This window comes from Oculina patagonica, chromosome 3, assembly GCF_052425735.1.
Source record: "Oculina patagonica isolate OP01 chromosome 3, crgOcupat, whole genome shotgun sequence".
Classification (NCBI taxonomy): Eukaryota; Metazoa; Cnidaria; class Anthozoa; order Scleractinia; family Oculinidae; genus Oculina; species Oculina patagonica.
Window position 1 is genome coordinate 985095 of NC_135760.1, and position 106122 is coordinate 1091216.

Genomic DNA, 106122 nt, shown 5'->3' on the forward strand with positions numbered 1-106122 from the left:
TCTTTGTCCGCGTTGTAGAGATTACTGACGTTTCTAAACTCTTTTCGTGCAAATTATTCCATAGCCTTTCGCGTTGAACACCTCTGTTCGTTTCAACCTGCGACAGATAAGCGTCTCTCGAGTGCGTTAAGAGGCGTGACCGCGATGACTGTATTTGTAGTCTTCCTCCATGTTCATCACGTTGTCATAAGAATTAAGGCGTAGCCCTTTGTGCAGATCTCCAAGATAATAAAACAGTCACTACGTCTTAATATTCGCATCTGATACATTGATGTGGTAACACAGGGTACCGATCACCGTTGGTCGTAGTAGCTGAGGCGCCAGTATGAGACCTTGTCAGATTTACAAATGAGATCATTAAATTGCTTCCAAGCCCAAGCAAGACTAAAGCAGGATTAATTGAGATTCTAAACCACTGTTGTAGGCCGCAAAGTCAAAGCTGCGACACTCTGACGGCAAAACTCCTTTTTTCAGTTCTACCGAAAAAAAATTAGCCCACTGGAATAGTTACCAATATCTTCGCGACACACTAATCGCTTTATATATTAACCCATTTTCCTGTTACAGATCAATCCGCTTACCTTTGTAATAAGCCGAGATATGGAGTTTTACAAGGATGGGCCTTAAAATGTGAATATGCTACCATAAACTATTAAATAAGGTACTCGTAAACGTTATTTGAACTCATTGCCGGCTAGTTAATTAAAACATAAAAGTAGCTCTCCTAGTCCTACTATTTGGGGAAACCTGGTAACAAATGCTCAGTGATCACTGGTTCCCTATCGATCCGTGAGAGAATTCAAAACTGTGGTAACCGATAGTATCTAGTATTTATGTTGATTTATTTCTGACGTTGAAATAAAATCTGCGCCATCGATCTGAGCGCGTTTTAGTGCGAGCAAAGAGCCGGGGCTTTGTGATTACAAGCTATTTAAATTAAGCCCCCTGGCAAACACGCGACTGGACTACTCACTGTTAAAGGCCTGTTCAGACGTACATGCATGCGTCGTCATTTTAATACACAAACTTTTACTCATCCATCGAAAAAAAGGAATAAAACATGTTAGTTCTATTGATTGAGCCTTTGAGTGCAATGATGTGCGCATCATTGACAGGCCGCTGAAAGCCACCTTTTCAGGATTTTTACTATTATCTTAGAGATTGTTTTACACCGAACCTCAGGCAAGTTTCAGGCAAATAAGGAAAACGATAAACAAGCGTGTGACATACATGCACGTAAGAAACGTTTTTTTTTTCCCGTACAATCTTCACTAGGTTGTGTTCATTTTATCAGTAACATAAAAGCTGCGCAGACTGTATGTACACTTCAGTTTGCACTTTTTCCCGCCATTTTGAAAGAGGAGCGCGCGGAAACATATAGTGCGAAATACTGTGTTTGGGAATGGGTGAAATTATCTGATTTTAACAAAATCTGGTTTCTTCAATATTAAAACCTATCGTCACACTGTAAAAGTTAACTTAATATTCACAAAAGAAGATAAATGTGCTGATCGGATTTTAAGGAGCGTGCAGTCGTGTGCTTCTAGTTTTCAATATCCGTGTTCAAAGTCCACGGAAAATTTACGGACACTGAAATCCTACTGCCTACTTGCACTGGAATACAAAGTGAAACAAACAATGTTAAAACAAAAATTTGTCCTCTATAACTATTTAACAATTAGACTACGAGCCTGAGTTTTATATAAGTGAATAGCTAGTCAACAAGGCGCAGTGGATAGAAACCTCGCGCTTGCCGTCTAATTGTGAATCAAACTTGGACAGACTCCTGTGTTTGGAGATTTCCCTGGCAACGAAGGAGAAAAGAGTATTATGAGAAATCTCGCACACTTCTTGAAAGAGGAAATCGAGACAAGATCAAATTTGTCAGCACAGAAGAAAGAGGAAAACTAATATTTGAAAATCACGATCCAGTACTGCTAGCCGAGCTTTCCAGAAATCACAGCTACGATTAGCGAGCTTGAAGAGAAAAGAGCTAAACTCGAGGAGGAGAGAAAATACTTCGAGAAATTACAAAAGGACGTCAAAGGCTTTAGTGGTGTACTGGTGAAAACTATCAATGAATCCGTTGCATTAAACTAAATGTTGCTCTGTGACTTCATGTGTAAAGTATCATGTAGACTGCTTATGTAACTCGACTGGAAAAACTGAAGGAAAGGCAAGAAAAGGAGCGAAAAAGCAATGAGACGGAGCGCTTGCAGTTTGACAAAGAAATGGAGGAGATAGACAAAATTCACATCCACAGTTTGAACGAAAACCTGCGTACGCTGAAAGAAAAGATTGGAAAGGAGACACAAGGTTTTAACGAAGCAAAGAAAGAATTAAAGAACCTTAAAGAACGGAATGATAGTTTAAGAGCACGTATTTGTGAAGTGTTGACGAAAAATGATAATTTGGAAATATTACTTTCAGAACCCTCAGGGAGCAGTCTACATGCGGATACTTTACACATGAAGTCACAGAGCAACATTTAGTTTAAATTCATCCGTTGATAAAAGGAAATGTTGTACTTGTAATGTAAGAACGAATATTGATTAAAAATGTAAAGAAATTTAGACATAATCATTAAAACAGTGTTGCTAGTTTGATTATTGACTCTCAGTTACTGTTCAAGTAATAGCTTCTAAGAGAACACATAAAATAAACTTTATTACACTTTTAACTTACTATCAAAAATGAATGTAAGCTTTAAATGTAACTGCTAGTTTGACAGTAATGCATTCTTTGCAATAAAACAAACATAAAACAAAAAACAAAACTGACTGTGTTTTTTTTTTTTGGAAGGGGGAGGGGGTGGGGGTGAGAGAAAGGGGGATTGAGGTTGCCATCTAGTGCGGACCTATGAAGAATTGCGCGAATCGAACCTCAGTAGGCAATAAAGGGTTTTGGGGTTAAATGAAAGTCCAGGGGATTGGACTTGTAACGCTTGCGATGGACTGCTTCCCATTCACTGATTTGATATTTGGGAGAAGGCTTGATCTCCTGAACCGTATCGTCTCCTCTAGCTCTTTTTGTAAACAACATAGAAACCAGCCGCTTGGTAGACGTGGCTTCCCCGTCTAAATTTAATTTTCTCACTATATTGATTGATTGACTGATTATGCTAGCTCTCTCTTTGTCTTTACCATGATTATGAAGTATTCTTTCGTCTCCGTTTAAATCTGAGGTCATGTTGTAAAAGACACCGTGTTAAAACGAGTTTTATTCTTTCTCTTTTGTGATATTTATTTAATTTTAATTTCACTAGGAAAGTTTTGCATCAGGTCTCAATTGGAAACAGAGGAAACAGGGGCAGTTACACATTTGAAACCCGTCATTACGAGGTTTCTCTTTATGAAAATTTTTTGGCGAGATTAACTCACTTTATTTTGGGTCTAGGTTTTATATTTGGTTTTTTTTTTTTTGATTCTCACTTTATTTTGGGTCTACCATTGAGTTTTCTAATCTGTTTTTGAAAATACAGATTAGGTCGGATATCCGGAAATCATTTGATCTTTTATTAGAACGTGTCTCTTGAACGTGTGTATTAGACTTTCTAAATCAGGCCTAACCAAACAAAGAACGACTTGTTGTAAGTGTACATGTATTTAAGATGTCGGTGTTTAAACTGATGAAAATCCGGATAAAAGAGATAAAACAGATTGATCACTTTAATAATTGGTAAAACTAGAGCGATAAGAAGATTGAACTGATTAGGATTTAGGAAGCAGATTTTATTCCAAGATAATTATAAAGACTCAGTAAATAAATGGTTTTTGTTAGGTCAAAAAATTAAAAGAAAAGTACTGTCTCTTTTCTCAGCGGTTTTATCTCTTCTTAACTGATATAAAGGAGAATTAAAGCTCTAAAGTTAAGCGGTAGAGACATGGATGTTCGACTTCCGTTCGAAGGATTTCTGCAGCGTTGAGAATCACCCTTCGGCGAAATAGTGACGTCAGTCGGTGGTACGCAGTTAGGGCCTCTTTACATGAGAACCGAGATGAGTTTCGTCCAGGGATGAAAAAAATTTCATTTTACATGAGCATGTTCATCCTGGGATAAGTCGTCCCGCCCGAGTCGAATTCATCTCGCCCGTGCTTACATTAACATTACATTTCATCCCGGGAAGGACTGTTTTATACATGGGGTTTTTCGTCACGTTTCATTCCGGGATGACATTTCATCCCGCTGTTTCATCCCGGAATAAAATCGTCCCTGGATGAACTCATCCCGGGACGAAATCATGTATCATCATGTAAACAGCAACAAGAAAATGACCAGACACCGAGATGAATTCATCCCGGGACGAAAGTCATCCCGGGACGAAAACTCTCATGTAAAGAGGCCCTTATACTGACGTCCGTTAGAGTTTAACTCCCGGATGGCAATACAACCTTTGATAAGGAGATATTACAGATTGTTTCCTTTATTACACCGAAGTGTCAGTTTGATTCGTAGAAATTCATAGAAATAATTAGGTTGGGGGATCAACGTGTTGTAGACTGTATTAATGTCTGTTTAACAAGCCTTTTCTATGCGACTATCTTGAAACAGCACAAAGTATTTAACTTTTGTACTCAGGAATCCGTCTGACAGAGGACTATCGAATGTAATGTCTTTGCCAACTGCATTTTTCGTGTTACAAAACCATAAACCGCACAAATGAAGACCAACCTTTCACAACCTATTTAAAGCTAAGGGAAACTATCTTCTGTCAGGAAATCCGCAACTTTCGCGCCTCCGGGTCTACCCTACTCATACGTCGGAATCGAACGCCAAAGGAATCGCTTCAATTTTGATAACTACATCCGATTGAGGAGCAGGTGATGATTAAATAATAAAAAAAAAAGAAAGTTCCGTTCTGAGGGTGTGAAACGGTTCTTTTGGCCGCAATAAAAACCGCGAATTAATATTTTAAGTCGGTTTAAAAAAGGTGAACAGTTCACAGAAAAACGTGAATATTCTTTCAGAACAACCGTCGTAGTCAGTGCGTAAGGATAGAAAATGTCATAATGTATCTAGGCTGATTACGAGGTAACAGCTATGTGAGAATATTCTCAAATGTGCGCACGCAGAGAGCCGAACGATTTAGCTGCATCTATTTTTATTTTCGCGCTTTTTGCGTCAAGAAAACTGACGTGAAACTACGATCATTTCAGACTGATTCGAAATTGAAAAACAAATTGAATTGAGTGCACTGAACATCACCGAATTTGCAACTTGTAGCTTTTATTTCTTTGTTATTGCGTTTCAAACTTTTGTTGTTTTCCTGCGCGGTCGGGTGGGTTTTTTTTTGTTTTTTTTCTGCTTTTTGACCAAATTGCGTTGAACACCTCTGTTGATAATAGCCTTCGAACATACCGAAGGCGCGCGTCTCTCGAGTGTGATATATTGAGGCGTGTTTGCGCATGCGTTGACTGTATTTGCAATCTACATCCATGTTCATCACGTTGTCATAACAATTTAGGCGACTCTTTATCCAGATCTCCAAGATAATAAAACAGCCACTTCGTCTGCTTACTTTTCGCATCTGATACATTGATGTGGCCGGTAACACATAGTACGCTGGGTAGTAGCTGAGGCGCCAGTATGAGACCTTGTAAGATAAACAAATGAGATCATTAAAATATTTGAAAAACCTAGTAAGACTTTTCAGCAGGATTAAAACGAGATTTTCAACCACTGTTTAAGGCCGCACTGTTTAAGTCAAAACAGCGACACTCTGACGGCAAAACTACTTTTTTCAGTTCTACCGGCAAAAAAATAAACCACTGTTGTAGTTACTGGATACCTTCGCGACACACTAATCGCTTTATATTAACCCATTTCCAGGTTATAGATCGATCCGCTTACCTTAATAATTACTTAGCCACAAAAATCCTATTGTTCTCTCTCTGCAATATATCGAATATTGCAGCCATGAACCAAAACATCAGCGTGGAAGCGACTGAAATAGTCCATGTAATGTAGAGAGAGAGAAAAATAGGCTTTTAGGAGGGTCAATTATTAAAATGCTTACAGTTATATTGGGTATATTCAATATACTCAATAAATGCTGTGAGCCTCAGTAATTATCTATTAAGTAATAAGCCGAGATACGCAATTTTACAAGCATAGGCTTAAAATGTAAATATACTAACAAAAACGATTAATATGATACTCGTAAACGTTATCCAAACTCATTGCCGGCTAGTTAAAAGTTCAGTTGAAGTAGTCTTTATTTTAAAATAGCTCTCCTACTATTTGGGGCACGGAAAAGATGGTCAGTTATCACTGATCCCCAAATCGTGAGAGAATTCAACACTGTGTAACCGATAGTGTCTAGTATTAATGCTGATTTATTTCTGACGTTGAAATGAAATCTGCGCCATCGATCTAAACATGTATTAGTGCAAGGAAAGAGCCTCTTTGTGATTACAACCGTAGGCCACCAGGAAAACACGCGAGTGGACTGCCAACTGTCAAAGACTTGTTCAGACGTGCATGTGTCGTCATTTGAATACACAAATTTTTTATTCAAACATCGAAGAAAACAAAACAAAAATAAAACCTGCTACAATCTTGGACAAAACTGTTGAAACACTTAGGAAATTTCCACTAGGGACATAAATGTCATGTCAAAACAACAGTCGTAGACAGTGCGAAAATGTCCCTATATATCTAACGCGATAACGAGGTAACAGCTATGTAAGCCTCAGTAATGGTAATAGTACTATAAATTAGTAACACATTTTTTCTAACGACCCCTTTAAAAATACATACCATGTAGGTAACAGCTATGCAAAATCTATATGTGCGCACGCAGAGGGCCGAACGGTTTAGCCGCAACTATTTTTATTTTCGCACTTTTTGCGTCAAGAATACTGACCTGAAACTTCGATCATTTCAGACCACTTTAAATCGAATTGATCAAGTGTACTGTACATCGCTAAATTTGCAACTAGTAGCTTTTCTTTGTAGAGATTACTGACGTTTCCAAACCTCTTTGTGCAAATTATTCCATAGCCTTTCGCGTTAAACAGATAGGCGTTTCTCGAGTGCGATAAGGGGCGTGTCTGCCCGCCGTTGAAAGCCTCCTTTTTAGGACTTTTAGTATAAATTTTTAGATTTTTAGCCTGCCCTGGAAGATTAGAATTTAAAATAAACATAACACTAACTGTGCATTACTGCCGGGTTCACACCGTTTACCGGCCATTTTGAAGAAAGTACGCGCGCTAACTTGGCGCGAAATACAGTGCTTTGGGAATCCGATGTGAAATGATCTGATTTTCACAAAATCTAGTTTTGACAGAAAAAAATATAAAATATTGACAGTCTGAAAACTTAAGGTACCAGAAAGAAGCTTAATTTACTGATCGGATTAAAGGGAGCGTGTAGTCGTGTGCTAAGTTTACAATATTTGTGTCCAAAGTCCTCGGAAAAATTTACAGACACGGAAATGTATGTAAACTGAATATTCAACTACACAGTTGCTCGGGATACAAAGCTAGTAAAACAAACAATGTTAAAAACAAAAAGTTGTCTTGTACAGCTATCTAACAATTAGACTACGAGCCTGAGTTTTCTAGAAGCGAATGGCCAACGGTGCGCAGTCGATAAAACCCTCAAGCTTGCCATCTAACTGTTAAAAAGAAAAGGGCAGGAGAGCCAATCAGATACGCAGATTTTCAATAGAACATAACTGAGCTAAACCGGGCGTGTCTTACTGCTTTGCGCGAGTTAAATAAGGCAAAGCCATGAATTATATTCGACAATTAAACACTCCAGTTACTTGAGAACACTTGAGAAAAAGCAGAAAACATACTCCTGCAGCTGGTATTTTCTCGCGTGTTTCCAAATTACCGTCGTGCTTTATGACAACACTGATAATACATGGCTAGGCTTCTTTCAGATTTGTTTTTAAGCACCGTTCAAAATGTGTTTCCGTTTTAATCGGTGTGTGTATTGACGGAATATCGCACGATAAAACCCAATATCCTTAACGAGCTTTAATTTCCCTGGAAACTAAAAATATCTTCAAAATACTGTAAAAACAGCATAACAAGTGCCATGTAAAACTAACAAACAAACAAACAAGTTTGTACTCTTATTATCACTCTCTTGGTGGAATCTACAATGTAGACAGGCAGGTCTGTTGTCTTTTTGGAGGCAATTCAAAAAGCATGATACAAGAGTAACGCTTACAAAACCTCTGAGAAAGTAAATTTTCATTTAAGGAAATAAAAGAGGCTCTTATCAGGTGTTTTTAGTTCAGATTGATGGTTAAAGTCAGCAATACTTGCAATACTTTTATATGTTTTTAAAAGATAAGGTACTAAATTGCTCTTCTGAGGCTTTTCTTGCACTGCACTAGTCTGAAACAAGAAACGTTTAATGATACTCCAAGATAAACATCGATCGCGCAGATAAACATCTCATTATAGTAAAAGGCTCTTTTATCGTCTGGTGGGATTTGCCCTCGACCGGCCTCGCAAAGCCTCAGAATTTCCGGAAATACTGCTCAGAAGAGTTTTATTGACGGAGCTTTTAAAGACTTAGTAAACACATGCACGTGTCGTCACTGGAATACACACTCAAAAAACTGTTGCTATTGATGGAGTCTCTCAGTGCAATGCGCATTATTTACAGGCCAAAATCCGCCTCATTAGGCTTCTTAGTATTAAGAATGACTTACTCCAGCCTCAGGCTAGTAATCGCGGTGCCAGCGCGCACTGATAAACTAAAAGCTACGTAGATTATCGTGAGGAAACACGATAAACAAACGAGTGCATGCGTGCACGCTTTACATGTAGTTTACGTATTTTATTTTATCAAAAGAAGCGTTCTTTTATTCCCGTTTGTGTTCATGTAATGTAACATAAGCTGTCCTATACTGACCGATTTCTGACATATCATCATGGTCTAAATACTTAAGTCTAAAGACTGAATTTTGCTAATGGGATTTGAGAGATATTAGAGATGGAAGGAAGCGTGTAGTTGCCTATTTTAGTTCCATATGTCTGTGCCAAAGTCCGCGGGAAAAGTTGCAGACAAATGCATGGATAACTGAAACCTGTACAGCTCATTTCCTACCAGCACACGGTAAAATTAATACGAAATGAGGAGACAATGTTAAAAAGAAAACGATTTAATCATCGAACTCGTGATTTTATGGAAGAAAAGGATCGAAAAGTTATCTGGTATAACTGAGCTATTTTTATACGGAACCAATTTCTAATACTGTTTGGATTCTGCACACGCTCAGATTGGCTTAACAGCTTTCTTTTTTATCAGCGTATAAAATATAGAAGACAATATTGCATTGCGCGAGTTAATCTTTGGCGTAAAACTTGCAATGATTGAAGCTAAAGCCATTTAGTGCATGTTATAAAACACTCCGATTATTTGAGAATATTGAGAAGTGTAGAAAATATTTCCAGTATGCGTCTTGTTTTTCCCTTGTCTCAGATCTCTCTTTGGTTTCTGTATTTGTCTTTGAATAAAGTAGCACCCTAAATGTATGTTTACGTTTTAATCAGTGTGTTTGTATTGATGGATTATCCCATGACAAAACACAATATCCTCAATGGGTTTTACTTTCCATGATAGCTAAAAATGTTTACAAGATTTTGAAATGTCTAAGTTGCACGTGCTAAAGAAGTGCGATCTTAAAATAAAAGTCTTTTCAGTTTTCCTCTGATAAGTAACACGCTCTTGATGGGATTCACATTGTAGACAGGCATCTCTCTTGTCGTCATGGAGGGCGGCATGCAATACTGAAAAACAAACAAAACAAAAACACAAACGAGAGTAACACAATCCGGACTGACAGAATTACGAAAAGAAACATTTATGGCAAAGAAGATAGCAAACGCTCTTATCGGTTTTATTAGTTCAGATTGATGCTTCGAGTCAGTGATACTCGCAATACAAAAGATAAGGCAATGATATGAGCCACTTATTTGTCTGGGGTTAAACTTCATTGCACCAGACTGAAACAAGAAACGTTTAATGATACTCCTGACCAAGATTAACATCGATCGCGCAAATAAAGATCTCATTATAGTAAAGCGTCTGGTGGGATTTGCCCTTACAAAGTCTCAGTATTTCCGGAAATATTACTTAGAAGAGTTTTATTGACGGAGCTAATAAAGATTTAGCAAAAACAACAAGTTCTTTGTACACTTGTTGTTCTGTAATAAAATTTTATTTTAAAGAGAGAATAAGTAGTAAGTGAAATAACCAAAATAATAACCAAACTGATAGCTAAGTGATATTGAGTTTGTTTGCACGTTATGCCTCGCCCGTTTGTTTTCTTATCAAAATATCATGGTCAGTTTTCAGGAGTTTTGGAGTGACCGTGTTGATCCCACGGTTGGCAGTTGACGAGTTGAACTGCCTTAATATTCTGATGGTGAAGAACAACTTTTTTTAATTGGAGAGCCTTTATTCCACTTTTCAACTCTTTTTTTAAAAAAAGATCTTGCAAGACGCGCGCAGACCTAACTGTCAGAATCAAGACACAACTAAAATGCGAGACATTTTCTCCTGGCTATTACACAAAGGGATAGTCATAGCAAGCACTGGTGAACCTTCGATCACTCACTCGACAATCTCCTTTGGAAATAGAGAGGCTGCAAACAGTTTATAATTATCCTTATTAGTGCCGCATTCTTTTACGTGATTTCAATAATTTAAAGTGCTAATTATTTCCGGTTTAAACTTCTAATTATGCACATGGAAGTCACACGATATTACTACTTACCTTTCAACCCGGTTTTCAACTGTAGCTAAAATGCGCTGCAAAATACGACGCTGTTCTGATAAAGTTGTCAGAAATGTTAAAACGACAATTAACATTTGTAATTTTTTTCTCACCCCTGCCCTCCCCATCACTTTTGTCATAACCTTCATAGCAGTTATGCATGGTAATTTTTCTACAAGATGAGTTATGAGATTTTAATAAACACTAGGAAAAAGGCCGTGTTCGTCGTAGAATTAGCTTCTTACACGGAATGACATGCTTCCAGACCCCCATCCCTCTTCCAGCAGTTGTCTTCTTCTATTTTCAAGGTCAATTTCATATTGCTGTTGAATATGGTGTTGGACAAGTAGCAGTAACATATATGTCTTCACGCATTTCAGCTTTTAAAAGGCTGAACAGCAGGTTTCTAAAAGAAAACTTAAAACAGTTTACAGACAACTTTTTATCGGTATTGGTGAAACGTTTTTTTACAATGTACTATCTGTAGCTTTCAACATAAAATAAAGGGTATCTGCGTTCCTGTTGGTAATTAAGACGGAATCCACTAGGAAGTCGAGTAATATTTATTAAAGTTGGACAAAAATCAAGTACCAGAATAATTTAAATCCTATTGCGTTATTTCCTACCCTTAATAAAAGGTAAAGATGTAAGTAATTATCCGTGATAACACCAACAACAATTTCTTATCAGAGTCTGAGAAAATGAATTTCAAAGTTCACAAGGTATAGGCAAAATCTCACGTGTAGCCATTTGGTAAATTCGTCTTACTACGATTCAGTGGAACTTCGAAATTTGCTTTCGATGTTTGGTGTTGTTAGAAAAGATTTCTTTTGCTAAGATATTTGAAGCAGTAACAAAAAAGTTTGCAATAAGGTGGAAATAATTCTGGTACAACAATTTCTTATCATAGTCTGAGAAAATTCAAAGTTCACAAGCTATGGGCAAAAGCTCACATCTTTTAAGCGATTCATGGGAATTCAGTGGAACTTCGAAACTGGTTTTCGATGTTTGGTGTTGTTAGAAAAGATTTCTTTCGATAAGATATTTGAAGCAGTAACACAAAAGCTTGCAATCAGGTGTAAATAGTTTTGGTACATAATTTTGTCCAATAACTACTCGAAGTCCTGCCGGATTTCCTCTTAACACCTCCCAGTCTCAATTTGTGCTGTGAAAAATGTTCCCATTAATTGGAAATGACGTGAGAATGTTCAGATTCCCTTTAGGGACGGACCATTAGAAATAACCGGAGGGGGGGTAAAAAAATTTCGGTGCAGGAATTTTTTTTTGAAGGCCTACTTCGCTGCAGGAATTTTTTTTCTGGGGCACAAGCTTTGCACGAATTTTTTTTCGCCCAAAAATACAGGTCTTTTTTTGTAACGCATCGATTTGCGTAACAATTATCATTATTAATTAGCATTATTGTTTCATTTTTCAGATTCGTTCTCTGAATTTAGCGACATTCAGGGACCGGACCGTTCATTTTTTATGGCGTAGGGGGCTGAAGGGATATGATAGATAGTGCCTGTTAAATATAAGAAAGAAATAGAATTTTTTACCCTGGACCCTCAACAAAAAAGATGAAAAAGGTGACAGCTAAAACTTATCAAGCTAAACTTTAGAACATCAGACAAAATTGCAGTTAAAGTGATAGTAATAATACTAATTGTGCTTTTGATGAACTGTTTACTGATGGGACACGATTGTTAGGGTGGGTGGTCAGGTGTGTTTGCAACCAAATAGTTGATAGGATTGAGCTGATGCTGTTCTTTCGGTACATGACAAATTAGAGGGGTCCGGGGGCATGCTCCCCCGGGAAATTTTTAATTTTCAGAACCTCAGGAAAGCTATTTTAGCCATTCTGATGGACGTTTATAGATGCCATCATACAACACTTAAAAGTTATTTCGTTGCACGAATTTTTTTTCAGGCACAACCGCTTGCAGGAATTTTCTTTTCGACAAGTTTCCCTTGCAGGAATTTTTTTTTGGTAAAAGTCACCCCCCCTCCGGTTATTTCTAATGGTCCGTCCCTTATCATGTCTTCTGTTCAATCCGTTTTACTTCTAAAAAAGATCTTGCACATTGACCGAGGGCACTGAGAGTGTTGTGATCTTGGGTAAGACACTTAACTTTTACAGTGCATCTTTCCACCAAGTACAATCAACTGTAAGGGCAAGCTGACAAATAGCATGCCAGATATATTTCCCTGATTAATCAGAATTAGGCTCATCGTACATATGCTGAGTAAAGTAGGGTTTTGAGCAGTTGCAAGGTGTAAGGAATCTATTAACAAATGCATGTTTGTTTGTTGCGACACATACGCATTATATACCGGTACTGATTTAGTCGAGAATAGGATCGTGTTTTCTTTAGTTATTATTGCCGTAATCAGGTTGCTGCAATTAAGTCATATTTCTGTGATAAGTAAAACTGCTGAAACATTGACTTGCATAAATTCTTATCTTTTACTTCTTGTGAGTGTGTCCATTTCATTTATAGACTAAATGGTAGTAGAATTATTTGCATGTATAACGTTCATCTCCCAGGGAACAGATTTTTTTTTCTTCAAGCCCTATTAAAAGGGGTGGGGGGGGGAGTAAATTATTGAGAGGGAGGGGCTTATTTCAAGCCGTATATCAATTAGGGTTCACATAAAAGAAATACGTTGACCTTTTTAGAAGCAATGAGATGAATGAACAACTTAAAAGCATAAATTCAACTTGTTTTCTTCTTTATAAATTGTCGTGATACACTATCTACGAAAGAGAGGGGCTAAATAGAGAGGGGATTTGATGGGGGGGGGGGGGGTGGAATTTCAAAGGAGGGGCTTTATCGTATCAGAAAGAAGGGGTCTTCTAAATGATAGCCCTAGTTGTTGTTAGTTTTGTAGTTCTTTGTCATAAAAGTATATTTATTGGTTTATAAGGAGATTAATATTACAGTAACATCAAGGAGGTGTTCTCATTATCAACGAAAATAAAATCAAGGTATCTACACGTGATACATCCGGCTTTGTACAGTCGACGTCTTCACCGCTTTCTTGTGCGGAAATTCTTCATTTTAACTGATGTAACTGTAGTTCCATTTTAAGACGAAAATATCCGTTAGGCTTAGTGTATCAGGAAATGTTTCGGTATGTTCTGTAATTTCAAGAAAGATATATCTGTAAATTGAATCGTACGATCTCCTTGACATGGTAAATGCCGCCACTAAATTTATCTCGCTTATTCGACTCCGGAGGTTCTAGCTTTCTTCCCGGCTGGCAATTCGATAAACAAAATATTTCACATGTTAAGAATACATTAGCTACGTGGATCGCAATATCTAGCACCTCCCTAGCTACCTTTTTGTAGGGTGTCTAGAGTTGTTGACCCGGCAGCGATTGCGCGTAGCATAATTATTCCCGGGCATATTATAATATGCAACAGAGGAGGCAATAGAGAATAAACCAGTAATTTCAAATGGACACATCGCATAAAAGTTCACGATTTTCTCATGCTGCAGGCCGTATCAAATATTGCAAATCGTTACTGAACAGTTTTGGATTATATGGCTCAAAGATGACATGATAAAGTTCTATCCTTTACTCTCAGTGGCTTTTCTCTCACTCCCCGCTTCATGTAGTTCTAAGTCATCTATACATAGTAGAAGCGTCTCTCCAAGGTAAAGCTAGATGTCCACAGTCTGTGTCAAAGTACCACAGACAAAGCCCCAGGAGTGATAAATTACTTTTTGTGGATAATCCGTTAGATCACCAGGAGATTTTTTACCCAAATTATCCTTTCGGTTATGCATATATTGAATATTTGACCACTGATGCCCTCTCTTATGTAGGTGTAGAAAGAATGACTATTAATTAAGAGGCGCAGAAAATTCCACTAGCTGGAACAGTCACAGTCTAAGCTTTGCCAGATACTTCAAGGACTATTTTAAAAAGATTCCATGTAGATTGCAGATTGTTGTGGAACAAGAAAAAGTCAAATTTAGCTTAAATTCAAATTTAGTCCAACTGAAACCCGCTGTGATAAAAAAGTAACCACTTAACATAGCGGCCAGAATAATCGCCTTTTCTAAAATGAAGTATATATTGCATTATCTCGAGTTCAGCTCAGCTTTCCATTATCTAAATGCGACTACACTATTTATTTTTGAAAATAAAAAGCACTTAAAGACAAAAAGCTTTATTGGACTAGTGTTATAAGTAAGATTCGGCTTGTGCGGAGATTTGTGCAGTAGCTTTTGTTAATGAAATACATTCCTAGATATAATGCCCCGAGGCTTTTACATATAGGCTTGAAAGCATAACATTAACTTAGACTGGATTATTAAGGTATTTTCGGATTACAATTAATCGTTTTCAAAGAACAGTTAATGCGTTTCAGAGATTATGAATATTTGCAGTTCATGAAATTCATATAATTCCTCACATAAAAATCGTCCACCAGGGGTGCTGATTTGGCTCAATTTTAAAAGCCGGAAAGCCTTTGTACCCCTGAGAATAACGTAAAATAAGTTTTGGAAATAAAACTAAATGTTGAAATAGCTTGATGGAGCCGTCGGCTTAACTTTCGGCTACAATTCCAGAAGGAAATTGGTTTACACAAAATAAGTATATAATTTTAATTCGATGGCCTCTTTACAGAGTCAATAGTAAATATCAAGAGACTAGGATTAGAACAGTCTCGCATCTCTAGGTGCTTCAGACTTTTAATCTTTTATTCACAAAGAAAAACTTGAACAATTTAGTAAATGAAGCATTATTATAATTAAATAACATCTCTGTATAATTTACTTCATCTGGGATCAGTTTAGTCCGCTATCTTTACGACCCTGTGCACCATAAACACTGAATTTGGTATGACACGAACGAGGCAAACTTTCACATATTTCTCTGTCTTTGTAGGGCACCTAATTTTAAATTTGCCGACAAAAAATATAACTTAAGTTGTAAAGGAATTCGGCTTCTTATCGCACCTCTATCAGGGAATATTTAAGCAAACTGTTTCACAATATGTAGCGAGACTAAGTTAAGACTGAACTGACTCGCCCAAGCTGGCGGATTATATGATTTAGGACGGTGTTATCATTAGTTACCCGTTTGGTACACATACATATATCGCCTCATTCAAATAATGTAGCCATTAGAATATGAAATAAAAATGTTGCTTTATCTCGACTTTTTAATCCGTTTCTTAAGTCTTGACGCTAGACTATGAGCATGTATGAGATAGTATTAGCGACGAGTCGATTGCAACCAAACTGAAATTGTCTTATGCCATGGACATTTCTGACGTTCAAAGCTTTTTCACGCAACAAAAAATCAATAAACACAGTGGTGGGGAAAAGGGATGCATGTAATATATTGAAAAGCACCTTGCAAGCACAATTATTCAAGTTTGGCGCTCCGCGTATAATCAATAAATCACGATTGTAACATGCAATATGGCAATAGCTCAGCTTTCGTGTTCAAGTTGTTTTCGTGTTCAGTGCTTGCTTCTGTCGCTCATTCTTAAATACATTCTCGACGCAATACTTACAGTTAATTTCAAAATGACCAATAAACAAAGCTATTCTAGGTATCTTAAAGGTATAGCCATCAGGTATATCGGCAAATTTCCTAAGTGAACCACTCCGGTGAAGACACTTAGAGTAGGTCTATTAAGTTCAAGATGGCGGCCATTCCACCTAAGACCGAACCTGATGACCAACGACGCCACAGCCAACGGAAACGCGGGACAGTAGCAAATAACAAAAGCTGAGCAATGATTAGGTTTTTGTTATTTTCTTGTTATTTCACACCTCCTGACTGATTAACTCTTTCTCTTTGGAGGCACGATGGACACAAGATGTAAATGCCTATATTCCCAGGTCCTACAATTTCATTTATTACGACCGTTTCGTCGAGCCTCGAGATACCACTGGAGGTAAACGTAACGTACCTTAAGTGTTTCTTCCATACTGATGTTATCTCCATGATTTCAAGACAGTTAAAGCTAGAAACATTTGCAACGAACGGCGCCAAAACAATCCGTCCGTACGAGAAATGAAATCATAAGTGCGGTCTGCCGGTTGCGATAAGCTTCCTTACCTTGAAAAGGAAAATATACCTCATATACCGTTATCAACAGCAAGGAAAAACGGACAATACATGCATCGGTATAACGTTCATGTTTACCCGTTTCGATTCTATTCTACTTTATCACGAATCTTAATACTAATATTTACCTACTAGAAGATGGTTTTCCATGTTCTATAAGAAAATAATGCACGCTTGCATGAGGTCTAGAAAAGCTGCTAGTGGATGCCCGAGCCGTTAAGCGAGGGCATTCAGCTGCTTTTCTAGACCTCAAAAGTGATTTATTTTCTTATAGTACATAGGAAAACCATCTTCTAGTGGGTGTAGAATGTAGCATTTAAAAAAGCACAGAACTAACAAGACTCGCGGCCGCTCACGGCATTTACAAACGCACGCAACATCGGTATTAGTGAAACTGTTTAGTTTATTCTTTTCTTTGGCGGCTTCTTTATAAATAAACCAAGATACCATTTCATTCATATTTCCTATTTATTGTCCTTTCTCCGACTACCAAAAGATTCTCACAAAGCCGACAAATCTAGTTGAAATATTTACGCATTTAAGTTTGGTAAAGCCTACTTCAATTTCATTCAAATGAAAAATTTTCATGCGTTCGTTTCGCAGCAAGTTTTTCAAATTCGCCTCTAATTATATTGATTTAAAAAGAACAAAAGTGGAGTGTTCTGTCTTCAAATTGTGGCTAAAAAAAAGGTTTCTTACCTCAAAGCGTTTCTAGAGTCCGGCTTCTTTTGCTAAATAATATCCAACACAATTTCGGGCAGCTCACGGCAAAATAGTGGCGTACACAACTCCAAAGAAAAACAACACTGAGATTTCAACGATTCGTTCTTCATCTGTCGCTTCCTTTGGCACTGTCTTACTTCCCTTTAAGCAAGTAAAACGTTTCTGATAAAAACTTGCTGCTTTAAAGCATCATTTAAACAACAAAACAAGAGAATAGAGGCGAAGGCGACGAAGTCGTACATCGAAATTCGACAAACAATCAGTTCGCACATCCGGGAGCAGGGATGGCGCAGTGGTGAGAGCGCGACTCGCCTCCCACCAATGTGGCCCGGGTTCGATTCCGGCCCGGTGCCATATGTGGGTTGAGTTTGTTGTTGGTTCTCGCCTTGCTCCGAGGGTTTTTCTCCGGGTTCTCCGGTTTTCCTCCCTCCTGAAAAACCAACATTTCCAAATTCCAATTCGACCTGGACAGAGGACCCGCATGAAAACCAGCTAGCGCTGATGTGGCTTCCTCTCTAAATATAGCGATACCGGGCTTCTATAGTTTTCAGCTATGTTGTATATAAAAAATAATGCCCGCTAGAATTCCATCGCGCGCATACAGCGGGGGTATATTCTAAAATACTATGGTCGTCTGTTCCCTTCTACTCGTTCTCGTACTCTAAATGTTAAAAGAGTAATCAGGGTGAACAATGCAACAACTGACTTCTTTTGTCTGAGGTTAGTCAGGTAAGCTTACTTGGCATTTTTTATTTATCCATGTTCATCACAAATTAAATACATGTAGAAACTTAATTACTTCTACTGGGACACTCACTATACCCTCACGACATCCAAACGGCATTTATGGTTGCTTCAGCCTAGCTAGGGCAGCAAATAAACAAACAATCTCTTAAACGCCTTCACCTCTCAAAGCTCTGCATTGTTGTCAAATGCTTGTCACTTGTAAAGGGTTTTTTCCTTGCTATATCTCTGTTGTTTGTTTTAGTTAAAAGAAGCACAGAATGACTACTGTACAAAGAAGTTCTTTCGACGATCGACTCAAATGCAATTATGCAAAGTTGTATTAACCGGCCTCTGTTTAAGTAACCAGGATAATTTTATTTTGAATATAGAAAAGACAAACACAAATAGGTATAGCGCGAGAAGAATCAAGGAGCAATAGAGGTAGGCCACTTTTTGAATTTAAACGCAGTTACACTTCACAGCTCCTATTCTCCAGTAAAAGCACACTTAGTCTTAAGATAACGTTGTGTTGTATATTTATCGGTTAATTTAAGGTATTGGTTTTATATAATTTAGTTAGACTAAAAGGATAGAAAAAAAAAATTCCTTTGAAACCTGAACTCCTTTTGATCACTCCAAACCGGCGGCTTTACCAGTCGGGGTTCTCATCATTCAGGCTATAAATTTTCGAAACCGTTTTCCTAAATCGATGTAAAACATAAATTTTATATTTAAAGCCTGTCACTTAATATTTCTATAAGAGAAATTTTAACATATTTCACAAGATGGTAATTGCTTCAGGCAGTAAAGTTCTTATGCAAGAAAAAGCAACCTTACCTAGATTTCGTTCTCCTTCAGTGAATTGATCTTTTCTCTACGAAGCGATACGTAATAGAGCTTTATTCTTGAAAAATGTAAGCAGCTTTTTCTGCAATGTCTTCATTTACTTGTTTTTGACGTAGTTGTAACTGTCTCGTGTCTTTCCTTCATTTCCTTTCTGCGGAAATTCGTTTTAATTTAATGAGTTTATACGAGGAAGACCCTTGAGCCAGTTACGATTTCAGGAAGTACCTGCCTTGTATTTCGTTTACTGAAATTGTTTTTCACCAATGCAACTTACGATCGTCTTATTAAAGGGTGTGATGATAAGCGTATTTTAAGAAGTGAAACGATTCTTCAGGCTGTATTTCGGTCACATACTACAAATATTGAACAGCAACAATAAACTAATTTAGACGGTTTTCTCACTTATGTTAACTGCTTTTCCCCTCTTCCTGAATTCTATCTATTACGCCTTGTTCGAACGATGTTGTGTTGACGTAGTTCGTCCCTTGTTTACTCCTGTTTATTTTTAGTTCTCAGATAAACATAAAGGCGTGTCCCGTTTTCAAACTGTTAAATGGCTTACCGGAAATCCTTTTTCTTCTATGTCCCGGGAAACATTTATCTTAGCTAGTGCACAAGCCTTCATTTCCTGACTATGTCTCGTGAGTTCGTAGATTGCTAGCACACCGGTGGTCGAGATTCAATTATAGCAAATAACTTTGACATCGCATAAACTCCTTCGCGTGTAGCAATTAAAATGCATTTATTAACATCATTTAAATTCAAAGTGGAATGGACGATTCTAAGATTTTAACTTTTCTGGTCTTACAGAATGATGTGACTCTATACATATGTGAACAGTAAACGAGGTCAATCAGTTATGACCTGGGCTTTACTATATTCAGAGTTCATTTTATTTTGACCCTGTTATTTTCAGAGCTACAACAAATTTTATAAGTTATCTCCGTAGTTTTCTTTTTTATCATTAAAAAATAAAAATGTTAACTACAATGAAATCACGATTTTTCGAGCCCAAGATTTTTCTTTTTTCCTTGTTTGCGTTTCACGCAGTCAAACAATGCAATTTCCCCCCCGATTTCTCGAGTCACTCTTCGTTTCCCTTGAAGGTTCAAGAAATCTGGACTCTACTGTAATTCTTTCATACCGTGCATTTCACGGCCCTGGGTGGTTTCAAAGGTTAAACGTGTCTGTTTGTAACCCTTAGTTTGTGTGTGGCCACTGGCCCAAATTTGCTACATATTGGTACTGTTTATTATGCACAGTTTATGCTAAACAAGGCGATTTGAATTTTAAAATCTGTGCACAGAGATGAATCATTCAAGTGTGTGACCATTTAAATGAAATTTATGGGGATAAAAGAAAGTATTGTTTATCACAAAGCTGCTCAAGGACTTTATTAACTAAAGTCCGAATGGATACCCTGATGGGTTCGAAAGAAAGCCGGCTATTAGGAAGTACCGTCATGTGATACTGCTTGTTTTTCGATTTAATACAAAAAGAAATTTGTGGATTTCAATTTTGAACTGATGAGCTGGGAAAGAGAGGGTTAGACTCTTAATTTACGGTTAATCCAAGTCTAACTGGTTTAGTATTGTCGTGTTTCACAGCCCGTATTTCGTGGTTTATGTTGCTACATGTACAATCATTGACAAAACCTTGGCGCAGTTGCTGTTTTGGCTTACTTGGAACATGAAAAAGTTAAGTAATTTCCCCTCTCCCCCTTTGCAATGTTGCGTAGCATGCAAAAAAAATTATGCTTTCAATTGCTGGTTACTTTTGCTCACAAACTGAAACGCACTGCACGGGGAGTTTAGGCATATTGTACTATCCAACATTGAAACGGGGGGAGGGGGTGGGTGGGCCAACGACTTTTGTCAATGATTGTAGATTGTCAGTTAGATTGTCAGTTTCAAGCGCTTTTATCGACACTAGTGTAAAAGTCTAACGCGTCTGTACCTATAACTGATCCTTTTTGTTCCAGAGCATTACATCATCCCTTTTTTGATTTACATACGGCGTTTTATATATAAATCTCTTGGGGAGAATTTGGTCCTGGTCAAGGCATGCCAGTCCGCTTTCAGTTAACTTACTATTTAGGGCTTCTTTTGATCTGCATCCGGCATGGGAGCCCAAAATGAAACGCACTTGTAATAGTCTCTTGAGGTGTTTATTACCGATACCAAGTGATTCAAATGTTAGGAACCGGCTTGCACCAAAGAAACAGTTATAGGCAATGTCATAATTCCTGATAAAAGCCCGCTGAAAGCACTATTGCAGATGAGGCTATTTTTGCGGCGATACTTTTACAAATATAAAACTGCTACAAATAACGGTTTTAAAACTGAAGGAATCTGGTCATAAATAAAAAATGAACTCCCGGATATAAAGCCGTGGAAGGGGGGGGGGGGGGGGGGACTTAACCAGTAAGATTCAGTTGAAATGTGACAAGGGATTGTCGAGTAAACGATCTAAAATCACGTTTACTCTGTTCACTGGCAATTTGTTGGAAACTGGGTGCTTTTTTATTAGGATATAGATCCAATATAGAGCTAAAATTAATTTTACTCTTATTATAGAATTAGATGTTTCAGGTAAAATTAGTCAAAGCTAGAACATGACTGTATCCTTCAATTAATTCATCACACCAGTAAAGGGCATTTGTCGGAATAGCAGCCACTAACAAAAGTCAGTCAATGTTCTCGAATGCCGCTAAGTGTTTTTCGATTTAAGTGTCTTTCAAAAAGCCGGCACTAAAATGATGTCGATCAATGAAGGTATTAAAAAAAAAAGAAAATCACATGCACCGTTTGTTATTTTAAGGTAAACCCTCTGAACTACTTGAATCCACGAGCAAGAACGCGTGATTTATCGAATGTTTGCCCTAATGACTTCTGGACACAAATGTTCAGCACTGGCAATTATGTTTTCTCTATCTCACTGGACGATCACTCCAGACTGGAGCATCAAAAAAGGCAACCTTCCAATCTTGGACATGTCCCCCTTTATGACACGTGCATGCGATTACACGTGCGATGCAAGATCAGTTTGGAGTTGATCACACTGATTCACGAGTTTCGCTGATCCAAATGGCAGGGGAGCCTAACCAAAAATTAATAAAAAGTATAAGAAACCCTTTCGATAGCTTAAAAAAAGGTCTGAGTAATATAGGGTACAGGTTCCCCGTGTCGTTTCAGGTATTTAAAAAGAATATTTTTTTTCAGCCTAACGTAATGTGAACTGTTCGGTTTCTTAACTGAATACTTATATGCTGCATGACATTTTAGGTCGGCTTGATTTAAGAACTGCTTTTTCTCTACTGAAAACCCTACAGCTGACCTTTCCTCTCATTCATTAAAATAACATTCTTGTTTTTCAGAAAACAAGAGGCATTAATTTTCCCACGGGTTTTGAAAGTTCAAGTTAATAGTCCAGTAGAAAACGTCAGAGTTTCGTCATAATTAAATCCCACTCATACACCATAAGGCCTTCTCAACGGATTTACCAAAACAATCCGTAACGTGCTCTTCAACTGAGGACATCTGGTGTTACAAGCGAGAAAACAACTTGAATGCATCCATCATTTTTCTGCGGTGTCTTTTCCTACACTAGGAAAAAAAGAGCAAGCTTATAATAAAGAGAGCGCATTGCACCTGAGCTAAAGGAGCTACAACTAGGTCAGAAACTGGTGCATCTGAAAAAAAAAAATTCATGTCACATTGAAAGTTTAATACATCACAAAAGTGAACGTAATCATGGCCGGAGCAATCAAACTGAGTCATCGGCTTTGCCGCACCCTAATAACGGCCAGAACCACTTATAAAATAACTGAGATACTACGCGCGCTCTGATTGGTCAGTATGTCAGTATGGACTATGTACCTGTAAACACCCGGTTCCCGATATAACAGGACTGCGAAACGCTTGTAATTTTACTTGCTTAACGGCTCGTGATCTACAAGCTTTTCTTATGTTCTCCCTACATTTCGTGTGGGTTTGTTGCGCCGGTAAACCCGTAGAAAGTGTGAGTCTATTGCTTAAATAAAGTCTCTGGCATGACTAGTAGCTTGTAGAGGAACGCGACACCTGCGCTTTCAGCCTTTCACTCAGTTTACTAAGCTTTAATGAAAGTCCACCTTCTGTGAACATCCGCGCGGGCACCCTTTGTAATTAAAGAAAACAAATTCGGGAGAGCCCCACGAGCGACATTACCTGTCTCATATACGGATACCTAGCTTGGAAGGCGGAAATGAGTTTTTATAGTAAAACTAGACTGTTCGGAAGTTTAAAGGGTGGTGAAGAGAACGAATTCCTAAAGGAAAAATCATTGACCGTTCCGGCCCCAATCCGCGTAGTGCATCCTAATCGGAAAATTGAAGCTCTTGAACAAATTTAGAACCATTCAGGACCATCTTTGTTAATAACTTGATCTTTCATAGAAAGGAAGAGACTTAAAACATACTATTGCAAACTGAAACGTCTACGGCCTTAAAAATCTCTATTCAAAGCTTCAGTGATATTAAAACACACGAATAGGTGTTTTATTTCTTAAGCTACCTTATGCTGCAGAAACTCGATCTAATCTAAGTGAAAGACATGGAGACTGCACTTTGTTTCTTTAATTCAAGTTTAATCTAAACCGACGCAAAGGTTACAAAGCCAGGAAATATCATACGCAAAAACACAAGTTTTAAACTTCTTTAGCTTAACCTACAAATGTCATAAATATGTTGATCTGTGCCATTGCAGAAACGCCTGTTCCGTTCTATGTCAGATAGAAAAGCATATAGCTTTGTACAAGCACGAGGCATAAACAAAACGCCCTTATTTACTCGCTTGAGATTTCAAGGAAGAAAAGCAGAATCAAAACAAAGGCTTAAATCTCATCCAAACGCTAGGCCCGCCCTGCCTGTCATTTTATTTGCCGTTTATTGAGTACTTTTCATGTAACCGGAACTGTCCGATGATCAGCGTAAGGCAATAAGAGTAAATATTAGTCCAAATCTAGGCCATGGATTTGGATGTCAGCTGTTCCTAAGGGCGCCAGCAAGTCTGTTAAGTTTTCACTTCAAAATACTGCTTTGTAAGCGTTCGAGTTTAGTCAGTGAGTTTGTTTTTACAAAAAATCGCCGAAACCGCTAGCCATAACTGCTCTCAGAACGGCGCCATAACAGAAGCTATCGTAATATAACAGACAGAGTTTATTTGGGCGTATTTTTCGCTGTGTCAACACCCCTTCATATAGTTTGTGAAGACGTGTCACGGAATGCATTTAAACGATAAGGAAGGTCGAACTGAAACGGACACGTTTGTCGATTTATTTCCGATCTAAATCCCAAAATTGGTCATACTGGCGACATCGCCGCATAAAGAAAATATCATGCTTAAGAGAAAGAACTTGATGAGGGTATTCCAGTATCTTTGTCGGTTTTACCCGGATTAATATTCTGTCAACAACGGTAGCGAATTCTAGGCTTTCTAGTGAAGTTTGAAACGAGGTCGGATTGACAAAGAATACCGACGACAAAAGCTGCTTGTACTCTATCTGATCGCTTATGGCGGCTGATCTTTTGATATTTAAGCAGCGTAACGGTTTCACATCAGATTAGGCTGTATATCTCATTTCGAGGGCAAAAAATGTAAACATTTTTACATAATGACAAAGACGGTAACAACGCATTTCTCAGTAACATGTTCTAAGTAATACTCGATTTCGCGCGCTATATCCGCTCCGGAGCAGTGCTGGTTTGTGTGGAAAAATAACCTCGGTTAACTTCTATTTCTGTAATGTGCAAAGTCTACGTTTTTCCTGATTAAATTTTGAGACTGTAGATGGGCTCGGAAGCACACGGTCGCGTGTTAGGATGAAAACGGAAAAAAAAAATAAAAAAACATGAATAGCGGAATGCATGATTCCTTGCACATACGGCATGCACCGGTCTCCAAACTTGACCGGTCAAAAAAAAAAAAAAAAAAAAGAAAAGAAAAAATGACATCCTAAGATTACGCAATGATTACAAGTTTTTCAGAAGTCAAGTTTGACAATGCCCTGTTATCATGTTCCCGCATCAATACCAATCTATATTCTCCTGCATGTTTGCAAGTCACTTTTCAAAATGGCGGGTTTACCGTAAATTATTTCACTGCATAAGCTGCGAGCACCTGCTGAGACTGATTCTGTGCGCTCCTCTTGAATCAAAGCTCACTTATGCAAATTTAAACGGCACTTTTCACATAATTTTACTTGTAACTAAATTTGAGCTGTAAAAAGCGAAACAAAACTTAAGGCACTTTTGCTAAACGTAACTGATCGATCCAGCACCGGGCACAACACATTCTTCGGTCCCTCTGTGCGAGATCAGGGACTTGAAATTTCTAACATAATCATTGACCCTAAATAATGCTCAATTTACCGGTAGACAAAACAGGCGCCTAACTACGTACTGCAATAAAAAAAACCCGAAAAGGTTTTAATCATTTGTGCAAAGAGGGACAAGAAAAACTGTCTTTACTTTGTGATAATTTGTATAGCCCAGCAAGAACACAAACATTCATTCACTAAGACAAGTTCATCTTTGAACCTTTCCCTTGGCCTTTTGTATAAAACTTTCTTTTTGCAAAAAAACTGGGGCATGACGACTTTTAATCCCAAAGTCAATATTATGGTCACGTCCAAGTTCTGGACGAGCGGAGTTTTGTTTCAGGGCCTTGCATGTTTACTTTAGTTCTTTTGATACACGAAATTTACCTCGAGGAGTGCAATCGAAACCACACCGAAATAGTTACCTTCTCGTCTACTATAGCACCTAACGATTTCATTACATCGCATTTTAATTGCAAGGAAGTCTGTTACAGCATGAAATGCATTGTAAATTCGTTCAATAAAGGCAGGTTGGCGTGTCGGAAGGAAATAACTTTATCTGTTCGGTTCCGCTCTCTGGGCAACACTTGTCTGATTACACATCGCGCGAGACTTACGGCGTTTTGGGCGCAATTGCTGGCAAGGAATTTGTGGGCTGGAGCCAAAACGTCATATTTCCTGATTGCTGGTGTATTCTTGACCCTTGGGCTATTTCAGGGTAACCCGATATTTCGGTAAAATACCCATGAAATATACAGCCACAAATCCTTTCAAAACATAGTCAGCTTGGCTCCAAAGGTCGATAGCTCTCTTCTGAGTTTGTGACACCTGTCAAGATTGAAGCTCTGTGATTGGTAGGTTACTCTTATTACATAAACATGTCCCCATTTAACCACGTGATAAAAAGGTTTATTTTCAACTCGCCTGTCACATATATCACACGTGTTCTTGCATATCGCGAGCATCATAGCAGCAGGGAGCTTGGCCAGCGAATTTTTTTGGAGTCAGAAGAAAAATCTTCCGCTGCAAGTTCGTCACGAGCGCGAAAAAGTACAGAGCTAGAAATTATGCGTGAAAGCGACAGAATGCTGCTCTCCGACCGAAGGACAGTCCGAAACAAGAGAATCCCAGCTCCCCTTCCTTCAATGCGAATTTTAAACCCCTTGGGGTTTGACAATCCGATCGCTTGTCATTCTCAACCACCGCGGCAACAGAGTCAAAGCTATGCGAAATTACTGGGGTCGCTGGAACAAGGAGCTGTCCCAAAGAAGGACCCGATTATGGAAAGCGACTCCGACAGAATCAAGCGGCCCATGAACGCTTTTATGGTTTGGGCGCAAGTGGAGCGAAGGAGGCTGGCTGATGCCAACCCAGAGCTTCACAATGCCGAACTCAGTAAAATCCTTGGACAGGCTTGGAGATCGCTGAACGGGTCGCAGAAACGACCATTTGTAGAGGAGGCCGAACGTTTGCGACAGCAACACATAAAGGATTATCCTGACTACAAATACAGGCCCAGGAGAAGAAAACACCCTAAGAGAGTGTGTAAGAAAATGACAACCACCTCACCCCCGAACTGTGCAGTGGTGCGCAATCCCAAGGAACCAACAGCTAATGTCTCGCGCTCCTCAGCTCACTGCGGACAGCTCGCGTTTAGCTCATCGGAGAGTAATGCCATGAACTTTGGGCAGGCCTCTGCGCCGATGCCTTTTGCAAACGGAGAATTGAAGCTATCTCATCTCGGAAATCCTTCCACCTTGCCGAATTTGTCCGAGATAAGCCTCCCCACACCTGAGACAAGTCCCGGATCGAGCGAGTTTGGTAGTGCGTTTAATTTCCCAACAAGCTGGCAAGACCTTCAAAATGCACTGGCAAATCTGCAACCCAAATCACAGCCCACCTCCCCAACGCCATACGTCGGTGTGTCGGCTTCAAATTCCGCGCCTGTCAGCCCGATTTACTTCACAAACGGAAGCGTACAGGCACTAAGCTCGCCGCTCATGGCTGGCAGCGCGAACACACATCTCCAACACAACGCCGACACCAGTACAAGCCAGCTCTTCTCGTTCGCTCAGCACATCACAGAGCTGCTACCAGAAGAAGACTTCAACAGAGAAGAATTTGATCAGTACCTGGACGGCACGGAAACAGCGAATATTATGTGCGATGTTGGCTGGTAAGATGACAGCTTCGAGGGAGTAGTATGCAGACTTTTGACTGTAAAATTTCATTACGCACAGACTTGGTGCCGAGACTTTTTTGTAATATTTTGAAGTGACAGATTTGTGCCATCATTTTCGATGGCAACCAGCATTTTGTTTGATAATTTCAGTATTGTTTTGTCTTATTTTTAAGCGCAATGCGTATACATGGAATTATTTTTCAATGTACAGTTTACATAAGGGGTCAAATACGAGTGATGTACACGTTTGAAGGCTGGAATCACCGCGAGGGGCCGAGTGACAAAGTTCGTTCCTTAGTTTCTTGAATTTATACGTGGTGCAGTTTTCAGTAGTTTATATTTGGATGTAAAATTTCGGGTTGCTTTTAAAATAAAGATTTGCTAATGAGCTTTGTTAGTGTGCTTGATTCGTGCGCGGGGTGCTGCACTTAATACCGCCATTAGTGAGTTATCCATGTTTAGGCCGGCTTGTTAATCAAGAAAAAATTACCGTCCCAAGTTTTCGCTGATTTGACAGCTCATAAAAGCAGCTTACACACAGATTGTTATCTACGATGAAAACGATTGGCTCACGCCAGTCAAAGTACACACTGAGATATGTCATCACTTGTCATAATCTAACAGAAAGATCGACTTGTCTCTTCCCTAAAGCACATACTGTAATTTCTGCGTTTTAGTAAATTTGACCTTGCGAAATAGCTTTCCACATATGCCTCGAGTTCGCATCAGTTCAGTGATTTGTTCAAAATCACGTCCAAAGCGATAACATCGTTTGTCGAATTTGATGATCGAGTGATCTGGCCGAGAAACTCCGTGACGAACCGGTCGTTCGAGTTTGTTCTAAAAGACATTTCAGACCGCTCTGACGTCACACGACTTTACCAAAGTCCATGAAAGGGCCTTTCTTCTCGAAGATAGGTCTTTATGTCCGGAAAAGGTTTTCTCGGCGAAAAGTTGTCTTCAGACATTTTATGGCACCCTTGACTCCTAGTGCTAATCTCTTTCCACACCGGAAACTAGGCTTGTTCGAACATCACTCTGAACAAAAGAACTGTGATTTGCGCTAATTATTCATTAGCACGCCTAGTGTTATGTATCCGACTTCCTTCGCTTTCTTCAAATATTGACATACATCTGGCAAAATCGACTGTCTTCGTATGAAAATGCATTCAAAATAAGATTGCCCACGCGTAGTTCTCTTCGGAAAGTGGGCGATTGGCAAGATCTAGATTTTGGCCACGCTTATAAAATTAAATAGATCAAAAGCAAAGTTTTATCTGTGTAATGTTATCTGAGAAAACTATCTGTTGCTAAATATAGACCCTGAAGACCCTTCTGTTATCTTTTTTGCTGAAGTTTCACAACAAGCCCTTCATTTTAAGCGATCGATGCGGTTGTAAATTGGGCTGCAACAGCTTGCATGTTAGAAGTTATATAAATCGACATTGACTCAGTTGAAATTGGTTTATGGGCTTGACGAGAAGTTGACAGTCGAAATCCCGCGATAAAACGGATAAACGACTGTTTGCTAAGTGTGCTTCGAGTGAAATTCTTTACACAAAAATTAAACACAGTCATAAAATATTTCGTTCTAAGTTTAAAACGTCCTTCTTAGAGCCTCCCGAACCTGAATTATAACAAATAACATTGTAAAAACTGGTGGGATTTGTAAGAGTTAAAAATTCTACCAGTTACGTTTGAAGAACAGAATTTTGCTGGTTTGCTCACAGTTATTTTCATTGTCGCTATTTTGAGCGCGCACGCGTTTATCTTTTACACGATCACAATCTTAAACCTTGATAAGGATGTGGAATGGGATAGGAAATTTCCTAAAATCATCCGGAACGCAAAAATTAATAGAAAACACATTTTTTGCAGCCCGGGAATCGAATAAAAATATGGACAATATGACCGGTTGTGCTTGTCAGTTGCAAATCGTTTAATTTGTTTTTCTGTTACTGACCTTAAATTTTTAAACAGGAAAAATGTTAAGGGGGCTGTGTAGCACTCATGGCAACAATCAAGAAAATTGTATCGATTATTTACGGTTAATGGGCGAACAGTTTACTTTGGAAACAAGAGTTTAGTTTCAGCTTGTTCGCTTGAAGTGTGGCTTGCGACAAGGGCAACACGCGACCGGCATCGGATTTTGAAATCGCAAAACCAGGCGAGAATTGGCTAGTGCTAATGTGAAATTTCAATCTGTTTTCTTGTCGCGGAGAATCCGTTGTTAATAGCCAAGAATTAGGAACCAAATTATTCCGAATTTAAGCTATACAGCAGGTGTCGAAAATTTGTATTGGCAAGTTACAAGATCAGTCTTATCAAGCCATAATTAAGTAAATCATCTGATCTGTGTGAGATATGTGGGAACACGTTTTGAGCTTTTTTCCCACACGGTGGGGTACTCATTATAACGCATTTCTTTCAAGTACAAGCTTTCCTTGTCGTCTAAGGCTTTTAGCATTTTTTGTGGGGAGATTTTCTTGTGCTTGTATCGACTAAAAAATGCTTTTAACAATCTACAGTTAGACTCAGCTAATTTGAACTCGGTTATTTCGAATTCCCCTTATTTCGAACTAAAACCCATTTCCCTTGAATTTGCACTTCAGTCATTTACTATTGGCTATTTCGAACTCCCGCTATTTCGGACTATTTTTGGTTTCACTTGACGGTTCGAAATACCGAGGTTCGACTGTAAGTTGAAAACTATACAGTCCAGAAATTGAAGAAAATACAGGCAGTTCAAAGAATTTATATTTCGTGGACAGTTACGGCTCAAGGCAAGAAGATAAACGTATTCTGTATCATTTTTTGAGTGCATTAAAAAATTTCAGCTCTTTTTTAAACAATGCCCTTTATACTGCAAAATAGTTAGACGCTCCAGAATGATTTAGGTTAAAGTTTTCAGCGATAAAATAGGTGATTTAAACCTGCACGGAGAAAAATGTCAACCATAGCTTACATGGAATGCGCATATTTTACTTGCAAAACATTCAATGCACGTAACGGTGCGTCAAAATTAAATTCCAGCTGAACGTTTTCAAAAAAAAAGCTGCAAAGCCGATTTAAGTTTATAACCTGGTTGCTTATTATGTAAGCTTAGTAGATTTGCTGGTGAAATAATTTTTATATCAGTGTCTCGTCAGTGGTTTTTTAAGAGCTAAGATTTCTATTAAAACTACTAAAGAGTGGAATTAAAAGGGAGAACTTCCTGACAAAAGTACATTGACATCATATGCCTTGCTCAAATTCCACTCTGATTTCAGATGACGTTCTTTGTCAAGGTCACAGCGAGACAGCATGGCGGGAGCCAGTAACCTCTGCCAAACCAAAACATCCACCGTTGCCAACAGATTTTGAGTATTTCAAAGCATCTGCAGGAAGACTTACGCTTTTATAAGACTAAAATTCTTCTTTAAGCCCTTACTTTGCAGTACCTTATAAAGGAAATCTCGCCAAATCGCTCATAGTATACGATTTTACGTCAAACAAAATTGACAAAAGCTTATGAAAAACTAATTTAAAAAAGTAACGATTTAGGGCCAAGAGGGACTAAGATAATCTTCTTTATAAGGAAACACTGACTCTATCTATCCTTTAATACAGCAACACAACACTAACTTTCCTTGAAAAAAAAAAAAAGATTGCGCAATGGAGTAAGAATGATCGATGACCCGATAGAGTCCAAAAAAGTCCCATAAATTCCACCAAGGAAAATGTAAAAAAAAAAAAAAAAAAAATGTAAAAAGGAATAAGAATTAATTTGTGACGCTGACCTAAAAGGTTAAAATATATTTCCGTATTTCTGTTTGACGCCTTTTATTGAGACGTGCTTCTTAATCGGAGAAATATAAGGTCGCTGTTCTGACAGAAACTGCTCGACTGATACAGAGTTGGAGTTATGTCAATTTAACTGTTCAAAATATACTGCAAGTTTTGCACAACTGTGTAGGACAATATGTCATAAATCTACCAGCTTTTCTCACCAAAGCAAGCGTTTCAAACACGGTTGAAGACTATGTACTTAAAAAAATAAATTGAATGACACGCCAGGACCCTGTTCCCTTTTGACGATAATGATCAGTAGAAAAAAAAAATAGCGCACATGACTGCAAGCACGTAGTATGTATGGGCCTTTTTTAGCCAAGGATCCCAAATAATTAAATCAAAATAAAAAGAAGTGCTTAGCTTGCAACAATATAGACTTAATCGCAAGAGACAGTTTTCAGAGTTAGTTCCTCCAGGAAGTTTGCACAGACACCAAGGCGAGAAATTCCGGATTTCCTGAAGATATATTTTCCCGTTGAAGTGTTGACCCTTTTAGCAGCCTTGTGGTTTGTGGTTTTCCCTTAAAAAAAGTCGAATTTCAAAGTGTTTGTTATAGAGTTGACAGAAACATCATGAAAGGTAAATCCCAGGGCGTATAACAATAGAATCTAGGTAGGTCTTGCCTTGCTGGAAGCTAGTACAAGGTCGACTTTCATGATGCTAAAAAAAGGAGAATTGCTTGAACCTGATATACACTTAAATATACACTGTGCAGGGACGTGAAGCTATCTTTGACCCCCTGTTACTCCAAAGAACTATTAATAACGATAAATTATGGCATTTATTTTCAAGAATTTTGAAGTACATCAGTGAGTCCGGTCACAGTGCTATCACGGGACGAGTTAATCCAGACGATTCGCATTAAAAGATCTTTTACAGTGTAGCTCAAACTGTTGTAAAAATCATGCAGGCGTAGTTAAGTCCCTTGATGACCTTCCTTCAGCTCTTGAACTGACACGAATGCGTTGTGTTAAATAGTCCAACACATCAGTATACTAGCAACCGGAGTGTGCCACATTGCTAAGCGAGAAAATCACTTAATGGACTTGTATAAAGAAAGAGGAACGACAGCTGCGCACGCACACACACACACACACACACTAAAAGGCGCGCCAAAGTGCACATTCCTTCGTTGCAAATGATTTTACTGATAAATGTCTTGTAATGCAGCGCAGCTGTGAAATTACAATAGAACTGAAACGCTACTTTATTAGATCATCTTAAAAAAGGTTTTCCAGAACAAAATAACATGAAAATATAAACGATTTACAAATTTTTGGGTTCCAAATTCATAAGTTTGGGTTTCCACAGGACGCCACACATACCGCATAACTCGCAAAAAAGTTACACAATGACCTGACAATCCCCCATGGAAAGCGCTCGTGTATTTTTTATATAAAATGCTTTAGCCGGAGGCGTTATATTGCTAAGTGATTTTCTTTCACTGAACTTGTGCACACAACGTCACTATATTCTTTATACCAGAGATGCGTCACATAGACTTAAAAATGTTATTTTTTCAGGTCATTAAGTAATTAGTCTGGTTATAAAATTAAGAGCATTTCGTTGCTCTGAATCTGTTCGCCATCATCGGTTTTATTTGCTTGACCTGCGCGATCTGATCTGCTTCATTTCAAGTCATTAAGTAATGCAATGATTGCTTGCGGGTTTTGTTCATTTACTGCTTACTTCATACGCACTTCCCTATACTTAATATTTGGCTCTCACTTTCGATAATACTCTTATCTACGAGCGAAACAAACAACACCCTTCGCTTGAAACATGCAGACGGGGTACATTCTTATAGAGTAATTATTTAAGTATGATGATCTTGCAGATATTTTTAAATCTATATTTGTCATGTAAACATTTTTTCGACAGACACAATGAACTAAATTCCAGCGCTGTTATTTTTTGTATCGATTTTGTTCATTTGTAATGACGCTTTTTTTTATCTGAACAGTTCAGTAATTGCAGAGTGTAGACGGATATAAGCTGGCGTATTCCCTCTTACAACGCACAAATACTTTGGCCAAAGTTTCGTAAACTCGCCAGTCCGTTATGGAAAAAATTGAAACTTCTAAAGGAATGTACAAACATACGATATCTTACAAGGGACCTTTGTTGCTAGGTTTGGGACTATTTCAATATGTTTTTTTTTCTTTCGTGTTCAAGTGTGTACCTATATTTTAGAACGAACGCAAGCGAGGTAGCAACTTATTTTCGTAAGTTACTGATCTGCATGAAGGCTGACATGAGTAGGCACGTCTACAACAACTTAACATGTAAACTTTGCTGTGTCAACCACAAAGCCTTCTCTAGTTAAAAAGATTAAATTATATGAGCTTCCCTTTGCCTGACTGTACCCTAACCTTCACCCATTGAAGGTTAAATGGAGATCGCTTATTTCTTTTTAGTTTTCTCAGCATGTGGCTCTTACAAACTTTTATTTAGTTTAACGGGTATGTGATGCTATGTTTCGATGTAAAAAGGAAGAAATTCTTGAAATCGAACGTTTGATTAAACATGATTTTAAGCTTTGGCATAAACGTGTAGTATATAATGGTTAGTCAGTCTCTCAGAATGCATAGATTTTAGATGAATTATACAGTCGGAAAAACAACCAATTAATAAAAACGGTTAGAGCCTAAATAAACCTATCATAATTATATTCATTTAAGTTTAGCCGGAATTACAAGATATTTTTGTATTTTGAACGAACTTCTTTTTGAACAGTTACATATTTTGTCAACTAAAATACAAGAAATTTCTTTCCATCCAAAAGAATTGTTTTCCATGCATGCATGTTGTTTGCGTCCTATTAAGAGGAAAAACACTAAATACAGCAAGATATTAATCTGTTTAAAACGTCTTATCATCCTTAATCGTTAAGATCCAATAAATCTCTTCCCTTCTCTCATCTGTTTCCCGATTTGTGTGATGACTTAAAAACAACTTGAACTGGAAAGCTTTCACGTAATTAGTACAAAGTAAGGCACATGTTTATGAGAGTAATCTTTCATTACAAAATGAGACCAAGGTTCACTCACTTATTTCAAAGCCCTAAATTTGTTATTTCCTGTTTGTTCGCTAATGATCAAGGTTAAAATTCTGAGACTCAATCATCAAATAAACTAGAACCAGTTATAAGAGTACCACTTTACATACCGACCGTATCGACCTAAAGAGCGGTTTGCTACAAAGTTAATAAAATAACAAGCGTTTACAACGCCTCATCTCAACAAATGCTTTGAAAAGAAAGTGCAAATAGATTGTAAACAATTATATAAAAACATTCAAACTAACCGAGCGACTGTTTCACATTGCAAACGGACCTCGTATCATCGTGAAGAGAACGGCCTCCTCAGTTATTAGTGCCCATGGTTCTAATCATGAATTGAGTTCGTAAATGTACACTGTCTGGCGAAGTTCAAGTAGCGTCGCCGCTTTTAAAGAAAAAGTACGAGAAAGACGCCTTCTTTCCTCTCAGCGAACCCCATATCTGTACTCTAGTTTTATGGAAGTTTCAGTCTTTTATTTTCGGTGAATGACAAGGCCGACTGTATGCGGCTAAAATTTACAGAGTTATTTTTTTGCAGTATCGTTTTGTTGCTTCACCTATGCCAAGATGTCCTTTTAGAATCTTGCCAAACTTTATAAATATATTTCAAGTAATCGATGTGTAGTACGCTTTTATCGGGTTAATGGTTTCCACTGTGCCCACGGTGGTTTCGAGTGGTTTATCTGCTTTCTCCATTTATTCGAAGTTTACTGACACGGATCCAATTTGCAACGGCAAACGTTTGCCAAAGTTTTTCTAGTCAGTTCGTTGTTCGTCAGTCCATCTTATCTTCCGCCGTGTTAATCATCCTTGTTCGGCTTTTTGGTTTATAATTATCTTTTTGAAGTTTTTTACATAAGCAAATTAAAATTGAGGGTTTTGTTTGCGTTTTAAAGGTAACTTTGCACATCATGTTGGCAGAACAAAACAAAAAAATACACAGAACTCCTGACAGAACAAAGAATATTGTCAATCTTCCTTGTTTGTAATCTGCGTTCATCGGGTTATAAATTGAGATCCCTTTTGCGTTCAGTTCCCTAAAATGTGTTTTATGACTTATGCTAAATTTCTACCTCTCGTCTGAGCCCCATTTAGTTTCTGGGTAGCTGTTTTAAACTTTAAAGAGTTGCCTGCTCTTTGCATAAGTCAACAGCTTTGAAATTCATTGACGCAGCTAATAATTTGCCTTGCAATTTGTCATATGTCCAGTATTGGAACACAATTTTCCTGCTGTTATCGGGGTTTGCCAATAAAGGAGTGCTGATAAAACATGTAAAGATAGCTTATATCTGTTTATTTTGATAAAATAAGAAGCCCGAGTAATTTTTTGTGTGTAATTAAACACGGGTGAACTTGGCCGCGTTCACTGATGTTCTGCAATATGTAACCAAGGTGAAGGTCTTGGCAGAAGTTACATGCGAATCATTAAAGTACTTCATTGTCTCTCAACAATAGCTTCATTGTTCAAAACAATGGTGTTTATTTGTACTTTTGTACACTAAAAGTTTCCGGTTGGACAGTTAATTAGATTGATTGAAATGAAATATTTGAGGTTGGGATCTATCTTTTCCGAGAAAAACAACCGAAAACGCAAAACACATTGTCTGGAGTGCAGCCTGCGCAACGTAATATGGTCGACCATTGCATTAACGTTCTAGAAAATTTATCTAAAGGATCTGAGTGTCAATAACTTCCGTGCACTGCACTCCTGGGAGGGGAAGGGTGTTGGGGAACTCACAGCCTAAAGGTAGGCATGCTTTCTGAGTTGCTTAAGTCAAAAAATGGGCCATACAGGGGATTTATCAAACCTCGATCCTATGTAAACGAAAATTGTTTCGAGAAATCGAAGATATTGAGAAATCGGAGGTGACAGTGCAGTGTTCGACTTAGGGAAGGGAAATGACTTATCAAAACGAGTAATCAGGGGGCTAGAGAAATCAAGGGTTCGAATTCGAGAAAACAGGGTTCTACTGTCGATTTTACTATCTAAGTCTTAAATTGGGTATGATTAAATTGCTTTTTGGTTTGAAGTTGCGATATGGATTTTTAAGGGACTACCGAGAACGTAGTCCCCTTATTAACACATTATAAAGATTTTCTTCGGGTCTGTCCTTGTAAAAACCCAACACTCACAAAACCTCATTATTCTAGCATTTTTTGTCAGCAACGGAAAACACTTCTTCAAAGTCGTGTTCGTACGTGGGCGTATCTAACGAAGTTGTTTATTTTTCTTTTAGCACAAAATCCCTGATGGAATTTATAAGCCTTTTTTAATTAACATGTTTGAAGTCCATGTCATTTGATTGTGAAGTTCTAAAGCTGTCAAGCTTACAAATCAAAAGTATAAAGTACAGTTAAGTCATAAAACACGGTTACAAGGAAGCCAGAGAGGAAAAAAAATTCAAAACTTTCCCGGAACAAGTCTCGTTGTTCTATAGCTAAACACCGCAATTTTGATCATATTTTAATTAACCACGCAAAGGTCAGTTGTCAAAGTTTGTTTATAAAACTCACGTACTTGGGCCTTTTACATTTGACAAAGACACGTACAAAATTGCTTTTGGATCTAGTCCAGTGAAATTATCACATTCTGTGGTTAGCGAACCTTGTACCACTTAACAAAAGGTTACAAGATCAAGCAAATTTATCACCACTTTATAACATGCGCTGGTTCTCGGCGACATTTAAGACAAAGTGACCTAGTAGAAATAAAAAAAGCATTAATCGATCTCCTACAACGATATGTTATTCATCATAGTTTGTGTTGGATGACTGACAGAACATGATTTGTTTTTTCAAAGCACTCCGTTCTCGTTGCAAAACATGCAGTTCTGGAATTTATAGCTCATGTTTTGTGGTCAGCGAATCTTGTACCACTTGAGGATCAAGCATGAAAACTGTTCACTCCCTTCCCGAAACACGCAAAAAATAAACTTCGGCGGAATGTAATCGGGAATTAATTAGTCTTTTAATTTATTGTGGAAACAAATTGCTTTTGTTGGGTAACAAAAGTAACTGTTTTGTGGGTAGATGAGTCATCAGCTATATAAGAAGCTGGCGATGTCGCTCTCTCTCGTCACAGTTTAAAAGTTTGGCTCGATTTTACATTCTTCTCATTTCGTGAACTCTTTGAGGTTTTGTTTCACTGTCGGAGAAAACATAACCTTTCAACATGTTGTATCTTAAGTTAAAGTGGTTGCCAAACTCCTACACTACGTTCAATATAATGTTGCGATGATTGGTTTAGCTTTTGTTTTTTAACACCAAAACACTAAACTTTTTAAGGTGAAATTTCCTCCCTTGATAGTTTCATTTCGGTCCTTTTGAGGAATTATTTTATTCCTTGCTTTTGAAATTACAACAGGGATTTTTATGTACTGCCTCAGATCTTTTCATCATCACACAGACAGCTGAACAAGGAAAAATCATCATCAAAATTATATTGTGTCGATGTACCATGAAATTCTTACCAGTGACAATAAAATAAACATTGGCAAACAGCAAGGAGAATTCATACTTAAAGGTTGGAACTCAGCAAAACCATTGTTAATTCTCCTGATTCTTTGAATCAAAATAGCGGGATGCAAGTTGAAACCCAGCGTTTGTTTGAGTTCGGCTTTTAAATCTGGGACTCGATTTTGACGAGAGTTTTTTTTAATTATCTTTCGGACAGTTTCATTTTTTCAGTGTTTCGTATTCTTCAAGCTCTGCGGACTATAATGAAGTAGGTCAACAAAAACATCACGAGATAATGAGGCAGAGCAATGGAATAAAATGTCACCGACTTCGTCTCATGTCTTGATAAACCATCAAAATTACAATCACTGTGCTCCCGAGACACCGAGTTTCTCTGTGAACCACGGACGGAGTGTACAGATCTGCAATGGTCGGACAGGTAACGTATACCGCATATTAAGCAATTTTGAACAATCTAGCGTCGAGCCCGTTTTTTCGACTGCGATTTTCATTGAGGGACGGTTATGTGGTGTTAATAAAGAAACACTTACTATAGATCTAGATACAATGAATAACTTAAGACAGCATGCAAGCTCTACAGTTCCAAATTAAAGTCCTTTGGCCAAAAAAACTTAGTAAGATGAGAAGGACTTGCACTTTTATTTTATCACTTGGTTGACGTAGCTGTTATATTGAAAGAGAAAAAAAATCGAATTCTCCACTGTGGGGATTACTTTGGAATTCACCGTTTCTCCTGTGTGCATTATTGCACGATGTGCTTTCTGACCTTTATTTTCGTAACCTTGTACAGAAAGTTATCCTGCTGTTATGGGACAATTTCCAGTAATACTAAGTAGAATTCCGTTACCACGGAATGATTGAAATCCACTTAATCGAAACGTAAGACCACTTGATATAAACAGATCTTGCCCGCTAGGTAGAGGAACAACTCCCGCCCTAACTATCTCTACTGAACTTCCGAGCTGGCAATTAAACAATTATTCTAATAATTCCCCTTAAGCCGCCGTTATACTGTTTAAAGGTAACAAGCTTTTCCTATGCACTAAAATGAAAAGCTTATTACTCTTAATCATCTGGAGGAACGTGCGCTAAATGCACCGTTTTGCCCAGCACTATTTGAGCCTATTTAGACTACAGAAATTGTTGTTCTTACAGACTGAGCTCGATTTTTTTTGCACGTACGTATGTTTGTTTGCAAACCAATAAACGGGAATTAGCGGAGAGTCGCTAGGGAGTCCGCCCTCAATTTCACCCCACTTCTTTTGTTTAAGAAAGAGAAGTCACATTTTCACATCTCTGTAAAGGCTTTTCTTTTTATCACTGCTTATTCGTGGATGTCCCTACTGAGACTTCTTGAGCTCCTTGGCATCAATCTAATAGGAACTAGGATCTCATTGCCATCAAATCAATGCGAAGTCAGACAATCTAAGAGTCACTATCAGTCGAAATTTCAAGGAGCCTCTTCTGGAACTTTGAACGAATTCTAAGGTGTATAGAGAACAGTACTGAAAATCTAGTGTATGTTGACACGTGGGCTAAAAGGCCCTTAGAAGTCTTACTTTGTAGTATCGATTATTTCTTCAAAATATTTCTCTTTACAATATCAATGTCTAATTCAATACGTTTCCTGTGCTTGTAGTAAACCCAACGAGAAATGTAGTGGAAACACTGACGAGCCCACTGACTACAAACTGAGCTAATGTGCTCTTTGAAATAAAAGACGTTTTCATCGCACATGCGTCATGCTGGGTTCCGCTCAGCTTGGGTACAGTACGACTGGTTTAGGCCGAGAAAAGCTCTGCATATACGGTTTGTGCAAGAAAGTTATTCTGTTTAACTCCCCAGAAACATGGGTAACAAGTTTTCGATTTTATTGTTAAAGTAATTCAAACACCTATTATGTGTTCTTTAGAGTTAAAGATAAAAGCTGCATCAGCTGTGCATTATGTCCCAGTATCAAACCGTGAACTGTGATTCAAGATGAGTTTAAATTAAATGTCACAGAACAGTGCAGGTGAAAGATATGGAAAGCAATCAATTGCATGGAAAGGTAATGTTTCAGTTTTGGTACCGAGAAGGATAAGACAGATGCCAACTCAAACGCTACTCGTGCTCTGGTAATATTTGAGGGATGTCCCTAACTGTTCTCTCGGGATCAATGCTCTGATCCCTTGGGCTTCCGTGTCCGGTTGGCCGTGGATCTTAAGTCTTTTTTTAGACACTGCTCACCTATGAATTTTATTTAGGTATATCCCTCTTTCTAATAGATTGTACACTTTAGCTTGAAAACGATATAGAAGCTCTTCAAACCAAAACCATTTTGATTGCATCCGATCTATTGCTTGCATAAGGTCACCTATTAAACACTAAACGGACTAGCGCCAGTATATATCTCAGTTACTCGATTTTCACCATCCAAACCGTACGTTGAGATCTCCGACGAAGCGTCTTCTCTCAATCCTGAGATCTACCACAGTCACTTTCGGAGACAGGACTTATTTTGTGGCAACAAACTTCCAGATAAGATAAAGGACGGGGACTCAGTGACTCCCTGTATAGTGTAAGTCATTGCTAAAACCTATCTGTTTCAATGTACAAAAAATGTTTGACTTTTTATTTTTTTTTATTTATTTTAGCTACAGCTTTTTGACGTATCTTTAGATTTTTAACTTTTTCAGTTGTTACTTTTATAGATTCTGTGTGATATTGAAAAACAAAAGCATTGAGAACACAGCTTCATTCGTTTTGAACAATTTCATTATCATCTTTTTCGAGCTGGCCGCAAACAATTTCGTTTCAGGAATGTGTCAGCATGTCTCGTGGTTTTTCACATCTTGAACTAATTTCTTTTTTTTTCGGGTATCCTGACATCAGTACTAGAACTATCAACAGTTAATAATGCGCCGGATTGTCTGAAAGTCTTGAAATCCAATACATGGAAAATACACAGCCACTTTTCATAAAATGCCGATTAATAAAAGGGGCGTTCGTGTGGGATGGTAAAATGTCACATCTGACGACTTCGACACCTATCGCTGTTTTGAATATGAACCGAAATTCCTACGACAAGAAAGTCCCAACTTGATCATTGTGAACAGTTATTCAAGACCCTTAAGAGATGAATGGTACCATTCCCGGCACCTTTCCGTCATAATATAGTGTAGCCAAAGTGAGAAATTGTATCGGATGTGGACAATTAAGAGAAGCCAGTAAAGTCCTGCTTTGCTTCTGATCTTTTGAAGTTCTGCTTTCCCTCTTTCTTTTCCTGCCAAAAAGGAGGAAAAGGAAATGCGCAAAGTAAGTACTTTCATAGTAAGTAGATGTTCTACAGACGGAAATTTTCAGACTGAAAAGATCGAAGCCTTTAGCTGGGTATAAAAAAAGAAACGCGTCTAGATTGACTCGCAAGCTATGCATGCACATGTTTCTCATGAAGCTCCGCAGTGACTTGAACTGGGGATAGGGTAGAATCCTTCGTTTTATTCTGTATATCGATAAGCACGGCTCCTGAAACAGTGATAAATTGTAAAATAACCCTGGAGTAATAACTTCTTTTTTCCTTTCTAAAAGAATTTTGAATGAATAAATGGCTTGGTGGAAACCTCTTCTTAACTAGTATCTCTGCAGCACAAGGCCATTAGTCATGATAACAGTGCTTAAAACATGCTAGAAACATTTCCTGAAACATCAGAAAGCCGTCCATCTTCATTGTAACCGCAATTGGATAAGTTAAAGGCAATTTCCGTAAAATATACGTTGATGGAGGTTCGAGACGAGAAAAGAGACAAGTTGGTTATGTGTGGACAGTGGCCGGAAGATTTGTTCCTCATCAAAGACAAATTAAACGCTTTCGCCGGAAATTAGCCATCTGTAGCGCTAAACACTGGTTCATGTTTTCTTGAAAGAAGAAGGACTCATTCAACAAATAGAAAACATTTTTATGTGTTTCTATGGAGTTGCCGAGAAACAGTAAAGTCTGGGCTTGCCAGAAATGTGAAACGCGAGCCGAAGGCGTGTTTGATTTTCACAGCTGTTTTAAGTTGGCGCAATTTTCAGGAATGTTTCTACAACAATTTCCGACTCCAAATCGAGAAATACTCTATACTTGGTCTACAAAACCAAGGAAAAAAAGTTCTCAGGGTATTTTTCTCAGAATGATATTAATAAAATGATTCTATGTTTTAAAAGAAATACATAAAAATGTGGCGTTCAGCCAAATGAATGCCACACAAGAGTAAGTGCAAAAGACCTATTCGGCAAAATCGCGACAACGTTTTCAGGCACGCATAGAAGAGTATGACCTTGCGTGAGGTTCCATGTCGAATAATTTTATCCGATAGACTAAAGCAGGACAAAAGACTTGAACATTCCGAAGCTGTTGATTTCTTTGTAGAAAGACATCGTTCTGAGCAAACTTTTATTAGTATGTCAAAAGTAAGCTACTTCTAAATGTTACACAATTCAAATTTTCCGGCTTAAGACTCTCATGATTCTCGTGACACCTTTTGAACCAGAGGTTTTCTCGCGTGCACGAGGTAGGATTAGTAAAGCCCAGGTTACTCAACGTGATGAGAAATGGTGGTAACTTCGCAATCGGATTATAGCCAGGCGCGGTTCTTAGATTTAAGGGCTATCTAAATATTGCAGACTTGCACGATGAAAATCTTTCTCAACTTCAAAACCCATTGTAAGCCGTCCATTACAGTTTAATTTAAAGAAATACTTCATAACTTGATAAACGATTCTTACCCCGACCGATAACGGTTTCTTAGAAGAAAGACAGCACATTTTGAAAAGTATGTCAAATGTTAGCTACTTCTGGATGTTACACAATTCAAATTTTCCGGCTTAAAACTCTCATGATTCTCGTGACACCTTTCGAACCAGAAGTTTTCTCGCGTGCACGAGGTAGGAATTAGTAAAGCCCAGGTTACTCAACGTGATGAGAAATGGTGGTAACTTCGCAATCGGATTATAGCCAGGCGCGGTTCTTAGATTTTAGGACTATCTAAATATTGCAGACTTGCACGAAGAAAATCTTTCTCAACTTCAAAACCCATTGTAAGCCGTCCATTACAGTTTAATTTAAAGAAATACTTCATAACTTGATAAACGATTGTTACCCCGACCGATAACGGTTTCTCGGCTTAGAAGAAAGACAGCACATTTTGAAATTTTTAGTATGTCAAATGTTAGCTACTTCTGGATGTTACACAATTCTAATTTTCCGGCCTAAAACTCTCATGATTCTCGTGACACCTTTCGAACCAGAAGTTGTCTCGCGTGCACGAGGTAGGATTAGTAAAACCCAGGTTACTCAAAGTGATGAGTAATGGTGGTAACTTCGCAATCGGATTATAGCCAGGCGCGGATTTGCGATTTTAGGGCTATCTAAATATTGCAGACTTGCACGACAAAAAGTTCTTTAAAAAATCAACCCTTAACCCTCTTAAAGCCAGACCATTAGTATATAATTAAAAAGAACTGCATCATTACTTGATAAATAATTCTTACCAAGATAATTATATATCATAAAGCTACTGTACTGCAATACAATAATTTTTTTACACACGATAAGTCAAGATGGCATCGCCCCGCCCCTTCAAGCCTGAAAGGCGGCTACAGTTCTACCATACTTATCACCCATTTAAATTACTAAATACTTAATAGGGACACTTTGAGAAAAAGCCAATTTGGCAATATGTGTGTGCGTGCAAAAGTTATAGACAGTCCCTTGGTGCAATAGTTAAGAGTTAATCCAATATAATATAATTGCTCCGGGAATTGCTTCCCCTTTGAAGCCTCTGTTAAAACACTGAAAACGACTTCTGTAAAATATAAGTGGAAGAGTATCTGTTTCCTGTCTAACAGATGAGGCCAAACAGAACATTTGTGTTCAAAACGGCATATTCTACTACAAATACATGTCATTTTTCTGTGAACGTGTCTCGACCCGAACTAGAAATTTGCACCCATCTTAAAGCTTTTAATTCCCTCGACAGACTAAGCAAATCATTCATCGCTGACGGCAGAGAGAAATTAAATCTCGCTTGCCAGGTTATTGAAGTCAATCCAAATGGATTCATCTCGAATCATTTCACTTATTATGAGTGACTGTGGTGAAAGGGTGATTCATAAAATAAGGGCAAAACACAGTGAATAAGTGAACCTGGTTCAACTGCAAGTTTTCTAAATCTTAGCTACAGACGCCACTTTAGAGAATTAGATTTATAGTTGTTATATAGGAGACGGTATGGCGTAGTGGTTAGGACACTGGGCTTGTAATCTGGAGGTTCAAATGATCGCTCTTCCCGTCACTAACTGGATTTATGTTCTGGGTGGTCCTGCATGAGTTCAACTCGTTCACAGTTTCACAGTTGATAAACAGCCAACTGGTCAGCGTTAGAACTATCTGTTGGGATTCTCAGTTAACGGTGGATATTTTGTTTTGATATTTGTTTCATAAAGATGGCCCCATAGGCTTCTAAATTTAGACACAAACCGAGTATAAGTTGAGTTTCAGTATTTTTTCCTTTTTCTGTTAACACAAAGAATCTAGAGAAGAATAAGAACTAGAAGAAGACATCACGTCTTCTATACACGTAAGACGCGCTTAAAATAACTTTTAAGACAATATAAAACTGTTAAATCACGGTAGTTAGATATAAATATATTTTTGGATCAAAACAGGTTCGGGTTCAAGCCTGGTCTTCGTGTTCAGTACCTTCTTGGGTGTCTTAGGATCTTTCTTCATCCAGGAGTATAAGTGTGCCATCAATATTTTAGGCGGCAATTATTGACCAAAAGGAAGCAGTTATATCGACTGTGCGCGGAAACTGTCTTTGCTTTCTAGTTTGAAGTGAAGGTCTTGTGGCGCCAGGGTAGACAATCAGAAGGTACAATGACAACTACGATATACCTTTAGGCAAATGAAAGATCATCGCAGTGATGTACTCAACTTCAGCAGTTGAGAAAAGCAAACCTGAAAAAAATTCAGGCTTGAACGGGAATCGACCAACCCATGGCCTCATACCAGTGCAGAGCTCTAACCAACTGAGCTATCAAGCCAGCTGGGAGCTGGTCACTTGTGATATCTTTTATTTGCTTAAAATGTATTCCGCAGTACAAATATATGAATTTCATATATTCATTTGATATACCCTTAGATAGTAATTTTACCAAAGCAGCTTTTGACTATCGTTCGATTTTTTCCCAAATCAAACAAAAATATTCTTATGTTTGTCTATTCTGTTTTTGCCAGATTCCATAGTTTAAAATGTTTTAAAATATTCCTCTAGTAAAACTCTGGATCGCGCTATATTTCTGTTTTAGTTAATTTTGAGGGTTGTTTTAAGGTTGAATGTCATGGCCACATTGATTTCAATGACAAGTATATACGTAGATCTTGGAAAACTTTTATCCAAAACAAGTAACTGGTGTGAATTTTACATCGATCCGACTTAGGAAAGTCTACTAAAGCCAGTTGAATAAGTTAGGTATGATCCCCAACGTTTCAACAAAACTGTTACGAGATACCTTAAGGTTGTTTTACTGGTAATCAGGATTTTAAAAAAAATGTTCAATCTGTGTTTACAAGTTGCTTTCTGAATGAGTCCCTGTCAAGTAACAGTTTCTTTTAACCCCCAGTGTTAAATTTAAGGTTTCTCTCATTGTTTTTGTTAAGGTGATTCCACGGTATTTTGCTCCCTCGTGTTTCGCGTTTAGGGGGACCGACCCGAGATTCCCGCGGATAATGTTCTTCCGAGCACGGTGACCCCATTTATGTTTTTCATACGTGTCTTTTTCGCGATAAGATTCACGTTTTTTTGCCGAACCGTAGGTAGTGCCGTTCGTGCGCCAATCATTCTTCCTCTTTCCGACAAGAAGTAGTCGTCTGTGACGCTCTGATGCGTAGCGATCCTTTGGATACAGGTCCCTCGCGGGCGAGCATGTCCTCCACCACCAGCGCGGTGACCCCCTTTCTTTGCCACTGCCGCCGTCGATACTCCTTCTATTTCAGTGGCACGTAAACCTGTTCCACTACATCAGTTGCACAAGAATTTGTTCATTGTTATTCACGGATAACCTCTTCAGCTAAACTATACGTTTTAAAAAGCTGTTTAATTGAATAATTATACATTGAATTGTTTTGTGCTTTAAGTTCCTTTATAGGGTAAAAGGCCAAAATAAAAAGCGGAGAACAGAGCGAGCAAAAAAAAAAAAAAATCGTAAAGCCGAGTGCGTTCTTCGGGGAGAAAACGTACATTCTAACCAGACTGCGGTCCTATAAAAAGTTGCTTACTAACTGGTTTATTGACTTGAAAGTTCCCTAATAAAGCCAAGATATTTATTTTAATATTTTAGTTAATGACCCCTTCATATGCAACTAGCTGCTCTTACTCTCAAGGTGTTTTAACCCTTTACAAAAACAAACAAACAAGAATAAATAACGAACTTGTTTGCATTTCGTTCCTAACCCCAAATTATTATCAAAACATACACAATGACTTGCATACAGATTATTTTACAATCCTTAGAATTCCCACGTCCTCGGTCAAGATAAACACAATTAGATTAGATTATGAGTATCTTAAAAATCAATTTTTTATGAACTTAGAATTTTATTCCTTAACATAACAGATATTTATTTTCTGAGGTCATACACAAGCCAATGAATATGTCCATTCGATATACTGTATAATATACTTAAGCTTATCTTCGAGTAAATAAAAAGGTCGACTTCGTGTGGGGTGCATTAGTTTTGGCGAGTTTAGTGTGTCAAGTACATAACTGAAAAGAAAAAAATAACAACTAAAGATGACATCTTCAACACCCAAAGAGGAATTTTAAGCAACGCCGTTCAGAGGGGGCATGAATCGGAAAAATCTTGTCTAGGAGGCCTCTCCTCACAACAATAATGTTTTTAAACAATTCCCAACCTTTATTGTCATATACACCATCAGTATTGGAAAACTTCGAAAAACAAAGCTACATTTATGATAAATCGTTCCTTGTTAACTAGGTATATGGTTGCGAAAAGTCTTTGTCAGTGTTTCGTTAGATACATATATTGTCCTATACAACTGTACATTAAGAATCCCCTCCCCACTTTAAGCTGTTCAGTTAATTAATCCAAAATTAATTCAGTTCAACTTTTTAAAAGCTCCTATTGAAGTACCCTTACTTTAAATTTCCCTTTGACTCAAAAAGAGCTTGTTCAACCGAAGGTAGAATTTGTTACTGATCTACTCGTATAAATGTGCTCTTATTACTCTATATGTATTTTGAGTCCATACAAAAATAAGCAAACGAGAACAAGCTGTTATCCAAACAGAAAACAAAACGCATCGAGAAAGATCGCAGTCCCTAGACTTCCCACGTCTAGGTAAACATGTCGAATGCAGATTATAATAATCATAAGCCATCTTAAATAGTAAGTTTTCATGAACTTAGGAGCATATTCCCTAAAATAACAGGGATGCATTTTCTCAGAAAATACAGTAAGGTCATAAAAGTGCCTTCGTTTAGTATACGTAGTTATGGCAAACATGAAGATTTCATTAAAAGTTAAATTGATGAAAACCAAAATTTAAAAAGCTACAAACCAGGAGGGCTACACTGTAAACGTGAGGGGGTAGTGTATTTGGACACCTTAGCTAATAATAAAAAGCAACATAACATACAAAGAGCAATTTGGGGCATTGTGCAGCAACAGCATTCTCGTACAAAGTGGTTTAAACTTGTTTTCTGTTGTTTCGATAATAATTATTAATACTTAATTCTCCCATTATCTGTTTGAGATTTGATATGGACTACAATTGCCTTCATTATCATAGGTTTCCAGTGGAAGGTTTCATAAGAGTTTAATAGTGTTTATGAGTTTATTTTTTCAGTAGCCTGTCAGACTTCTAACAGGCTAACAAATTTGTTTTCATGAACACCATTTCACGGCGGTCTGAACATAAAAACCGTCTGTATTACGCAGCTTTCATTGAATTACCCAATTGTATTTATATATTTTTATAATCGTAAAATAACCACTGTACAGGGCTCTATGATGTTATGTACACAAAATACAATCTCTTGGTACTATATGGGCTTTCTTTGTTAGCAAACTATGGGGAACTTTTTACATATAAACAGTGTTTTAATGCTACCTAATGCTTTAATGTTTTGTTATGTTATGTTATGTCTTTTTGTCGCGGTGGTCGTTCCAGATTGTTTTTAACTGATTGTACAAGCCATTCAATCCCAGTACTTATCCCGTCTCTAGGAAACAAAAGAAAAGAGAAATTTTTAACAAAAGATTATCCACTTCCTGGTTTATTCATGCACGGAAAAACAGGTAAATGAAATGCAATTCACAATGCAAGTTAAACATGTAATTATAGATTATTTGCTTACTAGTATGTTACAGTTATTAAAGTAAAGGAAAGAAAATTTTCAAGCAAAAGTAAAATTAAGAACTGTCATGACAAACGCAGGATCTTTTAAAGATAGGGAGTGTTTTATAGTCCTTTTATTTTAAAAGCAATTTCATTCTATACTGTTTGTGTTATTGCTATTGTTACTTTTTGTTATTCTTTTACTTATTGGCCTTTTGTATTATATATTTAGTATACTGTATTCTTATTATGTTTTCTTTTTTTAAAAATACGAGAACCCGGTAAGAACCCTTGTTTGTCTAAAAGAGGGCATTGCATTACAAAAGATGTCCTTTCGGGTTTGTGGTGATAGGTGGGCTGGTAGGGTTGTAGTGGAATCATTAACATTGGCTCTGGATGAATCAGTAACCATATTGTACAATGTACAGTAGTCGATATATAAGCCTTAAATTATTAAATACTGGCTTAATATTTTTATTCAAACTACACAAAGGAACAGTCTTGTCTATACATGTAGGTACATCTACTGTACATTCCTTAACCACTCCCTGAAACAATTCTTTAAGCAGGAACATCATGCGACAGAGCAACAGGAGTCATAGTTTACTTCAGACAGACAAATGGTTAAAAATATGAAGTGTGTTATTACTGTACCAATCTACTTTGTGTAATACATGTCTGCATAAGAGAGACAGGGAATAATTACAACATTTTCCAAAAAGTCCCAGAGTGTCAGGTGCAAACATCCTTCCAACAATTAGCCTCCCACACAGTCGTTCTTAGGGGCGATCATGACGATCGCCCCTAAGAACGACTGCGTGTGAGGCTATCCAACAATAAGCTCTCTTAAATAATTATAAGCCCAAAGGGTTATATTAATTTTAGTAATAGCTCTTTTAGAAATATCTATTAACATTAATTTTTTGATTTAAACGGCATGTTGTAGAGTTTGTTTTGTTTTAGAGACCAGTAGTGTTCATTTAACAACTGCATGGCTTGTTTAAAATTGTATATAATATCATTGCTTATTGAGGGTACTGCTTATGAACATTTTTAAGTGCATACAATGCATGTGCTTAAAAATGCTCAAAAGCAGTACCCCCTTCAAATATAAACACAGATTTCCATCCAAAAATAAGCCCCTTCCCCTCCCATCGTTATACGCCTCCCCCCTGAAAAAGATGTTGAGCAATTTATAATCCCTAGGCTTAGTTCTGGGTTTTTATGTTACGTCTTCAGTTTGTCAAAAGATACAAAATAAATAAATGTAGTTATGCAATTAAATCAGATAGAGCGGTTTTCACTTGAGTTGAAGTATTTTTTTTTGTTTTCGTTCCTCTTATATTTTAAATTTTCCCTTTTCTCGCCAAGAAAAAAACCCTTTTTTTTTTTTTTTTTTTTTTGTCTAACTGTGTAGGACACTGCCCTCATCTCCATTCCATCCCAAGTTTTGCTGCTAATGTTATCGTTGCACAGCAGGAACTGCCACTTATGAAAAGTTACTTTCATTAAGAAAATAAGAGGAACGCCTTAAAACTACATGTAGATCAGTCAAAGCAGTTAGGAATAGGTGCTAAATATTTAAAAGCCATGGGACCAATTTTTCTCCCTCTTGTTTTTTGTTTTTGTTCTTGTTTTGTTTTTGTTTATTTCCCTGCTGCCTTCCATTTTGGAATAGCGTGTATGTACATGTACAAGGTCATGTACATGAGTATAGAATAATGATAAACATTTATTTCTTTATTGTATGTGTTAGTTACAACTTGCTGATTCAACCATTTCAAAATAACTATACATTAACACTCTGAAGTATTAACCAATTTTAGAATGTTGTAACATGAATATAGTTTGTGACATCACAAAACACCCAGTACTGAGTTCAGAAACAACATTGCGGGGGAAACACCATTTCCCAGAACTTGAATAAAGACTTGCTAACATGGAAAAATCACACCAAATGGCCACAAGGAAATAAACCACTATAACTGTTTATTTACATATATTAAATAAATTGTCACAGACAATAGGTAATCTGTTTTTTCTTAACTTACCCATTAAGAGCAGATGTTGGTTGAATAAAATAATCCAGGTATCCAAAGCCTGGAGAGTTGTCATTAAAGATACTTTTAATAGCTTCCACCCCAAGAGAACCCTAAAAAATGTATTAATGATAAATTAAGATGCTAATACATAATACAGTACATCATCTGTCCAGCTTTTGTCCTGGACAATGTTGTGTATCTTAATTTTAAACATGGGCTTAAAGCTTATATATTATAACAAACAATTTTTACAATTTATTACCAAAATGGCAGCTACCGGTACACCAAATTGTTGGTTGCCTGTAAACTGTTGCAATTAGCTGACAGTCAACCAACAATCAACCAAGTGAACAAACGTACATACATGTAAGTGGAAGCTGTTGTTCACAAATACCTATAGTTCTTAGTAGCCACACAGCTGACAATTAAACAGCTTTTCTCATGCAAGGCAGGTGCCTTATTAGAAAATTCTGGAAATTTGAAGCAATTTTGCATTTCCAAAACGTTTGTTTCTCTATAATTTTTGTAGCAAATAAATTATGGCCCACTCTGCTGTGGCTCTTAAGGGTGCACTTGGGAGAGAAAGCTGAGAAAAGAAAGTATAATTGTTTTTTTTTTTTATCATTCTAACACTTAATTGCAACACAGACTAAACTTATGAATGGTTACATGTACATAATTTTGTGGTGCTGCTAAGCTGCAAATAATACCAACCTCTAAATCTTGTTTGTTCACAAGAATTAAGAAAGGAATTCCCTCCAAATGAGGATCTTGAAGGACACCATCTGTAAAATACAAGTGTATGGCAAGACATTATAATAATTTCATTCTAAGTAATCCGGCATACAGGGGAGGGGACTCCTGATTCAGAGTATAAGTTACAGAATTTAGTCTCACTTAGATTGTTCACCTAAAAAGAACAGAATACCAACATTATTTAGCCATCAGACCCCAGTTTTTCAAAACTAAGATGGATAATGCTATCCACCGGATAAATCAATATTCAGTGGATAGTGCGGTATGTTTTTTAACACTTATCCACTGGGTGGCGATTTATCCGGAGAATAACGTTATCCACCTGTTGAACAACTAGGACCTAGTTTCCTGTGCTGGTGGTCCCATCCAATCAGGAGTAAAAATATAGTATCCTTTATGGGTTATTCAAATGTTCTACCTTACATGAGTCCCCCCTCCCCCCGACCCCTGACTTCGGCCACCTTCCAAAGCTGTAGGTACTGATTATGTACTCCATTGCAGTTAATGTACATACTACATACAGTGTACCTAACTGTATAAGCACTGCCAATAAGTCCAACCCTGGCATTCAGTACAATAAGCATGCAATCCAAAAAGCTAACAAGCATTACTACATTTACACAAACCAAAATCATTATGATAATTAATTTTTAGGCGAGGACGTTAGTCTCGAGCCTTATGTTATGAAGCGATAAATTGGTTGGGTTTACAACGGGCGATGTGATGATTCGAACCGAGGGGGATTGGTAACTAAGAATATGGCTTGAGATTGTTTTCCTCCGCCATCTTGGTTATTCAAGACTTTTTCGCAGCCAGAAGCCTTGACTCGAAGTAAGATTAGTAGCTTAAATTGCGCTCACTTACAAACATATTGAGATATCATAGTACACAAAAACCTTATCGACACACCGAACTAAATTGTGGTTTACGAGCTTGTAGTCAGCTGGCGAGTGCTGTTTCGGCAGACCTTTGCCTTTCAAGGCTGAAGTTGAACTGGATATAAAGCATTGAAAGCAATATAAACACGGCTAATTAAACATCAGGATTGATATATTTGTGATCTGAACTACTGGCGACATTGTAACCTGAGCTTTAACTGAAGAGGAGAAGTGCAGAAGAATATATTGCCACAACTGCTGAGGTGAGCGATCAAAAATTTATATCAGTTTGCTTGTACATGTACTTTATTGAATAACATAATGGACAAAGTATTTATGGAATCGAAATAACGATTTTAAAAGGCTAAATATCTGCTAGATGTTGTTATATTTAATTTGCTGGAATTTATAGATTACTAAGCATTGAGAGAGCTTCATTCGCGATCCCTTCTGTCAACAGAACGTTTTCGTATACTACTAGGTCAGATTTCAACATTGATCTTAATAATGGTGTGCAAAGCAGCAGTAAATAATTATAAACAAGTGATTGTAAAATATGGATAGAAACAAACTTATTTCAGGCTTTACCACTGACAAAAGAACTACAATTGATCACATTTATACAAATCTAAATAAATACTGATAAATCAAGAGTCCAAACTGGTGTTCTCAAGACACACTAAAGTGACCTTAAAGCTGGGTGGTTTACAGTGCGAATACTCGAACCGGGACAGTTGGAACAAAGCTAACCAATGACAACGTTAATTGAGAACAAAGGATGTCGACCTTTTTCGTTAACAGACCAATGACGTTCAAGAACGCAAACAATAGATTTACAGAAAAATTTGAAAACTCAACAACGTTGCAAATAGTTGCGGACCTCTCAGGAAACTCGCCTTGTTTTTGATTGGTTAGTTTCGATCCTTAATTTTCAAGAGGTCGTAGATAGAGATCGTAGATAGATAAAGTTAGACAAGTTATACAAGATGTATGTTACAATATCATCTTCGCGAAAAGTTTACAAATCAAACTACGAACCGTGAATTTTCTCTTCACGGCCAGGAGTTATGAATTGAATATTCCACACTGTGTTCGCTCTTGTTTGAAAATTTTCACTCCGGGAATAAAATGAAGACTGTGAAATCAAATTCACGCCGTAATTATTTTCATTTCGCTCTAGCTTTTCAGTAGCTTTGCTCTGTCTGTTGCCTTGAAATCGATGCGAGTCAGTTCCTCGCCAATGTTAACAAATTGCTTTTACACCTTCGTATGACTTTGAAATTCACGAAAACAGAATACTTATATCGTCGGTCAATGCCGTATAACTGTCCACAAGTTACCACTTTACATTTTTGACACGATTTGAGGCCACGTGAAATGTAAACATCAGGTCGAATGTTGTTTTCGCTTGTTTGCTCACGGACTCATTTTCTGTCGGTTATCTACTGTTACAACTTTGTAAACTCACGGTTTTCGTGAAAGAGGAGTTTGTTCCGTTTCGTCATTGAGTCTTCAATCTTTCTGTGGTTTTATAAAATTACCACAGGCTAAAGTCACTGAAACTTTTATGGGAGAAAATTCATTTCAAGCGGCGAAAGCAAAATTGCCATTAATAAAATTGAATATTCAAGGTCAGTTGTCTTTCGTCAGAAACCAAAAATAATCACAACAAACACGAGTATGTAACTTAGAAGAGTGAAAACAACTGACTTTTCAAACATGAAATCTAGAACGTTTCTATTTGCATACGACGGAATAGGCACTTGAGACGTCCTTTGAAACAATTCCATCCCGTTTCGCGTCTTCGCGCTTGTCGTGAATAAAAGCGTCCTTCGTTATTCTTTACTGTGCTATCACCAACGAAGAGCAATACAATTTTATCAGAAAATTTCTTTTGAAGAATTTTTCAGCCTGTGAAAGCCAACTTTTGATTACGGTTTTACGAGCGCTACTAAAAATTCGGTGCAGTCAGTGAAAATTTAGGATCGAAACTATCCAATCAAATACAAGGCAAGTTTCCTGAGAGGTCCGCAACTGTTTCAAACGTTGTTGACTGTTTAAATTTTGTTGCAAATCTATTGTTTGCGGACTTGGACGTTATTGGTCCATTTCTAAAAAAGGTCGCCATTCTTTGTTCTCAATTAGCGTTGTGATTGGTTAACTTTGTTCCAACTGTCCCGGTTCGAGTATTCGCACTGTAATAGCAACCAAAAAACAGTATATACATTTTTGTAGACCATAATAACTAGTAGATGATTTAAGAAGCATAGTGTACATGTAGAAAGATGTGTTTCAGAAAAAAGAAAATTTTAAGTAACTACTTATGTTGCAATAAATTGTTGCAATGTTGCAATCAATTTTAACAATTGATTCTTTCTTTTATTATGTTTACAGAACAGAATTAAAAAACAACAGAAAACATCCAAAATACAGTTTTCAAAGAATCCACTGACAGCTGTGTTTTGTCCTAATTGCTTCAATATGTTTAATCTGCACTTTGTCAAGAAGCAGCATGAATGTGTGAATGTGGCTATTGCATTGGAACTGCTTTGACTGGAACTGGTTATTGGCCTCTATTCTGCCTCTATGCAATATATAGAAAGCCCAATCCTCACTATGAATGGCAGATATATTTAAAAAAAAAACACAGCGAAAACCATGTAGCAATAACACCTAAGTTAAAAAAATAAACTGTGTAAAACATCTCTGGATTTGCTACTGAAAGACTCTCAATTCAAATTCATTACTGGCAAACCACTGTATCAACTCTACTTCCTAGACTCCACATGTACTGTATCAAGATGTTGGACTTATTGGACTTACTTGCATCACAAATTGTACAGAAAGTGCAAACAACTTTCAGCCCCATTTAAATTTAACAAGAGTAAATCAAGATGCTATATCAACTTTACTTCCTGGAAACTTGTACTTCCTTAAGCTTGCACTGCGTGTTTTAAGTGATATTAAGTTTTTGGTCTTACTGCACAAAATTTACATTACAGATTGTACAGTCAGTGCAGACAACTTTAAGCCACATTTAAACAAGAGGCAATCTAGATACATTATTTCAAGACATTTTATTCTTGCCGAAGTTGTGGAAGTTTCCTAGTTGTCTAGTAAAGTTACAAAATATGTTGCCTTCCATTGTGAAAAGTCGTGAGAAAAGACATCTTATTAGAGTTGTACGAATTAAATCGTGCCAATTTTGTGATCAAAGCAGCTTACAATTTGCCTTTTATTAATTACAGTAACATTGGTTAGAAACTAACCTTTCCTTGGAATGCACAACTAAAAACACCACCGGAAACAAAGTACTGTATTTTAAAATTTTATTTACCTGACAAACCCATTTCCCCCCTTTTATAGCAAATGTCTCAGTGTCTCAACTTTCGACTTACAGTGAGGAGCCCAAAAGGGTGACCACTTTTAATGTACTAACAATTTTTGCCTTGCACGAAAGAATGTGAATTAATTAAAAGTGGTCACACATTTGGGCTCCTTGCTGTAAATCACACATCTTTTGGACTCGCATTTTCACTCAATAGACATTTTTGGCTTTGTCAGTGTAAGTAGCCCATTTCAAAATCACATGATGCTGAATACCAAGAGAATTTTTTCTGAATTTGAAAGTAGTGATTCTCAAGAGTGATGTCACAGTCTGAAATAGGACAACAAAAAAACGAAGCCCGAAAGGTCCCTTCTCAGTTCTTTGTCTGGAATTTTTAACATACTGTCTTGCTTTACTGGAACGTCCTCGCCTTAGTATGCATTGCATACCGGTTATTTATGTAGCTTACAGTAAACACAATATTTTAAAAATATTCTGGGTACTTTACATTATTTGTATAGGTAATCACATGATTTCGAGTGCAATTTGGGATAAATAAGCACATAAGTAAATTTTTCAAAGACTAGCAAAATTGCACAAGCCCGTAGGGCGAGTGCAATTTGTAGTCTTTGAAAAATTTACAAGTGCTTATTTATCCCAAATTGCACGAGAAAAATCATGTAATTACTTATTAATAATATTCATGAAAAAATTGCGAGAAAATAACAAGCGCAAATCTCGTACAAAAAATATTTATTCAAACTCGGCAAAAAATATCACTCGTTCATTCAAAACAAGGCCAAAGCCTAAACAACGTACAGGCCGGGTTTCTCAATGTTTTAAAAGTTTTTTAGCCGAAAACTCTGGCTAAACAGTTCAACGAATTATCAAAATACAAGATTCTGGGTTTTACCTCTTCCAGAGATTTTCTTCGCTTCGTACCTGTCGAAGCTTAGTTGGCTTGTAGTTTCGATTTCGTCGGCAATTTCCTTCTTAAGAAATGTGCTATGGTATTTAGAGCTGTCTTCTAGTTCTCTATTGTGCTCAAAACGCCAGCTATTTTTTTCACTCGCATCTCGAAGCAGATCCAAACTTCGCGCCATTCAGATCGCGTGGAAGCGTTTGATTGGCCCCCTGTGGCTGCCTTTGTTTATTAACCAATCAGGATGCCGCGCTTGTTTCTTTTTTTGCACTGACTGGGAATTTTGTCATTTCTGCACTGAATTTTCGTCATTTCTGCATCGTATTTCTTAATAACTGCATTTCTCTAAGCCAATCAGATTCGAGAAATTTTTTGATGTATATTATTAGTAAATTAATACTTACTGAAAGCCTGGTGAGATTCCTCCATTCTCTTTCTGTCAGTGGAGTCAATTACATAAACAACACCATGGCATTCTTCATAATACTAAAATCCAGAAACAAAAAAGTGTTAAGAACGTCTGAAGATTTTTAAACATCAAATTATTTAGGAGGTTAGCCAATATTTCTTACAACTAGTCTCACAAAGAATTAAGATGTATAACATTATGTCACTTGATAAAATAAGGATAATAAATGTGTAGAAAAATAGTTCTGTTGTTACTTCACAACATTTAAGAATGCGCTTGGTATAAATCTTTGATTTTATTTGATCTCAGACTACAAAACAAATATTGAATTGAAGGAGGTATATGTACACCTGGAATAAGGCCTAAGTGACTTCTGATAAAATTGCTAGATTCCCTTTGTCTTATTAATTTTCCCTGTGCTTATAAATCATCAAAGGAAGAATTTCGTATAATAATAATAATAATAATAATAATAATAATAATAATAATAATAATAATAATTTAATAATTTATATAGCGCTTTTTACATGTGCTGATCAAAAGCGCTTTACAGTAATTTCATTAAAAACAATAAAAAGTATACATATACATAAAACAACTAAAACCTAAAGGTAAAATACAGTAAAAATTTAAAAAGATACATTAAAATGCTGATCTAAATAAAAATGTCTTAAGTTTACTTTTAAAAACACCAAGTGTCGTAATAATACGCAGGTTGGCCGGCAAACTGTTCCATAAAGCCGGTGCAGATGAAGTGAAGGACCTGCCGCCAAGTGTTGGGTGCATTGTCTCCCGTGGAACTTCTAATAATAGGCTACTACTTGAGCGTAGCGAGTATGAGCTCATTTGCTTAACTTTCACCATTAGATTAGGGGACACTATGGGCCTTATTCTATGCACCCCTTCAATTATTGCTAAGTGATTATCAGATTAACAGGTTTTGTTAAGACTACTATACCTTGTCCCACAAGGACTGAAGCTCTTGCTGACCTCCTAAGTCCCAAAAGATCAACTTCACATGGCTCATGGTAATTTTTCCAACTGTACAGACACAAAAATACAATTTAACTACAGTTGTATTATACAGAAATTCTGAGTTCTCCATAAGCAGGACTGTTCAACCTTGCACTCCTGGTCAGCAGCTTTACCACTGAGCTAGCAGAAGACTCACTGTTGAGCTGGATCTACTTATAAGCTCATGTTGTGTGGAGGGTACAATGATGTAGTTCATTTTGTTTTATGGAAGGAGTGGAAAACATCAGTTATTTCTTCATGTACAGCAGAAAAGTAGATTAAACCTGGCTGTCAGAAAAATACCCAGCTGTTACAACTACTGTAGCTTCCCAGCTGGCAAGTCTGAAACAACGTTTTTGTAAAAATAACATATACTTAAATCTACTTACTGCTATCACTCATTCATAATTATATGAACATGTACTAGTGCAAACAAAACCCAGCCAACAGTACATTTGTATTTCAAAAGGTAAAGCTACTCTTTAGATATACATTCATTTGAGAAACCAACTAAAACACCTGGTTTGACCCTACAGATAAACATGTACATATGGTTGACTCGTCTGTTTTTCCAGCTGTTACAGTAGTTGAATATGTTTTGATTGAAAGATAACTTACTGTTTAGTCCCACTGTTGTTGTGATTTTCTCAAATGGCAGGCCACTGTAGTTGTTTCCATACCTTCGCTTTATTTGTTCAAGGAGAGTCTATAAAATATTTAATCGATCTTATTTAGAAAATGTAAAAAAAAACATACATACAGTTTGTACTTGCCCAAAAGAATTGGGGCTTGCTGAGGAGAGAAGGGTTGGGTGGGATGAGATATGGGCCGAGTAGGCAAATGCTACTTATTTCTTTACAGTCAAACCTCTACTAATGTAAATGACCACCTTCCTTAATAATGGCCACTTCTTTTCAGCAGCCAGGATGTTTCATTTCTCATTGTATGTCTATTCATACAACTTTACTCTAATGGGAATTTACCAACAAGGGCCACAAATTGATTTATTTTGCTCTTTAAGACTGGAAACTACAATTCCAGAAGCAAACTACATGTACAAGATGTATGCGATTTATGAGCGGAAAGACATTCAGTTAAAAGAAATGAGAGTTGAACTGTATGTCACTCAATCCTTGGGTTCTAAGTCTGCGAAACAAAAGGAAGAAAAGCTCACACTCTTGCCTAAAAACAAATTCTGTCTTGCCTGCAATGGGTCTGTGTTCCTTATTTCTTTAGGCCTTTGGAATGCATAAAAGTAGCTTAAAGTAGCGTTAAAGTGATCGCCAACGATCTGCGCACAGTAAGTCGACCGAGCCATTCTATTATGTTGTCATTGTTTCTTTTATATGTGGCCCAAGTCTTTAAAAAAATGCATTAACATCGATAAAAGAGCATTTCTTTCCTTCTATTTTTTGTTTTTCGGGGGGTCTTAGTTTTTGTAATTACAAAAACTTAGATGGGTTTTAGGTCTTAGTTTTCGTAACACCCTTCATCTTTGTTCTGGTGTATGGTAATGTATGACAATGAATATAACACAAGGGAAAGTACCAAATTGTACCAAAGGCAAACTTGAACCACAGCATTTTTGTTGTACCCACGCACCCATGATGCACTGAGCTTTAAGTACTGTATATTCTTACATTAATGCTTGCAATGTTCTAGTGGAAGGCATGATGGCCTAAATTGGTGTGCTTGACTCCAGATTGAGCGGTCCTGCTTTGAGTCCTGGGGCACTGCATTGTGTTCTTGGGCAAGACACTTCATTCTCATAGTGACTCTTTCTACCCAGTAGTATAAATGGGTGGTGGACAAAACACTGACCCCCAGTCCATGGACTACCCCCATGGACTACCCAAATGGACTACCTAAAATGGACTACCCCTAAAAAATGGACTACCCTTAAAGTACTATTCCGAGTGTGTACCACTTACTGAGCTGTTGTTATACACACATAATTTGCACTTACGTCTTACCTTGTTTATTTTCAAGCCGTACGTATCCCTCTCACCGCCATTTTGAATATATTATACTAAACTAGGAGTTGCTGATAGCAAGTAAAGTGCTGCGAAGTAAGTTAAAAGAATAATAATAATAGTAGGAACGATCGGAAGGTCATAGGACAGGGGCACCTAACGGAATATTTCGTTAAAATATCTGTTCGGAAGACGATTTGAGATCTAGAATTTTCGGAACATTCATTGTAAATTTTTTTGCTTGCCTGCCTTTCCTAGGATTTTCGAATATCTAAAAAATGGTATAATTGTTCATTTTTAACGGATTTTCACTCTAAAAAGGTCACCTAGAATTTTTGGGAGCCCTTCTCTGTCTGGAATTTTTTTGAAAAGGTAAGTTTTGATCCCTATAACTTTCGGATCACTAGACTTTCAGCTACGAATTTCGAACAGATAAAAAAATTTTAGGGGATAAAAATATGCCTATATCTACCGTTTAAGTGGCAGTTTCTCTTAAAGCGGTCCATCGCATTTCGGGTCGGAAAATAGTTTTCCCTCAAACTTTGCCCAGTGAACTATCTTAGGTTGTAAGTAAATGCAACGACTTTAGTTTTTGGAAATACGTTAAAATATATTTTTTAGAGCTCTCAACAGTGAAGGCTGCAAAAGGCCTAATTTTGAGCTTGGCCAGAACGAGAAATTTCATAAGTTGACGGGCTCGCCGCTCAAAAACAACCAAACGCACCAAATTATATTTATTATTCCTAAGTTAAGTGTTTCTTCAAAGGTTGGAAACGCATGTTAATTTTGATATATTTTGATTTACGGGTCCGTGAAAATTTAAATAACAGCAACCGTTAGATCGCTTTTTGTAAACATGCAAAAGTATGGTGTCTTCGCCGGCCTTTATTTCACGAGTCCAGACCAGACCATTCTAAATTCCAACTGAATCCTACTAAACAGATGTTAGGAAGCATAGAAATATAAAAATACCTTGCACTTTTTATCTTCCTTTGCCACAGCGACTTCAAACATTTCGTGCTTATGCGAGTAAGTAAGTCATTTGCATAATGTGTATGAAATACTCGCATAAGCACGAAATGTTCGAAGTCGCTGTGGCAAAGGAAGATAAAAAGTGCAAGGTATTTTTATATTTCTAAGCTTCCTAACATCTGTTTAGTAAGATTCAATTGGAATTTAGAATGGTCTGGCCTGGACTCGTGAAATAAAGGCCGGCGAAGACACCATACTTTTGCATGTTTACAAAAAGCGATCTAAGGGTTGCTGATATTTAAATTTTCACGGACCCGTAAATCAAAATATATCAAAATTAACATGCGTTTCCAACCTTTGAAGAAACACTTAACTTAGGAATAATAAATATAATTTGGTGCGTTTGGTTGTTTTTAAGCGGCGAGCTCGTCAACTTATGAAATTTCTCATTCTGGCCAAGCTCAAAATTAGGCCTTTTGCAGCCTTCACTGTTGAGAGCTCTAAAAAATATATTTTAACGTATTTCCAAAAACTAAAGTCGTTGCATTTACTTACAACCTAAGATAGTTCACTGGGCAAAGTTTGAGGGAAAACTATTTTCCGACCCGAAATGCGATGGACCGCTTTAAGAGAAACTGTCACTTAAATACTAAAATACGTTTAACGGTGCTATCCTTCTCGATGGGTGCCCCTGATAGGAATGTTTCGGATGTTCACATTTTCAGATGTGAAAGATATGATTTTTCTCAGTTAGTTATTTGCTGGTAATTCGCTTAGTTTATATAATAATTAGTGACATTATTGAGGAAAGGAAGTAATGCAACATAACATAGCACGTGCAATTCAATTGCAAAGCCATCAGAAACACCAATTTATGACGTCAAAAAGCTCGAAGCTCGTTCCATTACAGCGCGCGGTCATTATGGAAACGTTTTCGTGTAGCCTTCGCAAATAATCTTCGTAGTGTTTTTGCTGTACATATTTCCCGCTTAAGGCTCAGAAAGTAAAATTTTTCCTTAAATTAACTTCGTAATGAATAATTATGAAAGCGAATCATAAGAAGGCCTCGTAAATTCGTTATTCATCAGAGCTGGCGCATAAGGGATAAAAAGACCGTTTCCCCGGCGCTATACTTGACCATCTTGCTCAAGAGAGGTTTCTTGGGAAGCATTTACAAAGTACTGAACAGAAGTGCAGGCGGCAGCGCTTTAAAATTTAACTTCTTGCTCTTTAGCGAAAAGCACATCGCAAACAACAAACGCAGCTTCCACATTTTACATGCCGCTGATCATACGTTAACGTACTGCACTACAGAAAATCCAAACTTTTATAAATAGTATCAGATAGTTGCTTGAGACGCATCTTAAACATTTGGTGGCCAGAGAAAATTTTTGAATGAATAACTTTGGCAGCGCAGCGAGGAGAACAGAACCGGAGTCTGGGCATGAGTCTTCGCTTTTTGAGGTCAGCAGATGTATAGTGTAATTCATTCAAAATGGCGGCTAGAGTTGTCGAAAGTAACCGAAGTAAGTGCAAATTATGTGCGTATAACAACAGCTCAGTAAGTATTACACACTCGGAATAGTACTTTAAGGGGTAGTCAATTTTTTAGGGGTAGTCCATTTTAGGTAGTCCATTTGAGTAGTCCATGGCGTAGTCCATGGGGGTAGTCCATGGACTGGGGGTCAGTGTTTTGTCCACCACCGTATAAATGGGTATTAGCGAATTTAATGCACCCCATTTAGGGGGTAGTGGAGATACTCGAATGCGGACTTTAAAATGCATTGTTCTTTTACTAGAGGAGTTTATATTTTTATTGATAAGCAGTCTCTCCTCCCAACAAGGGCTTTTTTACCCCTGCAGAGGGGATACACGAAGCCGGAAGGGTATGCATTGTACGCCTCGAATTAAAAAATTAATTAAAAAATTTGAGTTTACCATTTTAAAAACGGTCGAAAACTTACCGACTTTCCAGCATTGTCCAAGCCAAGTATTAAAATGCAGTATTCATCTTTCTGGAAAAGGTACTTCCAAAGCCCAGACAATAACGCAAACATTCTAAACGAGTAAAATAACTTCCCACTACATGAGCGACAAAAGAATGCTTATCATCTACAAGAAATGCAGCGTCATTTTCTATCCAGTACTCTAACTCCCGTGGGGAAAAAAAGTCAAAATGAAACTCTTACCGAACTTTCGTCAAATAATATGCCGAAATTTAAGTGACAGTTGTCACTGAACTTAATGACGACGTTTCTAGCCTCGACGTATCTTTTTCAGGACTTTTCCGTGGAAGCCATATTGGATTTTAACGCGAAAGGATTGGGAACTACACTCGCAGGCACTCATGTATAGATGAAGAACACCGCTGATTAGGCGGCGGATATAGGATGTTTTCATTCAATGGCGGCAATTTTAAAGTGCTATGTCTGCTATGTGATTTTGCAGAGCTGCCGATTCTTTAAAGAAACAAGGTATGTCAATTTTATTTCATAGAAACTTTAATACCTCATCTGAACGTGAGGATGATGAAGTAGAGTGGCAGCGGAAGGAGTTTTTTGTTGTAAAATTCTAGTAATTCCCGAATCGCCGATGCGAGTCGAATGCTGTCAGAAAGTTCCAGCATTCAGAATTATCCGTATTGACTTTTGTATATTGACTTAAGTATATTGACTTAAAATCGCTTAAAATGCTTTCAAACACGATGTAATGATATAAAACAAGGAAGATTTCGGCATATGCAAATATACAATCGTGCTTGGGTTTCCTATGATCCCCGGGGGGGGGGGGGGGGGCACCCAGTATATTTTTGGGTGGGGGTGTGCCGCTGGGAATTTGAAGCCCTTACCCTATTCCAGACCATGTTCAGCTGATTTTTGCAACCCTATACTAGACTAGACACTGAAAATCCCTACCCTATCCCAGACTTGCATTTTATTAGAACTGTATCATTATCAGTGTTTTAATGGAAAACCATCTGTGAACAACAATGCCGCGATGATTTTATTAACGTTTAGGAAAGCCTCTTTCTCTTCCGAGTTTCTGGACTATATTCCTCATACCGTCGATCGGTTTCCCGGCAAATGCTACCCTTTTCTAGACCAAAACTCTCTGATTTCTATACCCTATCCCAGACTAAACTGCTTGAAAACCATACCCTTCACAGCGGCACATACCTATATAGCTCATGTATGGGAGTGCCCCCCCCCCCCCCCGGGCCTATGATTTTATACTCCGTACACTTCATTCAGCGCCGTCAAAGGCCCACTGGTGTTGAGAAATGCGGTTTCCGGTTTTCCAAAACGTTATTGGAGGGGGGGTGGAAAGTGATTCGAAAATCCACCGATCCGTGCTATTTTTTGGCCAAATCAGTCAATCCGTCACTATTTTCGTTCGAATCCGCATAACGTGACAACTTTGTGTGATACAGTTTCACTGCAACGGACGGTAGTTGTTGTTTTTTATGCAGAAGTTGAAGTTTCTTTTCATTGCTTGTTTTTGCGACAATTCCAACTTACCGACGACGACTGACCAAACTGATCCGAACTTCCCGACATGAAGAGTCCGGGATCCGGGTCCGGGTCAAGAGTCCACGATTCGCTGTATTTCGAAATCCGCGAATCAGCTCAATGTATCAAAAAAAAAACGCAATCCGTGCGCTTTTCAAGGCCAATTTCAAAATCTGATTCACCCCCAATGGTAAACCAAATTACAAGCCGGTAACTTAGGTGGATAACAATTGTTAATTTTCTTTGCATCTGTGGCGTACAAAAGGATTCATGAATGGTCCCACAAAATTTTGCAGTGCTTGCAAAATTAGGCTTATGCTCGGAATGCTCGCAAAAATTTGGTGGGTGCTCGTTTGCTCATGCTCGCATATTTTTACAAGTCCTTGGCACCGAGTGTTTTGAACCAAGACTTTGGCATCTCGTGAAAAACTCGTGTACTAGCCTTGCGCGCGCGGTTCTTTCAGCGTGCGTGTCGTTTTTCGCATACGTAGCAATGATCATATTTTACTACTGATGAAGGCAACACTGCCGAAACGTCTAGATTTTGATCCACGTCTCACATCGTTTTATTTTAATAGCAGTTTTCGTGTTGTTTGCTTCTTACTTTAATACCCGCGCGCGCAAGACTTACCCAAAAACGTGAGAACCATCGAAATGGCAGGGTGTTTTAGCCAATATGCAAGTCAGTTAACCACTCAAAAAAGTCTGTATAAAGCTCAATGCACCGACGTACTCGAAGTTTTAACTTGCGTTGACATAGCATTCGGCCTAATTGTAGCCTCGGCTCAATTAATAAGCGCGCGCGAATGCAATAATGATGACGTCACAAAGGTTACGAGTTAATTCTTTACGTCGCAAAACAGATGACTTTGACAAGATGTTTATGACTCTAAATTACTTCTTGTGTTGACAAACAAAAATGGCTTTGAGTCCAAGAGCAAAACAAAGATATGAAGCCGACAAACAACTAGGCTGTTTTCCTCGAACTGGCGATAAACTGAGAAACACGCCAGGGACTTCCAGAGAACGAGGTGATGGAGATTTTTTTGAAGAAGACTACAAGAGATGCTTTTGAAGAGAAAGAGAAAGAGCTGAAGGAAATTCGAAATTACTGGCAGGAAGAGTATAAAAGCAAGGTGAGTGAAGTCGCTAATCTTGAAGCCGCTCTTAAAGAAGCCATTGAATCGCGAAACAATGAAGTCGAAGAAATGAGAATTTCTTACGAGAGTACAATCAGTCTCCAGAATGACGAGATTTCGGAGCTACGGCGGACTTTAGATGAGCTTATGGGAACAAAAGAAGAGATCCTCGCCTCCGCGGAAAAATCAACCGAAAGTAAACTGCGTGCCAAGGACGCAGAAGTAATGAGGCTGAGGATATGGCTCGAAGAAGCTAAGAAATCGAATTCCCAAGGTAGGGAAGTTTTAACTTCGTACCAGAAGAGGCTACGAGATAAGGAAATGGAGATTGAAGAACTTAAAATGTCGAACAAGGAAGATATCAAGGTTTTCGAGCAGGAGGTAGCGAGATTGAAAGCGCTCTTATCCGAGGTTATAGCAGAAAAAGATCATGACACTGAAAACACCAAGCTTACTTTGGATAGCGTAGTAGAAGAAAAGGAGAGGCAGATGGAAATGTTAAAAGAATCATCGGATAATGTGCTGATGATGAAATATGAAGAAAACAAACGAAAAGACAAAGATATAAAACGCTTGCAGCAAGAGTTAGCTGGCAAAGAAACAGAAATAGAACAATTGCAAAGTTCGATTCAAAATTTGCAAAGTGTGATAAGTGTACATGAAGATGAAAGAAGTAAATTAACAGAAGCTTTGCGCAGCGCTTCTGAAGGGAGAAGACATGAAATGACAGAACTACAAGAACGTCAGCAGACATTGTTAGACCATAAAGAAAATCAGTTAATATCATTAGAAATGTTGAATAAGGAGCAACAGAAGCACCACGAGATAGCGATAAAAGACAAGGATAGACGCATCGAGGAATTGTTTACTAAACTGGGATGCATTGAGTCCCAGTTGGCAATCGAATTGTCTGAGAAAGGAAGTACTAAAGATCTCAAAACAAAAATACCCTCCATATTGAAAAAGATGAGCGATCTGAATGAAGAGAAAGGGGTGTTAGAGAAGGACATTGAGGCGTTATTACGAGATGTTCATGCAAAGGAAGCCAAACTGAATGACATTCAAAAAAAGTTTGAGAGCGAATCTCAGGAGAAGCAAATGCTGCAGCAGAAATGTGACTCCTTGGCTCAGGATCTTGATAACTGGAAATCTGCGATGAAACTTATTGAAGAAGAGAGAAACTCCCTTGAAAATGAAGCAAAACGTCTTAGAGATGAGTTAGAAAGCAAAAGCAACACTTGCTGTGAGTTTGAGTACAAGGTGCAGTCGCTCGAATCCGTTCGAGAGAATCTGGAGGAAGTGATACGTCAGTTGCGTAAAGAAAACGCGGAGTCATTCCAAGAGCGAAAGAACCTGGAATTTGTCATCCGAGAGAGAGATCGAGAGCAGAATTTGCTTAAGGAAAAGTTGAATATCTCCGAGAAAAAATTTGGTTTGGAAATCGAACATAGGGCAACGAAAGAGGAAAATAATATAGCGACGATAGAAAATTTGAGAAGTAAATATAGAGAAACACGTCGAGAAAATGACGAGCTAAAGACCAACCTCGATGAGCGCGAAAAAGATGTTGCTAGCCTGAGTAGTTTACTAGAAAATGCAAAACAGCAAGAACATAAGTTAGAAGCAGAACTGGATCAGCTTTCGGAAGAGTTCGAAGTTCTTAACGAGAAATATGTGCGAGGGAATAATGAGAAAGATGCAATAGAGCGGTCGCTGACAAATGCTGTGACCTTAAAGCAACAAGAACTGGAAGAGCTGCAAAAGAAATTCGAGAAAAGTATCATCGATCATAAAAATGAGACAGAAAAGCGAGAAGAGTGTTGGAAAGAGGCTTTGAAAGCCAAAGACGATCTTCTAAAAGATGTAAAATCATCCTTTGACGAAAGAGTTTTGTGGAAAGAGGACGAAATTCGACAGCTCGAAAAGTCGTTGGAAGAAAGGAAAGTAGAATTCAAATCAGTGAAGGAATCTTTAGAAAGAAGCATACATTTGAAAGATGAGGAAATTTCTCTCCTAGGAAAGACATTTGATGAAAGTCTAACTGGAAAGGAAGCGAGGATTGCAGAAATTACAGAAACAAATAAAGAGCTACTTCAGAAAAGAGACTTCACGGAGAAAGAATTGGACGAATGTAAAATCAAGTTGGAGAAAGTAACTGAAATGACACACCTTAAAGATTCTGATATCACTCGTGGAGAAGAGAAAATAACGCAACTGGAAGCGAAGCTACGACAGAAAGGAGAACTGTTAGAGAATGCCGAGAAAGAGCTTGAAGATCTCCAATCTCGCTTAAAGGAAGAGGAAGAAAACTATGTAACAGAAATTAAAAATGTTATTCAGTCGGCCGAAGAAGGTTTCAAAGAAAGGGAGAATGTGGCAGAAAAAATGAAGACCATAATTCAGGAGAACGCTGTGAAATATCGACTGGCGCTAAGTAAAAAGGATAATAGAATTTCTGTCTTGAACAGCGCGTTGGAGAATTCAAACAAAGATGCTGAAGATCTGCGAGTTAACTTGGCAACGCTTATTCAAGAATCGGGTGACAGCGAAGCAAAACTTAAACATGCTGTGACGAAACTGCAAGATGAAAAAACATCGCTGGAGACTAGAATGTCCGAGTTGACAAAGACGTTGGAAAAGCGAGTCAAAGAGTTAAACCTGATGGAAGGCATACTAACAAATAATACCACAGATTTTGAAAAGAAACAGAAGATAAACGACGAGGAAAACGAAAAGATCTTGGAGGAGTTGAATAGTGAACGAGTCAAGGTGGGGAACTTGGAAGAGGGTTATGCGTTGCTTAAATTGGAGATAACACAAAAAGAAAACTTGGAAGGGCAGTTACAAGAAGCATCAAGCGCTCTTTCAAAACTCCAAGACAATTTCAACCAAGTCGAGTCTTTGTTGAAATTGGCAGAAAGCGAGAAAGTTTGTGCAGAGGAAGCGAAAGAAAATCTGCTTCAAGAGTTGGAGAAACAGAAACTATTGTCCGACGAGAAAGAGGGAAAAATTAGTCTTCTGCTACATAAGGTTAAGATGATGAAAAAGCACCATTTCGAAGTGGCTCAGAAGCTAGAAAAGCTTGAAGAAAATGTGGTTACTTTGCAAATTAAGTTAAACGAGAAAGAAGCAGAGCTGAGTGAGTTGAGAAATGAAAGGGACAGCACACAAGAAGAATTTGACCAACGTTCAGTTCTTTTTGAAGAAATAGAGCAGAAAAAAGACGAGTTGGAAAAACAGGTTACAACACTGGAAGATACGATAAGCACACAGAAAACAGAAATCGAAGAAGCAACGGAGAGAGAGAAAGAGCTAAAGCAAGCTGTTCAAGAGCTGTTAGCAAGGTTAAAGGAAAACGAATTGAACACCAGGGCTCTCGTTTTAAATGTCACGGACGGAAAAGCCGAGAACGTAAAGCTCAGCTCGGAATACGAGAGCTTCAAGGCATCAACGCTGAAGGAAGAAGGCCGCATGCACGATGAACTGGATCATTTGCACAGTGAACTTGAGAAACACGAAGGATTGCTTTTGATTCTTAACAAAGAAAAGGAGAGCTTGTTGGCCGAGTTGGGCAAAGCAAGACAAGCCGAAGAAAGCACCAAAACAAATTTGGAATATCATATAAAAAGCCTGAAAAGAGAAAAAGAAAACCTTACGTCAAAGCTTACGTCTTTGGATAACGAACTGAAGCAGAGATTTGCAGAGAGTTCAGAGCTATATTCAGCCTTAAAAGCTGCTGAAGTGTCTAAAGAATTTCTGACGCACGAGATTGAAAACTTGAAAGTTCATACTTCGGCTAAAGAAACGAGTTTGTGTGAGGCACGTAAATCGCTTGAAGCTGCCCAAAAGGAAAACAGCCTTTTAAGATACGAGATTAAGAGTTTAGAAGCCAACTTGAATCACGAGTTAAACGAGAAAAATAGTCTTGTGGAAAGTTTTGAAGAGGTGAAGAGCTCAACTTCACAAGTGAAGCAGAAAATGGAAGAAGTCCTGTCGGAAAAGGAGAACATGATAACCAATTCTGAGGACTTCATGCGTCAAATGAAGGAAGAAAATGAAGCTCTTAGGAGGCGCCTTTCCAAATGCGAAGGGGAATTGAAAGCTGACAAGAAATGCGTTGTGGCTCTTTTGGAGAAGCGAAGAGAGATGAGTGCGCAAATTCAATCCCTGAGTAAGGATAAAGAATTGTTGAACGCTTCCCTGAAGGACATGGATCTGTATCCCGCAAAGCTAAAGTCCACACAAGGTAAGCAAAGGCTTTTTGGTTAAAATTAGCTTTAACCAAACAAACAGATAAACAGACAACAGTCATGGATTCACTCCTGTAACGATACAGCAACGAATTCCAAGGGCTTATTTTTTAATTTGACTTTAAAACTTGACATTGCGATAAAATAGAAAAAAAACTATCTTGGTTAAATTTTTTTAAAAAAGGCGACGACGTTTCGACGTTCGCCTAACGTCATTATCAAGTCAAAAATGAATAAAAATTAGGTACGACTATAAAATAATTAATAGTTAAAAAATTCTTAAGAGACACGAATTAAAAGTTAAAAAAATGTCATGATGATGTAATAAGGTATTCGCGCGCGGTCACGTAAAGAATTTGGCGCGAATAGGGTCTTTCCGAGTATTTAGCTCGCGCACTTAACCCACCTGCCAACCATGTCGGGAATTTAAAACCTAAAATGTAAGCGGTTACGGCCGTTCTCGTGGGTTGAGTCAAGAGTTTTGTTTTCATAGGAATGCATTATCGAAAAACCCCGACATGGTTTTTAAAAGCACTTTTGATCACGACTTCTTCTAATTAAAAAGAAGCAGATTACCGAAATTTAATATCAAAATCACTCACGGCACGGCACGAGCAACCTAGGAAAATGGCCCAGCTCACAACGAGTCTCTCGTGGCTCAGTTGGTTAGAGCGCCCAACCGGTATCTGGGAGGCCATGGGTTCGATTCCCGTCGGGGACTCAGAATTTTTTCTTTGTCCCATGCTCGTGTCATGTTGAATACTTCATCTTCTTTGTCCCATGCTCGTGTCATGTTGAATTAATACTTCATCTTCATTATTTATTACCGAGCTTAAAATTTACCATCTTTATTATTTACTACAAACTTGATGAATTCGACATTGCTGATCCTAGCAGTATGCAGGACGCGTGTCACTTATCAACCTAGTAAAATGGCCCAGCTCACAACGAGTCTCTCGTGGCTCAGTTGGTTAGAGCGCCCAACAGGTATCTGGGAGGCCATGGGTTCGATTCCCGTCGGGGACTCAGAATTTTTTCTTTGTCCCATGCTCGTGTCATGTTGAATACTTCATCTTCATTATTTATTATCGAGCTTAAAATTTACCATCTTTATTATTTACTACAAAATCACTCACGTTGACGATTTTCGGTTGGAGACACTTCTGAATTTACACAATAAACTTTATTCAGTTGACTTTATCATCAGTTAAAAGTTGTTGTAAAGCGATCGTGCGTTCGCTATTCTTCAAAGCAACAAAATGAATGACAAAGAAAGTAGTGGAATATCAACAAAATGTTTAATAAATTGTCGATTGTTATAACATGGCATCTTGAACCACATTACTATGACTTTCAGTAAGGCAATGTTGTCATGAACAAAACATTCATATAATACATAAACGATGTAACGATGATAAACGATAAACAGTGATAATAATCCCAGGCTATGGTAGGGTACAGTTGTACTGATCACAACAGCACGTGTTGAACTGGCCCTGAATGTGCCACAGTAAAGTGTATCAAATTTATTTTGAAGACCGCGAGTATTCTTCTGATCATTACTTAATTTTAATTTCTACAATAAAATATAGCTGATACCAAATCAAGTTTTCAAAGCTAGGAGGCACCCAAAAAAGTTTCCTTACTTCTCACTAGTTTTGACCGAAGATAAAAAAATTTCCACTCTCTAACTTAGAAAATGAAATATTTTTATTTACCAAATCAAGCGGAACCTTGTTACGGCCTAACAGGGCCTGTAGGCCTAACTGTTAAGTTAATTTTTACATATGAAAGTTTGTACATTTTCGGTTAACTATAACCAACTGAGCAAGCTATGTCTTTAGTAATGTCTCATTAGAATCGTTTCCTCAGAACACGGATGAACGTTAGGTGTTGTTGAGCTGGGTCTGTCTGGATACACAGTCCTATTCTTCTATCAGTACACTGTGGCAGCCCACTGGTGTCTTGCTGGAAAGCAACACGGCCCTCTGGCATCACTTGATTCATAGCTCCAACTCGTCTGCTTCTGGGTTTCATTTGATCATCTCTCGCCTTCTGCTGCTGATTGGTAGCGTTTTGATGCTTTTCTGTGCTCGGTTTGCTGTCGCGTGGTTCAAGTTGTTTCAACACTGTTTGTTGTTTTAGGTGTCTGCCACTTGTTCCACTCTTCACTGTGGTTGTTCTTCGTCTTGTTCCAGGATCTGCCAGCGAGGGGTGTGCTAAGCACGGCCTGTGGACCATTGTGTCATCTTTTAACGCAGTCCGTCCTCCGCTCCTCTCGGTTTCCTTTCCAGCAACAGTTTGAACCACTTTGGACGGTTGCGTTGTTACCCTCTTGGCTTGCCAAGGTTTCTTCTGTTGGCCGTGCAGGTTTGTACACTGTGAGACTTTTTGCTGGGGAAGAGCGACACGAACCAACTTGCTTCGTGACGGTGACTGCCGGGTTTGTCGCTCATTAACTGGTGGCAATTGAGTTGAAATGTTGAACCCTTAAACGAAGGATTGGAGGGACATTTCGGTGGTTCTTGATGGTTCGGTGGTGTTTTTTGACCAAGAATGGGTCCATTTGGTTGGGATTTTCGACTCATTTTGTGCGTGTAATTGATGTTCTCTGGTCAGTTATGTCAAGAGATTGTATTTGTAATGTGTTTTTGGATGGTTCTTATATACTTTCATTTAAACACAAGCGCGTCATCTTCTTTCGTGTAGGTCTTCTGACGTAAAATCTCTAACAATTGCAACATTATTATCTAAATATATATACCGTATTTTTAGAACCTTTTCAGTTTAGAAACGTATACCGTATTTCAAACATGTACACATTTTATTGAACTCTCGGTTACTTTTTTGCTGGAATTCTTTGCAGATCACATTTTTCTGAAGTCTCTAACAGTTCCTGATGACGGTATTCACCATCGCTAGTATTTTATGACGTGAGGCTTGTGTTTTCCTCTTTACCGCTTAGCAACCAACTGTTTGGTTATTTACGCAGATGATAAACATAAGTATTTATTGTAACTGGGCAAACGATCGAAATTTCAGTGATATTTTTTATGCTGACGTCAGTAACATTTCGTTACTTTAGGCTGCTTTTTTTGCTTTTACTACATAACGACCAACTATTTAATTACTTACGCAAGAAAATAAACAAAAAAATATTTACTGTAACTAAACTGTCATTCGAAACGTCAGCAATGTTTTGTTATTGACGTCTGTAACCTCTCGTTGCTATGGGCTCGCCTTTTGCTTAATACCCTGACAACCAACTATTTAATTCCCCAACGGAAAATACATTTACAGTCACCAGGCAATCAAACTGTAACTAAGCATTTAGTCGCATTTTCAGTTATATTTTGTGACTGACGTCAGTAACATTTCTTTACTTAAGGCCGCGCTTTCTGCTTTTACCACATAGCAACCATCTATTTAATTACTTACGCAAGAAAATAAACAAAAAATAGTTACTGTAACTAAGCAATCGATAGAAATGTCAGTAGTATTTTGTTGCTAGCGACAGTAACATTTCAATACTTCAGGTAACCTGCGATCAGGCGTTATTTTTCTCGCGGCGGAGGGGTCAACGAAAAAAGAAAGCCTGATCGCAGGTTATACTTCAGGTTGCGTCTTTTGCTTTTACAGCATAACAACGATTCCATTACTAAAGCAAGAAAATAAACGAAAAACATGTACTGTGATTAAGCAATCAGTCGAAATGCCAGTAACGTTTTGTTACTGACGTCAATATTTTGTCACTTTGGGCCGTGTGGATAGAAAAATTAGAAATTTCCTCCCACGCTTTTTTGTTTAATGTAATATATATCGTCTTAGTACTGTATAACTTCCAGCGGTGAATGTAAGAATGCGACATTCTTATTGGTCGAGAAGCTCGGTTTATGGCACTTTTGAATTCATCAATTATTTCTCTCACGCGCGCGGTTGGTCTAAATCCGTCACGTGATGCAGCCAAAATTGGGGAATATTTAGTAAATAAACCCCTTCAGGCGGCTGGTATATTGGAGGATAATGCCCGAGGCTGAAAGATTGTCGAAAAATGAACATTTGGCCGAGAAGCGAAGCTTCGAGGGCAACTGTGAAATTTTGAGGACAATCTTTCAGCCAAGGGCATTATCCTCCAATATACCAGCAAGCCAGAAAGGGGTTTATTTATTTTATAACCCTCCGATTAATTTCTACAACGCGCTTTATCGCCAGTAAATTTATAAGAAAAAACCTACGTAATATACCCGTCGTAACGTGGTTGAAATAAATGCAAGTTGATTGATTTACGTGATTTTTTTACTCTGTGATCTCACAAAAAATTAGAATTGAATAAGGTGACTTTATTCGTTTGTTTTGTGCTTGCCTACAAAATCGGGCGAAGGATATCAAATCGGACGGGGTATATTCGCTGATACTCGTCGTCCGATTTTGTACCACGTGGTGCGTTTTGTCTAATGAGCGCGCGCAAAAATTAATGGGTGGGTTATAACAAATGATATCCCTGTGATATTCCCTAGTTTTCGAACTTTGCGACTTTCGTAAGTACGTTTAGTTTTCAACCCGAGCTAATTGCTAAATGGAATTGACTTGAACATTTTGAACAGACTAACAATATTATGAACACCGACAGAATTTGACGTTTAAAAACCTTGAGAAAAGGTCTCCCAAAATAAGCAGCCCTGTGTAAAAAAAAATATTTGAAGAATAGTGAACAAAAAAGCCACCGTCAGTCACTCATTTACCCACCCACATACCCACAATGTCGGGAATTTAAAACCTAAAATGTAAGCGGTTACGGCCGTTCTCGTGCGTTGAATCAAGATTTTTGTTTTCATAGAAATGGATTATCGAAAAACCCCGACATGGTTTAGAGCAGTTTAATCGCGACTCTATAAAAAGAATCAGATTACCGAAATTAAATATGAAAATCACTTTGCGTTGGAGCTTTTCGACTGGAGACATTTCCGAATTTATACAGTAACCTTAATTCAGTTGAGTTTATCATCAGTTTAAAGTTGTTATAAAGCTATCGTAAGTTAGTTATTATTCAAGGCAGCAAAATGAATGACAAATGAAATAGTGTAATATCAACAAAATGTGACTGCCGGGTTTGTCGTTCATTAACGGGTGGCAAATGAGTTGAATGTGTCTTGAAATTATTGAAGGACGAAGGATTTTCATGGCCCTTCTTGAACGGAGGATTGGGGGAACACTTCAGTGGTTCTTGCTCCTCCTGTAGTGTTTCTTCACCAAGGATGGGTCCATTTTTCTTTTGAAAAAATTCACATAAATCCTGCTTAGAGAGTGGTTTGGATTTTCGACTCATATTTTCATATCTTTGATGTTCTCTGTTCAGTTATGTTAAGAGTTTGTTAGTTCTAATGCTTTTTAAATGTTTTTGCTTTAACAAAAGCGCGTCATTTCCTTTCGTGAACGTCGCGCTTCTGACGTAAGATCTCAAACAACAACAACATTATTTTCAAAATATATATGATTTTAGAACCTTTTCAGTTCAAAAACGTAAACAGTAGTTCAAACTTACACCCACGGACACATTTTATTGAATTCTCGGTGACTTTTTTGCTGGAATTCTTTGCAGATCACATTTTTCTGCTGTTTGTAACATTTCGTGGAGACGATATTCTCCATCGTTAGTACGTGTCTCTTAGTAATTTCTTATAAATACATTTTTAAGTCGTACCTATAGCTAGTTTTAAATCATTTTTGACTTGGTAATGACGTTAAGCGAACGTCGAAACTTCGTCGCCTTTTTAAAACTTTTTAACCAAGATGGTTTTAATTTTTTTTATTTTATCGCAATGTTTTACAGTCAAATTGTTCAACAAATCTCTTCTTCTACTTATTTTTTTTAACTTATAGAATAAATTTGCTTTTTCATTATTAGAATCACTAAACAAGACGAAAGATTCACTGAAATCACTAAAAGGACAGTTGAAAGAAAATTTGAAGGAAAAGAACGCCCTGGAAAAAACTGTTCGCGATCTGGAGTCGATGAATGCTGAGGTAAAGTACGCTATTTCATGCTTATCCACTTCATATTTGGCATCATCGTCTTTATTATTGCATCGTTTTGAACTGGTAGGAAGGGGTTGGGGAGAGGGAGGGAAGAGGGTGACTTCAGGATGGGGCTTTTCAGTCTTGCCTGCAAGAAAGGGGATGATGATGATCGTTTTCTTGCTTTAAAAAGGAGGAAGGGGAAGGCAAAAATTCCCCCCTCTCTGTCTTTTGTATATTACAAAGGAGGACCTCTCCATTAATCACAGAGTTTAACTTATATATCTTTCTGTGAAGATGCAAGATCTTCAGGATTCAACCTGAGTTCAGTATATGTTGTTGGCTTGCTATACTGAGAAGTGCCAGAAAGCAGAAACACCTGTCCACACCTGCTCGCCCTAGCTGCTGCTCAGGCATCCCCCTATTTTTCCATTTGCATGACGTAAATGGGCGTTAAATAGTACAATTGCTACAAGTAAAGTCAGTGAAGCGGCAATACCCTCTTCCAGTTGCTCACACGTTTGTCCCTCTTTAGATGAAGAAAACACTTGAAGTGCAAACTACAGTTAAAGAAACTGAGCTGGAATTAATCAAGTAAGAGAGAATTGATACACTAATTATTTGACAATAGGTGAGGGTTTCTCCGGGCTATCTATAAAATGTCAAAAGAAACATCTGGGAGCACGACGATCCTAAATTATTGAGCCTGTACCTATGGCGTTCTACTTTCTATTTTACGCAATGATAAAAGCTCCACTTAATTGACCAGTCATTCCTTTTTAAATTTCAGGAGATGTGATATTTTAATTAATATTGTCAAATTAAGACTGAGTGAAAGTCTGCGGAAAATATATTTCAGAGCAATGTACGCCACTTAAATTTGTATGAGAAGTGTATACCCCTTAAATTTTTATGTAGTTACGTTTACAGGTTATGAATGTCGCAGTTATCACTATGAGCATCTAAAAAAATCTGAGTTATTTTTGTCAAGAGCGTCATACATGTATCTTCGCATTACTTTCGTACCCTGTAAATGGCGAGGAAAACGCCTCGATACATGTTTTGATATGAAAGCCCGGATTCCAATTTTGCTAGAGCACTATTTATTTTACATCTACTTTTGAACTATTACAGGAAGCAGCTTGAGGACAAAAACAAAGAGTTTTACGATCTCAAGGTGGCGAACACAACACAGGAAATGAACCTCAGAGAAGCCCAATTTAAGATCAAGGATTTGGAAAGCTCACTGAAGAATGAGATCACTTTGCATCAATCTATAGCTCGCAGGTAGGAATTAATTTTTTTCCCGCAGGGCTCGAGACTAATGGTAGCCAACTAGCCAAACGCTAGTAGAAATGCTGTTTTGGCTAGCAGATTTTGGGTCTCACTAGCCAAAATGGCTAGTGGAAATTTCAGGCATTTTTGTGAAAAGAAACCACAAATTATAAACGTCTCTGAGAGAACAGAACTAACAAGTACAAGCTTAGGTTTCTGAAAAGCGAACAAACAGTAATTTTTTTGACTTTTTTGGACTTTCCAGTGACAAAAGTGACAAGTGAAAGAAAACCGCTTCTGCTAATTATTAGCCAGCCTGGGAAATGGAGTATATTGTACATGTAGGTTGTAACATTAATCAGTGATTCGGTGAATAACGAGGATGAGAGGTTGAGTACGTGAACGATTTAAAAAAGCTTTCCTGTACACATGTAAGATGCGGTTCCAATGGATATCCAATATTATTCAGCAGTGGGTAGCAGCAAAAAAGCGAGGAAAACCAATTTTGTCCGATTTCTCATTGGCTTTTGTCTTAGGTGGCTTGGTGAAAAAAAAAAAAAAATGAAAGCCATGCTTGAAAGTTCTGGCTAGTAGAAAATTGGTTTTGGCAAGTGAAATCATAACTGTCACTGGCCACTAGGCTAGTTAGCAATAAAATTAGTCTCGAACCCTGGAATTTCGTGAGTTTAATAACTACTTGTGTCATGGGGATTATCATGGCATTTTATATGAATACAGACGTACCTTGTGTATACTCAATTCTGAGCTTTGGTATCAATTCGGCTATGATTATCATGTTAAGATAATTGAAGTTTGCACAAAACAAGGCAGGTTTTACGTGCATATAGAGTGATTGTAGTGTTCATTTTTCGGCAATGTTCACATCATTGCTTTCATCTTTGACTGAAGGAAAAAAAATTGTTATGAGTTTTGATTACAGTATATTTACTCTTTCTTTTGCTGACAGAAATGACCAGCTGCAGCAGGAAATCATGCTGTTGCGAGAAAGAAACAGAAATGAAATTACATCTTTGAAAAAGTCGCTTGACGATGCAATTGGACGATGGTATGATAATATGAAATGAAAGTATGAAATTCATATATTTGTACTGCGGATATACATTTTAAGCAAATGAAAGATCATCGCAGTAACACAAGTGACCAACTTCCAGTTGGCTTGATAACTCAGTTGGTTAGAGCGCTGCACTATAGTATCGCAGAGGTCATGGGTTCGATTCCCGTTCAAAATTCAGGCTTGCTTTTCTCAACTGCTTTAGTTGAGTACATTACTGCGATGATCTTTCATTTGCTCAAAATGGTATGATAATGTTAATGAGAAACAATATTTGTCGTTTGAAAACAAAAATTGTGACTTTTCGACTTAAATCAGTGTTAGTTTCGTTACTTTTTACAGGGAAACAAGTTTTCATGAGAAGTGTAGTGAAAACTCAAAGGCCCACTGCACGGAAAAAATGGACAACAAAACAATTCAAAAATTGCGGGACCTTTATTTAAAGGTAAGTACACTGTTAAATAAACGCACACAGCATCTTGCAAACCCCATGACAATTCACAGAGTGTGCACCTGTAAAAACTTCTTTCTTTGTATTTTTTAATTGTTATCTTGACAAAGAAAATAAGTAGAGGCAACGATGATTCATGTGGGATCCGCGGTGACTTTATAGCCACCAGTGAAATAAGTGACTATTAAAATAGTTTATGCACTGGAATGTGAGTCGGAGGGTTCAATGGGCCCAGGTTGGCGGGACTTGAAGGAGGAGTTTCCCATAAAAAATCCGTGTTTTTGTACCCGATCTTTTGGTAGTGTTTTCTATTCTGAAATATTTACTCTCGCCTTTCTTCACTGATGAAAATAAATGGGCACTGGTGATTTGTTAAGGCACCTGACAAAATGCTTAGATGCTGAGAAATCAAAGTAATGCTCCAGCACCAGTGGCAATTTCTCCGATCTCAAGAATTGGAGCGAGCTTTATCTTACCTTAGACTAGAGCGATTTTCGATTTAGTTTCGTTACCTGAAAATAAAGTATTAGCGACCTTTAGATTGGTCTACGAGTACGAGATTGAGTACGAGTACGAGTTTTCAAACCAAATTCGTGTGCCTCCTGTAATAACTTATCACACCAATCTTATCCCTAACGTTTATTTATCTGTTAGTTAGCAACAGGAAAGAGTTATAGTTCGAAATTCCAAAGTCGTACTGGTACTCGATCTCGTACTCGTAGTCAAATCTAAAGGTCGCTAATCTTTTTTAGAGAATAAGGGCCGATTCGCACTAGCGGACAAGTTTAAAATGTCAAAACATTTTTAACAAAAACAAAATTGTCGCGACAAGTCAGAGACATCTTGAAGAGAACAAAAGGTGAAATTATTAGTACAATAGCTTTGCACGTGCTTCTGGCATCCCTGTACATTTCTCAGCACGGCCGTCTTGGGCAAACATCAAATATGCAGTACCACGCGGGAAAAAAATTCTAGAACAATTTGCATTTAAAGTACGCGTTTTCTCATGAAGTGGAATAATGAGTCGTCTCAAGATAACTTTTTCTTTTCTCATTCTTACATTGGGCAACTAAACTTTACAATACCGGGCCACTTTGAAGGCGTTAGATTCGCGGCAACACGGTCCGCGGTCCTGCAGTCGGCCCAAATAATAAATCGATTGCCACCGCGGTCCGCGGTCCTGTAGTTGATGAGAGTAACAAATTAAGTAACACCGTGGTCCGCGGTATTACAGTGTCTACAGTCGATGAGAGTAAGGAAACAAGTGCCACCGGTTAGGCTACAATTCACTTCAGTTAGCCAACTATGCACTTCAGTTAGTCTACTATTCACTTCGGTTAGCCAACTATGCACTTCGGTTAGCCAACTATGCACTTCAGTTAGTCTACTATTCACTTCGGTTAGCCAACTATGCACTTCAGTTAGCCAACTATGCACTTCAGTTAGCCAACTATGCACTTCAGTTAGTCTACTATTCACTTCGGTTAGCCAACTATGCACTTCGGTTAGCCAACTATGCACTTCAGTTAGTCTACTATTCACTTCAGTTAGCCAACTATTCACTTCGGTTAGCCAACTATGCACTTCAGTTAGCCAACTATGCACTTCAGTTAGCCAACTATGCACTTCAGTTAGCCAACTATGCACTTCAGTTAGCCAACTATGCACTTCAGTTAGCCAACTATGGACTTCAGTTAGTCTACTATTCACTTCGGTTAGCCAACTATGCACTTCAGTTAGCCAACTATGCACTTCAGTTAGCCAACTATGCACTTCAGTTAGCCAACTATGGACTTCAGTTAGTCTACTATTCACTTCGGTTAGCCAACTATGCACTTCAGTTAGCCAACTATGCACTTCAGTTAGCCAACTATGCACTTCAGTTAGCCAACTATGCACTTCAGTTAGTCTACTATTCACTTCGGTTAGCCAACTATGCACTTCAGTTAGTCTACTATTCACTTCGGTTAGCCAACTATGCACTTCAGTTAGCCAACTATGCACTTCAGTTAGCCAACTATGCACTTCAGTTAGCCAACTATGCACTTCAGTTAGCCAACTATGCACTTCAGTTAGCCAACTATGCACTTCAGTTAGCCAACTATGCACTTCAGTTAGTCTACTATTCACTTCGGTTAGCCAACTATGCACTTCAGTTAGTCTACTATTCACTTCGGTTAGCCAACTATGCACTTCAGTTAGCCAACTATGCACTTCAGTTAGCCAACTATGCACTTCAGTTAGCCAACTATGCACTTCAGTTAGCCAACTATGCACTTCAGTTAGCCAACTATGCACTTCAGTTAGCCAACTATTCACTTCGGTTAGCCAACTATGCACTTCAGTTAGCCAACTATGCACTTCAGTTAGCCAACTATGCACTTCAGTTAGCCAACTATGCACTTCAGTTAGCCAACTATGCACTTCAGTTAGCCAACTATGCACTTCAGTTAGTCTACTATTCACTTCGGTTAGCCAACTATGCACTTCAGTTAGCCAACTATGCACTTCGGTTAGCCAACTATGCACTTCAGTTAGTCTACTATTCACTTCAGTTAGCCAACTATTCACTTCGGTTAGCCAACTATGCACTTCAGTTAGCCAACTATGCACTTCAGTTAGCCAACTATGCACTTCAGTTAGCCAACTATGCACTTCAGTTAGCCAACTATGCACTTCAGTTAGCCAACTATGCACTTCAGTTAGCCAACTATGCACTTCAGTTAGCCAACTATGCACTTCAGTTAGTCTACTATTCACTTCGGTTAGCCAACTATGCACTTCAGTTAGCCAACTATGCACTTCAGTTAGCCAACTACGCACTTCAGTTAGCCAACTATGCACTTCAGTTAGTCTACTATTCACTTCGGTTAGCCAACTATGCACTTCAGTTAGCCAACTATGCACTTCAGTTAGCCAACTATTCACTTCGGTTAGCCAACTATGCACTTCAGTTAGCCAACTATGCACTTCAGTTAGCCAACTACGCACTTCAGTTAGCCAACTATGCACTTCAGTTAGTCTACTATTCACTTCGGTTAGCCAACTATGCACTTCAGTTAGCCAACTATGCACTTCAGTTAGTCTACTATTCACTTCGGTTAGCCAACTATTCACTTCGGTTAGCCAACTATGCACTTCAGTTAGCCAACTATGCACTTCAGTTAGCCAACTATTCACTTCGGTTAGCCAACTATGCACTTCAGTTAGCCAACTATGCACTTCAGTTAGCCAACTATGCACTTCAGTTAGTCTACTATTCACTTCGGTTAGCCAACTATGCACTTCAGTTAGCCAACTATGCACTTCAGTTAGCCAACTATTCACTTCGGTTAGCCAACTATGCACTTCAGTTAGCCAACTATGCACTTCAGTTAGCCAACTACGCACTTCAGTTAGCCAACTATGCACTTCAGTTAGTCTACTATTCACTTCGGTTAGCCAACTATGCACTTCAGTTAGCCAACTATGCACTTCAGTTAGTCTACTATTCACTTCGGTTAGCCAACTATTCACTTCGGTTAGCCAACTATGCACTTCAGTTAGCCAACTATGCACTTCAGTTAGCCAACTATGCACTTCAGTTAGCCAACTATGCACTTCAGTTAGTCTACTATTCACTTCGGTTAGCCAACTATGCACTTCAGTTAGCCAACTATGCACTTCAGTTAGCCAACTACGCACTTCAGTTTGCCGACTATGCACTTCAGTTAGTCTACTATTCACTTCGGTTAGCCAACTATGCACTTCAGTTAGCCAACTATGCACTTCAGTTAGCCAACTACGCACTTCAGTTAGCCAACTATGCACTTCAGTTAGTCTACTATTCACTTCGGTTAGCCAACTATGCACTTCAGTTAGCCAACTATGCACTTCAGTTAGCCAACTATGCACTTCAGTTAGCCAACTATGCACTTCAGTTAGTCTACTATTCACTTCGGTTAGCCAACTATGCACTTCAGTTAGTCTACTATTCACTTCGGTTAGCCAACTATGCACTTCAGTTAGCCAACTATGCACTTCAGTTAGCCAACTATGCACTTCAGTTAGCCAACTATGCACTTCAGTTAGCCAACTACGCACTTCAGTTAGCCAACTATGCACTTCAGTTAGTCTACTATTCACTTCGGTTAGCCAACTATGCACTTCAGTTAGCCAACTATGCACTTCAGTTAGCCAACTATGCACTTCAGTTAGCCAACTATGCACTTCAGTTAGTCTACTATTCACTTCGGTTAGCCAACTATGCACTTCAGTTAGTCTACTATTCACTTCGGTTAGCCAACTATGCACTTCAGTTAGCCAACTATGCACTTCAGTTAGCCAACTATGCACTTCAGTTAGCCAACTATGCACTTCAGTTAGCCAACTATGCACTTCAGTTAGCCAACTATGCACTTCAGTTAGTCTACTATTCACTTCGGTTAGCCAACTATGCACTTCAGTTAGCCAACTATGCACTTCAGTTAGCCAACTACGCACTTCAGTTTGCCGACTATGCACTTCAGTTAGTCTACTATTCACTTCGGTTAGCCAACTATGCACTTCAGTTAGCCAACTATGCACTTCAGTTAGCCAACTATGCACTTCAGTTAGTCTACTATTCACTTCGGTTAGCCAACTATGCACTTCAGTTAGCCAACTATGCACTTCAGTTAGCCAACTACGCACTTCAGTTAGCCAACTATGCACTTCAGTTAGTCTACTATTCACTTCGGTTAGCCAACTATGCACTTCAGTTAGCCAACTATGCACTTCAGTTAGCCAACTATGCACTTCAGTTAGCCAACTATGCACTTCAGTTAGTCTACTATTCACTTCGGTTAGCCAACTATGCACTTCAGTTAGCCAACTATGCACTTCAGTTAGCCAACTACGCACTTCAGTTAGCCAACTATGCACTTCAGTTAGCCAACTATGGACTTCAGTTAGTCTACTATTCACTTCGGTTAGCCAACTATGCACTTCAGTTAGCCAACTATGCACTTCAGTTAGCCAACTATGCACTTCAGTTAGCCAACTATGCACTTCAGTTAGCCAACTATGCACTTCAGTTAGTCTACTTTTCACTTCGGTTAGCCAACTATGCACTTCAGTTAGCCAACTATGCACTTCAGTTAGCCAACTATGCACTTCAGTTAGCCAACTATGCACTTCAGTTAGTCTACTATTCACTTCGGTTAGCCAACTATGCACTTCAGTTAGTCTACTATTCACTTCGGTTAGCCAACTATGCACTTCAGTTAGCCAACTATGCACTTCAGTTAGCCAACTACGCACTTCAGTTAGCCAACTATGCACTTCAGTTAGCCAACTATGGACTTCAGTTAGTCTACTATTCACTTCGGTTAGCCAACTATGCACTTCAGTTAGCCAACTATGCACTTCAGTTAGCCAACTATGCACTTCAGTTAGCCAACTATGCACTTCAGTTAGCCAACTATGCACTTCAGTTAGTCTACTTTTCACTTCGGTTAGCCAACTATGCACTTCAGTTAGCCAACTATGCACTTCAGTTAGCCAACTATGCACTTCAGTTAGCCAACTATGCACTTCAGTTAGTCTACTATTCACTTCGGTTAGCCAACTATGCACTTCAGTTAGTCTACTATTCACTTCGGTTAGCCAACTATGCACTTCAGTTAGCCAACTATGCACTTCAGTTAGCCAACTATGCACTTCAGTTAGCCAACTATGCACTTCAGTTAGTCTACTATTCACTTCGGTTAGCCAACTATGCACTTCAGTTAGCCAACTATGCACTTCGGTTAGCCAACTATGCACTTCAGTTAGCCAACTATGCACTTCAGTTAGCCAACTATGCACTTCAGTTAGCCAACTATGCACTTCAGTTAGCCAACTATGCACTTCAGTTAGTCTACTATTCACTTCGGTTAGCCAACTATGCACTTCAGTTAGCCAACTATGCACTTCAGTTAGCCAACTATGCACTTCAGTTAGCCAACTATGCACTTCAGTTAGTCTACTATTCACTTCGGTTAGCCAACTATGCACTTCAGTTAGTCTACTATTCACTTCGGTTAGCCAACTATGCACTTCAGTTAGCCAACTATGACTTCAGTTAGCCAACTATGCACTTCAGTTAGCCAACTATGCACTTCAGTTAGCCAACTATGCACTTCAGTTAGCCAACTATGCACTTCAGTTAGCCAACTATGCACTTCAGTTAGCCAACTATGCACTTCAGTTAGTCTACTATTCACTTCGGTTAGCCAACTATGCACTTCAGTTAGCCAACTATGCACTTCAGTTAGCCAACTATGCACTTCAGTTAGTCCAGTCATAGTTGGCTAACTGAAGTGCATAGTTGGCTAACCGAAGTGAATAGTAGACTATTCGCTTCGGTTAGCCTACTATGCACTCCGGTTAGCCTACTATTCACTTCGGTTAGCCTTCTATGCACTTCGGTTAGCCTGTTTACGGTTAGCTATCTATAGGTGTAAGGGAAACACGACATAGTTTAAATTAACAAAATCTGTGAGTCAGCTCCCTGGTTTCTCGACTCCACCACGGTGTCCTTTATATTAAATATTTTCCTTCCGCGGACCACGGTGACATTATTTTATACATTCAAATCAACTCCGGCACTGTGCACCACGGATAGCGGTGGCAAAAAAAAAAAAAAACATTTATATCCCATTATTTAAGAAATTCAAATTAACTGCGGCACCGCGGACCACGGACTACAGTGGCACTATTTAATATATTCAAATCAACCGCGGACCGCGGACCGTGTTGCCGCGATCCGCATGCTATCTGAGTGGCCCGGTATTGTAAAGTTGCTCCCATTGGGCAAACACTTCGCTTATAAGACCTACCGCAGAAAGATTTTGCGGCTGAATTATGATAGTGAGAGCCACATCACGGTAAATACTACCGTGATGGGAATGTGACTTGTCATGAGTTGTCCTGCCTTGAGGCAGGACAACGGCCCCTTTGAAGATTTGTCTGTTTTGACAAAATTTGCCCTTGTCCAACAAGTCGTTCGCACTTGTTTTTGCGATTGTTTGACAAAATGTACCGCGCGTGCAACGCGGACTAATCATTAGACAACTGCTTCTTTGTTTTCCTGAATTGTTGGACAAGTTCTAGGTCTCAAAATACGTATTCGCACTTGTTTTCTGTAACAAGTGACATATTAATGATAAAATCTTCCAATTGTTACAAAATTTGTATGCTAGTGCGAATTGGCCCTAACTCTAATTTATTTTTAATTACATTGAAAAAAAAACCATGCACGGACCAATTTTTTCCAGAAAGACATTTTTGTTAATTTTATATTTGATTACAATAGACATGGACAATCCAGTGTCCCAATCAAAACTCGAAGCAAATTCATGTAGCCGACAAGAAGCGCGGGAAAACTTGTGTGAGCGATTCACCATTGGTTTTGGTTTTACTTGTGATTTTTTGAGAGAGTGGCGCATTTTTAAACTAATCACTAAGCGCAGTGAGGCAAAACCAAAGCAAACACGAATTATTTTCGACACACAGAAAATCGCTCAAATGACGAAATTTTTTACTCAAGCATAATTATTCTGTTCTTTTAGGTGTCAGAACTTGAAACGCAGCTAAATCAAGAAAGAAACGATCATTTGTTGTCGCTGAAACAAGCCCGGGAAGAAGGACAAAGATATCTGACAGAAGAGCTGCGAACTGAATAATATTTTTTTATTTGCAAATGTTTTGCTTTAACAATTGTTCTGTACTTTTGACACAATATGGCTACCTTTGTTCCTTCTAAGATTTTTATGTTTTCAACTATTTAATGAAATAATTTACAGTTTACTAGCAATTAACAACAAAGTCAATTTTTTCAAGAATATTTGTAAACTGACCAAGTGTACTTTGCAACGTTTCTGTTAAAGTTCAAGGTACAGGGTAACGTTTGTTTCAAGCTCTTTTTCAGGTCTTTGCTTTTTTATTGATTATCAATCTTCATATTTGAGTAAAAGAATTTTCGCCGTAACTTTCATGCACTTTCACTGTTTTCACATCCATACATCACATGCATAATTATTAATCCTTCTACTTTCTTTATCACTTAAGATTAACTTTGACATAAGCAAGACGAAGTTTAAATCGCTTATTATTTATACTTTAAACTTTAACACACACCCCCTCCCACCCCACCGCACAATCTTCTGGAAAACTGAACGTTAGAGTAGCAGCACTCGTAAGCTTGAAATTCTACTACTTGTCCTCTAGTGTTGCTACTGTTTTTGGGCTAGGGGCATTATTCATGTTGTTTGTTCTATTGTTCTCCCCAAGGGTAGCCAGCCATTCTTCAAGTTTAACAAATCAACTCTGTGGCAGACAGCTCGACAGACTCAAATTAAAACTACTCTATACCTATATCTCAAGATAATATCAGACATACAATTTTTTAAATACTCGACACAATCTGGGAAATAGCTAATTATACCAACATGTAATTTCCTTTATAAGGAGGAAAAACTTTTTGTTGGAAATGATGGGTTCTATAAGCTTCGCCCTGTGTAATTAGCTTTAAAGGATTGTCTGCGAGAAATTGAATAATCATACAATTAGTGTAATAGTTAATTTATTAGTGTAATAACTACCTTTCCGTCCCCTTCATTCACCCCAGCTTCGTTGATTGGATAAGAACCAGAATTATACGAGCCCCCTCCCCCGGCGGTTCCTGATGTTCTAGTACCGACGACGCCACCACCCGAATATCCCCCACCGCCACCCCCATGAGTCATCCCAAACCCTCCCCCGCCGAATCCTCCATTTTCAACAGCAAAATGATAGCCTCCTGTAGCACCGGAGAGGAAACTTTTTGCCGGATTGCCGCCGACATTGAGGGTGTCACCATTCCCTTTATATCCCGCCCCTGAACTGGCTTTGATATCCGCAGAATCAAAAGTCTTGTTCAGTGTGTTATATCGCCACCCTCCAATGCCATCGTACCCTCCGTAGCGTGTGCCATTTTCTGTAGCTTGCCCCGGGTCGCCGTCCCCATAGCCTGGTTTCCCCAACCCCCCTCCTCCTCCACCTCCAGCTATGATAACCTTTGTACTGTCGAAAAGTGTTACAAACGTGCCCCCACCCCCTCCGCCAGGGCGTTGTTCGTATTGATCGATAGGGAGACCCTGCTGGCCAACGACAATGACGAGTTTTGTTCCCTCGCTGAAGAAGAAAGTTCCTTTTATTCTGGCGCCCAGTCCTCCCAGCTTCCATGCAACACAGCCTTGGCAAGTGCCATTACCTCCGGAGGCGCCAAGGGCCTCTATAATGTAGGTCCCGGTGAAAGGGACATCCCAGAGCTGCTTTCCATTGGCGATGTCGACCTTTCCCTCCAGACTAGTGCCATTGTAGCCATCGAGTTGTGATTTCGTTGGGCCATCTTTGCCTTGTGCTCCCAGTGTAGTAAATATGTATTGCTCAATTGTAACGTCTATGAACTCTCCGTAAACTCCTTCAACTGGAGTTAGTTTTACGTTTCTGTTGTTTTGGCACCGCTTGTTGTTAAGCTGACATAAACCCTCATCGTAAATTTGTGGGTTTTGTCTAAAGTTGAATGAGAGACAATCTGTGTTGGATAAACAAAGCTGCGAGCATGCTGTAATTCCTTTGGTCACGTGACTGGCTATCACGTGTCCTAACAGCGCAAAGTTTTCTTGAGTGTCAATCAATGACGAAGCACGGAAGTCAGAACGAGTCAGAGCCAGTGAGAATGGAACAAGAATCGAAGCAAAGATTACATGAAGCATTACTTGATAGCTAAAGAAGAAATAAGAAATATGCTGTAGTTATTATGTTGTTTTGTTTTTCTTCGATTTCAAGGAAACAGAAATAATCAAAACAGTTAAATTTCCTGGATTGAAACTAAGAATGAAACTGGAAACTTTATTCAGACCTTGAAGGAAACCTATGATCTGAGTTTGGTAATGGTAAAATGTGATTAAATCCAGCGAGGCCCATAACAGAAAACGCACGAGCGTGTTACCAGTAATTGAAAAATACCTTTAATTAAATTTATTTCATGTATTATGAAGACAGGAACCGCTTTAAATTATAATTTCCTTGCGTGTTTTCTAATTACAATCTAGAGTACAATTGACGTCATCTGTGAAATGTACTCTGACCGATGTGTGATAAGTGTCATGAATATGTTAAACACGGAGCGAGTCAATGTACTAAGGGTGATGTGTTCAGCCAATGCAACATAGACATGCGTATATTTGTTGGTAAATGGACCAAGTTGTTTTAGGTCTAATTTTTCGCGTGCTGGCTCCCTGCAAAATGAAAATCCCGCCAGTCAGTTCTTGCGAGACTCCGTTTGGTTCCTAGCATGCTTATCCTGCGAACGCAGACGTATTTCCGGCTCTCGCTTGATGCTCGGATAAAGGGAAAATAAATTATCTCTTATCGATCGCAGACCTGAAAGTTAATTGTCGCTTACAGTAATAATAGTCACCTACTAAATTTGAATATTCAGTGAAACCGACTTTACTGTTAAATCGAAAAAGTGTCTCGGTGTTTCCGTTACGACTTTCCAAATTCGAATACCTACTACACGTGTTCTGCAAAAAACATTTATTTATTGGGCTTGCTTTATTCTACGTCAATTAATCAGTTTTTTTTGTATAAAAAAACTAAGCAATTTTTTTTAGTTCTGCTGTTTATAATACGTGACCGTTACCTCGGCCTCCGTCTTTACCGATTAAAGCTTTTTAAAGGGGGCGCGACCTTCTGTTTCACACGCTATCGGAAGTTTGCGTCCACGAACTGCCCGCAGTTATTATGTCAAGAACGTTTGAACTCAATACTCCCGAGCAATTTAACTGTAGGACAACAAACGTTCTCTGTCACGAGCGTGGGACAAAGAAAAAATCTGAGTGCCCGACGGGAACCATTTTTGACTGATTTTTTTGTGTCCGGCCCCACGCTTTTGACAGATAAATTAACATCTTTCTCATTTAAAATACCTGGCTAAAATGTACAATCTTTCTTTCTCTATCTACAGTTCTGTATCTACAGACATTCTCCTTCGTGACCTTCGTACATTACCTGAGAATACCACATTTAATAATCATGTTAGTAGCTAGCTCGTTCAGTCTATGATATCTTTCTTGAGACACTTGGGTATTACCCACATGTACAAGATTTTCATTCGAAAACACACGATTTTCTTATGTGTTTTCACATTTCTTCTTACACGGCACACCTGCGATGAAGACAGATCATTTTTAACGAAATGATTGCGTAAAAATTGGAAAAAAAAATGCGTGGTATCGCGCCCGTTCCATTTTGACTTTCTGTCGCCAGAATCAAAAGTTGAAAGGAATGTTTCATCAATCCGATGGCCAAATTTCTGAATATATATCTTGCTACCTTTCGAGGATACCCAACGAAAACAACTACGATGACACAATCTTACAAGTGCGTAACATTAAATGCATCTCCGCAAATATATTCTAAATAGTTGAAAGCTTTCCATTCTAAATGAAGACAAGGAAGATAACAGATAATAAATGCGATCCTTTTAAAGTGTTTGTCATTACCAATATCAAGTAAAAAAACATTGTACGCATTGCAATTCAAACTGTATTGAGCCTGAAAATTATCTGTAAAATGTCCTAGCCTTTTGCTTGCGTAACAACATGCGATTGTTTTATTGCTTAACGATATATTTCACACTTAGAATTCGTCATTCAACAGAATAACCTTTCTACTTTAAAGACGATGTTTTAAAAAGAAAGGGATATCTTAATTGCAGGACTTTGAAAGCTAGACTAGAAGGCTTTGGCTTTTCACGTGCTAAAAGCTAAATGTTTTCATTTAGCATAAGTGCGCGCGTGATCTAAGACTTTGCATTGCAGTGAAAGATATTCCGGGTTACTTAAGCTTTTCGACAAATCGTCCACTGTATTTCCCGGTTACGTCAAAAGACAGCCTAGTTGATTTAATCATGTTTTTAATTATTGTTGTGAGGTAACATTTAAAGGTTATGTTTGAAATCTTAATGATTATGATTTTCAACTAAAAATGTCTTCCTAAAGCGACATGAAAATTTGCGTGGCTTTTTAATTTGCATAGAAGTGTCAGAAAAATAGATAAGATATTTCATTTCACAGCAATTCTTATGTCAAAAAGTAATTAAAGTAAAGCTTACTTTGTAAAAACTGCATACAGCAAAACAATAAAAAAAATTGATAAATTAATGTTCACTCGAACACGCGTGCAAAAAGTAAGCACAGCAGAATATTACGGATAAGATTTAGACTTGGGTTAAAGATCAAGAACGAAACTCGGAAATTAGTTGTTAACCACTAACGAACTCGCTTGATTCACATAACTTACTTCGTTATATTCTGCGATGTTCGTTATATGATACGTGAAAAAATTTGGTCTAAGTCTATCGGTTTCATAACCAGTTTAACGCAGTTTGCTCTTATTTATTCTCGGGTTCATATTTCCGGGTTCGCTTTCTTTGAAAATAAAGAATTTTCACAGCGAATTTGCCATTTGTCTGTTTGTTAACGTTAGTAAAACCAACCATTAACAAATGTTGTGTAACTTATGCCTTTTGTTATCCGAAGCATATATTGTATCCTTACATCTCAGTATAGTGTACAAGAACTGACTTTCCTACCCCAAAAAACTTAAAACTTAATAATTGAACTTGGTTAATTTATTTTGCGTTTGAGAAATTTGAAGTCAAGCTTGGTTGAATTCCAAGTTGTTCCGGTTACTCTTGTTGGCAGACGCACACAGCCAAGATATGTATTCTAAAGTTTTCTTTTGATCTTTACTCCCTATAAACATCACACTTCAGAAAATGATTAAATTGAAATTGCAAAATATTTCCTTACCTTTTGGATTCAGCTTTACTCATTCCATTAAACATTTGTGAAACATCCAAACTGGCAATGGATTTAACTTTTCTTTTATCGCCGTTGAACTGTCAGCCAGCGACTCAATGACAATCTGACTATGCTCAAAAATAATGATATCACAAGGAAATGTAATTTAGCGACCTTTCCGCTGTCACTAATAAAAAGCAATGTTTGCTCAAATGCACTAAAGCTCTAAACGAAAGTAAACGGATCTGTCAATCACTAGACGGGATGATGGAAGATTTAATGCTATCGTCTCGATGTCACCTGCGTCTGTTTTTAAATTTTAGCTTCGAGCACGTACTTCATTTTGCCTGTACAAAAGTACATGTAATTGATTAAAGGAGAAAGTACACAGATACATATTTCAAAACCAGTTCTATCTGATTTGTCCTCAGTTTTTTTTGGCTAGTGAAGTTAAAAATAAATGGATTAATTACTGATTGCAGATGCAGAAGTTTTCAGCAAAGCAGGATTTCTAAAATCTAGGATTGATGTCAACATCGAATATTTTATGCTAACATTAGCAGCAAAAATGGTCAGTTTTTTTTATTTTTGAAATAAAACTTAGATGAGCTTTCAACTCTAGCTTAAATAACTGGGCTACGGTATATAACTCTCTTTTACTTTTTACATTGCAAACGGACCATTTTAAGTAAGCAAGGATCTTGAGGTCACCTAAAAGATCCCTTCATCGAGTTCTAATCGGACGCCACATCGAGAAGTCTCGTCGTGGTTTTAGCCTTTCACATAATTTTGTAAAAAGTTGAGATCATGCTCAGAAATTTTAAACGATCTTGATTACTACTGTAGTCCAGCTCAAACAGTGCGTCTTAAAGCTGTCAGTCATTGCAAAAGCTAGAACGCCCAAACTATTCTACCGTTTAATCGGATACAGAAACCCCACAAAAACGGGCCAAAACAGCTCTTTTTTTTCCACATGATTGTAAACCTATCCCTAGTGGTGATCAGGGACTATGAGCACCCTTTACTTTACACGATGCAACTACATTTGAGCAAAAAGCTTTTGTCGCATTGAGTTCTACGCCTTTGACTACAAATATTACAAGCTTAAAATAATACAATAAATGAGACGGACGAGGAAGCCAAAAGGATTAACAACTCCAATCAGGGGTGACAAATTGATTAAAAATGTTTACTTTTGGGAAATAAGTTTGGACAAAGCATTACTGTGCATGTATATCATGTCATATTCTTAATGATTATTGCTTCATTTTTACATAAGCACTTATGTGGTATGCAAATTTTATACAAGGAATAGGCCGAATACCACTAAAATCTCTATAACAATATTAAAAAATTTTCTTTAGAAATTAGGAATCTATTAAGAACCTAATTAGCCTAAATTTGTGTTAATAACCCTTTATGTAAGAACCTTTTTAGGCTAACCTGAAAAATAATAGGTTCTTACTCGCGGGTTTTTACTATATTGGAGCCGTCATCTTTCCCTCCCTCCCTCCCTCCCTCCTGATAAAAAGACCAAGAATCAGAAAGACCACATAACAATTAACAGCAAATGGAGAACATCACTCCTGACACGGTGTTTAGAGGTGCAGATGTCGGAAGTGATCACATTTTACTCCTTGATTTGAGGAAAACCGCCAAAGATCGCAGAGTAGGTAGCTAGACCTTGATCGGTTGAAGGATTCAGTGGTTAAGAGAGAATTTTGTCGGAAGCTACACAACAGGTTCGAAGTACCTGCAGACATGCAAGATGAAACGGAGGAAACGGCTGTGGAAGACATGTGACAAACCGTTAAGAATACATACATACAGAAACTGGGTCAGATGTCTTAGACTATGAACGCAAAGCAGAAAGGTATGGGTCTCAGCTGACACAAGGAAGCTTGTAGATAAACGGAAAAAGATCAGGATGCAGGTGATGGACAACACGGGCCATATACCAGCTAAGGTCTTAAGCACTGACCAAACGGCAACGCAAGTAGACGCGAAGTTGAAAACTTGCGTCTACTATCTTCTTCGTTTGGCCAGGACTTGCGTGCACTTCAGTCGAGATCAATTTTGCACTTAAGTTGGCAAGTTTTTCACCGTTTGGCCACCGAACGCAAGTCAACGCATTTTTGCAGTTTACTTCAAAAACTGTATTGCACCTCATAGCATTTTAAATGACTTTTTGCAAACTTGCGTGCACTTGCGATTTAACTTGCGTGTCCGTTTGGCCACCCAACCTAAGTCTGTACGCAAGTTGAACTTGCGACTACCTGCGTCCACTGTTACCGTTTGGCCATAGCTTTTAGGTAAGAAGTGAAGACTTTTTCGAAGGACCCTACATATTGTTGGAGATAGCCGAGTACTACTGAGACAGCCGAAAGACTGAGTAGACAATTCCAAAGGGAAAAACGTTTCAGTTTAATATAGTGACAGATTCGAAGTACCAAATGTTCAAATTATATGAGATATACCGGGAATCTACTGTACCTGATCATGCATCTTTTACAGTACCACTGGTAAAAGATGCATGTTAAGTTGATTGATCCTAAGCTGGTTGTATTTGGTTCTAGCTTGTTGGACGTCCTTGCCACCAGCACACTACAGGAGGTAATGTCATTTTTGTGCCATTTTCTTATTTTGACATGAAATTTTAAAGAAACATGATAAGGCCTACTCTGGGACCCAAAATCGCCCAAAGTCGCCTAAAGTCGCCCTAAGTCGCCTAAAGTCACCCTAAGTCACTTTAAGTTGTTTTATAGATAGTATAGATATTTTCTGTAACAATGCTTTATGGTGTACCATGATGATTCCCATGTACATGTATACCACAACTGTACTTAGGTCGGTCACCTAAAATGGCCTAAAAGGTCACATAAAATTGCCCAAAGTCGCTCAAAATCGCCTAAAGTCGCCCAAAATCGCCCGTAATTTTGGACAAAATAAGCTAAAATCGCCTAAAGTCGCCTTAGGTCGCCCAAAGTTACGGCGACTTTTGGTCTCAGAGTAGGCCTATGATACTGATCAAAAACGAACAGAAATATTGAATAATATGTAAATTTGTTGTAGCTCAGGAATAAAAAATTCTATTGTTTGAGCTATTCTTTTTTCGAACAACTCGAACAGTGGAAACCCCTCCTGAAAGGTCGCAATAGTAAAAAAATATAATTGATCCATAACCCCCCAAGTAGTCTATACAATGAGTCGTGCAAGTTTATTTCAAGAAAAATGTCATGTACAGTGCAAGGCTATCTAGACAACCAAGTCTCTATTTGCCACCACTGGCAGCTAGAGCCTATAACGTAAAGTTTTCCATTAAACTAAAAATATACAACAACATGCGTTTTGCCCCCAATACCCTAAGTGACACCCAAATCCCGTAATTTACACCGCCTACGGGAGACGACAAGCAGCCCTCCCGCGAGGGATGCCTAATTGCGCCTCATTACCATTTAGAAATCTTTGTTTCACATCTGCGGTGTTTAGTTGCTACTTATTTGAAGTCTTATACTCGGTGTTTACTTCAGTATAGTTTCGTTTGGTAGTCTGAAACCACCACTGAGCTACACAGGCGATGTATAGCCACTCGTGAGAGCTTGACATATCACGGTGCTTTCAAGTCGTATGGTCCTCGACATTAACACTTTCCTGTGAGATGATGTCACAGTTTGCATGTTTGTTACTTTTTTTGCCTCTACCTAGTGAGTCTTCTTCACATACGTGCAGACTCTATCGCTAACTCCTTGTTCATACGATTATTTACTTCAGTTTGCAAATAAGTCTTGAATTAAAATGTCTCTGTCACCGTGTCGACACCTATAAAAGAAAAGGTAAAACCCCTACTAAGAATACAGATCATTATATATGTTGACCAACTGTCCAAAGAAGAACCTTTTAACCGACGTTGATTTCGAAATGATTTTTTTGTCAAGCCGTGCTTCTAATTCATCAATGTGATAATGAGCCTACCGTCTCCTTCATTAACGCCGCTTTCGTTTATCTGTGATGTACCGTTGTTTATGGAGCCGCCACCTCCTGCAGCACCTATACGGTCCGTGGCATCTTCAACTCCCCCACCAGAGTATCCGCCACCTCCTCCAGGAAGCACCATTCCATGACCCCCTAGTACAAAGCTACTTGTCGTTTGCGAACGACTGCAAAGCGACCGGTTACCGCGGCGGACAGTCGCGTAAAGCGGGCGCGGGATTTAAAGCACACAAAATTACCTCGAATCAAGAGAACACATTCCGTTAATCTGTGACTATCACTTGTTTATAAAAGAGAAGTTATAAGTTTGACTATGTTAACTTTAGATTTTCAATTTGATCGAGCAGCAGTTTGTTTGAGCGCTTCAGGTTGACTGATGTTCTCGCACCACATCAAATGTAGAATTCTCATCAGTCCATTCAATTTCTTTCGAATTCGAATGTTAAATCGGAGTCCGTAGATTTCCTTTATTTACCCTAATTAACCGAATGTTCTGTTTGTGCATAACGCGCGACAGAAGAGAAATTCATGCCCTCGTCTTCACTTTTTCTTGGCCAAGAGATAACTGTGAATAGCATTGTTCTTCTTCTGCAAGCAGTGAATTACCGGTCAGTAAATAAAACGAAATATAGTGCTTGACTGTTTCAAATTGAGTTCAATCGTGATTTCGATCGACAAATGCATAATCATCACGTATTTCGTAACAGACCTCGCACCATGTGACTCCAAATTCCCGCAGCGATCGGACAATTGCTGAGCTACACAGGCGATGTATAGCCACTCGCGAGAGCTTGACTAATCACGGTGCCTTCAAGTCGTATGGTCCTTGACATTAACACTTTCCTGTGAGATAATCTCACAGTTTGCATGTTTGTTACTTTTTTTGCCTCTTCCTAGTGAGTCTTCTTCACATACGTACAGACTTTATCGCTAACTCCTTGTTCATATGATTGTTTTCTTCAGTTTGCAAATAAGTCTTCAGTTAAAATGTCTCTGTCACCGTGTCGACACGGTATTATTTATAGAAAAGGGAAAACACCTAAAAGAATACAGATCATTATATATGTTGACCAACTGTCCAAAGAAGAACTTTTAACTGTTGTTAATTTCGAAATGATTTTTCATCAAGCTGTGCTTCTAATTCATCAATGTGATAATAAGCCTGCCGTCTCCTTCATTAACGCCGCCTTCGTTTATCTGTGATGCACCGTTGTTTATGGAGCCTCCACCTCCTGCAGTACCTTTGTCTATGTCCGTGTTATCAACTCCCCCGCCAGAGTATCCGCCCCCTCCTCCGGGGAGCACCATTCCATAACCTCCTCCGCCGAACCCACCTCTTGAAAAAAGGTCAACACCAAAACCACCATTCTGAAAGCTGAGTGATATTCCGCGCAGACCTTCACCGTCACCCCAGAGTCCCGCTCCAGTTCCAGACATAACGATATTTGGATCTGATCTTCTTCCCCCTGAGCCAGCTTTGCCTCCATGTCTTGTTCCTTCCTGGCTTGCTTGTCCAGGGTCTCCGTCCGTTGAAATACTGGCTCCCCCTCCCCCTCCTGCAATAATCAAAGGCCAATTGTTCATAAGTGTAACAAAGGTGCCACCACCTCCACCCCCTGGTTTCTGTGGGAAGTCAAAATTGACCCGCCCTTTTTGTCCAACTAATATTTTTAACGTTTGCCCATGCTGAAGTTTAAAGGAGCCGGCAATTTTTGCACCCAGGCCTCCACGTTTCCACCCTGAACATGTGTCACATGTACCATTTGCACCTGAAGCACCGAAAGCTTCAATAAAATATGTTCCTGTATAAGGAACTGTCCACTCTTGAATTCCATTGCTTAGTTGCACTTTACCTTCAAGTAATGTGCCTAAGTACCCGGATGTGTTCGTTGGCCCCATGGGTCCTTGCGCACCTAGCGTTGTAAAAACAAACTGCATGACGGCCCCGACAGTTATCCAGTGGCCATGAACAAAGCCTGGTCTTCCCACAAAGTCTTTGAGATGCTTTAAGAATTGAGAAGATGAATTGTTCAGCTCGCACACATTGGATTTTTTTCCAAAGTTAAACGAAAGACATCTTGGGTTAGACAAGCAGCCTTGTGCACATGAAGTAACTCCTCGAGCAGGGTGTAATGATATCACATGGCCTAGTAAAACGTGGTCATCCCAGAGAGTTAAATATGAAGAACGGAAGACTTCGTTGCTGTATAGGCTTTGAATATATGGCAGGAATATAAAAATCATCAAAAATGAAGTGAAGCCAGACATTCTGTGTACAAAAAAACAGAAATTGTTATTTTATTCGTTGGTATTAAACCAAATTTTAATCCTTAACCAAATGTTTTATGCGTTGGATACTCATGCGAAGGAGGGAGTCAAAATCAATATTATCACAAACATGTTAGGATTAGTCCGTCAAGTCCGACTCTTTTACAGCCGCTATTTTAATCGCCACACAACGCTGCTCCACTAAAGGAACAGAATGTGATGTCCCACACTGTAACGGATGCTTAGGTATGTATGGTGCTAGTAGCTTGATTCTCAGACGGTCCGATGTCGTTCGCTGCATGGGGAAAGGTAGGAGTGGTAATTAAGGAAGGACAAGTGACTTCGGACCGTAGGAGATCAAACTATAGTGGTAGTGGAACCGAAGAAGACAATTGATATATCCGGTTCGCGCTGCTGATGGGTCTTCGAGCATGGAAATTTTCATATCCAGACAAAGTTTCCAGGTGTTTTGCTTTTAAAAATAAAACAACAGGAAAAATAGAGAAGCATTGAAAAGGATTTTTGTTTCCTCGTGTGCCACGATGTGATGTCATCGTCGCCATGTTCAAGAGATGAGTTAGCTTGAGTTCAACAACATGGCGGGCAGTTTGCGGTTTTAATGTTTAGAAATTAGTTGAAAAACCATAAACTGACCTGCATTTCTGCGAGCCCTACATAAGATGTACAAAATTATCAAACAATTGCCGAATGCAAGTAAAACGTTATGTCCATAGCGCCAATTTTTAGTTTATCAATTTAACATATATACACCAACACAATTTATAAGAGTTTCAAATTTGTAAACAGATTAAACGAAGGAAAAAGAGATTAAAATGATTAAAATATAATTAAGGCGAACTTTTTAAGTGTTTTAATAAACTTTCAATTTCTAGAGTGAAATGTACAAACACCTCTTTAAAATTATCCCTGATTTATAATGGCTGCGACCAAAATGGACGAAATCGTACTAGCTCTAAACAAAACGACACGGTGTTATTTACCATGCCTAATTAATTTTTTTTCTGAGTTATCTGTATCGCTGTTCTATCAAAGATGTCGGTAACTTTTTTATTTGTATATAAATGATTTAATGGCTGAGTTTCGCCGCTCGCTGTAGTAAATTAAATTTCCTTTTTGTAATACTAGATCCACTATCGGTGCATAAACTTTCAATATGTCTGCAAACAGATCTTACTGCCAAAATTAAATTTAGAGAAGAAATGTTATTAAAAAGAGCAAATTGACTTTATTCAAACCGTGAGGGGAACAAAAAAATAATAATGACATAGTAACATAAAGCTCGCGCCTCAGCATCGTTTATAATTCTGCTAAGACAGGGTACTAAAATTTGACTGTGCCAACTCAGGTCACTCAACGTTCGCCCACGTTTGGTTCCCAGCCAATATTAACAAAAGATTCACTGAGCTCGTCGTTTAAACCAAGAAAAGCAATTCTGTATTATTTAATTATAGGAACAATATGCATTTTACCCTAACTAAACAGGCGATATAACCATTCAATTCTTGCCAAAATGGATACCCACCGGGTCGAAAGATCGAAATTTGGAGTTAAGCGTTCGCAGTGGTGTTAATTTTTTTTGTAGCTTCAGCATATGCGTGTGGGCTGTTAGTTGGCCCTCGCAAAAAAGGTTTATCCATAAGACGAGAACTGAGTGAGTATCTTAATTTAAACGAAGATTTTTATGAAACTAGAAGCCTCTCACCTAATACTTACCTAGTTAAGCCGGGAGACCAGACGAAAAAGAAGAGAGAAATGAATCCAATTGTTCAACTGAAACATGACCCAAGAAATTATCTACCAGATGCACTGTTCGCATTCATATATCTTCTGTTTGCTTGGAGAGGACTTCCTATTGGTTCAACAGTTTGCCTTTCCTGACGGAGGACTTAAAGGTTTTCTTCTCGAAGGCACATGAGCAAATATTTATGCACGAAATATTGCCGTTTCCAGCAGTTCTTGTCGATGAATAGGAATTGAAGTCCCAGCTGAAGTTTTAACTGGGTTAGCTGAAGGGTCGCTGTGGACGAATATAGCAAATGAAAGAAGGTCACATCTTATTTTTTACAATAAGGAGACATGTACAGCAATGACATGATTATTTCGAATATTAAAACGGAAGCAGCGAGTTTCCATGAAAATTACAGTCTCTGCTTAGTAAATATTGATCCAAGTGTGTTCGTAAATTTGGAAAAATGGATATCAAGTTGGTGAGATCAATTTCGCCTAAAATACCAAAGCTTAAGCAAATGGACATTTTAAAAAATTATAGCTATAGATTGGTCTGTTTTTCAAAAAAGAATGTTCACCTTACGTTTTAAAAAGACTTAGTACGAGGGCAAAGCGCGAATTAACTTGTCTACCAGATGACAGTTAATTAAATCCAACAAAGCTTCGATGGCTTTGAACTGACTTCCTTGAATGCAAAAGTTTACTTTTCATTTTTCGCCTAAATGAATTTATCTCGACATCTCGACGTTAAATTTTTAATCACATTTGGTAAGTGAAGAGTATTTGACAGATTGGCATTAACGAGCTCAATAAATGAATGTAGGTCACAGGGAGATGAAAATAATCCATGATATCAGATATTACTCAAGACACTGTTATTAGACTTGGAGTGGGGAAAATGAGACATGACTGATCAGTTTTGTTCAGAACAGAGAATACATGTTCAGAATACATGTGTTTGGAACAAAATACTAATCGAGCAAGGCCAGCTTTAACTTTATTTATCATGATAATGTGACCTTGAAGCAAGAGCAAAAGGAAACAAATTCATATTGTGAAGATTTTAAACGTTTTGTATTCGGAAACAGACCAGGTTAATTTTCTTAGCAACAACAAAAGGCTAGAACAACCAATGCCAGCATATAGGTTAGCGATTTTTTCTCGAACTTGGTGATCTTGACTAAAACTTCAAAGAAATCTTAAGCATTTGCGAGCGCTTTTCTTTAAAAAAATTTAAAAAGCGATTTTTTATCACATCGCTAAATTTGCTAAATGAAGTTGTCGGCAAAAATTGCACTTCTCTAGTGTTAACGTTGACGTCACAATGCGTGCTCAATGCTGGTTCTCAATGTCATTCCCATATCCAGGCGATCTCGGTTAATAAATAAACGCGTTTACGTACTTCAACTCTTTCATCCGTAAAAGTTGTAGTTTCTTACATTAAAATATTTTGTCACCAAGCCAGACTTTAATTTTCAGTGTAATATGTCGCTTCCTTCCATCGGTGTTCTTTTTCCGGATTCATTTTCGCCAGAGATTTCTGTGGCTTGTAAGTACAAAGCCACTTGTCGTTTGCGAACGACTCATACGCGAAACGACTGGTTACCGTGGAGGTCAGTCGAGTTAAGCGGGTGTATTTAAGGCACACAAAATTAACTCCATCGCACTCCGTTAATCTTTGATTATTACTAGTTTATAGAAGAGAAGTTATAAGTTTGAGGCAACGGCTATGTTAACTTTAGACTTTTAATTTGATCAAGCAGTTTGTGTGAGCGTTTCAAGGTGATGTTCTGGCACCACATCAAATACAGAATTCTCATCAGTTTACACGATCGCGTTAAATTTTCGAATTCGAGGCTCGGGATGCAATGATCCTTGATCAGCAAGGCGTAAATTGTTGGAGCCTCTGTTTAAATCAAATTCCGTAGATTTCCTTTATTTACCCTAATTAACGAGTGCTCTGTTTCGTGTATAGCGCGCGAGAAAGCATTGTTCTCCTTCTGCAAGCAGTGAATTAGCGGTCAGTAAATAAAACGAAATTGAGTGCTTGCAATTGATTGTTTGAAATTCGAGTTCGTGATTTCGATCGACAAATGCATAATCATATTTTATAACAGACCTAGCACCATGTGTCTCCAAATTCGCGCAGTGATTGGACAATTACTTGTTTTGAACTGCGGATCAAAACATTTCAATAAATGGAAATAGCTCCGGACTGGTAAATGTATGCGTTGCCTCATTACCAACAGGCTGTGACGTATTAAAGCTTCCTGCGTCACAAGCATAACGTGTGCTACAATTTTAGGTTTCCTTTTTCTTGACATTGATGTTGGAATCACCATTGTACGTAATGAGGTATTTTGCTTGTGTACAAAGCTTAATGTTGTCGACTGTACTTTACAAAATGACAACTTAAATTATTTTTCCCTTTTTCGCATCCATCATAAAATATTGAGGGTCGGGAACAAATATCTGGCTCTTTTTAAGATATTATGAATTATATGGTATATGTTTACGCTGTGAAGGTTTTGCTAGCTCGATGAAAATTCATTAGAAGCCTTGCCAGTCTGTGACGTCATTGTGCGCAATGGAACCGCTACTCGGGATAAAAACAATACACGCCGGCCAAAGTGGCACAAATCTGTGGTTCGCTAAAACTGGCTGTGGATAAAATTTTAAAAAAGAAATGTTACTGCCTAACTTATCTGTTTTCAAGCTTTAGCTTTGATTCATTTAATTTACCTCTTTTTATCAAACGTCATTATTTAGCCAAAGAAGCATTTTTTGTTCGCTGATCGATTTACGACCAGCGCGCGGCAAATCCTTTTTACCGTCCTTGTTATTGTAGAGAGGTGTTATTGCGTCAGCAGTTTAACGTGTGTCGTAGAATGGCTTCTGTTTTGGATAAGGTACATTTCATTGAATAACAAGACAATATTTCATAGTTGTTATTTGCTATCGGGTCATTGATATTCGGTTTGACGTACATTGGATGGTTGCTTCGATCGAGGGCAGTAATGGTTCAGACTTGCTTCCTCTAATACGGCGATGTGGGCAAGGATTACTAAACAATTTAAGGTGCGAAAGACTCGTGGTTTACATTAAGTTGTTATTTAAAAAGTTTGTAGTTTAACAGAGCCAGATCAGAGCTGATTGTGCTTTCTGAAAAGAGGGTGCATGTAAAGAGTATTTCCGTGTTTGTGAATAGGTTTATTTTTTCCTTTGAAATGTAAACGGGCTAGTTTTTTTCGTGAATCGTGATTTCTTTATTTTGATTATTTGTTTCTTGATTTTCCAAAAGAGTTTTCCTTAAAATGAGAGTTAAATGATAAATACGTCGTAAACGGCCATGATTTTGATTATTCGCTATTTTCACCGTTCCCATAATACACCTTGTCCCCCCCCATTGTTTTCAATTACTCTTGGGATTTGCAACGTAATTACCGTCCCAAGAGAAATTGGGGGAAAGAAGGTGTATTTTGCCCGACGTAGCCAATCGATAGAAATCAATACATTTAAAAATCGATAAAATCAAGTGATTTTAATCGATTTTTAACTGAAATCGTTAGAAATCGGGAAGTGATAAATCCATACCATTGATTTTTTTTATGATTTTACTGAATTTAACGTTTAATATTAATTTTTTAAGCTATCTCCCCTCATAAATCCCGGGAAAATTTAATTATTTTTACTTTTGAAACTTGTTATTTTTAAACTTTTTAATAACTTATTGGTGGCGGCAATAGAGCGCCTTTTTGCCTTGAGTTCAGTTCTCGTTTATAAATGTTAATTAAAAAATCTGGACGATAATGTCATACAAATCACCCAAACAAGGATCGTTCACTAGAAATCGATAAAAAACGCGAGTGAAATCGATTCTTACCAATTGATCGTTAAACCCGATACCAATCAAATCAATTCTAACGATTTTCTTACCGATTTAATGCTGAAAAATCGGTATCAATTTTTATCGATTGGCTACGCCGGGTATTACGGGATTTTGTCTAAGTTGTCAAAAAGGGCTTTGTCTTGCTTAACCGTCGGAATAAACACCATGAAAATAAAAAGGTACAGGACTTTTATGTTCAGCGAGCCGTAAAAGTATCGCGACATTCCGTATTCCACTGTCGGCTGTGTATAAAATTAATTTTTTGTAGAGAACTGTAAACCGTTTAGTTTCATTCGGTTTCCAAACGCGAAAGCCTTGAAAATGAAAGTTAAGTCTCGACAAAATCTTAAAATGTCTTTGCTGTGCAATAAAGTTAAATTTGATCAAATTTCTGTAGACTTCAGTCGGCATAAAATTTATTGATCGCCGGTTAAACTTCATTTTCGCTCGTGCGAAACGTCACTTCAACCTTTAATTGACGGAAATCTTGGAAACGTTTCCGCGGGTGTTTTGCTACTTCCCCCTGGATGGGATGCTAGTCCTCGCAGGGTTACTCCCCAGCAGTAAATTCGCCAGTACCAATTTACACATCTGGGTGGAGAGAAGCACTATGAGAGTAAAGTGTGTTGCCCAAGAACACAACGCAGCGTTCGGGCAGGTCTCGAACTCGGGCCGTTCAACTCAGAGTCGAGCGCGCTAACCATTAGGCCACCGCGCCTCCCAGTTCAGTATAAAGGTCCTACCGATAATTCCATCGAAATATAACCGATACACTCTTTTTTCCGACCCAGTTTTTCCGACCCAGGCTGAATATTCTTATCTTTCTGCCGACTTTAGGCTGAAAATATTCTTATGAACATTCTTAGAAAATACCGTTTGACATTTCCGTTTTAGCCAGTATTGGGTAATCAATTACAAGTGTTTGGTGTCCAGATCTGTATCGTGTTACATTGTGCACATGTACCATTGCTTTTCGTTGCAGCCTGGCCGTTTTGGCTTTAAACAAAGCATTCCTCGCAGAGATAAAGTGACGGAAATGAAAATACCTGATTTTGTTTCAACTAAAAACTATATTCTCTTCAAAATCTCAGCCTCGAGTTTATTCTCAAAATATTCTTAAAAACCCGCAAATTTCAGCCTCGATATTCTTATAAACTAGTAGTAATCAGAGATTAGGGAAGTGCGTTCGACCGATAGGTAAAATAGACCCAAGGTAGACAGGCATTGGCAAAAAACGATATGGTCGGCCTACTAGTAGTATGCCTTATACCAAAGTTAAAATTACTATGCTTACACCTCACTAAACGCGAGGAGGATAAGTGTGAGAACGATTGTGTGACGAGCCAAAAGAACATAGAATGAATGAAATATTATGTACACAAAAAATAATTATTTATTTCACTTGACTTGTTATCGTTTGGCACTAAACGATATTTAAACGTTCACAAACTTTTGGAAATAGTTTCACTTCGATTTAAAATTACACAAAGTACTTAAAAATACAGACATAATTCACACAGTAATCCACTACACGCATGTCACATTCAATGTACAACGATTTCCCCGTCAAAACGTCTAGTGTTTCTAGGAACAACGATATATCACAAGTTCAAAGAAGTGATGAAACAATTTTGATCCGTATTATACCCAATCTCGATGCATGTAATTCTAACAATTCAATTGTAGTTTTATGCAACGTATAATTGCAGGAAAACACGCTGGTTTAGGTACGAACGAACTCCGTACGAAACTACGCATCAAATTACTCGATTTCTACTCTGTTTACGACGTTCAGTGCCTGAAGACAACTCTGCTACCTTGGATGATAACCCTTTAATGTTCTCCATGACATTTTCGGCAAAATTACAATTTTGGCCACACGTTTGTAGCCCTTTTTGTCAAGCAAAATAATGTTTTTGAGCTCAGTTTGGGACGCCATCTTGTTTTGCATGAAATCGAGGCCATCTGTGGCTACCAGTTTTCCGGCCGAGATTTGCCCCTGCAAAAATTAAGCGGGGGAGGCTAATCGTGTGTCCATACATCTGCGCGCGCAATGCAGCTCGATTCATCCCCCATAATAGTACACAGGCATACCAACTCAAAAGACACAGGACACAAAATCAAAATTAGGCTTGCGCTCTCCTTCGTCGAACGCAACTAGATTCTTATACTAGTAGTAATCAGCGATTAGGGGAATGCGTTCGAGTAAGGCTTGAAAGGAGGGGTAGTTTTTGGTGTTGCCTGAAATTTCCCCTTTTTCTTGTACAATTTGTTGGTGATGGGACAAAAGAGGAAGGTGAAATGTTTGTAAGAATAATTTAACAACACTGATTGCGAATAAACTGTGAACAATAACTTTATTAATTCCAAAAATGAATGACAATTGCTTGTCTTTGAATGTGTGTTATGTATAACACACAAGTATGACAGTAACGACACAGTTCAAAGTTCAAACTTAAACTCAGCTGTGGCACTGTTCCTTTAAGGTTACAGACAACATTATTTTATATTTGAAACAGCAACATGTGAATTCCATAGAAAGCACTGTTAACTTGAAACAGCAATATATTGAAGTATGAATTAATATTGCAGAATTTGCTTTCAACTAAAAATACTTACTGCCTGGATAATTACATTGTCACACCAAGTTCCTGGTGTTGACATTTGCTGAATGTAGTCTTGCCAACTATTGTCAGAAACGCTCTCAACATAAGATTCTTGATGATTATTCAAGTGCCTAATACCAGCAGCACGAATTTGAAAATGCAACTCTGCAGTTCCACACAGTTGGTGTGAAACTGACCTAAAAAAAACAGTCTCCACTCCCACCAACATCATAAGGCATTAAACTTATTAATGAAAGTCTCCCATTAAGAGATACCCAAGGCAAATTACAACTGTCATTTGCAGGAAGCATACCTCCTTTTAAATTTGAACTTTGG

General features: G+C 38.2%; 5 protein-coding genes and 1 long non-coding RNA gene across 8 annotated transcripts; 2 read left to right on the forward strand and 4 right to left on the reverse strand.

The window, feature by feature from the left end:
- Positions 1–9556: 9556 nt before the first annotated feature.
- Positions 9557–18882, reverse strand: LOC144646041 (uncharacterized). Its single transcript, XR_013569353.1, has 3 exons — positions 17537–18882; positions 16680–16828; positions 9557–9752 (listed from the first exon to the last, which is right to left on the reverse strand). It is a non-coding gene; the product is annotated as an uncharacterized LOC144646041 (long non-coding RNA).
- Positions 18883–21539: 2657 nt separating this feature from the next.
- On the reverse strand, positions 21540–63048 carry LOC144646037 (ADP-ribosylation factor-related protein 1-like). Of its 3 annotated transcripts, XM_078505560.1 has the most exons (8): positions 62909–63048; positions 62684–62777; positions 58393–58480; positions 57719–57801; positions 56756–56837; positions 51182–51252; positions 50477–50577; positions 46642–48309 (listed from the first exon to the last, which is right to left on the reverse strand). In XM_078505560.1, the coding sequence occupies exons 2-8, from the start codon at positions 62774–62776 to the stop codon at positions 48222–48224; spliced, it is 606 nt and encodes a 201-aa protein (XP_078361686.1). In that variant the 5' UTR covers position 62777; positions 62909–63048; the 3' UTR covers positions 46642–48221. The 3 variants fall into 3 exon arrangements, with proteins under 3 accessions (XP_078361687.1, XP_078361686.1, XP_078361685.1); XM_078505561.1 differs by lacking the exon at positions 46642–48309 and adding an exon at positions 21540–22737 and having other exon boundaries at positions 62684–63044; XM_078505559.1 differs by having other exon boundaries at positions 62684–63041.
- LOC144646005 (transcription factor Sox-17-alpha-A-like) lies at positions 26353–28059 on the forward strand. Its single transcript, XM_078505521.1, has one exon. The coding sequence runs from the start codon at positions 26368–26370 to the stop codon at positions 27667–27669; it is 1302 nt and encodes a 433-aa protein (XP_078361647.1). The 5' UTR covers positions 26353–26367; the 3' UTR covers positions 27670–28059.
- A 2002-nt stretch (positions 63049–65050) lies between the features above and the next one.
- On the forward strand, positions 65051–86420 carry LOC144646006 (uncharacterized). Its single transcript, XM_078505522.1, is given in 8 exon segments — positions 65051–65276; positions 65278–69613; positions 75523–75641; positions 76168–76226; positions 76767–76919; positions 77875–77973; positions 78322–78424; positions 86002–86420. Coding segments are annotated over 8 exon segments (5112 nt in total). The 5' UTR covers positions 65051–65147; the 3' UTR covers positions 86116–86420.
- A 21-nt stretch (positions 86421–86441) lies between these two features.
- On the reverse strand, positions 86442–91625 carry LOC144646022 (uncharacterized). Its single transcript, XM_078505540.1, has 2 exons — positions 91294–91625; positions 86442–88198 (listed from the first exon to the last, which is right to left on the reverse strand). Exons 1-2 carry the CDS (start codon positions 91326–91328, stop codon positions 87010–87012), a joined length of 1224 nt encoding a protein of 407 aa, XP_078361666.1. The 5' UTR covers positions 91329–91625; the 3' UTR covers positions 86442–87009.
- Positions 91626–94479: 2854 nt separating this feature from the next.
- Positions 94480–100096, reverse strand: LOC144645532 (uncharacterized). Its single transcript, XM_078505111.1, has 3 exons — positions 99875–100096; positions 99277–99580; positions 94480–97543 (listed from the first exon to the last, which is right to left on the reverse strand). The coding sequence occupies exon 3, from the start codon at positions 97540–97542 to the stop codon at positions 96412–96414; it is 1131 nt and encodes a 376-aa protein (XP_078361237.1). The 5' UTR covers position 97543; positions 99277–99580; positions 99875–100096; the 3' UTR covers positions 94480–96411.
- Positions 100097–106122: the final 6026 nt, after the last annotated feature.

Bases quoted from the DNA above. Each gene is read 5' to 3' on its own strand.
- LOC144646022 (XM_078505540.1), bottom strand. From the start codon at position 91,328: ATGTTTAATGGAATGAGTAAAGCTGAATCCAAAAG. The intron at 88,199-91,293 runs GTAAGGAAATAT...TTTCTTCTTTAG, and splicing joins AGTAAAGCTGAATCCAAAAG to CTATCAAGTAATGCTTCATG.
- LOC144645532 (XM_078505111.1), bottom strand. From the start codon at position 97,542: ATGTCTGGCTTCACTTCATTTTTGATGATTTTTATATTCCTGCCATAT.
- LOC144646037 (XM_078505560.1), bottom strand. From the start codon at position 62,776: ATGTTTGCGTTATTGTCTGGGCTTTGGAAGTACCTTTTCCAGAAAGAT. The intron at 57,802-58,392 runs GTAAGTTATCTT...GTGTCTGTACAG, and splicing joins AACAACAGTGGGACTAAACA to TTGGAAAAATTACCATGAGC. The intron at 56,838-57,718 runs GTATAGTAGTCT...TCTGGATTTTAG, and splicing joins TTCAGTCCTTGTGGGACAAG to TATTATGAAGAATGCCATGG.
- LOC144646005 (XM_078505521.1), top strand. From the start codon at position 26,368: ATGTCCCCATTTAACCACGTGATAAAAAGGTTTATTTTCAACTCGCCT.